Below are 132,500 nucleotides of genomic sequence, written 5' to 3'. Positions count from 1 at the left end.
TGTTGTGTTACTTGTTGCCCCACACGGCTCGTGCACTCAGATCCCATCAGCATGCGCAGCCAGGCGTGGACGAATCAGCCTGCACTCGGGACCGGATCGATCCTTCCCTCTGCTTTTCCCTGGCTGTCGTACATCAGAGAGGGAGTGATGGGTGCCCTGGGCCTCCTCCGCCGGATGGATTTAGCACCGTGGAATAAATGAACGTGTAATTAATGTCTGCAGATGCCGGGGCCCTCTCTAGTATACACGTGCATGTGCGGGTGGGTGTGCACGTGTGGTTACTGCTTGTGTTTTGCTCAGTTCAGAGACTAGTTTGTATTATATAATACTGTGTTGTTTTATTTCAGATTTTTTTGTGTAGTATATGGATATTTTGTATGCCTGATCCATCCACTGTGAATATTAAATACTATCTCATCAGCAGTGACCCATCAATCAGATCAATAATCAATAGCAAGCTTGTCTTGAATGGCTTTTGCTTCAGAGCCTAAAGAGGACAGCCATCCAATCACACTTGAGGCTTGCATAGTTACCAAGGCAACTGCCTGAGTGTCCTGTGCTGTGTTTGAGCCCTCTCATCAGGGGTTTCCAAATCCCCCAAATCTGCCATTAGAGTCTGATTATTCTAATGAGGCTCCGTTACCAAGCAGAAAAATTAAAGTAGCAATCTGGGGCTCCCGGCCCTGCCCCTGACATCAGCGTGACGCCAGCTACACCACACCAGTGCCTGCTTGAACAGGCATTCTCCTTCCTGGTGCTCCTTGTTCATGCTGATCTGTGAGCGACTATACACACCTGTTGTGCGCTTTCATTTTAAGTTCTCACTCTATCTGTCTCTCTATCTCCCTCTGGCTCTGTTTCCCCTCCCTCTCTCTTTCTGTGTCTCTCGGTTTCTGTATGGCTTTAAGTCCAGAACATTTTTGTCAGAGTGATTGTGTCTGTTGTCTCTACATGGCTGATATGGTATTAAAGCCCTTTCTGATAAGATTGAAATTAATTCTGGGCTCTCACATTCAGCTGTTCCACTGAGATGAGCAGGACTCTCTCTCTCTCTCTCTCTCTCTCACTCTCTCTCTCTCTCTCTCTCTCTCTCTCTCTCTCTCTCCTTTCCTGCTTCTCTCTTTCCTTCTTTCTCAGACTGCACACACACACTATATGTGTATATGAGCTTTTTGCAATTTCAGTACATTTGTCTTTTAACTCAGATGTGAATCCCTCTATATATTTATATATATTAGTCATTCGTAGTTTTTGCGATGTTGTGCCTTTTAGCGTTCTCACAGACACTGTATTGTGATTATAATCCATTTTATTGTGATTGTGATATGCCATAGAGTGACATGGTTATAGACTGGAGTGATATGGTTATAGACTGGCTCGCATTGTTTTGAGCAAAATTGTTTACTTTTTTGTTGAATTCATCTGAACACACACAGAACCCTCATCAGAGACATATGGACACTCGCTATACACAACAATTGAAAATATTGTCCTTTGTTTAGAGGGCCCTATTTACATAGTACAGCCTTCTCTGATATGAGTATGGCAAAGCCCAGCACTGAGATGTCATTGGCTGTAGTGGGAAAGTTTAGTACCAAACTGGACCATATTATTGGACTGGGTTTAGTGTGTTCGACAGCTTGTGTGGATGAGGATGTTTCTGGTGGTGCACATATCAATATCTGTGATATTAACAACCTTGTATGTGCAACTATATGATGAGAGCAGAGAGAAATGAAACTGAGCAAAATGCTTCAGTAAATAATAACACTTCACAGTAGCTCTTTTTTGTGTAGTATTTCCAGCTGTTTATAGCCAGAATTTAAAGCCATGATCAGCTACCTGAAGCATCTTACACTGTGGGTTTTTTTTTTTTTTTTTTTTTTGCTATAGAAGAAGGCTAGAGAACAAGAAAACATTAAATACAATTCTGGCAGACTTGCTATTAGACAACCTGCTATCTGCCTCCTTTTCACAGTGTAGTGAGTGAACGTACACTCTATATAAGACAAGCGAAGGCCAGCTAGTTTAATTAGCTTTATTACTTCATTCTGAATTAGGTGAAAATGTGTCTGTCAAACCAGAAATCATTTTAGTAATTAAATGACCAACATATGAAGTTAACAGGTCAGTAAGAGGACACTGTGTGTGTTTGGGCCACTCCCCTCATTCCTGTGCAGTCACTATCAGTGTTTGTCTACTGCGTTCTTTTCTCCTCCATATTTGTTCTTGCAAAGTTTGTTTGTTGCTGCAATTAGTGAAATTAACTTGTGTGCGACAGCTAGTCCTCATTGGTGGAGGTCGGTTCGGTGGAGGGGACTCATGTACAGGCTGGATGAGTTGCCATAGCAATGGCATTTTACACAAAAATGAATGTGATAACTACACTAAAGTGTTTGGGCCAAATAGATTCTTGAGTTTTAGTTCATCCAGAAATCTGAGTTTCAGATCTTGAAAACCTGTTTCCATTAAATAGATATTTAATAAGATACATATTATGTAAGGTCATTAGGTACATTTTATTTAGATATAAAACATCCTAACTGTCCCTTTGTGATTAATTTATTTTAACCTATTAATTACTAACTTCCAATGCTGGATTAAGAGAGAAAATCTGTTGACACTCTTGGTTATCTGTTATTCTGAAAAAATGCAGTTTATAGTGTGTGTGTGTGTGTGTGTGTGTGTGTGTGTGTGTGTGTGTGTGTGTGTGTGTGTGTGCTTAGGCAGACTACTATGAGTTGAGGTCACAAGACGACTCATTTGTGTGTGGGTGCGTGTATGAAAAGTGCTTAATTTTTTCTTTTCTTTTTTTAAGAAGATGTAGATGTGTGCGTGTGTGTGTGCGTGTGTGTATTTAGGCAGACTACTGTGAGTTTAGGACACAAGACGACTCATTTGTGTGTGTGTGTGTGTCTGTCTGTCTTTAGGCAGACTGTACTATGAGTTGAGAACACGAGACGACTCTGTGTGTTTGTGTGTGTGTGTGTGTGTGTGTGTGTGTGTGTGACTGTACTGAGTTGAGGACCCAGGACGACTCTGTGTGTTTGTGTGTGTGTGTGTGTGTGTGTGTGTGTGTGTGTGTGACTGTACTATGAGTTGAGGACCCAGGACGACACTGTGTGTTTGTGTGTGTGTGTGTGTGTGTGTGTGTGTGTGTGTGTGTGTGTGTGTGTGTGTGACTGTACTATGAGTTGAGGACCCAGGACGACTCATGCATGATTTATTATGGTGGGCCCATTGCCGCTGTGATGGCGTCTTGTGCCTGTGTCATTCACCAAACAGAGTAGATCATCACACACACATACACAAACACACACGCACTCATGCGTGCAGACTCATCTCCGCTCCACTGGGCGGCTGTGAGTGTGTTTCTAATTAGCACCTGAGAGAGAGGCGGAGTCATTAATATGCAGCGCAGAGGTGACAGTGGACCGCCACACCACTCTGCTGTTGCCATAACAACAACATGGATATGAAGCCAGTCTTCATATTTTAACATTTTTAATAGTCTGAAAGAGGGTGGCAGTTATTTAATTTAGGGAAGACAGTGTACATGTGCCTCGTTGCAGCGAATAATAAAATTCTCTGTAATTATTCCAGGCGAGGAGTGAACAGCATGGGCACATGCTGCAGAGAATTAAGCAGGAATGAAGATTTCTGGGTTGACTCACCCATCCCTTCATAAAGCATGACACACTGATCAGTGTAGATATTGATTTGATTGTGCATTTAATTTGCAAGGCTTGATGATGCATTAGATAGCACAGTAATGCAATGTCAATGCAATGTCAGTAAGGTTAAGTTATGTAAACGTGTGTGTGTGTGTGTGTGTGTGTGTGTGGTTATAGATATCTGCCATGTAGCCTATCTATGCACATCTTATGAAGACGCTTAACGTGAGTTGAGCAAATGTTGAAAGTGAATGAGTGATCATTGCTTTATGGCACTGGATAAAACCTCAGTGGAAATGTGCAGTTCTTGGGGGGAAGTGTTTTCCCAAGGGGTGAAGGTTGGGTAAAGGTGGAAGAAACGTGAAACCAAAAGGGTCTTGGTGGAATGACTGAGGGGGAAAATCATAGCTTATGATTTTTTAGTTACTAGATACTTAACCCTTTTATTTTTTCTTTTATAAAGATTATGAGATTACCTTGGATTATAAACACAGAAAATGGATTAAGTTGTTGATTCAAACTAGTGTCTCCTGAGTTGCCATGGAAAGGATATTCTCCTGACCATGTAATCATCTGTTATGTTTTGTCCAGAATAATTTAAATAAATATGTGGTGGTTAGGACTGAGACAAATTTAAAATTAAATACATAAAAATATGGACACTTAACTAGGTGATTCATTTAACTGTCAGTTCACTGTCAGGAGTTATCTCCTAGGTCTGTACCAGTCTCCTTGAAAGGTACAGACACGCTTCACCACTGCCAGCAGGAATTAAGAGGTGATTTTTGATCTGGAATCAAAGCCAGTTTTCATCAACTTTGCCAACTGTGAAGTAAAAACAGGAAAAAAAAAAAAAAAAAAAAGTATTGTTTAGAGTAAATTCAGTTTGTTTATATGTTTACATCCAAATGGGGATTTTTTGCGCTTTTTCATTCTTTCTTTTACTTTTGTTCTTTGTCACCTACCTCTCTCTCTCTCTCTCTCTCTCTCGCTCTCTCTCTCTCTCTCTCGCTCTCTCTCTCGCTCTCGCTCTCTCTCGCTCTCTCTCTCTCTCTCTCTCTCTCTAGCTGTCTTTGATATAACTTGCATCCTGTACTAAGTTGTGTTGGCTTGCTGTGTGGAATGCCTGAACTCATGGACCTCTCCTCCAAACTCACAGGCCACTTCTGCTCTGCTGTGGAGGCTCTCCCAAACTGTGTTACTAGAGGCAGGGGATGGGTAGGGGGTCTTCCTTAGTCTAACTGTGGCTTTCCAGATTTTCTGTTTCATCTGTTCACGTTCTCACAAAATACTTGGGAGCACTGTAACAAAAAAGTAACTCACATTCAGTTTGAAACCATGTAGTATTTTAAATTCAACTTATATTGCAATAACAACAGCATATACCCTACCAAAAATACTTATTCCCAGTCAACAGCTCATACTATGTACATAAGGGTTAATCAAAGAAGGAGAAATATATCATTTTATGTCATCCTGGTAGCTATGCTGTTATGGAGCTGTTTCTGAATATTTATCTTGCAAATTCTTGCATCAAGTCTCTAACATTAGCCAGATTGCAATGGAAATAGTATGGCTTAGCAGGAAAGGAGTCTTATGTTTCTTCACATTATATTCCGCTGGTTTAACAAACAATAGTGCACCTTTTAGTCTTTAAACATTATAGATCCTACAGTTTGATTTTGTGTATTTGGTGGTACTCTTAATATGCTAGCTGGATTTAAATGCTGAGCTTTCTGGGTTAATTTGCTTCTGTTGTGTGTACAGGTGAGTGGCATGTGATGATGTCCTATGAAGCTCTGCCCTGGAGCTGATGTTCCCGGACGTTGGGAGACTCCGGAGACAAGGCTGGGAGACTCCGGGGCAGACTGTGGGACCACAGAGTCCCGTTCCCGTGCTGGGAATCCACTCTGATCACCTCCGTTGCTCCCTCCCTCCCTCTGTGACCCTTCCCATCTTCTTGGTCAGGTATACCGCGGAGTCCTGTCCTTACAGCAACCATGTCCAGCCGAAGAAAGTCGTTCACTCCCTGCATGGTGTGTGTCAGTGAGGTAGCAGCGGACAACCCAGTGGAAATGGATGTTTTGGATGAAAAGGTGGTGGAGGACCAGTCCTTCCCTCTCCAGCATTCAGATCTACAGCAAGTGTCACTGAGGGAGGGTGGGGCTGAGGGTGTGGAGGAGCGGCATTGGGAAGGGACAGGAGGGAAGATTGAAGACAAGCAGCAGGGTCGGGACTACCACTGTAAGTACTGCTCCTTTTCCACCCCCCACCTCAACGGCTTCAAAGAACACGTGTACGCCGCACACCCTAACGTCATTCTGAACCCTTTGTACCTGTGTGCTGTCTGCAACTTCAGCACCAAGAAGTTTGACTCCCTCACAGAACACAATGAAACACAGCATCAAGGCGAGAGCAATTTCAAGTTCAAGCGCATAAAACTTGACAACCAGACGATCCTAGAGCAAACTATCGAAAATGAGGATAGTTCAAACTATCCAGATATTGAGCACATGCAAGATGATGATGATGGCTTTGACTTTTTACCCTCATACCCTAATTTCCCAAATATTGGAAAGCCACTGGTGGATAACACTGAAGCCTTTATTAATGGAAATGAGGTTGAGAGTCATTTAGATCTAATGTTGAAGGATCAGATTACAGCAGTCAACGTAAATGGGACACTGATCATCCCTGAGCCTATGGTCCTGCAAGGACTCTCCCATGTTATGCCTCTCCTGCAGCGCCCACCCAACCTCAACTCTGTTCCCACAATCGCTGTTCCTCTGAACACAAGCAAGTACAATCCTCTTTTGGACAGCAACACTACACTCATCACGTCTTTCAACAGGTTCCCCTACCCGACTCACGCTGAGCTGTCCTGGCTCACTGCTGCCTCCAAGCATCCCGAGGAACAAATCAAGGTGTGGTTCACTACCCAGAGACTGAAGCAAGGCATCACATGGTCACCTGAGGAGGTAGAGGAAGCCCGCAAGAAAATGTTCAATGGCTGCATGCCACCCTCTCATCACACATTCACCATTTTGCCTACACCTGTACGCGAGCCAGTCACCACCAGTACGTCTGTTGCACCAGCTGCCTCATGCCAAGTCATTGGGCAACCCATCATGTCATCCGCTGTCTGTACAACTGTCACTGTGACTACAGTAAATAGTATGCAGAATCTCAAGCGCTCCTTGGGAACCCCAACAGTAGCCCAGGAGGTGAAGCGCCCCATGATTCCCCCAGAAGAACACAAAGAGAAGCTACGTATGGCACCTCCACCAGTCCATTCCCTAGAGAGATTACCCATGGCTCCTCCTCCCGTACCCCCAGACAATAAGAGAACCATGCTCCCACCTTCCAATGTCCCAGACATGAAAAGAGCCATTGTCACCCCATATGTCTTGCCCAAGGGGAAATCGCCAATGGTATTTCCTCCTATACCGCCAAAAGACAGGGTACCCATGGCACCCCCTCCTTTGTTAACCAGAGAAAGACTATCTATGGTGCCTCTAGTGTCCACTGACCTGAAGAGATCTCTGGTTTCCCCAAAAACAAGAAATCAAATCCCTGCATCATCTGTAATTTCTAAAGATAAACTTTCATCTTTACCTACTGATGTAAATTTGCCCTTAGTGCCCCCATTGGTGACTTCTCAAGCAAAGAGACCAACAATCATTCAGACAGCTCGGGCCAAACCTGTAGCCCCACCCCTGATTCCCACTTTCTCTCTGGAGTGTAAACCACTAGAGCCGTCAGTGGAGCAGAAGCCCACAGGTTCAGAGAGTCGACCCTCAGAGAGTCAGAATAGCAATGGAGTCCCCTGTGGGGACGGTAAAAATTGGTTTACTGACCAGAGTGCACCTGCCCACAATGGTTCACGGCACTTAAACAGTGAATTTGCTCCAAAGGAGCGTCCAAAAATGGTCCCAACCCAGTTCCCTCTCCTGGAAAGAGTGAAGGGAAAAACTGCTGAGCAGCTAAAGGTTTTAGAAGAGAGTTTTCAGAGGAATAGTTTCCCGTCACACAATGAGGTTGACCACATCGCAATTACCACCAGACTCTCCAGAGAGGAGATTGACAGCTGGTTCCTCGAACGGCGAGCACTTAGAGACAACTTGGAAAAAGCACTGTTGAATTCCATGGGCTCTAAGAGGACTGAAACAGCAGAGAGGAGATCACATCCACAGCACCAGCATGCATTGCTTAATGGAGTTCATAAACAAGGAGGCCTACCCATGAGCCCTTTGCCTCCTATAATTGCACCCACCTCATCCTCTGTGCCTCTGGACAGGAAGTCCCTTAACCTCCTCAAAGACGTCTTTGTCCAAACACGGTGGCCTTCACCTGAGGAGTACAGTCGCTTGGAGGCGCAGACAGGCTTGGCTCGTGCAAACATTGTCCGGTGGTTTAAAGACAGCCGTCTGTCCCTGCGTAGTGGCGCTGGGGAGAAGAAGGCGTTCTTACACAATCTGAGCAGCGGTGAGCATAATGGGCGGCTGATCATAGATCAGCCCTGTAGCCTTGCTCGGTCAGGCCAAGAACGGAAGATGCCGGGAGGAGAGTGCGCCAAACTAAGCAGCCAAGAGATCAAAGACTGGTTCAATAGTCCGCTGGGCCATCGCAGACCCGACGTGGGGAGAAATGGTGGTCAGAATGGAGGTGGTGGACAAGACTGTGGAGGCTGGGGGGAGGAAGCTGTGGGAGTCAGAATGGCGTCACAAGAGCTGGTCTCAGATACGGACTAGGACACAGGAGTAAGGGGCAGAAACAGAGGGTAAGTTGTTTTTTTGGGGGGTGGGGGGGGGTACAAAATAAATTTTCTTATGCCTTTCCAGTCCACATAGACTGAGAGGACACAATAGACCACTCCTCATCAAAGGACATATTTGGCTGTTGCTATGGAGATTTGGAATGGGGAACTGAAGCCCAGGTTGGGCTCTTTTGATGTTGTTCCGTTAAGGAAAACAAAGCTGTGCAGCAGGGAGTTGAGACATACTGAGATGTTGCTATGCAAATAATGCAGACTTCAAGGCTAACTACAGCGTTAAATCAGAATGATGGAAGAGCTACCAAATTACAGAAATGTTGGTTAATTTCTTTACTGTAATCATGGAAGGAATATTTATTTATTTATTTATAGTTAGTTGGTAGTTAGGTTAGTTTACAAATGTTTCCAAGGGACATCAATTAATAATTTTTCGTTTGACTTTTAGTTTGATGTTGATGTGGCTCTGTTGGCAGGCTGGCTTGACCAAACATTGCCTCAGTGATTAAAAAGGATTTTCTCACTGCTGAACAATCCTGAGTCTTCCCTTCATACACTGTCCCTTCCACCATCATACGTTCATTTTGTTTAATACTTCATGTTGCTCTACTTACTGTGTCCTTGAACACCATAGCACCATGCTCCGGATACATTGTCTGAATTGAGTTCAAGAGTTTGTAGAAAATACTAAAATGCATAATATCTCAATGAATCAAAAAAGGTAATTTGGATAATATTGCAATAAGATATTCAGAAGAGAGGTAACTAAAGTAACGAGGAACTGTGCCTTTGTTAATTTTCGAAGCTTAGAAGGTTTCTCCAAAAACGACAACAAAAAAGAATTTGTGGGAAAGGAGTTGTTAAGTGTTTTTGTTCTCTGTTAAAAACTCTTAGTTCTTTGATTTGTGGATTTGCTGTTGTAGTTTCAGGTAGCTTCAGTCAACAGCTCTTTTTGAGCTAATTATGGAGATAAATATAGACAAAGGAGCAGAGCTAAGATGTCGAACACAGCTGGAGAGTTTCAGCTGTGCAATTTCAAGTCCTTTTGACGTTCTAATTATTTGTTAATGTGTCACAGTAACCACAGTTTACAAAGCAGCTTTATGGAGGTTGTACAGGTGAAGCAAGTATTAGAGCAAGCATGACGTCCCTTTTAGGGTTCATCCCTAGGCCGTTGGAGTGGTAACGATGGCTTTGTTCCCATTCTTCGCAGGTAGGAACTGCTACCGCTGTCTTTTGGGGGAGTTTTTTTTGGGTTTTTTTTTTTTTGTGCACAGAAGTGGAAGAAAACAAAGAGGAATGGAGGCGTACTCCGGAATACTACGCTTTTTTGGAACCAATGATTTCACTCTTTCCCTCTTTCGCTGCACCAGCCGGCACATGGCGCCAAACAGGAGCAGAAGGAGCGCCGTCACAGAGGGGCTGCGGGAACGTCCTCTGAGCCTTGCTGGAATGTTGTGGGAGAATTGTTGCCGCAACAGTGGGAGGGGACGGGGGGACAGGGGGACACCGAGGACATGGAGACCATTGAGTGCCAAAGCTGGATTTGCTGCAAACTTTCGCTTTAAGAAAAAAAAAAGGGTTATTGTAAATATTTTTTTCTGTCTGCTGCAGATTTGTACAATTTTGGGGATAATTTTGTTACATTTTATAATGGGAGCAAGCAGTCCCAGTTTTTGCTCTGGCTAGTCTTTCAGTGGACACATCCCGCATTTTGTAACACCATGCACCACTACAAACATTTGCAGTACGTCAGGCAGTTCTGCAGAGCCGGACTTTCATTACTGTTTGTCTTTGGAGGGACTTCTTTGAATCTGTGCATTTATTGACTGCTTTAAGGTGCTGTTATATTTTCTGGATATTACTCGCCGTTGCTTTTGCTATAATTACAGTTCTTACAGCGTGACATTTTGAACACAAAACAAAAGGAAAAAATAACTTTACTGTTATACACACTGATGGACAACAATCACACACACAATCTTATCTCATGTGTCTACATCATGACAGTTTAACCTGTAACTCCTCTGTTGCAAATCTGTTCTGACATTTTTAGGAAAACACACAGCATTTGCCAGCCTTTGTATGTGTTGGCTTTGTAAACGTAGTGATAGTTCAACTCTGACTGTAGAAAAAAAACAAACCTGGTACCAGACACACGCTCATATGTACTGCTTCTGTAGTGTCAGCATCACATATATTAGAAATACTGTACCTATACCGAGGTCCTGCTTGCTACTCTCCAAAAGACAGATGTTGTCTGCTGTAATCCAATAAAACACAGCCTTAAAGATAAGGACTTGTGGAAAGTTTGACTTTTAGGGACATGAGCTGCACAACCTACATGTGCTAATACAGATGATTGTGTTCAACTCTGGTCAGATTTTATGTCTTCCAGACTCTAAAAGATCAAATTCCCTCACCAGTTGTTGCACTAGCTGAATCTTTAAATAAATACAGCACTCAAAGCACTCTTCAAAGCATTTTCCTCATTATGACTTGATGCTAGTGAGATTGCTGTGTACATCTCCATTGGTGCCCTTGGTGCCCACTAGATTAGAAAGTGTTTTTTTTTTGGGTGGGTGGCGGTGGGGGGAGTAGCTTCCTTTCAACTGTGTCACCATTATTAGAGCTTTTCAAAATCAGACAGATGAACTTGTGGGTTCAGGCAGTTTTATCAGTGAGAGAAAACTGGTGTATATAGTTATGTATATTGGACAATGTGTAATTATTTCTGGCTGCTGGACATTTCACATCAATAGTCTCGTTCAGGGCTAAAATATTTTTTAATAGAAAATTTCCTTAAAGAGTGACTTAGGTCTCCACCTTGGCCTAATTGTAAGTCTAAGCTTAGGGTTAATGCAAGACTATAAAACTGCCCTGAAATAGCTTAGATTTTAGATGGGTTATTGGAATAAACCAGGGTAAAATACAGAAAGCAAACAGTGGGAGGCAAATTCAAATGAGATTTACAGTGTGGTACAGAGTTACAGTACAGCTGGTGCCAGAGTCCCATCTTATGCAAGGTCCATTACATAATGTCTTATGGAATAGCTGGTCTCTGTTCCACAGCCGTATTACTCTCTGTGCTGGGGAGGGCGTTTGGTAAGCACCCTACACAGTCCCTTTTCTCTTTTAGCACAGCGATCAGAGAACTGAATGAAACAATAGCTCAGTGTCCTCCATCTGCTCTGGGTTACATGATGTGCTGTGTGTGTGTGTGTATGTGTGTGTGGTGAGAGAGGAGAGAGAGGAAGAAAGTTCTTTAACCTTCAGACACATGAATTTGTTTAGAACATTACCCAATATACCATCGACAGCTAGCCATCTTTACATAAATGTGATGCTTATTACCATGTTATAAGACATTCACAGATTCTTTATAAACATGTATATCATGGGTTGTTTCAGTGGTGCTTGGCGGTTACTCTTGTTTGCACTCAGACAAGTCTGGTTTTCTCCCTACACAGAAACCCTGAAATCACAAGGATTTTGTGCTGAGTCCAGAAAAATGGTCTGTAGTGCACCAGCATTTCATTTTAGTCAGACAAAAACAGGTTTTATATCAAATAAAGCATTGGAATGTGAGATGAGAAGTTTCCTATCAATACTGAGCTGACCAGACTGCTGTTTGAACTCTAAGTGACGTTTCTCGTTGTGGGCTGGTCTTATAGGTTGGGACTTCAATCATATTCCTCCCCCTATCTGATTGCTGAAAACGCACACAAGATGGTTTTGAAAGCAAATAATGAAATTGGAGTATTTATGTACAATGGAGTGTTTTGCTGTTGTGAAGGCTTAAGGTTGACATTTTGATCAACCAGGTGTGAGGGTGCTCTTCTTATCAGGCCTAAGAGTGTGAACTTTGCAAACAAGATGTTAGAGACAGACTGATGGTCAGAACAGCCACAAGCAAAGTATTTTTTCAGGACAAAATCCATCTTTTATTTTAACTTCACACACCTTAAGACTTCAGTCATAACTGACAAGAAAAAAAAACTTTAAAATGAAAATATTAAATTGGTGAAAAAATTAGCAATAATCTATAGATTTCACAGCTGTAGTTAATAGTAATAATTACTGTTTTGCCATTATGAGTAATAATTGGTCACCTCTTTCTTATAGTAACATTAAGATACTGTAATATGAACCTTTTAGCCAGCTGATGAATTGCTGAGAAATTGGTTAGCTAGCCTTTATTCCCGTACAGTCGGCATGACTTAAACAGCTGAACAGATATTGTAACCTGATTTTTTTTCCAGATAGCTCTAGTGACACACTAATGCTTTTCCTTTTAGCACTCGTACAATTGCAAATAAAAACAAATCGATCATTAACTCACCAAAAGCAACGATTCCAAGCACAGCCACTATCCTAGCTGACTAGCTAAAATAAAAACATGATATTGTCTCTGCTGTTTACATAAAAAAATTCTTCCAGTATCAACACTAAATGCTGAATATCACAGTATGAAGTATTTATGAACTGATGAAATCAGGATACAGATAACTTGCAGTTAAAATGAAGCAAAGAAGAAAGTGCATGACTGTCAGGCTACTTGTTCACCAGCTAGCCATCTGACTGAGCATTATACCGCTTGTCCCACATGAGTCTGCCACTGAGGTTTTCGTACAGAAACTAACACTGAGAACAAATAAACAGACAATATCTAACTAGTTGGCATGTATTTGTTACTTAGACCTGTTTTGTCTCATTTTTGTGTTGTGTATTTCTCAGATTCTGGTGAATGTGTGTGTTGTGTTCCCTTCATTTCTGACACCCTTCTAGAACATCCGCATCGTAGGTAACATTAACTTTTCAATTAGCATTTTCTGTTCTTCTCACCTCACCACTGCCCGAACCATAGCATTGCTCCACTTATACACCAGCAGTGTTTGTTTGGCTGTTTGTTTGTTGTGGGGGAGGGGCGCTCACTGAGGAACCCTGGTGGTGGCTGTTTATACTGTGTGCAACAAACAGCCTTAGGTGGTGTTTGACTGGGTATTTGGGTGTTTGACTGGGTGTTTGACTAGACCGAGTACATTGTTGAATAATGCAGAATATGCTTAGAAGAGCAGGTATAATTAGAAAAAAGCATAATACAGTAAGAAAGAGAGAATATACATTTAATTTTTTTTTTTTCTAATTGTTTTTGTGCATTAAAGTGTGATGGAGTAGGTGCAGCTCTAGTGTGAGTCATAATAACTAAGACTGAACGAAGGCTGCTCTGGGTGCAGTAAATCTTGTCTCCTTACATTGCTGTGCCAGTGAGAGCATTTACTATATTGCAGAGTAAAGTAAAAGTGTCAAGAAGAGTTAAATAAAACCCAGAGCCAATCCACATTTGTGTTTTATTACATATCCCAAAAAATAGTTATGGTGCTGCTTCAGAAATCCAGTTCTAAAGTATCCCTAGGAAGACTAGACTGTGAACCACTAACTGAATGGTAAATTAAATCCAAGATTAAAACTAAAACATTAATGTGAAAAATGTTAAATAAAATAAAGCTGACAATAATAAACATAATTGAAGTAAAAATCTCTCTGGAACGAAACTGTAAGTAATAAGTTCCACCTACATTATGGGAAACTGGGAAAGCAGTCTTAAAGTATAAAACCCTAGTGCTCATAACAATAAATGGAATACTGAAAACCTGAATCCAATTTAGAACAGATAATTAAGGATTTAGAGAATAATATGTTGGAAAACCCCACAGAGAAATCTCTGAACGAGCTTTCACAAATTACAATACATCAACAGGAAACAATACAATGACAGACATGAAAACTTTGAATATATTAATAAAACCAGGAAATCTTATTAAAAATAAAATATAATTACCCCAGTAATCAAAGCAGGAAAGATCCATGAGAATTTGTATTCATTAGACCTCCATTTAGTATCAGAAAATATAAACATCTTTCTCAATAATATTAACCTTTCAAAGCTGAAAGAACAAAAAACCTATAGATACACCAATGTGATCAGACAAATTTCAGAATTCTTTTAAACAGATGCCTAATTATAAAGCAGTGGGATCTTCTGGACTTCCTGCTAAGTCCTTTAAACCCTTTTGGGCCATATGACGTGATGACATTTTCCTGTAAAATGTACACTGCCTGTCTCACTCTAAAATGAACACTGCCTCTATCTCACTCTCACTCTAAAATGAACACTGCCTCTATCTCACTCTCACTCTAAAATGAACACTGTCTCCATCTCACTCTCACTCTAAAATGAACACTGCCTTTATCTCACTCTATCTAAAACCCAATAAGAGCCCTACCTCACCCTCCAGTTAACAACTGCTATCACCCATTAAAGGAATAGAAAATTAACAAGCCCTTACCTGCTTGATAAGCATCACTTATACACCCTGATCAAAGCAGCTCCATCAAACACTCATCACCACTAGCATGCAAACTTAACCTGATATAGATTACGCATCACTTCATAACCTAGTATCCACTATCTATAGTTACAATGGATGCAGAGAAGGCATTTGATAAAGTAAACTGGAAGTTTCTGTTTGCCTCATTACTCATTTATATACTGGAATAATCTTTACACTTCACCCAAGGCTACTGTTAATACTAACAGACTCACATTAGTTCTTTACACTCCATACAAGGCTCCTGTTGATACTAATGGTCTCACAACATAAAATTATTTTGTAAACAGATGACATTTTACTTTTTCTTCAGAACCCCAACTCTTCAGTATGAGGCTAACACAACAACTGAGAAATACTCCAAAATCTCCAGTTCCTCTACTAACTGGAGTAAATGATCCATCCTACTACTCAACATGAACTCATCAAACACAGCAGACCAAACCCTGTTAATCCCCGCCAAGTATGCAACACATCACAAATTTGGGCATTAAAGTTTCAACTCTCTTACTGGGTGAATATCCACCATGTTCTCAATGACACCCCCTTCCCTGTCCCGGTGGAATACCATTATCTCCTAATTTTACTGTAAAAAACCCACCAAGAATCAAACTAACCACATTACAAACACTAATAATACTCATACAGGCCTTAAAGCTCCCCGTTTTCAACAATGTGTTTTTGCTAATCAGCTACAGCACATTATCAAATAGATAAAGCCTAAACAAACAAACAAATCTTGGCGAGAAACAGAACAATCCCTGGATCCAAATGCCTGGTGTAAAGTTAGGTAACCATTCAAACAGCACACCTGTGTTACAAACCCAGTGATATCTGCTACTCTGATAACTTACGCATAATCAAAATCACTCCACCGTCATCAACCAAATACTCACCCATGTGGCAACTCTGGCATTCTATCAACCAAAAAAGAATCCAAATTTGCACAGGTGGATAAAAAGTTGTGTATATTTTAAGACGTAATGTTGCTGTGGACAAAGCTATACCCTGGAGACAAACACAGGCTAACCTAAAGGACATAGGTAGGGCTGGTAGGGTAGAACAGGACAGCATGTGACTGCATGGTGACACAGCTTAACTGTTTTTGTGCTGTTTTGTGTGGGAAGGAGAAAAGTTTGGTGGTTAAAGAAGAATCATAAGCTTTTTGGTCTGCTAAATGGTATGTTAACAGTGCTATGGGCTGTGGGGTATTAGACTAGTCTAACTGTCTATAGGCTGTGGGGGTAGAGTGTGGAAAACTTGGCTGAGATCAATGTGATTCCCCGCAGGCTGCAGAGCGGAGCAGGGGGCGGAGTCTTACTCTGAGGTTCTTTAAGGACACGGCAGCTTGTGTGAGGACGAACACAGACACACACACACAATGGGGCTGCAGTCTACTGGAAGGGAGGGGGGACTATATCAACATTAAATACAAAGCCTTGACAAAAACAGAAAGTGCAGTATAAACATTTTGTGTGTGTGTTTGCATGCATGTGTGAGTGTGCTATGGGTTATAAAAAGTGAAGCAGAGAGAGGTTAGAGCTGCCTGATTAAAATATCTGTACTCTCCACACACTTTCATGTCAGCTGTGACCTAGATAAGTGTGTGTGTGTGTGTGTGTGTGTGTGTGTGTGTGCGTGCGTGCGTGTGTAAAAGAGAGCACACATTTGGCAAGGTACAGAGCTGACACAATAGAAATGCCACCCTGATTACCATGCTGAGATACATAGAGCACCAAAGGACACTTAACGTCCATGCAGAGAGTTTATGCTGTCTGTGTGTGTAAAGGAGAGAGAGAAAGACAGAGCGAGAGAGAGAGAGAGAGAGAGAGAGTTTCTGTGAGTGAAATGATGACAGAGTTTGTCCTATAGGAAAGTAAAAGTGCTGTAAGGAAAGTTTTTGCTGTGTTAGAGAGAGACAGAGTGTTAATAGAGTGTGTTGTCTGTGTATAAGTGTGTGAAAAGCAGATCAATGATCACTATATGAGCAGATAGCCTCTAGTCTATACTGCTGTGTGTGTGTGTGTGTGTGTGTGTGTGTGTGTGTGTGTGTGTGTGTGTGTGTGTGTGTGTGTGTGTGTGTGTGGAGTGAGTGAGTGATGAAGCAAGTGAGGGGATAAAAAACAGGTCAGACTTTGCTGTGACGTTCCATACACCATCCACACTAATCCTTTAGTCTATTTAGTCTATACAGGTGTGTGTGTGTGGCTGTGTGTGTGTGTAAGAAAAGCAGGTCAGACATTTGGTGCTACATATAGCCTACATAGCTTGTAGTCTATATAGCGCTCTCACTCTCTCTCTCTCTCTCTCTCTCTCTCTCTCTCTCTCTCTCTCTCTCTCTCTCTCTCTGTGTTGTCTATAGTCTAGGCAATGATAGAAAAATAGGTCGTGATGAGATGTTTATGCACAGGGCTGCATGTGTGTATACTTCTCTTCCTAAACTTTGGATGATCAGGTGGGGACATTTTGCTTGCCCTTGGTTATGTTTTTACAATGCAACTGCCCCTTTATTTTGTAAAACCAAAAGCACTACTTTGTTTGCATCTTTGGACATAGTTAGATTTAGGATTACATTTTTGGTTTAAGTTTAAGATATGGTTAGGTTTATTTTGCCATCAGATCAGGATTAGGGTATTACATCAGAATGCTGGTTAATTAAGGTTACCTTTGAATTAAAAAAATTAAAATCTTTATTTTTACTATTCTTTAGGAAATCACTGGCAAATTAAAGTCTGTTCACTCATAACCAACTTTTCTAGGAACAGTTTTTAGGAGCACCTTGCAGGTGAAGAGTGAAAAACCATAGCCTGTCTGTTGCCATGCAGAATTTGAGATCTGCCCCCAAGCTTTTCATCAGCTGTTATTGGTCAGTTTCTGACTACTGGACTGTAACTGGTTGGACATGTTTGCGTGGCAGACCACTCTCATCACAGAAGTGATATTCACATGTGAAAGAACTGCTGTGCCTGAGACACATCTACCAGCACAAAGCCTACTACTATATCAGTGTCACTACTGAGAATTGTTGACCACCCAAATAACAACACACACACACACACACACACACACACACAAAGATTGAGAGAGAGAGAGAGAGACACACACATAGCTCTGAGTATGTGTGGACAGTGTGGTCTGTGTTTTGGAATCCTGGACCTGGTCCTGTGTATGTTAGTTTCCACCACTGGAGTGTTTTGTAATTAACTGATGAGTTGATCCACGTGTGCTGGGTACCCCAGAGACAGCATAAACTCTGGCATGTAACAGCACCACCATGTCTAAGCTGTTTGTCTTAGAGTCACTAGAGAGGTTTCAGACATTACATACACATTCCCTCTTAGAGCCACATACCAACAAGTATGTACAGCTCAGGGGTTTTTGGTCCCAAGGCACTGATAGGCTCTGGAGTCTGAATCACACACTATGCAAGCAAGATATAAAGAGAAGAAAACGATTAAAGGCCATTGAATATGCGCAGATCAGCACTGCTCAAGTATAGCCAACTCTCAGCCACGCCAGCCTGTATGCGATTACCAGCTGATTTTATGCTACAAAAAGCTGGAGCCAATAATCAGACTGTAAGGAATAACCCTGCTCAGGATCAGAGCCCCAGTAGAAAGGGTTAATGGAGGGATGCAAGAGTCACAGCTGTATGCACTGCTTCTTCTAACCCCAATACCTAACCCCTAGCACTAACCCTAAACCTACCCTACCCCTAACCCTGTAATCATAACCCTCTAAACATAACCCTAACCCCAACCCCAATCCCTAACCCCTAACACTAACCCTAAACCTCCCCTAACCCCTAACCCTAATCCCAACCCCAATCCCTAACCCCTAACACTAACCCTAAACCTCCCCTAACCCCTAACCCTGTAACCATAACCCCCTAACCCTAACCCCTAGCCCTAAACTCTAACCTTAACTCCAATCCATATCAGAAACAGGCTACCTGAAAAGACTAATGACGGCCACAGCCAGCAGTGGAGCAGGACAGGACTCCACCCATACAACTGGGCTGGCTGAGAGAGAGCGCGGGGATGGCTTGGGTGAGGCAACGATGACCTGGCCTCATTCAGGTGGAAAGCCGATCCTCTGAAGGATGGAAGCACTTGGCCAGAGCTTGCCGAGTGTGACTTCACACTGAATAAAGAAAGTAGCACACTACATGCAGCGTGAAAGCTGCCTTTGTGCTCAAATGGACACTGTGTGTATGTGTGTTTGTGTGTGTGTGTTTGTGTGTGTGCGCATGCATGCACATTAGTGGAGTAAGTCTGTTGAGACCCATGGTAGCAAATTGCATTTTGTTCTGAGTTATGATCAGTCTTTCAGAATGTACTGTACAGAGCGAGCCCCACCCTTCACACCAACACACACACACACACACACACACACACACCCTAGAAGACAGCAGGGAGAGAGCTAACAGCATGTGAAGAAAGTCATGGAGGCCTGTAGTGTACATGGACGATCAGGGCTGGAGGAGACCTAGTCAACTGATAAGAGCACAGAGCTCTGTTAATGTGCTGGGAAACCAGCCAGAGGCCAGGGCTTTACAGGCACCTTGTTAAGGAAGTACATTTCTTGGGTTATGTGGACGTTACACAATTGCACTGAAAATACAAAGTCTCACCTGAGAACACAATTCAGTTTCCATTTTCAGCCTGCAGTGCAGTGCTTATTCTGTGTCTAATATTAGAGAGCCTGTCTTAAAGTGTTCCCGTTAGAGGTGCTATAGGGAGTCTTAAGATAGGAGATCACTTACTCATTTACAAAAGCAGAGCATTGTGTGTGTGTGTGTGTGTGTGTGTGTGTGAGAGAGAGAGAGAGAGAGAAGGTAAGCGAAAAAAGTGGGGTGGTAGATGGAGATGTGGAGTGGACCTGAAGAGGTAGATTGTGAAAGGATAGAAAGATGAGGGCAAAATACAGATTCATTTGACCAAAGTGCTGGTGCACTGGCTAGAGGTAGAGAGAAAAAGTGAGGGAGAGAGGGAAGGGTAGAGGGGGAGGAGGGAAAGAGAAGAAGGGAGGGAGAGAGGGAAGGGTAGAGGGGGAGGAGGGAAAGAGAAGAAGGGAGGGAGAGAGGGAAGGGTAGAGGGGGAGGAGGGAAAGAGAAGAAGGGAGGGAGAGAGGGAAGGGTAGAGGGGGAGGAGGGAAAGAGAAGAAGGGAGGGAGAGAGGGAAGGGTAGAGGGGGAGGAGGGAAAGAAGAAGGGAGGGAGAGAGGGAAGGGTAGAGGGGGAGGAGGGAAAGAGAAGAAGGGAGGGAGAGAGGGAAGGGTAGAGGGGGAGAAGGGAAAGAGAAGAAGGGAGGGAGAGAGGGAAGGGTAGAGGGGGAGAAGGGAAAGAGAAGAAGGGAGGGAGAGAGGGAAGGGTAGAGGGGGAGGAGGGAAAGAGAAGAAGGGAGGGAGAGAGGGAAGGGTAGAGGGGGAGGAGGGAAAGAAGAAGGGAGGGAGAGAGGGAAGGGTAGAGGGGGAGGAGGGAAAGAGAAGAAGGGAGGGAGAGAGGGAAGGGTAGAGGGGGAGAAGGGAAAGAGAAGAAGGGAGGGAGAGAGGGAAGGGTAGAGGGGGAGGAGGGAAAGAGAAGAAGGGAGGGAGAGAGGGAAGGGTAGAGGGGGAGAAGGGAAAGAGAAGAAGGGAGGGAGAGAGGGAAGGGTAGAGGGGGAGGAGGGAAAGAGAAGAAGGGAGGGAGAGAGGGAAGGGTAGAGGGGGAGGAGGGAAAGAGAAGAAGGGAGGGAGAGAGGGAAGGGTAGAGGGGGAGGAGGGAAAGAGAAGAAGGGAGGGAGAGAGGGAAGGGTAGAGGGGGAGGAGGGAAAGAGAAGAAGGGAGGGAGAGAGGGAAGGGTAGAGGGGGAGGAGGGAAAGAAGAAGGGAGGGAGAGAGGGAAGGGTAGAGGGGGAGGAGGGAAAGAAGAAGGGAGGGAGAGAGGGAAGGGTAGAGGGGGAGGAGGGAAAGAGAAGAAGGGAGGGAGAGAGGGAAGGGTAGAGGGGGAGGAGGGAAAGAGAAGAAGGGAGGGAGAGAGGGAAGGGTAGAGGGGGAGAAGGGAAAGAGAAGAAGGGAGGGAGAGAGGGAAGGGTAGAGGGGGAGGAGGGAAAGAGAAGAAGGGAGGGAGAGAGGGAAGGGTAGAGGGGGAGGAGGGAAAGAGAAGAAGGGAGGGATAAACTAGATTGAGGGAGGCTGGGAGTAGACGTCCTCGGAGTGACCCAGTGAGCCGCAGACAGACCAAGTTCTTCTCTTCTCTCATGCCCTCTGCAGAACACACACACACACACACACACACACACACACACACACAGAGTGCATGGTGTTGGCAGCAGCTGTGTGTGTGCGCTCTCTGCTAACACACGGTTTTCCTTCCAAGTTGGATGCCGCCATGTTCTGCCGACAGAAGCATGAACTGCTACACTTCCACAGACGAGGCTGATCTGTTAGCAGCCTTAATGCATCAAACAATTTTACAAATGCATTTACATCAGGCAAAGGTCATGCTAAACTGATGCCAGACCTGGGTGGGTTTAAACTCATTTGGTATTGGAAACTGTGTACATCAAAGGCGAATCTAAAGCATGAATAGACACGCTACAGTCATAGTGTGCAATTTCACGCTGCATTTCTGAATACATTTTTTCCTTATATATTAACAGAATGTGGTATTTTTACAGAAGTGGCTTTTCTCACTCAAGTGTTGGTAGAGAACTGTGATTGCTGTTGATTTCTGGCCCAGCAGAGATGTATAACAATAGAGTTCTTAGGAATAATCATGATATTCTATAGCCTACACCTCTGTATAGCATTACCTGTCTAACGCTCCCCTTCCTCCCTCCCTCTCTCTCTCTCTTTCTTTCTTTCTTTCTTTTTCTTTCTCTCTCTCTCTCTCTCACTCTCTCTCAACCACAAACATAGTAGGCTGTTGTGTTTAAACCTGTTGATATCCTGATATCATATCAATGTAACACTATTAATGATTAGATTTTGTAGTCATGCTTAACTGTGCTGAAAAAGATATTCCTTCATTCCTTTTCCCCATAAAGAGAGCACCAACTAAATTTGGGTTTTGAAGCTATATTCAGCAGAGAACCCTTGCTGACACCGATTTATGCCAGGCAAGCCTGCAATGAGAAAACGTTTATTAATTCACTGTCTGTCTCCGTACAAAATCTTTTTTGTAGGTCATCACGCAGCAGACAGCGCTCTCGTTACAGACAGAAAGCTGAGCATATTATTCCTGCCTTACGGACGCCAGTTGACGGGTTTGTTACGGTGACATATAAAACCATGCATGACTTCGCTTCCTATTGACTGAGTACCATCGATTGTTCGGCCCCTTTGTCTGCAGTACCTTAAAACTGATCTCTTAAATAATATTTAGTTTAGACAGTTTCTAAATGTAGACACATTTAATTAAACAGGCTTAAGAGGAAATCCAGTTTCCTTTGCAAAGTTGCAATTTTGAAATCCCTTTTATTATTTCATGTTCTACATTGTAGTTGCCATTCTTTTGTAGTCATTTATGTAAAGCAGACCTTTAAAATAAGGGAGTTATATATTACCTGAAATAGCCTTGCTTTTACTGTCCCATCACAGAGCACCTTTCGGCCAACTTAAACACAATGTTGCCACCTGGTGGACGAATCAGTATGAAAGACTCCGTTCAATTGACATAGTTCCTCACCGTTCTTATTGTATTGTCTCAGCTGTTGTTTTGTCAAATTAATATATGTACATATAAACACTCCCAGAATGTTTGATTGATTGATTGATTGATTGATTGATTGATTGATTGATTGGAGGTCTGCACTTCAGCATGTTGAATTTGAAATGAAACACTGATGAGGAGGTTAAAGTGCAGAATATCACCTTTAACCTACGTTGTAAATACTGGTTCATTGGTATTTTCAGTTCCTGTTTGTGTTGATTGCTCTCAGTAAGTGAAATATATGCTCTACTATGTTCAGGTAAAATATATATTCTAGTGTGTTAGGGTTAGGTTTAGGGATAGGGTTGCTCTGCTGTGTCCAGGTAAAACATATGCTCTGCTGTGTTCAGATGGAATATATGGTCTGCTGTGTTAGGGTTAGGATTGCTCTGCTGTGTTCAGGTAGAATGTATGTTCTGCTGTGTTAGGGTTAGGATTGCTCTGCTGTGTTCAGGTAGAATATATGGTCTGCTGTGTTCAGGTGTGTATTTTCAGCCGCTCTGCAGTTGCGTCAGTTGTATGTTTCGGATTCATCTCCTCTCACGGCACCATCTACTGGACTGTGAAGGATCTGGCTGCATGAGAGCAGCTACAATGCTTCTACACTTCTGAATTCGGCAGCCTCGTGATTAAGTGGAAGCCACTGGAAGCCTTTTCTGCCTGTATCCACACGTTCCAGATTAAGAGGTATGCGTTGTTTTATGAGCAATTCTTTAATTTTGCACACTTTTCTAATTCCATTTCTGCAATGCAGATTTATCTCATCCATCCATAAGAAATCAATATATTCATTTAATTTATTGGCACAATGAGCCTCTTACACAAATTTCCAAGTCAAAGAGAATCCTTTTAAGTGAGGAATTGAAGACTTGAGTTATTTGGTAGGCATCTGCTATCCACAACGAAGAGAAATAACAGTTCTTCCCCTCATGCTAGATGACTAATGGTATGGCTTGGGTGAGCTCAGGGGCTCTTGTGTTCATGTTTCACATCTGTCTTATTAGCTCAGCCCTGGGTGCTGTCCAGGGTACTGCAGGACCTTGCATTGCTGAAGCAACCTGACAGGGGCTGGCCTGTGGGTTTGACAAGTTTAGCTGGATTTCAGTATCGGCACAGATGGATAACATAGAATAAACACTAAGTTACATCTACTCGTGTTTTGTTAACTTTATGATAATTTGTATGTTTGTGAATATATTCATACTTTGACTCACATACACTGATTAAGAAACATTTTACAGTTACTCATCTTTGATGAAAGTTACTTGGTGATGATTTTGAATTTTGCATGTCTGCCTGCATGCCTGGATGTGTGTGTGCATGTGAGAGAAAGACGTGAAACTGTGGAGGAAAGTAAGGAGTGGACCTGAAGAGTGAGAGTGAAGGGGTGAGCAATGTGGGCATAACAAACATTCAGCTGTGTGTGTCTGTGTGTGTCTGTCAATCATAAATCTTACAAAGTTAACAAAGCAGTTACTAACAGTTGCAAAGAGGTTTGTATAACTGCCTTGTAGCCATTTACCAGCACTTCAGGTCTGCAAAAGTTTAACTACTGCATTTTCCCAGTTAGCATTATATGCAAAACCTGGAGAACCAAAAATACAGCCAGGGCAATTATTTCTGAAAATGTGAGCTTTATAGCCTGGAATACAACATCTTTTGAAAGTTGAAAGTTTTTGAAAATACACAAAATTGTCCACTGGATGTAGGTGACCAATCAATATCTACTAGAAAACAGCCCAGTGTGCTTTGTGTTCTGTAATCTATGTAGGCAGTTTTGTGTTGTTTCTGGAAATACACCTATTGAAACAATAAGCATGTTTAAGAGTTTTCTTTTTACAATGGTTTTGATGTTTCTTGGATGTTTCTTTTAAAGTGTTCCTTATTTTAGCAACACTTTAAAAATTTAACAAATGTAGACTTATTTGGTGATATGTCAAATAAGTAGTTTAACTTAAATGTAACTTAAATTTTCATACATTATGAAATATGTCAATTTAAATGTCCAACAAATATTGAAATATTTCAAAAACTTTGAGTTACATCTTGACACATTCAACATACACCACTGAAGATGAAAGGTAAGTGAAAACAGTCAGTCACAAACACACTAAGCTGAAGCCACATGACTTATACCCTTCTCAGTCCTGACTGACAGCAATGGCTCACAACTATCTTCCCCTCAGACTGCAAGCTGAGCTGGAAGGTGGCTGGTAGCAACTGGAGCTTGGGGGTGAGCCAGAGCCCTGGGCTTCTGCAGAAGGATGGCCTCTACAGCTGGAGTAGCACCCTGCCCCTCCAGAAGGAGCAGTGGCTAAAGAAGACAGTGACCTCTGAGGCCACCAAGGACTCCCAGCCTACAGTCTCCAGGACAGTGAGCAGAGATCACTGCTCTGATCTGTGACCTCACTCAGAGATCACTGCTCTGACCTGTGACCTCACTCACCTGCTTTACTAAGCACTTTTTTATTAATTAAAGGTGTGTTCTATTTCTGGAATATCGCATTATATCCGACCTTCACCTGGATTGACAAGAGACTTAAGGAGGATGTTAAGGACAATTAACCCCCCCAGGGATGTACTTCATTACTTCATGTAGTTCACCTGGAAGAGCAGAAAGACACAGTCTCTTGACCTATGGATTATAGGTTGCCTGAAGGAGACAGTCAACAAGATAACCAAATTTATTGTTCCCAGGTGTAAATCACCTATGAAAAGTAAACTGTATTTATGGCCAGCCCGTGTGGTCAGGTGAAGGTAGGTTTCAGTATCACGGACGCTGTGGGTTAAGACACTGTAGCTGACAACTCTGGTCCATAAATAATGTTCAAGGGGCTATAAGCTCTTCCAGGAGCCTGAAGCATGTGTTCCATCTATGGAAATATTTTCATAACACCAGACCTTTACCATGGTTGGTATGTTTCAAGATTTATAGATGCGAAAATATAAACATACAGGGAGCGTGAGAGGTTTGAAATTATACAGATTATTAATTTTGGGTCCATGTGTTTATATTTGAGTTTAGATCAAATTAATATTCTGTATATCCATTTAGAACCTTTTATACTAGATAAAATCATAAATGTTTAGTCGTTTATCACGCATGCTTGTATAAATTTGTTCTGTGCCAGCAGCTGACAGTAAAGGCTTATGTCAGATTTGGTTCATTTCAGTGATCTTAGTGTGTTTAGCTGAGCTAAATAATGTGTGACTGGGGTCACTGGTTCTTTGGCCGAACGTTTCTGGTGTGAACTTTGTCTCCTTCACATGGACAGAAAAGCTTGAATAGCAGAGGAGCACTGTGAGTAGGAACAGCAAATTTTTCTCTCAACACAGCTGGCTCTTCAACTGCCTCTCTTGACTGTTCTGAAATCAGTGGAGTGGCCCTTCCTGAACTCAGCCACTTGATGCTGTCCAGGTTCTTGAAGCACCTTAACATTCTTAAATGCCAAATTTCTTATGAAGATACCAATTCTGAAAGTGTCTCCCTGAATTAAGCATTTTAAAGTTCAAGTGTCCATGTTTGCAACAATTCTGCTGAAATGTTCCCACATTCAAAATGGTTTTAAATGTACCTGATTATTAAAATTAATAACAAAAAAAATAATGTGTGCATTTTTGGTTGTTGCCTAGATGAAGGAATGACAAAGTAAAGTAAAGATAAGGAATGACAATAAGTTAAGCTCTTCATTTAGTAGTAATTTGTAGTGGTTTTGTTTACTTGTGAATATAATTTATTTAGCATTTTAACATTTATACATTAGAATCCCTTTCAATATCATTCTCTTATGTTGGAGTATGTTTAGAGTCATTTGTGTCGTTACATTTGTTTATAAATTGAATGCCTCGATATTTAGTGGATATGGAGAACAAAAGAAATGTATATTTAGTTCTCCCCATTTAGGACAGTGAGGTTGAGCCAGGATTTGGCAATGAGAAATCAGACAAAGTGGACAGGATTCTGTCTCGAGAAAGTGACGAGGTGCATAGATAGCTGGAGCAGGTGACGGAGAATGAAGCTGCAGACTCATATTACTGAAACTGCACGGACACAACCTGCTTACTGCATGCATTATATATGTGCACAAATTATGAGACTGCATAATCACAGCATGTGCATAATCACACATTTTTATGGCTTCATCAGTGTCCTAAGTGACTCACTGCTTGCTACTGTAAGCTATGTACATTCCACTGTTGTACAATGTTGCTTCTAGGCAACATATACATTTAAGCCATGTCTCAGAAATTACAAATAAATATGATACTGCATTTTTAAACTTTAAATCACTAGCAGATGTGAATCAGATTTTTGATGGGTGAAAAATTGCTTTTTAAAGGGATGTTGTCAGAAGCAGAAATAGCTGTCATTCACAAGCTCCACAATGCCAGGATTTAAAAAGGAAATCCAGAAAATGGTCTAACCAAGTAAAAGCTTTTTACAATCAAGCAGACACTGTACACAGAGACAAGAGGAACACAGTAAAAACAAATAAGTCTTTAACAAAAGCAAACAAAAAAAAAGGACAAAAAGCTGCCACCCAAAACAGAAACTGGGAGAGAATTCTGTAGATTAGGGGATACTATGCTAGCTAAATGACTGACCATCCATAGTGCACATAAACCTGGGAACATGATCACATCGTATGGATATAGTCAGTTTTCTTAACCTATTATAACAGCTGCATTCTGTATATACTGTAACCTACTGAAGGACTGGACAGGAAGAACAGATTGAAGAACAGTAGTCTAACATGGAGGTTAAAAATACATGAATGTTTCTAGATCTTCTAGGCTAAGGGATACTCAGAAGTGTGCAATGTTTTTAAAAAATTGTGGAAAATGCTATCTTCACTATAGAACTGATGTGCAGGTTGAAAGTGAGTGCAGAATCAACGATTCCAAGGTTGAGAACATTAATAGTAGGCATTACTAGTGTACCAACAATACTAATACCAATGTCAGACAGACTAGACATTAGACGTTTGGTGCTGATTAGAAACAATTCCGCTTTGCTGGTGTTACTTTAGAAACTTCATTCTCATTCATAATTTTAGGTCAAGAATGCATTCCGATAAAAAGCATAGTGATATAGTCTGTGCAGGGCTAGCAAGAACAGTTTTGTGTATCATCTGTGAAAATTTAGGCCACGGTGGTATGTTATGAAGTGGATGCTTACAAAGAATAGTGGACTTAGTACAGAGCCCTGTGGGACACCCTTACTAACAGACACTGTAGGGAATGTATGATTCTGAATAGAGAGACATGCTGCCATCTATGTCTGAGCTAGAAGGACAGCCAGGACAGGGTGAGACTGATGAAGCCAATGTTACACATACGGATGGTGTTTAAAGCAGAGCTACTCCCAGTGCTTCAAGCTGTTCCCAGTGCTTAAAGCTACTACCAGTGCCTAAAGCTGCTTGATGGAGTTGTTGAAAATAACATATGAGTTATGAAAATGCATCTGGTCAGACAAGGACATGTTTCACAGGTTGATAGATGTGATGCCTCAGAAGGACAAAGAAATGGGGTATAGAGAGGTAGTGGACTTGTTGAGCAAAACATCAACGGAAACATTTAAAAAACATTAATATTTCAAGTTGTGAGTTAGTGGAGTGCGATTACACTTGGTGTGTCACTGTACTGTATCACATCCTTCCCTGCAGTAGTGTAATCTCTGTGCAATCTGACTGAAGGAGCTCTTCATACCGGTATCACAGTGTCAACCCGTAGCCACTAATTTCATGGAAACTCACAAGGTAACAATCTATCCCCTCTTGAGTCTGGACTCTTCTGATGCTGAGAGTGAAGACAGATCCAGATCCGCTGAAATGACCTGGAAAGGCTGACTGATCCATTTACGACTGATTATGTTCAATAAGGTGATTATGAGCATCTGTTTCTGCTGATACCACTGTAACCAGTAGCCATATGTGCTGTGGTAGTACACTGCCTCACTGCCTCGCAGGTTCTGCAGAGCATAGTGACTCATAGTGTAAGATGGATTACTGTTGCCAATTGTGATTGATATATATATATGAATCAATCTCAAAGATCAGTATTGGGCCGATCAAGGCATTTTGAATGGCATGTTGAGCATGAACCTAAACCCAATCCTTTGTATTACATCATATGGGTGTCCTAAATGAGAGAACAGAACACAACTAAAATGTCTGCAGTGTGGAAATATTTTAAATTGCAGAAGGAAACAAGTCCAACAGCCATGTGTAATGTCGGTAATGCAAGTATTTTGCAATGTGGTAGTAAAAGAGCTATGTTCAATACTACCTATTATATACATATACACCGGATTGATTTTAATAACTGTAATGCACTTTATGTGTGCACTGCAATAGTATTATATAGGAAATAAGTATCGGATCAAGACTCAGTATCGGACGATTCTCAATATTAAATGACTTACATCGGGATAGGGGGCAAAAAAACTTGATCGGGACATCATAAAATCACCTTTGTTTGTAAAAGGCACATTTTGAAATAGTGTCTCAGATGAAGATGGGGTTTGCTGTGGGTGTTTCTGGGACAGGCAGCTGTCAACCATGAAGTGTAAAATCACAAACACTTCCACGGCACTGAAGCATGTGCACTCAATTGTGCAGTATCTATGCAAATATCTTTGTAATGCCATAACTTCAAAAATTTCACTTCTGTAACTTTTTTGTCAAGCTTGACTACAAATTCAAAAAATGGAAATGTATGAAAGGAGGCGTAGGACACAACTGAATCACATTAAAGGATTATTTACACTTTATTTAAAACATTTCAGGCCAAACATTAAGAATGTTCACATTTGGATTCTGTCTGTGGATTCCTTTCCGAACATGGTTCAATGTCAAGTTTATTACAAATGTTTGTGTAAATTTGCTCAGTGCTCAACAACTGATAGTGAATGTGTGATAGACTGGATTTATTCTTCAAGGTTTTATTTTTGCCTGAGTTGATCAGACAAGACAAAGGATTTGGCTTGGGGGAAAAAAAGAAGGGAAACAAAAATAGGTGAAAACACAAAATCAATACAAACAGGCAAAAAGAGAATGATCGGTATGCTCATGAAAAGGGAACAATACTTTGCAATGAACAAATGAACCAATTAAGAGCATCGATTTAGAGATATTTAGAGCGCCAGCCATTTTGTAGTGTTGCCCAGTTCTCAGTACACAATTCAGATTCCCTATATTGCACCTTAAATGTAGCAAACTACAGATGTACACTGCTTACAGGAAAAAGTACCACAGTGCACAGCAGTGTCCTATGCTAGAGGTTAGTGCTGTATTAAGTATGGCTGCCAGTATAAGATACATGTTGACTGGTTCAACACTGCTGTTTTAATATAAACAAGCCAGTATACACAAAGCCCATGCTGAAGAAATAAGCACTACAGTATTTCACTCACCAGAACGTGGGTGTAGCTACAGAGCTGGGTATTATTAAAGTCACAAAACAGCACATATGAAACTGTAAAACATCACTAAACTGTCTTCCCTGTGTCCCAGGTTTTGCCTCTGACTCTCCAGTGTCCCCCATCCTCATCCATACCACATTTTCCAGTGAGATGAGGACCTTATAAAAGGAAGAGGAAAGGAAATAGGGCTCATTAGAGAAGAGATTGTGGTTGTTACTTGACTTGTGTTTGCATTTTCATATTGTGTTGCTTTGATTTGCGTGTATGACTTTGTCTTCTGCCCTTGATTTATAAATTGTTTTGTCCCTTATTGTTTGTTTTCTAGTTAATATTGTCCTATATATCGCTACACTGGTGGTAGGGAGTGGCTGCCATTTTGTTTGGGTGTGGGTTTATCTGTTTATACCAGTATAGTCCGTGTGGTCTTCTGTCTTTTTGTTTCTAGTGTGGTTTTGTTTGGTTTTGTGTGTTGTGTTGTCCTGGGCCACTCCTGTGCTACTGCATCAGTTTCTTGTATATTTCTGTATCTGAACACCAAAATTTGTAAATACACTTCACCTTTGCCATCAACCTGTTTGTCTGGTTTTCCTTCCATTACTCATCATTTCTGCTGTTGCACTACAACACTCCTATGTTACATCCTCCCAGCCTAGACAGGGTCCCAACAAGGACACGTTTCCTGTGCAAGCTAGTGTTGTCCAAATTCTGTATATCATCTGCCTAATGGGTAGCCAATGCGGTGTTCTATATAGACGTCTTTGTGGGAATTAGTGAAAGAGTAAATGAGTCTGACCATTTCAGACAGTCAGAGTAGAATTATAAACAGGTGCTAGCAGTTACAGGAAATGGTGTCATGAGACACCCAATTGGATCCCACATCGCAGGATCCAAGAATGCCCATTCAATTAGTAAATCCAGCAGGCTGCCTGTGAAGCCGACTTGAAAGACTGACTATGGAAGCTATGGTTAAGATACTCCATGTTTGGTTATTTAGTTAGCCAGCTTGCTAACTTTAGATGTTGGATATTTTGCTAGCCAAGTTGCTAAGATGTATTTGTGTTAAGAAATGAACCAGAGGCCACGGTTTGGGTGGAGATACTGTCTCACCTACAATATCTAAAGTGTCTACACTGACTCCAATTTTCATCAACTGCGCAAGCACACGCAAGAGGGCAGCTCCCAAGTCCCGTTACGTACAGAGCTGAAACAAGGTTAACAACTAGAAGATATGATAAGCCAAAATACTAAAAGCTAAGTTAGCTAGCATTGCTTAGGAAGGAGCAGCAGTAGCATTTTACTAAATATGCTGTATGTGTTTAGCAAGACAGAATAACTGAGTTGAGAATACTGTTGGTTATATAATTGTAGCCTAAAATGTTATAGTTAGCCTACTTGCAAATGTCCGTACATCAGAAAAAGTAAATAAATGAAAGGCTTTTATTCAGTTCACATTTTATATATAGATGCAAAATTAGAATACAAGTTATTTTTTGATAAACGCAAAACTTACTCCATGCTCAAAGGACATTGTCCAGTGTTCACATCAAGGTAGCTTGGTTGCCAAATCTCCCTCATCCCCAGCCCAGTTTACCTGAACAAACAAAGCGCTAATTTTGTGTAGTCTCCTAGCTAGCTAAATGCTGTAAAGATATAGGCTAATGAGCGTCCACATATTCAAATATAAGATGATGAGAAAACAGTCACATCAGTTCTGGCTAAGTAAAGGAAACGAACAGATGTCACAGTAACAATATCACAGGTTAAAAAATAATAATTTTTAAAAATTTAAAAACTGCCAATTTTAGTTTATCTTAATGCAGGAACATAACTCAACATTAATACATTTATCAATGAATAAGTTGACAAGAAACCAGGTGGTGATTGGTGTTGTAGTTGAGGCTGAAGCCATTAGCCAATGAGTCTGGTAAGTAGTGCAAATAACAAAATCTTAACTAATGCAACAATATCAGCACTCTTCTTCCCTCCGAAGACTACGTGAAAGCCAGAATACCACAACATACTGTAAACATAAAACCAAACATTCCTTGATCTTACATTTTAGCACACCACGTAATTAACATAATAGGAGCTGAGGTTGAAGGCACTGCACAGCTAATGCATACTCACAACGAAGACACAGAGCAGTCCAACAAGCAGCCAGTGACTCGCTAATGGAAATTACCAGTAAAGAGGATGACCCTAAAAGAGTTTGCATTAATGCCTCCTTTAACATAAATTTCAGCTCAGAATCACAAATCATTTTTCAAAAATAAATATTCAAATTGAGCTTTCAGGACATTCACAGGTAAGACTTTACAGTTTAGATGGTAATATTACTTACTGATGAAAGCAGGCATGAAACAGGATTGAAGCTGAAGATGAGCATGAAGCAATCAAAAACTCATTGGTATTTTACAAAATGAACCGAAGAAAATCAGTGAGCAACCTCTGGGACAGGAAATTTAATTAATATCTGAGAACCCCATAATTAAATATTCAGAGCACTGTTGACATTTATCCATGCTATAGTTGGAAAACAGGTGAAGGTGATGAGTGCTGAACCTCAGGCTGAAACTTCATGCACATTTAACTGGAAGAGAGATGAACAATTCACCTCTGGGTGAGTAAAAGAAATGAATACCTGATCGCTTGTTACTAAAAATGATGAAACAGTAACAACTGAGCTGCTATAAAGGTGATCAGTTCAGCACTGACCAAGAGGAACACTCGTGTACTACTAAACTCCACAGCTAATACAGGAATATTAAAATAAGTCTAAGGTTAAAAACTCTAAAAATGATGAGTGTTAAAGCTAATGCTAAGACCATCTATTCTCCTTTTAATTCTTTATTAGCAAACCAGATGCTTGATGTCAGTGATGCTCAGGCTGAAACCATAGCACAGGTCATGCACACTGATGTGAAAGACATGGCAACAAGTGACCAGCCAATGAGTGAGTAATGGAATTGACCACTAGATCATAGGATCACCATAATACTGATGATCAATTTTTGGCATTAATCCCTTCATTAGCATTAATTTCAGTCCATAATCACTCAAAGTTTTTCAATATAAATTTTCAAAACTTTACACTCTAAAAAGAAATATTTCTTATTGAGCAATGTAGGTAAAAAGTAGAACTGGTGCTGCTAATGGGAAAAATGTAATGAGTTAAAACCATAATGACATTCATGGACATCTGCTGACATTTGTCCATGTTACAGTTGGACAACACAGGCTCAAGGCCTTTGAACAGCTCCGGCACATTCACCTGGAAGAGATGGACCAGTCTGCCTCTGAGTGAGGAAAACACATATACAGGATCCCATTTCACAGTAACACATCTGCTGACATTATCATTGATATAACTCAGCAGAGCTGCTGCTATTAAAACATTAATCAGCACAGCACTCACTCACAGGAATATTCACATGCTATTACTAGATTATATTTAATTAGGTTTTGTTTAAAAAACCTTTTTGTAGAAGAACCTGTGACAGGGATGAGTGTTGACACAGGCTGAAACCTTTCAGAAGCTTTTACACATTCAGCTAGAGCACGCTGTGATCAATAATAAGCATCATCTGAGTGAGTAATGGAAATATATATATATTACATCCCTAATATTAATAACTGTTCATCTGTTGAAATAAGCTTGTACAGAATCAATGATTGTTAATATCTGAGGTGCTACTAATAATGATTAATCACTTCAGCACTGTCTTCCAGGAACTTTATCCTACTAATATCATGCAATATATTCACATAAACGTTTGACCAATCTGGCTTAACTAAGCATTTGTTTATATTTCAGAAGAAATGATCAAAGGCATGGTGGGTGAGGCCATTACTGAGCTGAAATAAATTTTACTTAAGCACACTGAAACAAACAGCAAACGTCTTGGTGAGAATAATTAAAAAGTGGTAGAAACGATGGGTAAGTTGAGGTCTTATACTTGGAAGAAAACACAAATCAACCAACCTCAGAAAAGATAAAGGAAAGGAACAGATGCCCTAATACAACAGTGCTAGATTTGAGGAACTGCTGATGTTAAGCTATTGTACAACTAAAGTCAACATAACAGTAATAAGCTTTAAAGAATTAACAGGAAAGGTGATAGTGTATGATGAAGCTGAGACCAAAGCCATTAGACAGCTCATGTGTATTCATGTAGATGAGAAGAATAAACCCAGCAACTAGCTTCTGGGTGAGTACTGAACATAACTGCTAATTTGTTTCAAAACAGGAATAAATATCAATAGGAATATGCCATAGACCAGCCTGTGAGTACGATCACTGAGAAAAACCAGGAGAGAGACAAGGTAGAAAGGCCAAAAAATCAAATACAGAAAGGCAGGTACAGACTATGAGGAGAATGAAGCTCTGAGTAAGAATGAGATAAAAGCTTCAGGAAAAGCACATTCTCTGGATAACAATATGGCAACCCTCTGGGAGAGTACCCCCCAAGAAAATTATAACACACACGTTTTAATGTTATGCTGAATGAGGAAAACATGGGATGAAATGTTAAATAATGGATATGAATACCAAAAAAAATTGAGAATGAGAGCGATGTAAACAGGCAGTTTCTGATTTCTCTAATTATATAGAATGTATAGTTCAAATTGTACTCTATAAACTCTATAAATTAGAATTATACTCTATAAGAATTATAGAGTTGAAAAGAATTAAATAAACACTCACCTATGTTCAGACATGTAAAGAAATGAAAATGACCATGAAAGGAGCACAGGCTGGGTCTCTAGCCACAGAGAGGAGTAATGCAGTTCTAGATGGCAGAAATGCAGATCCTGAAAGGAGCACACCAGCTCTAGAGAAGACAAGAACAGCTCCTGAAAAGAACGCTGCTTCAGAAAGGAGGGACAATGTTCCAGAGAGGACTGCAGCTCAAGTGAGGAGACGTGCCATGCTGGAAAGGAGCAGCAGCTCCAGAGGGCAGAAATGCTATGCTGCTCCAAAATAGTAGGACTGCAACTCTGGACAGCAGAGGCCTGTAGCTCTGTGGCTAGAAATCAAGACATCAGCTCCAGGAGGACACCAGGTCTAGAGAGGACACCAGGTCTAGAGAGGACACCAGCTCCAGGAGGACACCAGGTCTAGAGAGGACACCAGGTCTAGAGAGGACACCAGCTCCAGGAAGACACCAGGTCTAGAGAGGACACCAGCTCCAGGAGGACACCATGTCTAGAGAGGACACCAGCTCCAGGAGGACACCAGGTCTAGAGAGGACACCAGGTCTAGAGAGGACACCAGCTCCAGGAGGACACCAGGTCTAGAGAGGACACCAGCTCCAGGAGGACACCAGGTCTAGAGAGGACACCAGCTCCAGGAGGACACCAGCTCCAGGAGGACACCAGGTCTAGAGAGGACACCAGCTCCAGGAGGACACCAGGTCTAGAGAGGACACCAGGTCTAGAGAGGACACCAGCTCCAGGAGGACACCAGGTCTAGAGAGGACACCAGGTCTAGAGAGGACACCAGCTCCAAGAGGACACCAGGTCTAGAGAGGACACCAGGTCTAGAGAGGACACCAGCTCCAGGAGGACACCAGGTCTAGAGAGGACACCAGCTCCAGGAGGACACCAGGTCTAGAGAGGACACCAGGTCTAGAGAGGACACCAGCTCCAGGAGGACACCAGGTCTAGAGAGGACACCAGCTCCAGGAGGACACCAGGTCTAGAGAGGACACCAGCTCCAGGAGGACACCAGCTCCAGGAGGACACCAGGTCTAGAGAGGACACCAGCTCCAGGAGGACGCCAGCTTCAGGAGGACACCAGGTCTAGAGAGGACACCAGCTCCAGGAGGACACCATGTCTAGAGAGGACACCAGCTCCAGGAGGACACCAGGTCTAGAGAGGACACCAGGTCTAGAGAGGACACCAGCTTCAGGAGGACACCATGTCTAGAGCTGTGACACGGGAAGTGAAGACTGCAACTTAGCAGGGGACATCAGCATCAGAAAGAATGCACATTAAAGTTTACAGCCCTATTTGACATTTCCATGTAAATTAATATATATATATATATATATATATATATATATATATATATATATATATATATATATATATATATTAAGGTTTTACATTTAATTGTATAGTTTTAAAAAATGAGCAAATAGTGCAGCCTACAAATATTAATAATACGAATATATCAAGGATGAGTGTAAGTGAACAAAAGAGGATCAATTATATAAATCGAAATATCAGCACTACATACAAACTACGCCAAGTACTACATACATATTTAGCCATTGTAAGAGAAATAAAATGGCTACAACATACAGTCATGCCCGTTGGGGTGGGGTGGGGGTTAAAGAAGAAGAGAGGAAAAAAGTCCCATGGCACCTTAAGTCCTCAAGACATAACCATGTCTAAACTAGCAGTTACAAAGTCCTCTTACTAAATAACCATGTCTAAACTAGCACAGTTACAAAGAAGCGAATTACAGTGTTTTGTTCCTTACAAAGTGGCAGAGGGGAGCTGGATTAATTTGAAATACTCAAGAATAGAATCTTAAGTTAAATATTAAATTTATAGGTGGAGCATCGAAGTATAGCTCTCGTTTTGTCAAGATTAACAAAATGCAAAAAATGTCTCAGCTAGTCAGAAACAGATGGTGGAGTACGCGGTTTTTACCTGAGTAAAATAAGTCTTTTAGACTTGTCTAATAGAGTAGCACATGCTATAAAATCAAGCTACAAAGCAGACATCAATAGAATAGATGGCAACACTCCAAACAAGGTCGTTACAGGGATAGGATCAACCGGAAATTTCAGTTCTTAGAAAGAACTTGGAATGTATTAGACCAAAATTTAATAAGGAAATAAGCTTTTGAAAATTCCCTTTTATCATGTAAAATGAGCTATTATGCCTAAGTGAAGACTTGTGGTAATGTTGCCACCAGCGGGGTCTCCTTCCTGCATTCTTTTTGAGTTCATTATATTGACAATTATAACTTTGTATAAAATTACATGAAGATTACTCATACATTTCATGAGACTACATGTAACGTATCTGTTGGCAGGAGCGCCGAGGGTCGTGGACCAGGACGCACACTCTCGATAATGTCAAACCTTTATTAACACAACATACGAATAACAGTGGCACTCACACACATTGCCAACAGACAACAGGTAGACATAGAACTAAACACCGACTACACACGTGTTTTGACATACAGTAGCAGACTAACAGAGGTTTAAATAAACAATGAAACAAGACGTTAAACCCCGTACAGGTGCGCGCAGTCATGAAGGGCGTGGTCACACACGAGGGGAAACCCCTTGCACGCGGCAGAAAAGGGGAAGAGGGCCAGTAGTGGAAAATAACTCAAGCGTCTGCAGAAATGTGCCCCTCACAGGCCACGCTCCCGCGCGACTAGTGTCGTAAAGAGGGGGAGGGGAGGATAGCAGACAGATGCTTTTCCCGCCGCTGGTGGCGGTTTGGGGGTTTTATAGTTAACTGGTTGATAAAGAGTATACTTTGTTGTCAGCTTCTTAGCTAGTAAACCTTCAGCTCACATGAAGTAGAGAGGCGTCAGAAACCCTCTCTCCTCTGCCGTTGACTACAAGACAATGAAGCAACTGTAAAAGTGACTGCGTTATCCACAGAGTAACTCAGCGTTCATGTTCTCCTTCTCTAACGCCAATCTGTGCACATCTCTACCATCTCACTTTAAGCCCCGCCTCCTCCCATCTACAACTCCCTGATGGGACAATTAATAGATAAGAAGATGTGTTATATATTTGATTTATATCTAACAATTTGGTTTGGATAATGAATTCCAAATATGGGCTGCTTTATATATTTATTTATATAAGAGCAAGATTAATGTTTGAGTGCCTTAACATACCCTTAGCATATGTTTAAAGCTCATTGGAATAGCACTGATTACATTATAATACTGCTTTGGGTGGCAAGCAAATCCATGTTTAATGGTGAAGTCCTGATAGTCAAGAATGAAGAGGAAAAGAAGTAGGAACTTTCTGACATAACGCAACACAATGTCCCGATAGATCAACTTCCTAATATTAAACGATTACAGACTTTCTGTGATTTCTCAGGGCTACGTACGCATGTGCTCACGTTAAGATGACATGGTTTGTATTAACAAAAACCTGTTTCGTGTTGGCAGTTTCCAGCTGTGTTTTCTATCACAGTATATAGACTCAGGCCATATGAAGGGTGCAAAAAAACAGATGAACTTGTCAGTCAAAGAAAATAAAATGTAACATTTTTTTAAAAGAAACAACATAAAGTCAAGTGCAGACCTGTCCATGAACCTCAATAAACTGTGCATGTTGGAACTGTGGTGCTCGTTTAAAGGGTCTTTATCATTTATTAGCATTATAATCATGTTAATCTTAATCAAGGATGAAGGCAATTTCCTGATACATGATTCATCATAGCTTCATTATACAGGCACATCTAGGGTACATCGGGTTTGTCCCAATGTGAGGACATCTGTACGACACGACATCACATTTTCTCCATTATAGGAGTACTTCTCTAGTATAAGAGTATTTCTACATTAGGAGTACCTAATTGGATACTTTGCTGTATTTTCTCACCTGCAGAAATGCCCTTTACAGCACTGCATCCCATCTTGTCTACTGGAAAGGATACTGTCATATAGGGGTGGAATAGAAGGCACTTCATTCCCCTTTTCCATGGGAAGGGCAGACATAGGGATTGTCAAGTTTAGATTGTTGCAAGGGTACATTATCCAATTTGCTTTCTCTAGAGGGAACATCATCATCATTTATAACATGAAGGGGTCCCTGGAGGGCACTCATTTTTTCCCAAGTGAAGGACAGTCAGTGGGACATTTCCTATCATTTTCTCTCATTTTCACTACTCTAGAGGACACTTTAGCGACACTTTTCAACTATGAGGGCACCAGGGGGTGTGGTGGCCCACCCAGTGACACTGTGACTATTATTTTGAGCTCTGAGTTAGCGTGGTGTGCTTCCTCACTTTATCACCCCACCCCACACACACACACACACACACTCACACACACTCTCCCACCCCGCAGCACTTGCAGTAGGTCCCAACCGCAGCAGTGAAGTCTCTGTCAGACTTACAAAGGTTTTTGTAAAGCTCTCTGTCAGTGTGTGAATAACCAGCTACTGCTAATGTAATGTGTGCTCTTACATTACTAACCGCCCTCATCCATGGTCTGGACTTCCCTTATGGTGAGAGTTTCTGCTGATACCAGTGTAAACAGTGTCCAGATGTTCTGTATCTGGTTCTACAGGATATAGTGACTGTGTCTCCTGTAAGTGTAGCATAGGAGGCTGAGTTGCAGTCACCTGACCTAAAGAGGCTATAAAACAAGACAGCAATAAGGTTTGACTTTTTCCATTTTATGTGTAATATGAAAGGTAAGCAGTATATTTAGTTTTATAATTATTAGAGGATCAAAGTCATGGTTGCTGTGGGTGAAGTTGCTGGGGCAGGCAGCTCTCAGTCATGAAGTGTTCATCTCAGAGGACTATAAACACTCCCAGAGCACTGAAGCACTGAGGCATGTCCTGATAATGCAAAATGTCCTGCAAATGCAGTGTCCTGTTACTATGGAAACACCTTGGCTGCAGTGAACATACAAAGTTGATACATCCAGAGAAACAGGATGTTTCGGACAGAGGTCCTTCATCAGCTGTGGAAGCAAAGTGCTTCTGAAATAGTAGGAGCAAGAACCAGCAAAATATACAGTACCAGTCAAAAGTTTGGACCTACTCTTTGTATATTTTTACTATTTTCTACAAAATACAATTTAGTAACACTTCGCACATTTGTTTGTCTTCTGTTTACTTCTGTTTCAACTATGCTTTTGAGCATTCTTTCCATCTATGAGCATAGCTAAAAATCACTGATTACCAATTCTAAAGAAATGTTGTTCTTAATGCCCACAGTCTCAAAGGCTTTTAGTTCCTAACGGTACAAACTGACTTTGATGATTTAAGTACTTTAAGAAAGCTAAATATGTATTTTGGCAAAGGACCCCTTAGTGGGGGTGAGTAAATTATTACATTTTAAAATGACATGTTTTACTAAGTATTTTGTTGTAAATCCTTGTCTGCCTGATGGAACAACAAATTCATTCTTTTTCTAGTTCTGTCTAACTTTTATAATAATTCAGACATTTTCTCCTCCTGTTTCAGTTAAAGATTGTTTTGTTAACTTTAAAACGAAAGTAAACATGCTGTAGTCTACTTTTGAGAAGACAGGAAATTGTTAGCTAATTGTAATATATATATATATATATATATATATATATATATTTATTTTTTTATTTTTATGTGCAGGATGCAATGTACCTTTGACTGTGAGATCTTGTCTTTCATGCTCTGGGCAGTTGTGATATTAATTTGTTATACATTTTAGAGCAGAACCCTGCCCCACCAGAAGGAGCAGTGGCTAAAGAAGACAGTGACCTGTGAGGTCACCAAGGACTCCCAGCCTACAGTCTCCAGCACAGTGAGCAGAGATCACTGCTCTGATCTATATGATCTCACTTACCTGCTTTAACTAAGCACACTTTTTTTTTTTTGCTTAATTTTGCTCTGTTAAAGGTGTATTTTGATGTTGAGATATCCTACAGTTCCATATCAATAAAAGACAACAAAATTATTTTAAAAATTGCTTTCATTTTCATTCTAAAATGTTCTTTATGGACATTATAAGTAATTTGCATTGTGAATGTCATTTAGATGGAAATTTCGAATCTATGTTTGCAAACTATTATCTATAACAATACATTTTGGAAAACACATATATAAAATATTAAAGCCAGTAATACTGGAGAATACTAGAAACTTCTCATAAAAATCATATTAAATTGATGATTATAATCTGGAAAACAGACAAAAAATTATCCCCAAAAAAAGAAAAACCAGTGTATAGTTGCAGTTGTAGTGTAAAAAGGTGCATGTGTGTCATTAGTCAGTAGTATGAAGCAGGCCTCTGTAGCCTCGGAGCTGCCACGGTGCAGGTATGCCACTTCTACATGAGCTGTGGGGCTTGGTGCTGTGACCTCCTTCTGGTCTCCTGGGAACACTGAACATCTGGACGGAGCTGCTCTATTTCAGGATCATGGAGGCGAGGCACCCCATGCATGTAAATTTCAGTTTTATTCATACAACACCTGTGAGACTGGCATTTTCTTTTTTTGTGTGTATGTGTGTGAGTGCTAGGCTTGGTAGGTAAAAACATTTTATTATTTATAGCACATTTAAAACCAAAGTGCAATCAATGAACATGGTTGCCCCACCATCCGTTCTCCACTCACATTCACATTTTCATCCATATTCAGAACACCACACCAATACTATTTCAAACAGGCCCTGATATGTAAGCACTACATATAAACAATTACTAAAAGCCATTCAATAAAAATATATGTGGATTTAAAAATACATACCGCGGATGCTTGCTTAATGTCAGCTGGCAGACTGTTCTGGAGTCCAAGAAGGCAAGAACACCTGTGCTTTAACCAAAGGGGAAAGTCCAGGGGTTCCAGGAACGTTCCTGGAGGATATGGTGTTAGCATCTGTTTTAATTGTATTTAGTTTTAAGAAACTGTTTTCTTAGCCTTTCTGAGCCATACTGTAACATGACTGCTATTGTAGTTTGCATCTGAGAGTTTTTTATATGCTATCCCATTTATTAATTAATTAACAAAAGATTTTCTGCAACAGTAGCCATATTAATATTTTATATAGCTTCAGGAACAACATCTTACATGGTGGGATGCAAAAAATCAGTCTGCCTTGTTCCCATGTTAAACTGTTACTGCCCATTCAAAAACTACATCTCCCAGTCATCTCAAATATATAAAGTACTAATTCATCTGCAGTTATGTATAACTTTAAATGGATAACAATCATCATTGTTTTCCAATAAGTCCTGCATCAGAAACAGTTATGAAACATCATATTATTAAGCACCTTCCTTTAACACTGACCTGTGGGGTGTGAACGTGGCACTTTGCTTATAAATACTCTACACTCATGGGATTAAACACCAATCAGATTGATCCTTACATTTTTAAAAACAAATACTTATTTGAAACAAATACTTATATTTATAGATTGAAAATCTCATTGTGTATTAATTCACCAGAGTGCAATTACCACCCATTAATAATTTCCTCTTTTTGGGGGGTGTTTTGTGTTCTAGAGGAGTAATATTATAGAATATTCATTATTCCAATATTTTTTTAATGTTTGCTTTATACTATGACTGAATAACATTGTTATTGTTATTTATGTGTCATACTTAACTGAAAGTATATCATGTAATGAAAGGTCTATTTAGAATGTAATCTTGTAAGTTGGTTGATGCCACAGGGTTGTGCCATGTCCTTTAGTTCACCTGCAGCAGGAGCTCAGTTTCTGGGCTTTTAGTACGGTGCTCTGATGCTGTGTGAACACACAGATATCAGGACAGTGAACACTCATACAGTAGTAATCTCCTGCATCTTCAGTCTGGATACATGTGATGGTCAGAGTGAAGTCAGATCCAGATCCTCTGCCGCTGAAACGAGGTGCGATGTCGGACTGTAACTCGTTTGCCTTTAGGATAAGGCGTTTAGGAGTTTCTACAGGCTTCTGAAGATACCAATCAAAAAGGTGGATACTCCCAACCTGGGTACACTGCAGAACTGCTTCTGCAGCTGATGGTGACTCTCACCTGGTGAAAGCAGAGTTCACTGCAGGACTGACTTGACCCCTGGATTCTAGAGTAATACATGTGCAAGAAGAGCAACAGATTAATTATAAATAAATCAATATATATATATATATATATATATATATAGAGAGAAATTAACTGATTCTAGGTCAGTAAATAGTATTGCATCATGTCATACATTAACATAACCATTTAGACCACAATAAGTCAAATCTTACCATGACACCAGAGGGCCAAAGTCCAGATCAAGATCAAGATCAAGGTCATGTCTGATGCAGCTCAGTCATGCAGTGTTAAACCTGAATGGCTATACACAGCAGGCCACAGCAGGCCTGAGATAACCGTGAGAAATCATTACAGGTTAGAGAGAGTAGATATGACGTGCAATATGATCGGGACTTTACGCGCTTCTCCGGGTTTCTGCATGGACCAGTAGAATCCTTTAATCCCATTACCACATTGACAAACTGGTTTAAACATCCGATGCTGACTGTCTCCTGGAAGAGGTCACAGCCCTACTGGAGTCTAAGTCACTATCACCTGACTGGTGGACTCTGGAAAGGCAGAAAAGCTGTTTTGATTTTAGCTAAACTATCACATATGTTCCAGATAATTAAGATAGCTGAGGAAAAAACTATTAAAGACTTTTAACCTCAGCGAATATAGCTAGTGGAAATCAAAGACATGGCTGCCATGGGTGGAGCTGCAGTAACCTCATAGGGCTATAAACACTCCCAGAGCATTGAAGCATGGCCTTTACTGCGGCAAAACATAAGTACAATATTGAATCAAACAAAAACCAAACACCACCCTAACAGCAATTCCCGTTTGATTTCAAACGCATTTCTTATTCAATGTTTCTTGTTAAATCATGCATTACTTGTACTGTAGTAGCATACTTTACGGGTCAATACTTTGTATTAATAGCATGTTTTCTCTCCTACATAAGCAGGAGTGAGATTCTCATACTTCTGCAGTACTTGGCCAGTCTAGCGTACAACACTGGAGCTTAGCGTACAACACTGGAACTTGAAGACATTCCACAGTACTGACTGAGATTAAACTACATGCACATGTGAGTGGGTCATTCTCAAGGTCAACAAACACCAACCCTAATGAACACAACACAACCCTTAATTTAGTGCTACAAACAGGTTTTTATTTTTTGAACAGGGTTAAAAAAAAAAAAAAAAAAAAAATGTAAATGGGAAAAATACTACTAGTAGTTCTCATGTTCACAATTTGTCATGTCAAAGTCTTTCAAGAGTCACAATTTTCACAAATATGTACATTTAAAAAACAAACAAAAACAAACAACCCCAAAAGCACCCCTCAACCTACAGACCTGCTTGTTCATCAAGGAACTTCTGTGGAGAGTTACAAGTGTGTTTGTGATGGACATATTAAATGTCTGCAAGCATCCAGTCAAACCACAAGACCCATCCTCCTCCTGGCAGATGAGAAAAGACTAGAAATGGCTGAGAAAAAGAAAAAAAAAACAAAAAAAAACTGCTGATCCACAGTGCCCCTGTTGGCTGGATTAAGAATGTCATTCCAGAAAAGCAGGCCTATTATGGTATAATTAATAGTAAACAGAAAGGCCTGATGGGGGAGGTTTGAGGGAACCCCTGGGAGGGGAAGTCCAGGAGGTGAGAGGAGGCAGTGAAGGACTGGGCTCCTCCTCTCCACATCACTCTCTCTGCTCCATTTTGACCTTTGGGGGCTTGAGGAACGTCCTGTTCTTCTTCTCCTTACTCTTCCCTTTGGCCTGGAAGTTCCTCCAGCTGTCCACACGCCCATCCCTGGATTCCTTCCCAGACAGAAGAGTTGACATGAATAAGACTTATCACTGTTATTTTATAATATCTGTGTTTATAAGCAACAGTGTGATCAAGTGCCAAGATGGCATTTAGGAGTGTGGCTTAAACCACAGTTCTAGATAATAAATTTTTTATTGCCATTGTAACCTCAAATATAATGGCACAACAGAACAAACATTAGAAATAATTAACTTGGATGACTGTGACTCTCCAATATTCTTGTGAACAATTAAAAAGCCATTTTCTCAGGATTTTCTAAATATATAAACGCACAAGCGTACCTCAAAGTTCTTCTGCCATTCTCTCTCACGTTTGGCACGTTCTTGGGTTTCAATCTCTTCTTCTCTTTGTCTTTTTCTGTGCAAAGTGAAAAACAAACATTTAAATATACAGACAAAAACATTTTTATTCTGTGGCAGTTCAGGGGGACTTCCTGTGGATCACCAAGAAAAGATCCATAGCCTGTGACAAATGCCAAGTATTAATATAACATACACTATAATTAGGCAAGTATTTTACTGACAGCAGTAAGTGTCACTTCAATAACAAAATGGTACAGAGGGACATGGGAGGGTGAGAGAGAGCAAGAGGGAGAGCACATGTGAGAGAGGGATGACCTACCTCTCATGCATCTCCTTGGCTTCTCTTTCCTTCCTCTTAATCTCCAACTCAGCAAAGAGCTTCATTGTCTGTTTGTATACCGCTTGCCTGAACTAGGAAACAGAGACTCTCATTTTGGTCTCGCCATGGTGTCATGGACCAGGTGCAAGTGAATCAAGATTTAATTTAGTATGAATTATTACACCCTACTAATTATATATTATATAGGTGTCTGAAAGCACAAGTGTGCCAATAAATTAAATTGGCCAATATAGAGGGCTGCACTTTTTTTCTCTCCCGGATTTTCTGGACCAAAAAAACAGAGATCAACTCAAATAAAGCATCATAATGCACGACACAAAACAAGATCAAGTCCTGTGCAACAGTGATGAACGAAGCCTGTTGTAGAGGAAGTGAAGCCGCACCATCTCCTGGTCATCCTCCTCTATATCTGTGGGCTTCCCGTCCTTCTTCAGCTGTTTCTTCTTCTGGATCATCTGTCGGTACAAGAATCCACAACCATTTTAATCATCTAACTGATCCAAACATATTTAAATTGACTGTGTATCCATAAAGACACCTAGTGTCAGCTTTCCCGGCCGATGTAGACTTTTCAGATCAGTTCAGTCCTTCACACCAACTGAAGGAGAGTAAACTAAACTGACATAAGATATGAACAATTTTCTACCCAACATTAGCAGACATCATTGTAACTTTAACATTCTCCTTCTACCAGGTGTGTTGGCCAGTGACAACACCTCACGCGTGCGTGCGTTTTCTCCCTCTCACACACACACACACACACACACACACACACACACACACACACACACACACACACACACACACACACACACACCTTTATGCTGCGTGGAGGCAGTTTCACAGCACTCACCATGTGCTCCACATACTCCTTCCCTGCATGTATCACATCCACAGCCCTCTTCTTCTGTTCAGCATCCAGAAGAAGTTTATATGCTTTATCAACAGCTGCAAAACATTTAGAGAGTTAGCTCATAACATGCATCTGCACAAAACTACAGAATAGTCTGGAACCCAAATACCTTTAGCAGACTCGCCCCCAGACCACAAGGCAGTGCTTTTATTTGCATACCTGAGATGAACACTACATTAAATGGGCCATTTCTCATTCTCACATGAGAAGGCTCACCTTCAAATGCCTTCTGTGCTCTGTCTGCATCATCCTGGTTCTTGTCTGGATGGACCAAAATGGACAGCTAGAGAAACAGATGGGACAGACCACAAATGTGAGGATAAAACACCTTATACCTACACTGCACTTATAACCAAGACAAAAAGATGTCCAAACAGCAGCCCTACCTGCCGAAACCTCTTCTTTAGTTCTTCATCTGTTGCCTCAGGGTCAATCTGTAGCACCTAAAGCAGTAAAGAGATGAAATTTCACTAATGCAACACAAAGGAAATCAGGCAAAAGCTTTAAAAGTATGCATCAATATTTCCAACACAGAGAATGGCAGACTTTCTTAAAATATCAAAGTGATTACTCACCTCAAAGGGGTTAAGATTGAAATATGACGAGCCTGGCCGAAGCAATCTCTCTATCTGCTGTTTGGAAGTCAGTACAGAGTCTCTCTTCTCAATTTGCTTCACCTGCAGGACAGAACAAAAATAGTATCGGCTCATTCGACTACCTCCATGGTTACAGCTTAAAATAAATAAATAAATAAATAAGTAAGCATTAACTATATGAACTCAGCCTGTAAAATAAACATAAAATCAAACAACAGCAAAACAAGCAGAGCAACATGATGAGAATTTATTGGACACTACATTCAAACAGAGACATTGCAAGGAATAAACATTAGTTCTGAAGGTGTAAGCTACCTAAAGATTGATTGTATACCTTGATTATATATCGTTATATATCTTTACTAAACACAAACACAATCAAGCAAGCTATCCGGTACCATCAATCACAAATTACTCACGAGCAGCTTGGTCAGCTATCGTCAGCTCGTGCAAGCAAAAAGTGAATTCTTCACAACTAGCACTGTCAGTGGGAGAGGTATTCACTCCTTATCCTAGTTATACTATTCTCTCTTCGATGACATAACCATTTGCAGTTTCAGATCTCCTTTAAAAACTATAGATAGCTACAGTGGACAGAGTTCAGATATCGAAAACATGTGGAAAGCACCATGGCGCCATCAGCTGGCAAACCTGGCACCTTCGAAAAAGCTGTGCATTAATTCCTGTGCACCGCAAGCTGTTTATAGTTAGGTAGGATAGCTAATCATGACTCGGACACAGTTCACAACACGCGAATGATCAAGAACTCACAAGGTCCCGTAGAATTACAATAAAAGAGGACTTGATAGTTAAGGCTAGATAGACAGTCAACTAACTTGCGTCAACTCGTCTCTGCAAATATAATTCAGTTCTTCCCTTGTTTTGATCGACTAGATTGAGGTCATATCCCAGTGCATTATTCAGTAGTTAACCACTATCATCAGTGACTGCTTTAAGTAACCACGCCGTTAAGTCAAAAAGTTAACATCATCCGAATTGTGCAAATAAAGACTTTAATCGAGCCAAGAAGCTCGCTTAGCTATACTAGTCTATCGAGCTAGCTAGCTAGCTAGACACCAAAATGTGTCACACAGCTAGCCAGCTATGCTAACTTGCTAACAATATATTCAAGAGCAGACTAAAGACGCTACTGAGACCACACTTTATACAATTACAACAAATATACAAGCAATTCTATATTTTGTCTCTAAACCGTAAAAACTAGCTCACTTCTGAATAAAATGTCATGAAGGCATCATCCGCAGTGCTACTCTGCGCCGGGGGATCTCCTCCTGCGGCGGCCATTTTGTATTAGACCCCCTACGGATGTGACGCCAGTAAGCGTAAGCACGTGACTGACACAACCAGTCAAACGTTTACAAAATAAAAGCGCACAGCAAAACTCTTATTTAAATGTTCACACGAAGAGGAATATTCTTGACTCATCATCTGGACAGCCACTGTAATACCCGCAGCAAAAGACCACCAAATCAGCGAACATCCTCGTCTTGTAACTCGGCGCATTTCCATACTCTGTTGCATTTCTCCCAACTAAGGCCGAATCAAATCTACGGGATGCGGACTCTGGTCTCACGGACTTTGGAATTACGTTGTGTGTTTACTGAAGTGGCCAACGTCATCACGTCAAATCTGCGAGGCCATGCACGCAGGAGTTAATGTGTAATATAGGTGATGACAACCCCTTACAAGATCGTTTCAAGATCGTTTCCAGAACAGCTCATAATAAAAATTTCTACAGAACTCTGATGATCGTGGTTGCCAGATTACGTGAATAATTTCCAGATAAAATAATGCTCTGAACCCCTTTCTAATGTCTTGCCAATACAGATTATGAAATTATAAAGAACATTTGAGTTGTTTAATTTGATGTGTATATTATGTTTGCAGATGCAGAAGTATGAATGTTTTATGCAATTCTATTGTATATATTATATACAATAATAAAATATGTACAATAATAAAAATAATTATAATGCACATCTGGTCTGCGTAAGATATGAAGGTAAGCAATGTATAATACACATATACACGTTATATTATTATCATTATTTACATTTATATAGTGCCTTTCTCAGACTCAATGGCGCTTTACAGACAGATATCAACTTTTACAATCACTACCGATGAGCGAGCTGCCGTTATTCATGTTTTAAGATTAGGATCACGTTCCTATTCCTATTCATTTGTAAGGAAGGCACGGTGCTTGTAGCAAAATTAAAGCCCATAGTCCATTATCCACGGTATTTGTCACGTCATTCCTGCATTTGGAAATATGTTCCCGTTGCGAACGGGATTCGTTTTTTTTTTTTTTTTTTTTGGTGAAGCCAGTATGACTATGAGACTCTCTCTCTCTCTCTCTCTCTCTCTCTCTCTCTCTCTATATATATATATATATCTCGCTCACACAAATAAATTGTAGACTGTACACTGGTTGTATGAATGACAAAGCAGTTTGGTTTACAGCCATGGGGGAAAAAAATCGGGTAAAAAAGTTATTTGTCACTTACTATCCTGGCCTTATTCGGTAGGCCTGAAAATTTGCGTGAAAGCATAAACTGTTTTGAAAGCAGATTTTAGATCTCAGGCAAGATTACTGGTTCACCAACGTACAGAAGTTGAGTCACCAGTATTTGCTCGATAATACAATTATTTAATTAATTCGTTCGTTCCAAATACAACTGTATGAGACTTATTATAATCAATTTACTGTCATCCCTGTATAAATAAAAGTCATAAATTTTACGTCTCTGTCAATAAACATGACAGACTCGATCCGGCACAATTCAAAATGACTACTGATTTAATCTCATGTAGTGAACTAGATAAGACACTCCGTCAGCTAACCCTTCTTAAAATAGCATCAGCGTGCTTGCAGCCAGCTGTGCGGGTCTGTCCTGGCTGCCGTGACAGCCCAAACTGGTAATGGATTGCTCAAGCTAGGCTGAAGCTCCTGCTTTAAGCAAACGGATTTGTCCACCGTATTAAACACCACATCCGACTTTGAGATGTTGGTATGCCTCGGAACCTTTCGTGTTCAGTGCCCCTTTGCATCTTAATTCGAGAAAACACGTAAAAATACTTCCACACGTCACCCTTGGTTACTTCTTTATATCCTTCTCCCACACCTGTGGTAGTACGCGTAAAACATGATCACCGATGTTTTGGTGTGTATTAGCGAGCCTAGTATTCTCTGAGCTTTTGGCCCGCTATCTCTATAAACCCGGCTCTGACTGGCGCACGTTACCCCACTAAAAGAATGCCGACGTTTGTCCTAAGGGGAAAGGAGGCGGAGGGATCGCGCATCGTAACCCAAATTCATGTGTAATGGTAGCTCGAGTATCTCGCTGGGCACTACCCCGCTCATTTAATTTGATCGTAACACTACCATGCTTTTGGGACACGGCCCGGCCCGGATGATGGTAGCCATCTACCCCCAGCGGTCAGGATGCAAAGGGCAGTAGACGGCGCCTCTTAAGAACGAGCCTTGCAGATTATTAAAATAATGTCTAAAGTGGCAGACAGAGTGAATCTACGCTCCAGAAGTATTCACTCCAAAAGTGAGCGTCTCTCTCAGAATGAAGAGCAACATTTAATGCAAAACGTCATTTATATAACATTTAAGAGAATTACATCAAACTGGCCCTATGGCAGACACTGGTTAATACACTTGTGCCTTCATAATGGACTGTGTTGGTGTGGCATGGTGGACGTCTGTTGCCCGTAGGCTGGCGAGATGCGCGTCAGAGCCTGCTCCTACTCCTCGCCTGCTGTGTCTGCTCCAGCAGAGCCTTGTTCCTACCCTACCAAGAACACACCAGAAAAAAATATTCTGAATTTCCAGAGGCTTACCTTAAAAACTTGTGTTCTTTTTAAAGATATCAGAGTGAACAAACCTTCAGTTGACAATGACCGCAGCCCAGGAAGGAGAGCAGGTTAGTGGGGTGCTCTTGTCTTTGGTGAGGGATCTGCTCTCAACTCTGATCCATGTGGAATGTTAGGCTGAAATGTCAAAGTAATGTCAAAGTAAAAAACTGAAGCATAAGAACAATCATCATAATCAAGGTTGACAAGGGGGATATGAGGGCGTGGATTATCCACTTTTATAGTGTGTGTAGCCCTCTGGTGGCAAAAGTAGTACAAGAAGAACTGGAAATATACCTACCTGTGGTGCAGGTCCCACTGGCCAAGGTTGCTGTCCTTTATCAACAATAACAGAACCCCTCAACATTCATGGAGGATTTTCACATCACATGCAACAGAAAAAAACTGGGAAACATTTCAAAATCTACCGAAGTAGCAATCAAAAAAGTAAGCAAGTTAACCAACATAATCATAATCTAACAACAAAGCAGATGTGCTCCATTACTCTACATCAATCATTAGACTGATCAATACAGATACAGATTATGATGAGTAGAAGGCAAGTCTGAAATCAGAAAAGGGTCCTTCTGTATGTGTTATGTAGGGGGTATTTAAAAGGAAGATGAGTGTATAGCTAGTTTTTTTTACTAATTTTCACTGTGTCCATGATTTACCTTTGAACACGTCCAAAATCAATAAGAACCACTAGGCTTCAAAATTACTTACTTGGCACTGTTCCAACATTTGCTGTTAAATCTTTAGATGGCTGCAATGAGCAAAAGTGTACTGTTTGGTTTGAGTTGTTTTATTTGACCCATATCAGATTCTTTCACCACAGTACAGGCCAGGAAAGAAGAGAGAAAGAGAGGGTGAGACAGAGGCGTGTGAAAGACCAGCTCACCCCCTGGAGAAGAACACAGTTCTGGTGTGTTCCTCAACGTCTCTCTCTCGCTCCGATACCTGGGTAAGTCAGATACAAAGGGACAAGCACTTACCAAACACACATACACAGACTGGAGTTGACAGCAGCACAAACAGTTCACTTACCACATACTGCGGAAGGGGAGATCTGATCAATAAGACAGAATGTGCTTAGAAGAAACCCCGAGAGACTCAGATCAATTCAAAGTGGGCAAAAAGAACCCGAAACCTTTGAAAAGACTCAAGTTTTTGTCCAGCAGGTGAGAAGCAGCACTACTGAGCAATTCTAGGACAAATCTGCATATAGTAGCCATGTGAGCTATTCCAGATATTGTATGCATTTTTAGTATGCCACAATAATAAATCATTTTACTCTATACATTACTTGCTAGTACTACCATTAGGTGCTTTTTAAAGAGGTCATCTAAGGACATGCAATTAGTACAATTAGTTTGCAGGAAGGAAATCGTTAAGAATACCATAAACACAGCTTCAGGTGTGTATTAGTGATACCATAAACACAGCTTCAGGTGTGTATTTGTGTGCTTAGCATTGTCTGTTAGTAGCATTTTGGCTTCTCTCTCAAAAAAGCACAAAGTAATAGTGCATAAAGGCCAAACTCCTTATCAGTCAGTTAATGCCCAAATGCAGGGAATTATGTTTTAGGTGCACTTCCCCATAGCACAATTTCTCCCCTGATGGACATAAACTTAGAAGCAAAACGTGCAACTGTGTGCAGGACAAATCTTGCTGAGCAAATCAAACATACTAACATTCTATTAAATGGTAAATTCAGTTCTGCGGTTAAAAATGAGAAAATTATTCATGGTGTTCTAAGATACCCAAGAGCCAATTTCCAGCTAAAAAACAAATATGCATATGGTGACAACTGATGGACAGTCCATCTGTCTCAGACAGGAGAATTTACTCATGATTCCAAGAACTGAAATAATCATTGCAATTGGACTGCAGCTGTGGTCCAAGGTAAATATTGTTATTTGGATTTCTTTATTTCAACTATGGATCTGAACAATAATGTAATGCTTCATTGGGCTTTAAAGAACAAACAAGGTATTAAATTAGCCGTTTTTTAAAGTACAAAGAAAAAATCACATTTTAAAGTTATGGACGAAAATTAATTTTTATAACACTCAAAAGTCCTGCGCGAGGTAAAGAGAAGCAGGCTGAATTTAAGCAATCTCATCCAAGTAGCTCCAATGTAGCGTTCACACTGCATAAAGCGAGGAAAAAACCTCTCTCCATGTTTCCACCACTGATTTGAAAAAGATCTCGTTTCGAAAATGTTTAATTATCCAGGCTAATTAGGGCTTGAATTCAAAGTGCATTTTTGTTTTATTAAATGTACGTCATTTCACTAAAAGCCACCTGTGATGTCTCATGCATTGGATGGTTTCAATTATAGAGACTAAAGCAATGACGATAGAAGTCAGATCATCAAGCTTTGATCACAAACACTGAATTTCAAGTTACTTGACCAATTGATGTTGCTCGGATGAGTTTTTATTGAAACGGAACAAACAAAAAATAAAAGTTATAAATACAAACATCAGAGAACAAACTGTCATGGCTCTTAAGGTGAGCCAAACCAAGTCCTAACGAGCAAATTTCAAAAAGGAAAAAAAAAAAAAAGTTTGAAGTTGTTATATCAGGTTTTAAAAAACACAATTGAACTACTTCTAGAAATGCTAAACATACACTTTTAACGGTACTTCCAGCTACAAAACTTTTTTTTTCCTTCCAGTGGATTCTTTTCTCCACTTCTGAAAAAAGAAAAAAAATGAAAGTGAAGCTCTAGCTGACAGCCATTATTTACAAGCAAGTCCCTACGCAGAAATCACAGAGAGAAAGAGAAAGCGAGGAAGAGAGGGATGTAAGAGGAGGGGTCCAGTATGGATGGGTGCGCTAAATGTTTGGACATTTCTGCAAGACCATTTCATGATTTCCCTCAGGGGTTGGTGGGTTTTTTTTTGTTTGTTTGTTTTATTTTTTTGTTGCTTTTTTTAAATTTTTTTTTTCTAAGTCAAAGTCCTTTTTTCTTTAAAATGTTCATTGCTGGCTTTAAAACAAAGAGCAAATGGAAGGGATAAAAGTGGAGTATGATTTAAGACAAAATGTCCCGGTCAGGCATGTGTGTAAGCAAACCAATCAGGGGCAGGAGGTGGAACGGATACATTCTTGTCTTCAGCCAAAACGTACTTTCAGCCAATCAGGATTTGTGATGCCAATTCTGGGGCGTGTCCTTATTGTATCACTGACATATTCTACAGAGGGAGATGGAGAATACAAGTCAAACAAACACTGCTGGCCAATCGATGTCCTTTTTCACAGGAGGGACTAAGGGTGGGTGTTCTGTTGCGATTTATTTATTTTTTGTCATTTTTGCTTTACTGTTGCCAAATACCTTTTATGTTGTTGTTTGTGTCGTCTACTTCCACTGCTGGCCATAGGAATCCTGTGAGAACTCCAGGGTGTCGTTGCTGTAACCGTAGTTACCAGAGTAGTCACCACCCTGCTGTAATGGTTGCTGGGCGATGGGCTGTGACCCCCAGTTCTGTTGCTGGTTGGTCGTCTGGCGGCGTTTAGAATCTGGCTGGTTGAACACATCGGCCTTCCTCTTCCCACCAACGTTCCCACCGCGGTTGCCCCGGGCTCCCCTAGTGCCACGCCCCCTTGGAGGCTGGAAGGGTCCACCGCGGCCCCCACCACGCCCTCCTCGCCCGGCGCCCATGGGAGCTCCCCTTGGTGCATATCCACCTCTGCCACGGGCTGGAGGTACGCCACGTGCTCTAGGAGGGGGTGGGACACCACGGCTACCACGACTGCCACGCCCCCTCATAGAATACACATCGTCATAACCATAGTAAGGATCGTCATAGCCACCACGGTAGTCATGGTAATCATAGCCGTAGTAGTCATCGTAGTATTCTTCATAACCATAGTAATCGGGAGGGTATGCATAGCCGCCCCTGCCGCCTCGGCCACGCCCACGCCCGGGGGGGGGCATGCGGGGTGGGGGGTAGTAGTAATAGTCATCATACCTGTTTAGACGAGGATGAGGAGAGAAACTGAAATTAACACAGATTACAGGATTCTGCAGATCACTATAGCTAAGTGTTTGGAGTGTGGAGTGTATGTGTGTGGTGTATGAATGTGTGTGTAGTGCATATTTGTGTTCCTCACCCAGAGTTTCTGCTGGTCTGTCGGGCAGCTTGCCGCTCTTTCCTCTTCTTATCTGGAGGTTTGGCCAGAACGATCTCGATCTCTTCTCCTCCCAGCTCTTTTCCATTCATCTCCTCCATAGCCTGACGCACAAATTCAACATGAATAAAACATGTTAAAAAGTGGTTAAAATCACGGCTACTGCACTTTAAACAAAAGTCTTGGTACTTTTACATCAATGGTAAATTTTATTTGATTTAACAGACATACATGCTAGAAAAGATATAGTGTGTACTCTGGACAACTGCCAGATAATCTCACCCTTTCCGGTATTTAAGTGTTTTTTATATTGTGGTTTTAATTTTTTAAATACCTTTACAGCAGCATCTCGCTCCTCAAAGTGCACAAAGGCGTAGTCCTTCAGCTTCTTCACTCGCTCCAGCTTACCAAACTGGGAGAAAGTCTTCTCCAATAACTCCTCTGTCACAGGAGTGGCTAGCTTACGAACAAACAACACCTTCACCTGAGACAGCACACAGTTTGAAAAACAAAAGGGTGGTACCAATTTATTAACCTTTGAATTAACATCTGAACAGTGTACCATTCATAGTGCTAAATTAAGCAGATCTCAGGCTTGCCAATCTAACCAGGAGATGATTTGAATGAATTTACACAGGATGCACAGTGTGAAATGTAAAATAAATAAATAAAATCCTCCAATGGCAGGAATCGACTTCACTCTGTATGTGAATCTACCTACAACAACTCCACTCAGTATCTGAAACCCAAGGCATTTTCAACCGAACGGCACCCACCTTGGCCATGACCTCGGGGTCGGGTTCGGCGACCGGATCGGCCCACTCTACGGTGACGGGGTTCCCCCACACCTTCACCTTGCCGCTCATGAGCCTGCGGCGGGCCTGTGCAGCCGACTTGTGGTCTTCGTACTCCAGAAAGCAGAAACCACGGTTCTTCTTTTTATCGTCTGCCTGCGTGTACAGAATAACCTCCTGCAGACCCTCTGTAACAGACAGGGACACAGACACGAACACGCTCACGCACATAAGCACAAAAACAAGCTCCAAAACACACAAGTTACTACACATTACCAAATTATTAAACTGTTTCTAAGCCATTGTTGTAAATTATTATAATGTATCTGAAACCAAACACCAGCAAATGCCACTGAACTGTTCAAGGTGAAACCCTGTCAAGCCTCTCTGATAAGTTTATTAAATGGTGGCTCTGCTGTGGTGATGGGCTTCTGACCTGTGACTTTCCCAAAATCTTCCAGAATGCTCTCCCTGGTCTTGTTCTTTGGAATTGAGCCCACAAATAGGCGGTTGTTGGCCACAGAGATGCAGACACCCAAATACTTCCCTGGCCTGATCTCATAATTATCACACTGGGAAAAGAACAGAGAAAAAGAGAAAACAAGATCTTTCACCAACAAGGTACATCCAACCACCCTGAAAATCCAACGATAAAGGCAGAGACCAGGGATAAATGTTCAATGAATTAGACAGCATGAATTCCAAACTATGAAATGCCAAGTAAGCATCACTCCTGATATATAAAGGTAAGTTTTAAACAAACATCCATTGTAAACAGGGCGTGGAGGTTTTAAACAAACATCCAGTGTAAAAGGGGTGTGAGGGTTTAAACAAACGTCCAGTGCAAACTGGACATGGAGTGCCGTCCAGCAATGTGCACACACTCACCAGTTTGACAGCCTCTTGTGCAGCTTCTTTGCTGCAGAATGTGATGAAGGCGTAGCCACGGTTCTGCCCTGAAAGCGGGTCCATCATTAACCTCAGGTCCCATATTGGCCCAGCCTTCTCAAACAGTGGAACCAATTCGTCTTCATACAAGTCCCGGGGAATCTTTCCTACAAACACCTACACTCACACGAACATTTACAGTGAAAGGCAAAATTTAGTGGTGATGTAAACTCAACCTAAAATGGATTTGAATATGTTAAGTTTTAATTCACTTTTCAATAAGTGTTCAAAAAGGGGTGAAGATGCAATATAATTAACAATAAGATTTAGCAGCAGCAGTAATGTGATCAGCCACATAAAGCTGTTTGATGACACTTTAACTCTTACACATACAGTTTACTGTTCAGCAATGGGAGATTTTAAAATACCTGAACCAATCACATGCTCTCATATGTTCCACCTGCAAAAGCTGCACTGGATGTAGTGAAAGTGAATCTGTAGACTCTGAGAGGACGTCACCTCTGTGCCTATGCCAGGTTGTGTGCCCGAGAACACCTCCTCTGGGGGCGGGCCGCCGTACTTCCTCTGGCCTGTGGTGACATCCAGGGTATAGCCTGTCCTCTCCAACAGAGCCTGGGGATGAAGGGATGTCATCAGCGAGCGACAAGACACTGTGCAGTTCACAGACACAGTGTCCCAACCTGAACTCCAGCCTCTAATCAAGCTTTTACTCAGTGAAGAAAATTAAGCAAAACACGCTGCACCTTTATCTTTGACTCGTCAGGCCCTTTTGTAGACTCCTGTATTTTGCTGCCTTGTTTTTCTCGTTGTCTGTACGTCTTCATGACACCACACAAGAAAGCACTCTTATTCTGCAAAACAATAACCACGTTAAACACATAACCTCAGGCGGACACCAAAGCTAGACAAAATAAACAGAAAGAAAACATACAATGTTACCAAACAAATTACTTACTTTGCACTGATTTTTTATGTACACAACATTTTAGAAAAAGTTACTTCTTCAGTATTATGGGTACAAATTGCAGGAGGCCTTACTTGCACATGGGACAGATCACTCTCTTTAAACTGCTGCAGTACAGAGAGCGCCCCTTCTTCGTTGAACTCCCGTAGGGCATCGATTGCCCTCTCGTCCAGGTCAGCATAAGCCACCAGACCTGCCGTGCACAAACACTCATCTACACATACGCACACACCTGACAAATTTGCAATGGGGGCATTTCAAAAGATTAGGACTGTCTTTACTGGCTAACTGGTTCATCTAGATTCTGAAAATTGTGTTTTAGTAAGGCAAGAGTCACTGGTTGAAAGTAATGAAGGTATTTTAACATGATGAAACCTCTTTTCCCTAATACTGGGTATTACTTTAAATTCAGCCTCTGCAAACTGAATTTCACAGAACCAAAACAGTATTTTTAATAGCCTGGTACAGAACATATATATAAAATGCACTTTTTATGCTTTTAAAATAAGCCATGACATTAAAACGTGGAGAGACCCAAAAGCCTCTCAATTTGTATTTGGTCACTAGGTCTAGTGCCAGCAGGTCCAACGCAGTGCAGAGAAAAAAATTATTCAAATAATTAAAAAAGAAACCAAAAAAAAAGACACAAAGCCATGACATGTTTGTGTGCTCATCTCTCCTTGATCTAAAATGACGACTGCTTTGATGGGGCAGACGGACATTTGCATTAACCACAAGACTTTAGTGCCTTTTTTCAGTAAATTAGATGACCAAGAAATGATTATGGTCATTATAAAAATAACTTATTGCAGATGTGAGCCAAAGTATTTGCATCCAATTCTCTTTTGACACATTTCTGTGTAATTTTCTTTTGACACATTTCTGTGTTTGTTACCATCAATTTGATTTAGATGGTGCCCTTTGATTCCCATCATACATTCTTCACACTTCTTGTGTCAGTGACAAATACATGAAAAGTAACACTCCCTGTGCAATTCCACAGTATTGCAGGGGTGTTACTTATGACCAAGTCTTGCCTACAACTTACCAGTCTGAAATATGTTGTCCAGGCTTTCTGCTACTTTCTGAGACAGCCCAGCATCGATGAGCGTCTGGTAGTTCTCCGAGTGTGCAGCAGAGACGTCCATGGGCTCCTCCTCCTCCTTCGCTGGTGCAGAGCTGCCGTTTACCTCAGCAGCCATTCCTCTACAAAAGAAGAGAAAACACCATGAACTCAACAGGGTCATCCTTTAGATTGCTAAGCTACCTATCAACATTCCTTCTGACAATTAACATTATAATCACCACGATATGTGTGAATTATATAGCTTACTGCTATATCAGGTTTGCGTAAAGTTCTGCTGATAAACTAGCTAAAACTTCCAAATTTACAAATCTACTATTACCCTTCAGGTAATATAATCAATAAAATATTACTAAAACCATTTTTGTTAACTATAGATAACTTTACTGAAGTAAAATCCTCAATCTTGTTTTCACAATGTTATGCACAAACAATTATGATTCATGTCAACAAAAATAACGTTAGATTAGCTAGCTAGCATAACAGACACTGAGTATCCATCCCGAGTACGTCTGCTTTGTTCATTGTTAAAACGTATACTGGGTCTTAACGTACGCAAAGGTATAAATAAACGACGAGCACGAAAATAGTTTTTTAATACTCCTCAAATGACACCGAAATAGAAAAGCCGTTAACTGCGATTAATGTATTTCAACAGTTGTGTGGTAGGTTAGCTATCTAATCAAAAACATTGCGCATAGCTAGCGGCAGAGTAGCTAAGCTGGCTAGCGGGCTAGCTAAACACGCTAACACACACAACAGCGTTCCGCCCCCCTCGTGTGTGAGGTTAAGCAACCCGACTAGCACCGTAAGACGCTAAAATACCCGGCAAATGTTCTCGAAAAACACCGATAGCTCACTTCAGCTGCCACGTTACGTACTTTATCCGCCTAATGACTCCGCCAATCGCAGTATAAACGTAACTAACAATAAAAGGAGCCACTACATGTAAATTAACACCAGCTAGCTAGCAAAGTGGCGAAGTAATATTAGCTAGGTTAGCAGGCTAGCTAGGTGAGGCCTAGCTGCTGGACACCTTTCAGAATTCAAATGAACCAACCGCCAAAAGAATAATGAGAGGTTTGATTAGCGGAATCTTACCGATATTGTTTCACCGAGCGACACTTGCGAAATCGAAACCTCAACCCACTTTCTCCTCCCGGCACCAAAACCACGAAAATATGGAAAATATTCTATCCACGGATCTATCCACGAGACAAAACGCAGACAGTCCCGTCGCTCAAACAACGCCACTTCCTCGCGCGGCAGAGCGGCCGACCCATGGCGTCAGAGAGCGTGCGCACATTGCACGCGTATGTAGGCGCGTGTGACATTCACGAACAGAAATAGCTCGAATGTTATAAGCCACAGTTGTATTATTACAGCTATAAGACACACTTGGTGTATTATTACAGCTATAAGCCACACTTGTTGTATTATTACAGCTATAAGCCACACTTGTTGTATTATTACAGCTATAAGCCACACTTGTATTATTACAGCTATAAGCCACAGTTGTTGTATTATTACAGTTCTAAGACACACCTATTGTATTATTACAGTTATAAACCATACTTGTTGCATCATTAATTATAAGCCACAGTTGTTGTATTATTACAGTTATAAACCATACTTGTTGCATCATTAGTTATAAACCACAGTTGTTGTATTATTACAGTTATAAACCATACTTGTTGCATCATTAGTTATAAGCCACAGTTGTTGTATTATGTTATAAGCCATACTTGTTGTATTATTAGATATAAGCCACAGTTCTTGTATTATTACAGTTATAAGCCACAGTTATTGTATTATTACAGTTATAAGCCACGCTATATTGTACTCCACACGGTTAAAATTAAATATGCAAGCCATATATGTTTATGTATGATCACGTCCGTTTTGTATAGGCGTGCATATACATAAACCGAGTTAACCGAGTAACTTTGTCATACCTTCACTAGATGTGGTATAATTGTCCTAATGATGCAATTTTAGATGTGGGCCTGTGGCTCCCGTTGTAATATTGTATAATGTGTAATCCTACGAGCACGCATACATTTGCGTAGTATGTCAGTTACTTCTGAAGTGTAACTGATGACGTTTTGGAGCGCTGCAAAGCTAGCTAGTTAATTGCTGCATTTGGTCTCGTAGCAATTTAAAATTGTTGGTTTATATTTTGCAGTGTGTACACAGATATTAGTTTCTCTTTTAGGATAAACACTGAAGCATAGCATTTTTTGCATTTAAACCACCGAAATCGAAGATTTTATTTAGACTATACCTAATGTTAATTAACCACAAAAATTAATACAATTTACAACGCGGATTAGGGTGGAATGTATGTTTTAAAATAAAATCTGAAAGGTCCATGCGGGAAACGCGTATTTACTACACCATATAGCTAAGGAAAGGCTCACTTGGGCAGGACCTCGTGGCGCAACGGTAGCGCGTCTGACTCCAGATCAGAAGGTTGCGTGTTCAAATCACGTCGGGGTCAAACATTTCTTTCTCTTGAAACAGAGATGTTTATATTACGAAGGAATAAACACAATTACGTCACTTGTTGACCAGGTGTAAATGAGCTGATCCATCAGTCAGGCATAGACACTCATTTAAGATACATTCACACCAGTTTTTCTTCTGCGATTTACACTGCGTACATTTATGCAGTGTGGAGTCGTCTGTAAGTGGATTCTGTTAGAATTACCCAAAATGACTAAAATAGCATTTCACAACTTCTTAAATTAGATATCGAAACTAAACCAATCAATTTTTCTATCATCATTATTTAGAACTACCATAAGTAACTGACTGCTGAGTTGTTTCTTGGCTGACCGTGTGTGAATGCCTCATTAGTTCACAGGAGAGAGCTAACGAATGGTCTAGAGTTGACTTTAGACATGGTTTTTGTATCTGGGTTCAGTTGTTACTGGCTTTCAACTAGAGGACCAGAACAATTATCAACACTAATAAATGACACCATAATTTAGGATTATTAATTATTAGCCCCCCCTTGGGCTATGTATAAAAAGGTCTGAGCTTTCTATATTCATACAATATACATGCACCAGCCCTTAAGAGCTAAAAGCCAAAGCTAGTCATAAACTGTTCTTCTAATATTCATTAAAATTACACCTTTTGGTAATATGTCTAATTATGAATGTTAACTTCATTATAGAGTATCACTTCTGGCATGTGCACCGAGCCTAATTAACATATAGTATATACATCATGAGCAGATTAGATCTAATTAGGAATTAAACCAGCTAGGTTCCTGTCACACATCACCAACCTGCAATATTATTTTCATTCAGATAATGTTTATTGCAAATGAATTTATTTATGGGAATCATGGATAGAATCTTGGCATGGAGACATGAGACAAAAAGAAAAAAAGATGGAAAGTACCAGTCAAGAGAACTACATTAACAGCTGAGCTAGAGAAGAGGGGAGGATGGTTTCAAAAGGCAGCAGATTGCTACACTCATCAGTAAAACCACGTCAAAACAAGCCAGAAAAGGAAGCTTTTCTCTAAACTTCTGAAAGCCTAAATCAAAATCAAGATGCTGGCAGACTGATCACTTTGAAAAAAAATTCCTATAATCTTTATTCATCCATCAGTTCAGTCGATCACAAGAGATTCCAGATCAGACATTGAGTGATTATGGCAGAACTAGAGAGAAGCACTTATGCCAGCAGTGGCTCGAACTCAGTCGTCATGTTTGAGTTTTCGGATCTTGCCCTTGTGACGGTCGATCTCGCGCTGCAGCCTCTCAATCTCTTTCTTATGGTGCTCGATCTCCTCCTGGTGGTGGTGTCTCAGAGCTGCCAGCTGCTCCTTCTCTTTCTGCCTGCATGGGGAATTTAGACAGATGAGAAGTGAGGGAAAGAGGAAAAGAGAGACAGGCAGAGAGAGGACAACAAAAATAATGCAACCAACCAACCCCCCCACCCCACCCCAACCAAACAAACAAAAAACAGGGAATAGTTTTTACCATTAAGGAAATGGTATATACTACATGGTAAACACTCATACTAAAAAGCTAAATCTACAGCCTCAACCATCTTTATAGAAAATCTCTAGCATGGTTCAGCATAAAGCTCTACTGTGTCTCATAGTGTAAACAGAGAGCTGCTGTGTGAGGAGATAAGTGTGAGAAGTGTGAGATAAGTGTGCTCCTGCAGATAGGATCATATTTAAGGTAGTTTGAGATTATCAAAGGTTTCACTGTACCATATTAGTCAAAAAAGTCAATTTTATTAAAAATCAAGTCAATACTCATTGAAAAGCTTCTTTAAAGGTTCTTCACTTGCCTGTACTGTTCTTGGAAGAACTTCTGATTGGTAAAAAAAAACATTAATCATATTGTGTCATTACCATTAGTTGAGCAACTTGTGTCCTCCTCTTAAAATGCATAAAATGTGGCAACTCTACCCTTATTTATCTACTATCTCTAATTTATTTTAATTCATGATCCCTGTTTTTAGGCACAATAGTGGATATTTGAGATATACCATTCATACATTTGCTTATGCTTAGTGATTAGTAGCAAGCTAAGTGAACAGTTGAGGCAGCTTGAAGATTTGTGTAGGGGTAGAGAGCTAGCCAGCTAACAGTTAGCTAAATTACTAAAATAATAAATAAAATATACTCTATATATCATCAACTAGAAGCTGGTACATTTCCATGTTATGAAAACTGAGGGTATTATGTAATATTCGATAATATGCCAGTCCTAGCAGCTGTAACTTACTGCACTGTTGTACAGATGTAGTGGTGATCAGATTTCTTAAATGAAAACCCAGGACCTTTCCAGTTCAGCAATTAAAATGATCTTTTAAAAAAGAAAGAAATTTAAACACACACACACACACACACCATATATATATATATATATATATATATATATATATATATATATATATATATATATATATATATATACACACATATATATATATATATATATATATACATATACATATACATATACATATATACACACACACACACACATACATATCTTATAGATTTTTAAAAAGGTTTATTATGACCATAGTACCTGTTGTATTGTAATAAACTATGATGAACACCGTCTAAAAAAATTGTAAACCCTGTCAGCAAGTCATATAATCATATGGCTACGATTAACTTTGAGTGTTCCATGGTTCATGGTGAAATTACAAAGGATCAGTAAATACAGTTCATTTAACTACCTATACGAAAGACACACTAACACACATTGTAACAGAGAGACAAAACTATCAAACATACTACATCTGAGACAATCATTTATACAAATATTAAATATTTTTGTCGCAGAGAGAGACCGTGGCTATAGCCCAATAGCCATACTCTAAACACCCTTGAGTTCTGGAGAGAGACTACAACTGTCAACACATGCCATATATGGATAATAGAAAAACTGAGGCAGTAAAAAAAAAAAAAAAGATGCACTATTTGCAGACTGCATGGTAATAATAATAATAATAATAATAATAATAATAATAATAATACATTCTATTTATATAGTGCTTTTCAAGGACTCAGACACTTTCAATACAGTACAAAAAAGACATTGATAGACATACAAGACATATCCAGTATACATAACATTTACAAAAGCACTTACAGGACATGGGCAAGCACATAAAAGACGCTTGGACTCACTCGACACTTGCTAGCTGCTGGTCGAGTCTGACTTAGTAGTGCGGTCTAAAACTAAGCGATCAAGTGGTGGAACTGTTCAATAGTTAGCAGCTTCCAGCCCCCTCTGCTGGCCAAAACGAGCATAACGCGAGACGTCCGAGCGTTTGCTCGGCTGCCTGGTCTTTTGACCATCAGGTATGGCTTTAATTGACAGATAACGGGGAGATTTGCAGGGACAGGCCACCAAAAACGGGAACTGGCTCCAGAAACCTGGGCCCCGGGGTCACCCTATCCTAAGTATGCATCATATAGCTGCTTATCATTGTGTAATAGTTATGTCCATGATCTGCTTTCCAGACTTGACACAGATGTGGACAGTCATCCATGGTGGGTTTGATGAAACTGGACTGAGAATGTAAAGAAAACTTTAATTTGCTGGATGTCTCAGAATGTTTTCAATGGCAGTTCAAACCTGAAAGAATTGTTCTCCTTCTGGAAAGCTGATTTTTCCTCATTTATGCATTTTTACAGGTGATTGTGTTAAAAGTCCCTGAGTAATGTAATAATAACCAGAATGTTTGGAATTTGCTGGATTAGTCTGGTTACTTCTGTAGTTCCAGTACTTTTATGTATAGCTGTTGAAGAACCAGTGAGGGATCCATAAAGCTTTTTTAAAAAATAATACACAGTCTGAAGAACCATTACGTCTCCTTATAAAAACCTTGTTAAGAATTATTTATGGAACCGAAAATGGTCATTTAGTGCACCAAAAATGATTCTTTAAAGAACCATTCAGGGAAACAAAATAGGTTCTTATTTGGAATTATTTCAAAGAAAATGTTTTGGTTCCATTTATCGCATTTAAAAGACTCTTATCCAGAGTAACTTACAAAGACGCCATGTCATTCACTCATAAATGTGTCAACCAGTACAATAGGTTATAATTCAAGATACTAATGAACTAGAATACTGTAGAAATACAGGGATCAGTGCTGATACCTAGAAGTGGAGAACACACACAAACTGGGTCCTTTATTTTCAGAGTTCAGACTGGGGTAAGACTTCAAGCAGTCTAATAATCACGGTGTAAGAACATGTGATAGGAAAATGGCCACAGCAGTGGTAAAGGGGTCCAGATCATGTTACCAGATAAGATTAAACAACTTGAGCATAAAATCTCAACAGACACCCAAGATACCGAAGCAATGTAATATTTTGAAAGGCTGATTACACCAGCTGCTGGTTTCCACGCGAGAAGACAAAAGCATCACACACTTACTTAAAGTAACGCTCTTCTTCCGCTGCTTCTTTCTTCCCGAAGGCGCCCCCAGCTTCTCTTATCGACCCGCCCCCTCCTCCGCCTTTACCGGCACCCTTCCCCAACTCCCCGAGCTAGACACAGAGAAGTCATCATTAGAAACGCAGTCACCAGGCTACACCCGAGCTTACAGGTTCATTTAAATATTACTACACTGTGTGACCTTGAAAAAAAAAAAAAGTTGTCAGCTTGTTGTTGCTTTCAGACTAGTCAGGGTATGCACATGCTCTTGGCTGCAAAACAACACACACACACACACACACACACACACACGAAGAAACAAAACAAAACAAAAACAACAAAACATCCAAACCCGTCAGTGGGGCCACAGAAAGAACCGACATAGCGTGCATAACTGCATCACTTAGCCGCAGTTTCCCCAGACAAGCAAAATGATTTTATTTAACTTAACTGAAGGCTCACGGTAAGCCAGGCCCTCGTTGGCTCGTACAACACCAACAACAGCTAGCTTTTAGCTAGGTTCAATTCCCTAGCTACATGATTGCGTCAAATCTGGATAAAAACAGCTATTTTTAAATAGCTAACGCTAACTACAAAAGAGATGCTTAAGAAAATCAGCATATTATCTTAATACCTGATCCGAGCTCATCCGGATCTGACTCGTGAAATACGGTCGTAAACTACTCCTCAGCAGCCGTGCCATGTCTACCCAGACACCCTAACAAACTGGTAATGTGTGTCCTTGTCTTCTCTAAACACGGAAATCTCAACGGGCTTCCTCCAGCTTTGAAAAATGCCACTTCTAAGGGCGAGTTGTATTACTGCCCTCTAGCGTCTCGGAAATGCGTCCTTCGTCTCACTAAAACGTCCAAAATAAATCCAGATTCTGACTTCATGCCACTTCCACTTTACCAATGTCTTAGGGCAAATGCCATTTTCCTCTGATTCCGCTACGTTTCTAAATTCCTATGACACACAATTTAGCGCATTCAGTTCAGAAAACAAAAGTTGTATCAAATTTGTTGTAGTCAGAAATAGAAATTGTATGGGTGGGTATGGCACAGGGCAGAGTTACCTTTTGAACCTGGACTATTCTAGAGCAATACTGGATGCAGAAGCCAGAAATTACTGTGGGCTCAAAGCAAAAGACAGATTTGTAAATCAAAGCAGGAATAATGTCTACAAAGCACCAGGTTAGTAGTTAGTAATACACCAACGCTCTGAAATCCAGCCTTGAGGGGTCCCTGCTTGCTGGCTGAGGTATTATGTTTTTTGTTTGTTTTTTTGGAACATGTGGGTAAATGTAGCCCTAGTCAACAGCTATTTCACTTTCTGTATATATAATCAGAACATAACACAACATTTAATACAGTTTTAAAATGGCTACTCTATGCAAATGTAATTTTTAAAGAATTTTGATAGTTTAGTAATACTTAACTGAAGGGCACTATTTAGAAGGCTTCATAACACCTACACAAGCCATTCATGACAATAGACATAAATATACATAAACATTTATTAAAGGTTACATTTATATTGACATTTAAATATACACACCAGTTATTCATGTCATTGTTATGACAGTACAGGAGATATTCCAGAGGATCTTTCTGAAGTCCTCACTTTTGTTCAATTTTCCCAGCATCCTCCCATGGTAAGCTGTCTATATTATCAACATTATGTCTGTTGTCTGCTTTGAAAACATGCTGTCATTTTCCCCCTCACAGTGTCATGACATCTTAATGTTACCAAACATTTGTATCACTTAGTTATGTCAACATGACATCAAAGCTAATGCATGTTGGAGTAAGTATTTATAAATGTTTATGTATGCATGTTTTGCAAGTTTGTATAATATAGTACATTTTCGTGTAATGCTGAGTGTTATGTTCTTATGATGTCTGCTTTATAAGCGGCTTGTGTGCCTGTTTACGGTCATTGTACATAACATTGGTAATCTTTTGTCCCTGTCAATGCACTTTTGTTCGATTTCCTTTTTGTCTCTTTCATTAAACTCTTACACTTTGGCACTTATGCTTGCTTTCTTTCTTTTCCTGCATGTTCTACGCCCATGACATCTACTTTATTTCAACATGTCACGCCAGTTGTACCTCATTTTCTGTTCAGATCCATTTAGAACAGAATGAATGAATCTGGGAATAAACTGGGAATAAACTCCACCAGATGCTGGATACGTCATGCATACTGGAAGTGTTGTACCATGCAAAACTGGCTGTGGTGCTCTGTTGTTTTAAATGGAACAGCTGTACAGTCTTGCTGCAAACAATTTCCTTCACCTCATCTCAAAGATCCCATGAAGGCTGAGAACTGGATGGCTGTGCTGGTCACTGGAGCAGAAAAATGTGTCATGTTCCTGAACCATTCTTAAACCTGCTTCATCACAGCGTGCGTTGGGAGATTGGAAGTGTCCATCGGAGTGAGAATAAGCTGCACCAATGAAAAGAGAAACTTAGTTAGCAACAATGTTTTTGTACCATCCAAATGTTATTTCCATTATCATTATGCAAAAGCAACATGCTGATGAGACCAGGGACCTTTTCTCTGCAGCCCTGTGTGGGTGCCCCTATGCCACTGTGGGTGCCCCTATGCCATTGTGGGTGCTCCTATGCCAGTGTGGGAGCTCCTATGTCAATGAGGGCGCTCCTATGCCAGTGTAGGTGCCCCTATGCCAGTGTGAATGCCCCTATGCCAGTGTAGATGCCCCTATGCCATTGGGGGTGCCCCTATGCCAGTGTGGGAGCTCCTATGCCAGTGTAGGTGCCCCTATGCCATTGTGGGTGCCCCTATGCCACTGTGGGAGCTCCTATGCCAGTGAGGGTGCCCCTATGCCAGTGTAGGTGCCCCTATGCCAGTGTGGGTGTCCCTATGCCATGTGCTTTCTTATTCTTCATTGGTACCCAGCATACCAATGATAAAGATTTAGTTTTAAACATGTTGGGCTGGTGGCCCAGACATGGGTTAATTCTACTCTTGGAATAAATTGCAGTGCCAGTGGAGATTCCCTGGCCTTTGGTTTAATCTGGTTTTAGGAAAAAAACAAAAACAAGATTCAGTTGTTTAGTGTTTAGTCCTTCAGTTATGTTCTGGAAGTGGATTCTCATCTGGATCACAGCTGTGTAATCACCAAGGATGGATATTTCAAGTTCAGAAATATAAAGTCCTTCCCATGGTTTTTATTCTACCACATTATTCCATAATAAGATCAAGCCAGCAAGGTTAATTAAAAAGTGATGAAAAGCACCACAGGGCACAGACGAAATGTCCAACAAGTCAGAGCACCGGAGAGTGCCAGTGATTCCACAGTGATCGATTAGTTATACATCATCATCATCATCATCATCATCATCATCATCATCATCGTTTCTCCTTTCCTCCCCTTCCCCCGTGCTAAGACAAACACAGAAAGGTCAGAAAAGCTAAGCATAACGTGTAAAGGGTTTTATCTGTTCCCACTGTGAACAAGGCTGACATTAGACAAACTGATTCACTCGGACTCAGCCTGTGTTTTGTGTCTTCTCTCAGAGGACCTGCACATATTTTCCTCTGTGACCTTCACTGCTATGATTTCTGAAGACAAACTGGAGAGAGAGAGACAGCAGCCTTTCTCACATGTGGTTACTGCCCTTGAGAATATTAAACACAGCAACCAGCAACTGTGAGAGAGCCTGAAGTGATGTTTTTAAACATCTTTATAGGAAGGGCTACAAAGGTTCAACGATTTCCACTGTCCTTAGAGACAGATTATATCACAAATGACAAGTTGGTGAATGAAAAACAATTATTTATTTTTTTCAAATGGATGCAGCATTCTGAATACTCAGATTGTTTTTTATTTGCCCTCAAATCAGCACATGTTGGCTTGAAAAAGACTGGTGCTTGAATATGGATAGAAACTATGAGTGAAGGGATCATTTTGTTTATGAAATAATATCCACTTCATGTTTTATATACTGAGATCAACTCCACTGGTATCTGCTACAAAACACCACTGCATCAAGTCCTAATTTATTACAGGTTGAGTGAGTTTGTCTCTCGTTTTTTCTTGTTTAACATAAAGAAACAGAAAATGCACCCAAAGATTCCTTTTGGACTGTTTATTAGTGCTTAACACAATACACTCTTCTCTTCTCTTCTCTTCTCTTCTCTTCTCTTCTCTTCTGCTGTGTCCTAGTGTGTGCACTAGTTGTGGGTGTGTCAGTGCAGAGTCACTCAAGGTGTGTATGACCCGTTTCTAGGACGACCCCTTCCAGACGCTGTTGACCTTGACATCATCATCATCATCATCATCATCATCATCATCATCATCATCATCATCATCACCACCACCAGTCAAGCAGCAGTGATGCTACAGATTGTAACTGAAAGTAAAGAGCAGAACTCAGACATAATAAAAAGAATTGTAGAACTGTGTAATTATAGAACTGTGTAATTGTAGAACTGTGTAATTTTCTCCCCTGTTTAATTGGTTCACTGCAGTTCACAAAAATCACTACATCTGAGATGATTGTCTTCATAGTTATTCTGATAACTGCTATTTTTACTATTCTGTGGAAGCTTCTGACAACCCCGCATCTTGCTTGAAACAGTACTGAGAAAAAAAATAAAGATTTCACAGCAGTGGACCAATCTGACCAGATGGGGGCAGCATTTACCAATGAGTGCATGAAAGACCAGCAGTTTGGTGCAGAGATATTTCTGCACATGGTACATGTGTATTTGTAAGCACATATGTACACACATATGTAGCTACAAAATTTAGACTTCAGCATAATTTATTGAGGCAATTCTGACATGGTAGGTATCCTATCAAGATATTTGCAGAACCATGTCACACTAAGCACTGAGCAATGGGTCAACCTTAGCCCAGATAATAGCCACATTAATTACACTGAAACATTTAAATTAGGCTCAAACACATTTCTATCACTTATTTTATTAATAATTTATTTAAATTACATGTGCTTGGAATTAACATGTAGTATCCGTGTTGCACTAATGCAGACCAAAGGGGTCCAAAGACGTATTAGAGTGCATTTATCTCCTTTTGCAAGATTGCTATTTGCTCTGTTTCTCTCTGGGGTGGTGCCTAGTTCCTTTAGTTGTCACTGTGGTGACAAGCACACTTTTAAACTTTTAATTTAATTGAGGCATGTAATATATACCTTCAGCACTGTCCTGTATGCATTACGGCACCTGAAAGAGAGGAAAACTGACTGAATAACCATCCGCAGCTCTGCACTTCTTGGCAGAAACTTTAGAGAGCTTCCGCGCTCTTATATGGGCTTCCGGTCTGATCTGTCCTCCATTCTCCCGCTCGCCTGCCCTCAGTGTTCTGCTTCTCTTGCCATTGGAAATAGTATCCTGGCAACCACAGGCAGCGGTGCATGTATGAGGTAAGGTGACTGAACGTGTCTGATACCTGGAGCTTTCCCACAGAATTCACCCTCACATAAGTCATAGCTATTGAATCAAAAGTGACAAATTATGTCATTTGTACGTCTGTGCACAAGGCTGTGTAGATGAATGCTATGCAAGATGGAAGAACTCTGCAAATCCTGCATAACTGTCATAATGTCATCATATATTGTTATAAGATTATTTGGAGGCTCGCACGCTCATTAACTACTGCATGGTATGCATGACTAGCACATGATCAGAGCAGATTTCCTTGAAACAGCTTGATGGCTCTTATGCTATAATGACCTTCACCGTCAGTGACCCTTAAACATGAATATCAAATAGTGGTGCTTCTACAGAGAGATCCATAAGACACAATATCAGGCCCTCTGTGAAATCAAGCTCAACAATAGCAGCCTGAAGAGTTCACTTCGAGCATAAAGACTCGCGTGTGCTGAGGCCTAATACACCTCCTCTAATGCTCAAACTACCATTCTCTCTGAGTGTTTTATTACCCTTCAATGGGAAATGGCTTTGTGCTGGACCACCAGTAATATACGCAGGAATATTTCAGAGGACACACCAACTCCAGAATGACCGTACTCACAGCACATGTGTTACTCCTGAGTCTGGACTGTGCTGGACAACCTCCCCTAAAATGAACCTCTGTTACCTTCCCAAGAACAGAGGAAGATTAACCAAAGTCAACTCTGATACTCTGGTCTTGTTTAAATGAGGCAATTCTGTTATTAATATCAGAATTCTGTTATTAATATCTTTCGGGTTAACTACCATGAGGGATGGATGCATGAGGAGAGTGTGGTGAGAACAGTGAGAGATGAATACATGAGGAGAGTTCATGGAAGGCCATAGTGACTGAGGGATGAGTTCATGGAAGGCCATAGTGACTGAGGGATGAGTTCATGGAAGGCCATAGTGACTGAGGGATGAGTTCATGGAAGGCCATAGTGACTGAGGGATGAGTTCATGGAAGGCCATAGTGACTGAGGGATGAGTTCACTGAAAACCATAGTGACTGAGGGATGAGTTCATTGACGGTCATAGTGACTGAGGGCTGAGTTCACTGAAAACCATAGTGACTGAAGCATCTGATAGCACTTACCACACTTTCTGTGCCATGGTGGACTCCAGATGGCATCTTCTTCCATGTTTGTAATGGATCAGCACACCTCCAGTACTCCTGGGGCTCCCATCCTGGGTTAGCAGTGGAATGACACCCTCTGGAACACTGGGTGTTACTGTGAGTGCTGCCCTGTCACAGAGTAGAAGGGTAGGACCAGCTGTGGTACTGGTATGGTAAGAGGAGGTACTAGGTGTTTGAATCCTAAGGGCTGAACATTACTGAACCAGCAGAACCAGAGGGAGGCTAGAACACAGGCCGAAACCAGGACGCAGAGGTAACACGTCTGACTCTGCAGGACAGGGCTCGGCACTGACGCAGGACTGTTTGAGGGGGACGGAGCCTCTAAGAGCCTCTGAGAGTAGGCAGCCGTGGACACAATTTTCACATCTGCACCTGCAGGACTCATGGCTGCACCTGCAGGACTCACTGAGGATGTGAGAGCACACGGATGTGGGGGACATGCCGTATGCCTTCTGAGCGAGTGCAGTCTCACTGGGACTGGAAGCAGGGCAGACCTGGACAGGCAGTAGAGAGAGAATTATGACAGTGATGGAGAGAGAGAATCACGACAGTGATGGAGAGAGAGAATCATAAGTCTCTCAGGGCTGAAGACATGCATACACGCATCACTGGAGGGACGTTGCATTCTAGAGGAAACATCACAGTTTAAGTGCAACCAGCTTCAGGTCCAGCAGAACTGAACTAACGCCACTTCTCCGCACAACTCTACTCACAATGCATATTTAATCACTTTGCTTTTCACTTTAGTCTTTTATTTTAATTCTCTCCCCCAGATAACACAAAACCAGTAAGCTTCACTAGGAGGGATGTGCATTTTAATTAGCTGGATAGTTTGAGTAAGAGCAAAACAACAAACATGTGCTGTAGTTCTTCAATGCAGGATTCATTTTAACTCAGTGAATCTGTTATATGGTGTTAGATTGAGCAACGGCCACTAAACACATTATGTGGGTCAGTTTTAAATATTAACAGCACAAGGAGTTATTTTAAAACAGCAGTATGCAGTATGGAGTCTACACACTCAGATGTGACATAAAGTGTGCAACTAAAGTGTGGAGAAAAACAGCTTCTCTTTTAAGAAAGTCACAGGAACTGACAAGAAACACTTAGATTTCTAATTTAGAGAATGTTAGCTAATTAATACTTGAGCTGATACCGTGTTCTGTCTGTCACTGCATGTAGGCCATGCCTAGCAACACACATCCTATGACCAGTGAGGGTTCAAGGGTAAAGAATCCATAAATGAGGAGGGAGTCCTCATGAACTAATTATTATGTCACTTTTTCTAATCAGTTAAAAACCAGGTTGACCAATCAAAGTGCTTTTGCCATCTAATGGGCATCATGGTGGAAGAACGTCTTGCTCATGACCACAAAAATCTATAACAGGAAACACACTGACTGTAAACAGGAAACACTGACTATAAACAGGCAGAAGTTAATGAAATATATGGAGTTGCTGAAAGAGCAGAGTCTATGGTGGGAATCCCAACATAATGACTGTTTATTGTACTTTTTTGTGCACACCTGGGAAGAACTAGCTAGCTAGCTTCCATTGACAAATAAACCACCCATGTGTTTTTATTCATTGTCTGTTTCTTTTGTTTACTTGATGTTAAAACATGGTAAAATATCCATGACACATTTCTGAAAGAGAACAGAAAATTAAAGAAAATGAAAGTGTTAGAAAAATGCATCAGACAGGATGTGTAGATTCTAGTAGGTTAAAGAAATCATGTATTTTGGAACAATTTTACTCTTGAGATTAATCTTTTATTCTAAGAGTCATGTAGGCTAGCATGACGGTCTAGAATCTCCACTGTCTAAATAACACAATTAATTTAATTTTCACAAGACATTAAGAGGATTTACTGATGAGGTAATGCACTACAGTACTAATGTGTTACAGATGTGTTATAACTGTGTTACAGCTGTGCACTGCAGAACACACTGTATTGTACTTTGAGTCGCTTGGTCACTGTGCTTGACTGCAGTGACCCAGCCTTAGATTTAAAGGTCACATTTATTATGACATAATATGATCTTGAACTACCTGGTATAGCTGTTATAGCTGTAGCTTGACTTTTGGAAATAGCCAGACCTGCTAGCTGGCTACTCACTAATTATATTATGTGCTAATTCTCCAACATGTTTCTTGATTTATTTCTTTCATTCATATTTTTTTCATTCGATTTCCTTTTCAGTAGTTCCCAAATTCTTAGGTTATGGCAATAAAACAGTCACTGAGTTGTTAGTTTATTAGATACAGCTATCTAATAGAATTTTGTTAATATTTTTTGCCTTCAGTACAGTGTGAAATTCAAAACAGCTGAATTCAGCATGCAAGTGTGAAGTTCAAAGATGACTTGCCTGTTGGTGAGCTGTCTGATATATTTGTATGCCATTCTCAGTAAACCCTTGAAACAGGTCTGTTTGAAAGGCCTATGATGGCAGCACTGGGTGACACTGGAAACAGCACAACTACTGAGAACTATCAGGCCACATTTCAAGTCGCTAAAGTCACGTGATTATTCCAGCTCTCAGCTGGTAGAAGTGTTGGGATGCTGGAGTCTTACCTAAGAGTCATGTGATGTGACGTGTGACGGTGGGGGGTGTAACTAATAAACGGGCACTTTAATGTAGGTTACCTTTTATTTAGATAAATCTTAATTGGTTAGAAGAACCTTAATTTGATTTGATTCATTTAAACACGTAGTAGATTAATTTTTAATGCAACTTACATTACATTAAGGATTAATATGGCTAATAGGCGCTAATAGAGTGCTAGCAGGGACTAAAATCCATGAGACTCATGGCTTTGAAAACCCACAATTAAACCCACAACACTTTGATGTGTATGTCGATATTCCTCCTGCTTCGTAATATCTTTTCATTACCCAAATAAATGCATGAATAATCAATTATTAATCATCAATTATTAATGTATAAAATTGTATTTTTTGTTACATTTTACAAAACCTTGTGGAACATTGAGTTACCCCCAAACCCCCCACCCACTGATGACCATGGTAATGGAGGGATAGATGGATGCTCCACCTGTTTCCATAGCAACATACCTGCTGAAGAGGATCTGGATGCTGTGTGTTAATGATTGTTGAGAAAGAATAACACACACACACACACACACACACACACACACACACACACACACATACACACAGAAACACACAAACACACAAATAAACACACACACACGCACACATAAACACACACACACACACACACACACACACACACACACACATATACGCATGCACACGCACACAGAAACACGCACAGTTGCACAAGCATATTCTTGTCTATAATTCTATAAATATAAAACCATATTTTTGCTCAGTTCTCCTTTAACTCTGAAGAGTAAAATACAGGCAACACCTCCCCCTGTAGCATACGTGATAATGAGCACTCTTAAACTTGTCTGATAATGAGCACTCTTAAATGTGTCTGATTTATCCTAAAGCCTAGTTATAACTTATCTTTTTTATAAAGCAAGTTGTACTACCTCATGAATTATGATGAAACTGAGACATACCACAGAGAATACCTGAGATATTGAGCAGGTCCTAAATCAGTTTTAACACCTTTTAAAAGAGGTTCTGATCTAATTTCTACTACATTAAAGCCTCCTTCATTTCTCTATATTTGGCTTGGGTGATTCATTACATAATATAAGAGCAGAGATCCGGCCTGTTTCATTTCACTGTGAAGACTAACTGAACTGAAGCCTTTGTCTTTGACAGGTTATTACAGTTTTCACAGGCATCATCCCCTGAAAATGTCCATCATTTGTACCCTTCAGCAAGCAATAACTTTGCTAGAAAAGCCCCTACTAATGTTGCCTTGTCTTCAAATGGCCTGGTGCAGAGTACTGCACCACTACAGTCACTACACACTACACACTACAATGCACACTACACACTACACACCACTACACGAACTACACAGAGATCACAGAGATGGTAGATGAACTGCACTACCATGGCCACAGAGCCTGCACAGAGATGACATTGAAGATAGATGAATTGCACTACCATGGTCACAGAGCCTGCACAGAGATCATAGAGAAAATAGATGAATTGCACTACCACGGTCACAGCTTTGCTGTCCTACACAGAGGTCACAGAGGTGGTAGATGACCTACAATACCACGGTCACAGCTCTGCTGTCCTATACAGAGGTCACAGAGGTGGTAGATGACCTACAATACCACGGTCACAGCTCTGCTGTCCTATACAGAGGTCACAGATGACCTACAATACCACGGTCACAGCTCTGCTGTCCTATACAGAGGTCACAGAGGTGGTAGATGACCTATAATACCACGGTCACAGCTCTGCTGTCCTACACAGAGCTCACAGAGGTGGTAGATGACCTGCACTGTAAAGATTTTAGGGTTTTGCAGTGCTGCTTTCTTTAACCACGTATGAGTAATTGTTTTAGATTGTAGAGCTATAGCTGGCCATTACCATCTCTCCCTGCCTTTCATATACGTGGATACACACACATGCACACGCACACACACATGCACACACACAGGGACTCACTCATGCAAACACTCAACCAGCACATACACTCAGCTTGTGGTCAACGGACCACCACTTGGGGTCCATGAGTGGTGAAAAAACTCATCCCCCACAGTGGAATTGCACTCTGGGGACTGCTGGCATTTAGTCATGACGCACATGCACAGCTGTAATCCAGATACGGTGACACTTTGTCATTCATGGCTGAAGGATTGGGGGGGGGGGGGGTGTTTCAACAGCGCAATTAGCCTCCCTCAATCACAGCTAGTGAGACAAAAAACCCTGACCACGGAGGCTTAAGTGCTCCTATTCAGAACACCGTCGCGCAAAGCAACCCCTCCATATCTCACTTTCTCTCCGAGGTTATGAAGTGCGATGGTAACTGTTCAGCCCTGTATCCTGTGGCCTTGCTGACACCACAGTTGTGCTGTGTGCAGTATGTCACATGACAGGAGCATAAACCTGCTTCAGGTGCCCCACTAATGCACACGGATGGTCAAGTCCCCCATTCAGGCTGACAGATAAAGAGATAATTGGTGGGTTTGTGAAGTGGAGTTGCTCTCAAGGCTAATAGCCGTTGTGGGTTGATTAGGGAAAACGCGCAAAATATTCAGATATGCGCAGCTACTGCCGTCAGAAGTGACAGTTGGCTCCTCCCCCTGTTCTGAAGTCTTTTTTTATGTGGAGCTCTTAGCCTGTCAGCTAACAGATGAAGCGATAATTGAAAGATTTGTAAAGCGGAGATGACTCTGACTTTCATTAGCTCTCGGGCGATCATTGTGGAATGTCAGAAATTTGTTTTAATCCCTTCCTGTTCAGGGAAAATTGAAAACTGAAAAGGTGCATGTCTCTGTGAGGATCTTATAAATGAGAAGATCACCATAAATAGTCTCACTATGTCATGTCTGCCTAATTTCTCCATGTTGCTTTTGGCTTGTAAAAAGTGAGTTCATTTTGAACACATGCAGGGAATGTAATATTTCACCAGTAGATCAATTGCATCTATCAGACTACTGCATAATAACTTATTTCAAATGTGATTTCTGCTAGGCATCACAGTGTCACATCTGCAAGTGGTCAAACTAAATTCCAGAATAATTCTTGTTTTGCACATAAATGTAGGCTCCTTGTTGCAAAATAAATAACAGCAATATTTAAAAATGCTACTTGATGTCTACATCCTGACGTGCAGTCCATGGGGCCGGCTGCAGCATGTCATTATGAAGATGAACCATCTCATGTCTTCACCACATCCTCCCAGCAATCAGGGTGCAAACTCAGTCTTTTGACTCTTTTCCCAGATTACAGTTGGGCTCCTTGGCCCTGTTACCTTGGCAACCTGCCAAAAATAAGTGGCAGCACAGAATCCTGTTGTTATTGGTGACGAGGTGTTAATTGAGATAGAAGCTTAGAGAAGAACCAGAGAGAGGGAGCACAGAGAGAGAGAGAGAGAGAGAGAGAGAGAGAGAGAGAGAAAGAAAGAAAGAGAGAGAGAGAAACAGCAGAGGGAGAGAAGAATAGAAGAATAAAGGGTTGAAGGTTTAAAGTGGTAATAAGGAAGATTCAGAGCCTGCCGAACCTGTGAAGGACTTAGCACAAGGATAAAAGTTTCAATGTAGTTTAAGAGAGTAGTTTAGTTTAGTCTAGAAATGTTGTGCTTGGTAGATGTTGTGTTGTAGAAATTCTTGTTGTCTTCGCTCCAGCAGGTAAAAGTTGTTATCTAGACTCTACTTCACATACATATTTAAAGTGTATATATGTAGTGTAGGTACATGTCTATATCTTGTAGGAAACTCTGCTACAGGAAGGAAGACACTACTTTGACTGAATGTTCTCATTAATTCTGTGTCTGAATAATATACCATGACCTAAGGAAAAAAACATTATTATAATAACTATATTTCAAGTCATATATCACCTATCTAAAACAGATAGCCAAAGCCAGTTATGTTAATATATGAGTGTCAAAGGACAGGATAGTCTCATACAGGAAGTATTGGCTGTCAACACTCAGAGAAATAGCAATTTAACTGATAATGCTTAATTGGCATGATACTTAATTAATATATTATTTAATTTATATACTACTTCATTGATATAATATTTAATTGATATGATTAGTCCCTCTGGCTAGCTGGTAACATTGCATAACCTTAGCATCATGATGACATACTTCATGTCTCTAGGAAGGAGCACAACCCGGAGAAAACACTACCCATATGTCTGGTAAAATGGCACAAACATTCATAATGTAGAATAACATTTGATTCACTTATTTCAGTTATATATTTGACAACATTTGTAATAATTATTTATCAGTATAAATTAATTTGCTGTTTTTTATATTGTATTAATGAAGTGCAAAACTTTAAAATTCCTAAATACATCAGTTTCCAAACTGTCAAGGTTCTAGTATATCTGCCTTGATATGTGGTGTTTTGGTAGTGTTTTGATGGTGTTTTGTTGAAGTAATGAATCAGTTTATGTTCTTTAGATCTTTTAGCTTCTGAAAATGTGTAATGTATAACCCCTTTTCACGATATGCTGTTTTATGACATAAATCTCTTGAAATGGCCATATTTATGTGGTTATAATTTTTTTTACGTGTGCACCAATGTCCCACTTATGTTCCACTGAAAGCATTGCACAATTGATCAATTATATAACATTTGCAAAGCTGGATGACATGACAGCTCAACCAATAAGAGAAAAGTAAGCCTCTCAGTGTGTGTGTTAAAAACCTCTCCTAATATGTGAGGTTGGGATCAGTACTCAGCTTCAGGACACCACTCAGAGATGTTATTTTAGGGCAGCTGGCCTAGAGATAATGCATTTACTTTCTATTGTGTACAGTTTATTCCAGTTTGCATTGTGGTCGCCTACATAGACGACATTTTGGTTTACTCCCCCTCTCTCCTGCAACACATTGTTCATGTGAGAATGGTCCTCCAAAGGCTACTGGAGAATAATCTGTATGTAAAAGAGGAGAAATGTGCCTTCCGTCTACAGAAAACATCCTTCTTGTTATATCATCAGCAATGGACCATGGACGATAAGAAAGTAGACGCCATAGTCCCACAGACTCCTATGGACCTTCAAAGGTTCTAGTTCTTTTCAAATTTTACCACCAATTTATACACAATTTCAGTACCATCGCTGCACCTCTCACTTCCATGTTAAAGGGAGAACCTAAAGTGCTTTAGTGGAACTCACACGGGTGGAGCAGGTTTTTCAGGCTCTGAAGAAACCCTTCTCAGTGGCTCCCGTATTTCGGCATCCAGATCCGGAGGAACCCTTTGTGGTTGAGGTGGACTGATCACAAGAACCTTGAGTACATCAAGAAAGCAAAGCGTATTACTCCTCGCCAGGTGCAATGGTAATTGTTCTTCAATTGATTTTATTTTCAGATCACTTTCAGACCGGATCCTGAAATGCTAAGGCAGATGCCCTTTCTGAAGTGAAGTGACTAGCTCAGATATCATAATCGACCCCTTGCCTATTTTGTCTACTGAGTGCGTTATAGGTACTGTGCAATGGGACATTGATAAAGAGTTATGATGTGAGCTGCGTAACACCTCCACTTTACCACCCTGCCAGGAGGACAAACTCGACGTGTTACCTGTGTTTCGGGACAGACTGATCACCTGGCTATACTCTGATCTTAACAGCTAATTTCTCAAAGGTACTGGTGGAAGTCAATGAACAAGGACATGCATAACTTCACATCCTCCTGTTCAGACTGTGCTCAATCCAAGACCCCGCAGTTGCTATCTGCTGGTATGCTTATACCTCTGCCTGTACCGGAGAGACCCTGGTCTCATTTGGCAAGACTTTGTAAAATATCTGCCACAATTGGGGGAAAACTACAGTACTTACCATCATAGATTGCTTTTCTAAAGCTGTGAGATTCGTGCCTTTACCTTTTCACCCATGAGCCTTCGAGACTGCTGAGCTCATGTTCCAACATGTATTCAGGAACTATGGAATACTGGAGGATATTGTGTCTGACTGAGGATCACAATTCACTTCACAAGTATGAAAAGCTTTTATGGAGAAGCTGAAAATGAATGTCAGCCTAACCTCTGGTTACCACCCACAGAGCAACGGCCAAGTTGAATGAGTGAACCAGGAACTAGGAAAGTTATGTAGTGGAAATTTGAATAAACAACAAGTCAGACATGATTAAAAGAGTAATTTAATAAAGAAAATAGGACACACAAAACACAGCTGTGTGAGAGCTAATGCTCTGAAGCAAAAGCTCTAAAGGGGTAGACTGACTCTACTCCTTATATCTAAACTTCAACCCCCTCCCCAGGGAGGGGGTGCTCTGTGATCTTGTTTACGCATTCCCTGCTCCATTTGGTGATGAACATTCCTGCATATGCCAGGACACTTCAAAGGACAGACACCATTTGCAAGAAAACAAAAGCCTAATCCCTCTTTATGACCCCTGCAGGTCACAACACATGCAGGTCATAAAGCAACATTCCAACAGTCGTTTGTTCACACAATATACAGAGACAGAAAATGCAGACTAAACCATTCATATAGGATTATATGATGGAAAGGATTAACATGATTATATAGGAATCATTACATATGAATCACATAATAATACATGATCGAATAATATTTTCCATCACACTTCCTATGACTCTATTGCAGAGACCAGCAGAGTAAATGGTCTAGGTATTTAGTATGGGCAGAGATGGCCCGGGACTCTATAGTCCATTCTGCAACTGGCCTCACGCTGGTGCATCTTATCAGTCCCCGTTCATACCTTGGGATCCGGAGCCTTCAGCATTCCCAGCCATTGATGAGTAGATGAGGAAGAGTGAACACATCTGGGAAAATTCCTATCAGTGGATATGACAGGCTATTAGACAATTTCAATGCCACGCAGACTGCTGGAGGGCACCAGCGCTTACCTTTGTGCCAAGAGACAGGGTACAGCTATTTACTAGAGATAAAGGATTGTAGTAAGTTAAAGCCACACTATCTGGGTCCCTTTTTAATTCAGAAGCAGATGAATGACTATCTACCATTTGAAATGATCCAATACTTACCACATATCTCCATCATTCCATGTCTTACCCCTGAAGCCGTATGTTGCAGGTCCATTATTTACTCTTGTTAGCGATCATGCTACTTTGCCTCTGAACATAGAGGGTCCTCCTGCATATACAGTCAATGAAATATGGACTCCAGAAGAAGGGGAAATGAGTTTCAGTATCACATTGATTGGGAGAGGTTCTGTCCCAAGGATGGGTTCAGTTCCGAGGAGAAATAGTAGTGTTGGATCCGACACTACTCCTGGACTTCCACTGCTCACACCTGGATAGACCCACTCATCGTCCCAGAAGTCATCCTTGCTGCTGTTCGGCATTGCCGGCTGACTCAGACTGCTTGGGGGGTACTGTCATGCCTTTTTCAGCTCACAATCTACACTACTCACAAGTCATTCTTCATTCTACATCCCCAGATTATTAGTCTCACCTGTGTCATTTTCCTATATTAGCCCAGTTTGTTCAGTTTGTCATTGTGAAGTCTCATTGGTCTGCCCTACGTTTCTGAGCTGTGTGATTCATTGTATGCAACCCTAGTTACCGTTCTCTGCCTGTATTCTGGATTCGCTGTTTTGCCTGTTCCTTGTCAGATAGATTTTCTTACACCCTGCCCTCTGGATATTACTATTGCCTGTTTATTGACTATGTTTTTAGATTTTCCCCTTTTTATTCAACCTGTCTAACTGCATTCGACTCCACCTATACTCATCAAACCAGACACAACAATTCATATATGAGGTTGCAAACATATTTTAATAGAAAACTTTAGAAATATGGACTCATGAATATTAATGTGATGTTGTGCATCAAAAGTAGATGACATTGCACCTGAAGATCAAGGACTAACACCTGTTATCATGTGGATATGTTTTTATTAGAAATAACACATTCATCTTGTGCTCTGAAAACTGTACAATTGAAAATAAAAATAAAATAATAAATACAGATATGTAGAAGGGAGGTAAGCAAACAGGTAGGAGTCTGATCACCTGTACTGTGCAAGACTGAAACAAGAGGGAAGGTTATTGGAGGTTATGGGTTACAGACATAGTTACAAAAACACTAGACAATACACAGGACCAGATGTCCAGGTGTTCAACAATCAGGGGGTGTCAAGTAGAAAACCAAAGGTATTTTCCTGAAACACTATATTCTAGAATTTTTTATATGTAATATCTCTAAATATTTTCTCCCAAAATTAAAATTTATCACAGGTCTCAAAGTCATGTGCTTTCATCCATCACCATTTTATGGAGAAAGAATCTTTGATAATTGCTAATGCAGAGTCCTTATACACAAATGTGTCTATGCTCTATAAACATGGTAGAAAATTCCAAAAATAAGGAAAACCTGCCATCGGGTCTGACATCAGCCTTGCTTGAGCATCAAGCATCTGTCATCATATTGCACAGTTGTCTTTCACTCTGTCTGCACAACATGAGAGTCTGTTTGCAGTCTCTGCAGCTGGCACTGTGGAAGATTGATGGAGTTCAGAGGAGGGTGAGAACAGCCTCAGTTAATGTGCCGAGGTGCCTCAAGGCCCACTACTAGGGTCTTTGAGGTTAAGTTTTTCTTTTTGTCTAGTTCGCAAGGCTGTAGAAAGAGCTGGTAGGAGAAATGGAGGGAACACAAACAGTTATATGATCCAGTGGAGCCTCCAGCAAAGCACAAATAGTGTTTCATCCTCATCGTGTCCACTGTAACACAGTCACCGATGCCAAACTTTCAGTACACAGAATGCACCAGGGATGCTCCAGAAGCCGCTGTTGTGTCATGCAAGTGGGCGTATTGTGTCTCTGAGCATCTCTGGAAAGCCACATCTCAAGGTCCTCTCTTCTGTGCTTTCATTACATTCTTGATGTTTTTGGGAATTGATGACCATGACTGATATTGGACTGAAAAAATTAAACTCCTCAGTGGGTGATAAAGATAACAAAAAATGGGTAACAGATTACATCAAGAACAAAAATAATATAAAAAATATAAAATAGCAATGACAATGTATTCATAACAATATTAATAATAATAATGAAAATACCTAATAAGAATGATAACTGCAAGAATAATGTTCAGCTCTGACAGTCCTATTCAACCTTGCTGAGTCCAGGAAAGTTATGCTGGCAGACTCTAAGTTGAGTTCAGTGGAAGAGTCCATAATAAGCTCTGGAAAAGCAGCTCTACGCAAAGCGATAAAAACCAACAACCACAGCGCAAATGGCTCGCAGACATGCCTCATTCCACCACAGGCTGAAAAATACCCCAGAGGCTGATGGGATGCGACTCGTCACTTGTCCTTCTCTCCTGGCAAGAGGAGAGATGCCAGAAGAGGCCGCCGGGAGGCCCCGCCCAGGCAGCCGGGCCCCGCCCAGGTTCTGGCTGGAGGGCCCGGCCTTACCATGCTGAATTCGAGGGAAAAACTGAAAAGGCACAGGCATGAGACACCTCTCCTGGACCAGACGGAAGTTATGGGAGAAACTCTCAATGGAACAATCAGAACCTTTCTCTGCCCAGAGGAGAACCAAACCCAACCAACCATATCTCACCTCCTCCTCACACTAACATTAATGCCTGACTGGTGAAGCTTGGAAGTACATACATCCCCAAGCTTACACCTTTCCTTCTTTCCCTCACTCTCTGTCTTTATCCTCTTTTATTCTTTGGATGTCTGGACATGGTTTTTGGTTCTCTTCTTTTTATCTTTCTTTATTTTATCTTTGTACTCTTTCCATGTTCCTCCGCTCCCCAGTTCCCTTCAGATTCTACCCTTCAGATTCTCTTTCTCTCCCTCTTTCCAAAACTAAAATGAGCCAGGGGTGTGCAGGGTTTGGTTAGCAAGGCCCTCACACTTCCGTCTGTAAGTCCATGATGTCCTGGCCCACCAGAGGGATGGTGGCTCCTGCCTTCTCCCACTCCACGGTGGGCAGCTCCAGGGGGGAAGCCTGCAGAGGCTCCAGGTCCTTGCGGACCCATGCTGGGGGTGACGTCTGTGACCGGGGCATACTTTCCCATGAACGCTCTCCAGGGGCTTGCTTGTCCTGACAGTGCAACAGAGAGGAAGAAAGAGTTAGAGACTAATTTGTCTAACAGAACAGAGCCCTGGCCAGTTATGGGTAGCACTGTGAAAAGTAGATGTGTGGATTAAAGGAACAAGACTGAGGAGAAACTTACGCTGTGGCTGGTTTTGTCACTTCCTGCGGAAGACACGCTCCACCTCACAGACTGCAGGGAAGAAAAAAGGGATAATTACTTTAATCATTTCAATACTGAAGAGTTTTGATGAGGTCGTTCTCTGAATTTCTAATTCCAGTCTGTTCTTTTAACCATCGAACCCTTCTATGCCATCTCTGCTCCTCTCTGCTGGAGCGATTCAAGATGAAACACAATGTAGATGGAATACGTCTGCGTGTGCCATGCCGGATGCCTGAACCAAGAACCGGCCCTCCTTTCCCCAGACTGGCAGGACTAATTCCAGCCTGCAGTCTGACAGAACTGGGTCTTCATGATAAACACTGATGCAATCCTAACAGCTACACTCTGTCAGAGCCCCATCATATACAAGCATTTTGGATATTTTGGATATTTGTGACAAATATTTGGGATATTTGGATAAATTGGATATTTGTGACTCACCTTGCTGTCAGAAGCAGGTGACTCTCTGTCCTTCTCGCCATGATGTAACTTCCTGTTGAGGTCTTGGAACATGTTCTGATGCCGCTTCCTTGTGTGCATGATTTTCTGTAACAGAAAAAGTTCCTTTCAATTAGAAAACATCAAAAAGCATCTTATATTAACTTCCTTCCTTGAGCTAAAAAGAGATGAAATATCTCTCTAATTACTGCATAATCCTTCTTGCCAAATTTTATTGTCAACCATAAATTAAAGTTATAATGTAATTGGGCACTTTGATGGTTAATTTTAATGATCTGCTCAGTATAAATGCAGCACCCAAACAGACTAATGTCCTGTGGCCTTACTAAGGTACACGCTTGGGTTAATAATGTGCATGTGAGCCAAGAAACGTAATTACCTCAAAGTCTAGCTCAGCATAACGGGATTTCTGTCTCTGTAGGGATGGAATTGGAAGGCAGGCAAGGGAAGGAGGACAAAGAGACAAAGACAGCAGAACAAATATTAGTCAATTTGAAGCGTAGCGTTACATAACTGCTGTTGCTGTGCGTTTTACTCTGTAATCGCTAGTCATTTTGAGAATGTGATTCCTTTACTAGGGCAGACTGTCAGACTACTTCAGTAGAGATCCTGGTTGTCTTGCTGTGCAGTGCAGCGTTTAGTTTGGAGGTACATGCACTCACCCCCTCACTGACCTCCAGTGAGCTCATGGACAGTGTGGAGATGGTCTCGCTCTTTGACATCATGGAGTTCATGGAGTCAAAGGTGTCCCCCAGAATGCTGGTCATGTGACTCTCACTGGAGATGTTGTGCAGGTTCTGGACGGGCGAGTCCCGCTCGGAGTAGGAGACGCTGGCGCGGTCAGAGGGCAGCGTCTTGGTGGTGTAGGCGGCCTGCGGCTCGGCGTAAGCACCACCCAGGTGTACCAGGCGTGCCTGTGGGAGCTGCTCCACGCTGATGTTGTACTTGGAGACTGAGCCGGTCTCGTCCTTGGGCTTGGCGCGCAGTGTGGACGTAGTGTTGGGCAGGAGCATGTACCCGCTGGCGTCGGGCACCACGCCCTCGGCTGGGCCTCGCGCCAGCTCGGCGTCCAGCTGCTTGAAGATCTCGCTGTCGCACACGTAGATTGGTTTGCCACAGGAAGGCTCGGTGCCACCGCGACACTTCTCCCTCCGCAGAGTCAGCGTGTGGCTGGAGTAGTCCGGCAGTGCCTGTGCGTGAATCTTCCCGCTTGGGTTGGACGGCAGCGTGTGGAAGTTGGGGCCCATAGGCAGGGGCAGCTGGGGAGGGGGCAACTTCTCCTCAGAGGGGCTCTTCATCCCACCTGAACAAGGGCAGGGGAGGAAGACGCAAAACGTAACCTGCATGCTCAATATATATGGGAGCAAGAGAGGAAATGTGTGGAAAAAAAAGAGAAACGTAGCAGGGTGTTAATCTCACCTGGTCTCGTTGAGTCAGTGTCCTTTTCAAAGTCACCCTATGAGAGAGAAAGAGAGAGACAGAGAGAGACAGAGAGAGCAGGAACGAGAAACAGAAGGGGGAGATCAAGAGAGAGAAGAAACAAACCAGAGGAAAATAATTTACCAGCTATTTGTGATTGCTGCACATCATGCATATAAAATACACGAGAATACTGTGTGTGTGTGGGCCTGAGACTCACCAAGCGCTGCGTGTGACCATTTTGCATTGAGCTCCCAGAGTCCCCGTTCCCATCATCTTTACGGTCGACTACACGACATTTCACAGCTTCCTGGACCTGCGACACACACACACACGCACGCACGCGCGTGTGAAGGAACATGCCTTCTGCACGGCACTGCGTGTCTGGTCTACATGGCGGCCTGCCTCACCTCCCTGCGCAGGATACAGTGCACCATGACAATGATGAAGCCCTCCAGCGAGTCGAAAACAGCGAAGAGGATCTGGAACAGAGCCGAGCGCCGGTCCGTGATGGCCAGCACTGCCGACATCCAGGTCAAGGCTAGCAGGGGGAGCACTACGCACGAACTCCACAGCGACGCCCTGCAGGACGCAGGAGGAATAGCACCCGTGTTAACCAAAGACAAAGACAATGTGCTGAAGACAAGAGCACAAAGATTTAGTTCTTAAAGTTCTGGGATAGTCAGTATGTGCAGTTTATTTCTTAAATTAACTCTGTATTTACTGAAGTGATACATGACAGCGAGAAAGTGAAACACTCACCCTGCTCTCTCCTTCAACTTCACATCTGTGATTCCATCCTTAGACACCAGCTTATTAAACACCAGGATACCAATCACCATGTTCACCTGAGACACATGGACGCACACCGTGAGGACTGGAAGGATGCCGAAACAACTACGTCTCTGTTTGTCTTTATCGCCTGCAGTGCGAATGCAGTGTGCGTGGGGTCATTTACCAGGACAACGGCAGCAGCAGGTCCAACAAATGAATACAGAAGTCCTCCTTCAAGAGACAGCCAGCAGCTGCATGACACAGAGCTTTCATTTAGGACACTCGAGAGAGAGCAAGAAGCAAGAAAGAAAGAGAGAGCCGGAGAGAGAGAGAGAGAGAGAGAGAGAGAGAGAGAGAGGGAGGGAGGAGCCTCCATACTCACTAGTTGACCGTGCCATATCCCTTGGCCTTGGTGAAGCCCACGGAGATGGCCACCACCAGCGCGGGCAGACCCCAGCCCAGACACAGGAAGCGCTTCCGGATGATCCGGTTACGCAAGCGGCCGGTCACGGCCATGTAGGACTGCCACGCCTCGGTCAGAACCCAGCAGAAGGAGGACAGGAAGAAGAAATGCAGGAAAGCAGCTACCAGTGTGCACATGACCTGAGAGGGAGGGAGAGCGGCATGGATTAGACACGTTAGACACACCCCACACACGCCACACACACTACACCAGCCACAGACGCCACACACACCACACACACCACACGTGGCACACACGCCATACCCGCCACACACGCCACACATGCCACACCCGAAACACCTGACACACACGCCACACTGGAAGCTGCTGGAGGAGATAGAGGCTCAGTGATGACATACCTTGTTGCGAGCCTGTGTTTGACCAATCAGAATGAGAGCATTGGAGCAGATGATTGACAAGCAGAAGTTGATGAGGATGACTGAGCGCTCTGAGCGGATGTACCTGAGAGAAATCAGCCAATCAACTGATCAATAAATCAATCAACCAGTCATTAGTGAATATAATAAATGCGTGGTTTTGTCTGTGTTTTTGAGTGTATGTTTTGTCTCTGTGTTTTTGTGTGTGTGTTGTATGTGTGAGTGTGTCTGTTGTGTGTGTGGGATTTATGTGTGTGTTGTGTGTGTGTGTTTGGTGTCTTACTTCCAAACAGAGACATAGATGATAATGAGCAGTAGAAGTGTGAGCGATGAGACTCCACATCCAACGATCATCGTAACCGATGGCAACAGGTTCTTATCCATGTTCTAGAAAAGACATACACGACACACATTTTAGAGCTATAGACCCATCATTCACCCAAACAAGAACACACACACACACACACACACAAACACACACACACACACACACACACACACACACACACACACACACACACACACTGCTGTCCCTTCAGGCAGCATGAATGTTGGAAGTAGGGCAATGCTGAGGGAAGGAGAAATGAAGGTGACAGAACTAGAGTGCATGTGTGTGTGTGTGTGTGTGTGTGTGTGTGTGTGTGTGTGTGTGTGTGTGTGTGTGTGTGTGTGTGTGTGTGTTTTTGTGTGTGTGTGTGTGTATGTGTGTGTGTGTGTGTGTGTGTGTGTGTGTATGTGTGTGCGTGTGTGTGTGTGTGTGTGTGTATGTGTGTGTGTGTGTGTGTATGTGTGTGTGTGTGTGTGTGTGTGTGTGTGTGTGTGTGTGTGTGTGTGTGTGTGTGTGTGTGTGTGTGTGTGTGTGTGTGTGTGTGTGTTGGGGGCTGGGTGAGTGTGTGTGTGTGTGTGTGTGTGTGTGTTTGTGTGTGTGCTTGTGTATCCTGCAGAGGCCAGGTGGGCTACTCTCACCTCTGCATTAATCAGTGTTGTTATGCAGTGGAAGCTAAATGCTCAGTGAGTACCTGGACACACACACAGACAGGCACACACACACACACACTCTCACAGACTGTTATAAGGTGGCAGGACCAAGTCTCAGAGAGAGTAGCCATCACTCTCTGGGCCACCTAGAAAACACAGAATTCCCACTGCAGGTCCTTGCACACACAACCGCAGAGCCCAGATCAGCCATGTCACCCCGTCTGACCTAAACTCCAAGAGAGGAACTGATCTGAGAACAGTCTACACTGGCTTATCCTGCAGAGGTGTCACACAGTGTGAGACGGAGGGAAGAACCCAGTTAGTGTGACCCACATAGAAGCCATGCTGGCTCTGCCCTTGAAAGTCTGCCTGCGGTTGGAGTGTCTGCACACAGGCAGCGGGGGGAGCAGGCTGGGAGATTAGTGTGAGGCTGAGAGCAGGACTGGGGCCTGTTCCACTACTCTAATGCCACGGGACTGCTGGAGGGCATTTATCGTACTGGGGGGAGGATTTCACCCCCCTTAACAGCACCTAAACACTCCTATCTGCTCCAGGAGGAAGCAGACCACATCGAATAAGAGACGAAAAAAATTGGTCTGCTTTCCTGTCGGTTTTGATCTTTCTCACTCTCTCTCTCACTAATACTCTTCTCTCTCTCATCCTTCTCTCTCTCTCTTTCTCTCACTCTTCTCTCTCTTTCCTTTCCCTCATTTTCTTCTCTGGTGATCACATAGTTCACAGGCACGAAGTAATGAAATGGCTCCTGCACACCTCACATGCTGGAGGTTTTGGAGGTTTGGGGGCATTGGAGGGTTTGGGATTGGGGGTTTTGGGTAGGGGGATTTGGGTTTGGGGAGGTTGGGGGGAGGGGGCTTCAGGGAGTTGGAGCTCCTATTGGTCTGATGTTCTGCATTAACTGTGATGAGTTTCAGCTGCAGTCGACCTACTGATGAATTGTAGGTATGTGTGTGTGTGTGTCCGTGTGCATGACATAATGTGGAAGAATGATAATGGCTGTCCTAAAGGAATACGTGGGTCTGTAGAAGAGGGCAGATTGAACACAGGGGGGCGGTGCCTCTGTCTGGCTTTCAAATTAAAATCAGGTAAACTGACTCTGAGGTACACAGGTCTGGAGACACACACACACAGGCTCACAAAGTGAGGAAGGTTCATAACATGATCCTGTACCATAGTCTAACAATTATTAATCTGCTAATCTACAAATATTAATAACACCATCAGATGCTGCCAGTGGTCACGTGCAAAAACACACTACCTTGGAATAAAAAACACACACAACCTTGGAATAAAAAACACACACAACCTTGGAATAAAGCTTTGAAGCACTAGAAGAAGTATAGCCGCTATGAGAGTGTTTAAGGGTGGGGTGATGGTGGTGGTGTTTTTCTTTCAAATTTCTCGGACAACTACATCACACACGGCGTTGCGCTGCGGATGCCGTTGCTAAGGCAACTGCAGAGAAAACGCTTTAGGGGCTGCGAGGCAACCAATCAAATAATGAGTAGCAAATCTGCGCGACTGCGCAAAATAGGTGTATTCTTTAAGAAGACACTGAAATGTTCAAGCGAACATCAAACAGATAACAGCATTGGAAAAACGCATAAAAAAATCAATGCAAACGTGACATGCCTCCTCCGATAATGAGGAAAAAAAGCTACAATCAATGCACCGGCTCAGAAAGCGATTTTTAACAGATACATTAAAAACTTTCAAATTTCACGAGAAGCTTTATCGTGATAATGTTGATTTGGTCATCGTTCAGTAGTCTCACATATCAATCAGTCAATAATCTATCAATAACTCATGCTACAAACAAGCAAACAACGAACCCGCGTTGAATACGTTCATGAATAACAGTACATTTTGGGTGAATATATAATGAACCAAGTGAAAATGTAACATAACCGGCTTCGTTATTATTTATTTCCCATCCAATTCATTCCCGACGAAAATGGGTAAAACTGCGCTCAAAAGCACGAGCGCATGCCGAGACAAAGAGAGCGAAGACGAGCGAGGCGACGCGATTCCAACCGCAATGCCTTCGCTTTGAGATTCCGCTTTCAGCAGACATTAAAACGCATTCAGCGCAGATTACAAACAGAACACACAAACTGGACTCACCGATTCGGGATTCGGCCGCGCTAAAATGGCGAAGGTGGAGAGCCCGTCACAGACGCATTTGGTCCTGGTGGAGTCGACCGTGAACGCTCTGCAGCCGCGCTCAGACCAGGAGCCTAACAGCGACGCGCTGCACGAGAACGGAGGAGAGAGAACAGCGCGATTCAGAGACGGAGAAATCTCACAGAAAAAAAATCTCAAATTAACCTCCCTGTAACCCTTGGGATTTCGATCTCTCCCCGCGTGCGTTCAGCATTTGGGTTAAGCGACAAAAAGGGAGCGCGAGGATGGCAGAACATAAATACTTAAAACTCTATGCATATTTATTACGCACATACTACTTTTTTAGTCTTTACTGCATCTCTCAGTTTTTTTAAATTCAGTCCCTGTTTTCAGAAATAGCATTGTTTTTTTTGTGATGTCCACTTGTAAATTGAGGGGCTTCAGATTTATAAACAGATGAATAATTTAAAGAGAGCTCAAGGTAATGAAAGCTCAGACCTTGCAGTCTGTGCCAGTACCACCAGTTTAACTCCAAAAATGACAGGATCAGGGGTCATGCAAAAATCATTTGCATATGCGTAATGTGGTTTAAGTGTTTACTACAAGCAGGCAAAATGCCCTCCATTCTGCTCTCTTGCTCTGTGAGAGATGGTGTGGTTGCCATGGCGCTGTGGGCAGGGAAGATGATGGGGGGGAGTGAATGTCAGGTCACATGACCTGAGGTTCAGATGGAGAAGTAATGGTGGATGTGCCACAGTTTGCCTGTGTGTGTGTATGTGTGTGTGTGTATGTGGTTCTAAGTATGAGTGACTGAGCATGTGTGTGTGTGTGAGTATGTGTAAGCCAACGTGTGTGAGTGCAGATGTGTTTGGACGAGTCTGTATGAGTGTGACTGGTGTGTTTGTGTGTGTGGGAGTGCAAGGATGAGTGTGTATGAGAGTAAGTGTTTGTCCTGTGCGTGTGTGGGGATATATGTGCATATTCTAGAGTGTGTGTTTGTGTGTGTGTGTGTGTGTGCTAGTTCTCCAGGCTGACATGAAAAAAGGATTTCAGCTTTGGATTTAAGTGTAAATATGTAAGTCTATCTAAATACAAATGGACCATCTGCATTTCAGATAGTTGTGGCTTTGTAAACTGGCACACTGATGTTTCTGGTTCAGTAATGGGCATGGGTGCTCACAGCCTCCACAGAAACACATTTCTCTGAGTCTTTGTGCTTTCTTGTCTTAATCCCCCTGCTGTTTCTGTTCAAAACTCAGCAGGACCCTCTCATATGGACCACAGGAAAGAGACACTGTAACTACCCCACACAGAAATGACAAGCCACAAAATCAAGACTTACGTTTCACTCTCATCCCAGGCGATACACGTCTCGTTGATGGTTCCCTGTGAAGAGAGGGCATGAATGCGAGATTAACGTGGGCGCCTTCAACTACTCTAGAAATTTCAGTAAGACTTCTGAGAATCTGTTTCTTTCTTGTACATGCTGGGAGGCTGGTTACCGTGGTTACTTACGTTATGCTGGTGAGGGAACTCGATCTCCACAGGTGCCGACAGGAAACCAGGGTTTGGCTTCACGATTACCGTGACGACTTTAGAATTCAACAGGGTGCTGTTGCTGGGTGACGGAGAGATGGGAAGATTTACCTTAAACTGTCATCTTTTAACATAATTGTAAATGAGGTAGAGGTGTATCTATCATTTCCAAAAAGGCTGTAGTGTGTGTGTGTGTGTGTGTGTGTGTATTTGTGTGTGTCTAATATTGATCTGAGTTGAAGCCACACAGATAGTCTCCGAGGTACTGCGGAGGACACGACAGTGTGTAGACTGATCAAGGGTACTGTGTGTGTGTGTGTGTGTGTGTGTGTGTGTGTGTATGTGTGTGTGTGTATGTGTGTGTGTGTCTGTGTGTGTGTAAGAGAGAGAGAGGTACCTTTGCAGAGAGAGGACAGGGCCCAGGTTTCTGTAGAGGACGATGCCAGTCACAAAGCCTGTGCTCTCTTCTGCATCTGCAAGTAGATTCAGCAAAAACTCACATAATTAAAAATGTAAAATACTGAAAAACATATATTCATACCTACTGTATGCTATGGGCATGCGTGTGTGTGTGTGAGAGAGAGAGAGAGAGAGAGAGAGCGAGAGATTACCAGGCACATCCAGACTCAGGGCGTTGCGGGACACTATGACTTTTTCCTCAGAATTGCGGACCCATTCCATCATTCCCCTCCATCCCTTCATGGGAAATGTCACGTCTGAAGTCATTACTTTGGGACGCTTCTGGATACTCAGCTCTGATAGGACAGCAAGAGGTGGAGTCAGACCAGCCAACCAGAGGACCTGTTATAGGACCCACACAGCACTGGGAGGAAAGAAGCCAGATCTCTGGCAGATGGCGGAAAACTCACCAAAGTTCTCTGTCACTTCATAAATGTCCTGGAAATCTCTCATCTGCTTTCCAATCATGTCAATGAAGTCCTCAATCAAACTAAAGAACTCCTTGATGTTAGCCCCCATCTGAGAGATGGACAGAGCGACAGAGAGAGAAATAACATGAATGTGTCATGTCAGTTTAACAAGTTTAGGAGCACAAACCACCCAGCGACTGACGTAGGAACATATTTTTTGATAAACTTCACACAGGCGGCGCATTCGTTTGAGAAAACCGTCCCACACCAAGACTGCGGTGTAGCGTGGGATGCTGGGATGCTAAAACAGCAGGAGAGACCAGCACTTCCTCGCCTCCATAAATGGTGCGGTGGCTGATTCACTTGTGGCGTGCGTGCGAGGGATTTCGTGCGTCTCTCTGACGCAGACGTGCGTGTGTGTGTAGGCGTGAGGTGTCTGCCACCGTGTCCCACCTTTCTCTGCCAATACAACTCCTGCTCCTGCACGGGCTGCCATGACAACGCACAGGCTGTTGTGTGGGCCGAGTCGCTCCCTCTTTCTCCCTCTTTCTCTTTTTTCTCTGTTTTTCTCTTCAATGGTTTTTCTGCCTTCATTTACCTTGGTGATTCTAATAACACTGAGCTTTTTAGAGCCAGGTGTCGCAACACCCTCGGCCTCTCCACCTGTAGGGGGAGCTGTCTAGAATGAGACAGGGAATGTAGCTTCAGATCTGGTTTCTCTCTCTCTGTAACATATAAGGACTCTTCAGTCCTGATGATAAGACACAGCCGCTAGGACCATGTGCTCTACAAAGAACCTGTAATAGGGCTTGTCACAAGAACACTGATGCATGTGAATCGTGGTCTCAGTGTCCCCATGACATAATGTGTGTGTGTGTGTGTGTGTGTGTGAAAGAGAGAGAGGGGGAGAGAAACAAACCCCATCTCTAAGTATCTTTTGATGCAGACACATTCTGTGGGCCACATGATGGAGCTCCATATGAGCGACCAGACTGAGACGTTAATGAATCACTGTCCTCTTCACATACAACTCGACCAGAATGGCATCTTAATACTGACTAATGGCTGTCCATGTTCAAGTGGGAGAAGCGTGGATAGAGATTACACACAACATTATCCAGGATCACGTCAGCGGGTTCTTCTCTCACTCTACTGACTCACTTCTTCCATTCACTGGACAAATGGGCTGTGCACAGGAACGAGAGTGTTGAAGTGTTGGTGTTGCAGGAGAAACACACTCACCAGCTGTGCCTCTTCCCACTTGTCATGGTATTCATCCTTCAGTAAGTTGCTAATTGTCTGGGCGTAGTTCTAATTGCAGGGGGAGACACAGCAATTCTTAGTTGTAAGGTGTAGGAAATTATGTGATAATGTTGAATGAAGTGCATTACTGATACAAACCAAACCAGCAGTGCAACATGCAGGAGGAAGAAGGCAAGGAGGAGGGTGAGGAGAAGTGAGAGGAGGGTGAGGAGAAGTGAGAGGAGGAGGGTGAGGAGAAGTGAGAGGAGGAGGGTGAGGAGAAGTGAGAGGAGGGTGGGGAGAAGTGAGAGGAGGGTGGGGAGAAGTGAGAGGAGGAGGGTGAGGAGAAGGTAGAGGAGGGTGGGGAGAAGTGAGAGGAGGAGGGTGAGGAGAAGTGAGAGGAGGGTGAGGAGAAGTGAGAGGAGGGTGGGGAGAAGTGAGAGGAGGGTGGGGAGAAGTGGGAGGAGGAGGGTGAGGAGAAGGTAGAGGAGGAGGGTGAGGAGAAGTGAGAGGAGGGTGGGGAGAAGTGGGAGGAGGGTGAGGAGAAGTGAGAGGAGGAGGGTGAGGAGAAGGTAGAGGAGGGTGAGGAAGAGGAAGAGGAGGAGGGTGGGGAGAAGGGAGAGGAGGGTGAGGAAGAGGAAGAGGAGGAGGGTGATGAGTACCTCTACGTCAGCGTTACTGAGGCTGTATCCAGCTCCACGGAACATCTCCGTGGTGTTCCTAAGCACCTCCATGACGACCAGCAGGTCTCCACTGTACTTTGTCCCATCGTCTGAGGTCATCCTCAGCCTGGACAGAACCTCTGACACACCGTTCACCGTCAAGCCTTTCTTGAACTTAGAGAAGAGCTCGCGAGCCTGATGGCAGAAGACAGAACAGGGATGTTTGAAAAGTGATCTACATTTAAAGAAAACCAATATCATCTTTTGTCTCAAGTGTTTTTGGTTCTGCTGGTGGATTACACCTACCAGTGCCTGGATGTCCTGGTACTGTGTAGAAATGCATTTGATGTAGGTTGGGTTTTCCCAGAAGGCCAAGCCCACAGCATCCAGGGTGCATCGCCGAAGGACCAGTCCTGAAGCACAGCAAGTTAGAGGGTTTATGTTGCCCAGGGGCACAAAAGCTAGACCAGTGGGAACACTGAACACTGAAACACTGAACAATGAAACACTGAACACTGGGGTTCAGAATGCATACAAAAACTTGTGTTGCGGATTCTCATTTCTGGGTCTGCAAATGTGACAAAGTCCTTATGACACAACATGTCTCTGTACCTGCAGCATCAGAGGGACAGGAAATAGCCGCGGTGTCTCCAGCTGGAGTTCTCTTCCACACCACGTTGCCATAATTCTCCTCACCACAAATCTCATGTGGTTCTGCAAGGTACAACATTCGACCCAGTTCAGTTGTGTATTGTTAGCAGTAAACAAAATTGTCTGGTTCAAAGCAAACTGGGCAGGACACCAGTTCAAACATGGTTTGTGTATTTTAGTTGTTTTTTATTAGTTTTTTCCTCTTACCAGGGCACCTCTTTTCACTGCAGCGTCTAAGATCAGCTTTGTCCCCAGTGCAGGGGCCTCCACCGAAGAAGGGCCCCTCACACACTCTCTGCCTCTGCTGGCTGCCTCCCCCACACGTCTTACTGCAGCTAGACCAGGAGCTCCAAGAGTGCCACTTCCCGTCCACTAGGGGGCAGTAACAAACATATATAGTAGCTGTACCCACACAAGCCATTGTCCATGTTGATTTAATTCACATCCCCCACCATCACCTAAAGACCTTTAGTAAAACAGCTCAAACACAGTGTGCAGTTTCGGGGAGAACTGAGCTCACAGGTGAGGTCACAGGGGTCATACCTGGGCAGTCCTTCAGGAAGCAGTTGCTGGTCTCGCGCCAGTCGCCCCGACACTCAGAGCCTCCGTACGATGGGCCGTTGCACTCGCGTGTGCGCTGCCTTGTCCCATTGGAGCAGGAGGCTGAGCAAGCGGTCCAGGCTGACCAATCGTTCCAGGAGCCATCGACTGTGGGGACAGGAAGTGTCAGCTTCACAGCCAATCACAATATTGTTGTCCTGTGCAACCTGTGCTAACCACATTAATGAATGGGGAACTGAGTGCATGTGTGGTCAATCAGGAAAGAGATAGAGAGAGAGAGAGAGATTGTGTGTGTGTGTGTGTGTGTGTGTGTGTGTGTGTGTGTGTGTGTGTGTGTGTGTGTGTGTGTGTGTGTGTGAGGCTGCTTCCTAAACTTTACCTCATCAGATGGACCCTTCAGTGTAAACACCCGAGAGAGAGACCTTTATTAACCCTTTATTAACCCTTTATTCAACTCTAATTAACCCTTAATTAACCTTTTATCATCCCTTTGCCAATTCCTGGCTTTTGGCACATAGTAGTGTAGCACCTCACTCTTAAATGCTTTTCCCAATGTCTTTTGTCCTTTTGTGGAGTAAACAGGAGATGTCAGCTAAATGCTCAACTCTAACACATAATAGCCATATAGGTTTTAGGCTTTGATATAATAATGTGCAGTGTCTAAATAATCTCAATTCACCTACACACACACACGCTGCTGTTTTACATAGTACAGCAATACCCAGACTGTGGAAAACATTGCCATCTAGTGTAAAACTGCATATGACTGTTGACGTCATACCAAAAAAAACATTCTGGATTCTGGGATGTGACTTACTACACACATTATTGAAAACAGACAGACAGACAGACAGACAGATGGCAGACACACTGACCAGGGCACACAGCGATGTTGCAGAACTTGGTCTGTGTGCTGGGCCCAACGCAGGGTTCCCCTCCATTATTGGGTGGCTTGCAGACACGGACGCGGTCACGGTAACCACGGCCACACGTGGATGAACACAAACTCCACGGGGCCCACTCATCCCAGGCACCATTCACTAGAGAAAGAGTGAGTGAGAGAGAGAGGGGGGGGGGGGGAGACTTGAATTATATTAACACTGTGTAGATAGTGTTAGGATTACAGGGGTCACCAGATGTAAGTGTGTGTGTGTGTGTGTGTGTGTGTGTGTGTGTGTGTGTGTGTGTGTGTGTATGTGTATGTGTAAGTGCATGTGTGTTTTACCTGGGCAGACAATCGAACTGTTGCAGGGCCTGTTCTCTCTTAAAGGACCAGTGCACAGGGTATTGTGAGCAGATGTCATGCAGTTACGTGTGCGGCTCTGCCATCCCTCCCCACAGCTGACAGAGCAGGCGCTCCACAGAGACCACTGGTCCTGAAATGCATCTGTGTGAGAGAGAGAGCGAGAGAGAGAGAGATCAGGAACAGTGAACAGAGTCCTTGGCAAACATACTACTTGCTCATTTAATTTGAAGAAAATAAATGATGAAGTAGCAACTTATTGATAGTTTGTTTGTGTTGTGAGGTGATGTTTACAGTACATTAGTGATAATGTTTGTTTATGTTGTGAGGTGATGTTACGGTACATTAGTGATAATGTTTGTTTATGTTGTGAGGTGATGTTTACGGTACATTAGTGATAATGTTTGTTTGTGTTGTGAGGTGATGTTTACGGTACATTAGTGATAATGTTTGTTTGTGTTGTGAGGTGATGTTTACAGTACATTAGTGATAATGTTTGTTTGTGTTGTGAGGTGATGTTTATGGTACATTAGTGATAATGTTTGTTTATGTTGTGAGGTGATGTTTACGGTACATTAGTGATAATGTTTGTGTTGTGAGGTGATGTTTACAGTACATTAGTGATAATGTTTGTTCGTGTTGTGAGGTGATGTTTATGGTACATTAGTGATCATGTTTGTTTGTGTTGTGAGGTGATGTTTACGGTACATTAGTGATAATGTTTGTTTGTGTTGTGAGGTGATATTTACGGTACATTAGTGATAATGTTTGTGTTGTGAGGTGATGTTTACGGTACCTGGAGCCGGGTTGGCCGGGTTACTCTCTTCACCGTTGTCTCTCCTCAGGCCAATGATGGATCGTAGAGCCTGACTACGCTGGCGCACTTTACCTGCTCAGGTAAACACGTGCATTGTCACTGATAACCTGTTGATTCACTTCATTCATTAATACGATATTATGTGTTTGATGGACAGTCATGCTCACCAATGCAGGGCTGGGGATTACAAGCCCGCCCCTCCTCTACCACGCCCTCACAGACGCCGTCGTCAGGTTGACATGCCCTACTGCGGACCTGGACTCCACCCCCACACTCGTTACTGCACTCAGACCAGCGGCCCCAGCCAGACCAACCCTCTGCAGGGGAAGTAAATAAATACTCATTTTAGTGGTACCTTTTAGGTATGTTTGGATCAAAAAATATTTAAAATGAAAGAATAAGCTGTCAGAGACAAAAGCTTCTTTCTGTTCTCTAAGTTGTATATGCTGATTCCACTGAGATTGGCGCGAGGGAACTTATGTTTTACAACACTGCCACCTGGTGACGAATATTATGAACTACATCCAGTCAGACTATTCCGCGTCTTTCAGCGCTGCACTACAGGGGATTTGTTTTTTTTTCCGTGACTGACATTGCACTGGTATACCTAAAAAAAAGCCCTTAGTGTCTTATGATGAATTCAGTGCAGCAGTCAATAACGCTGAATGGCACTGTCATTACAGCAGGGAAGCGCGACAACTCTGAAACATTTAAGAAAGTTAAGAAAACAAATCTTCTCTGGAACAGAAAGAGGCTTTGAGCACAAAATGCCAGCGCGCTGCATGACGAAACATCTCGAAAAAGCCTCCAATGCCCACGGCTGCGACTGAGCGCGTTTCCGTGGGGCACCGGAGTGTTGCCACAGCAACCGCAAGTGCGGTGCATCGATTGGCCGCTTCCCGCTGACTGCAGCGGCATTGTGCGACCGTGGCGCCGGAACACTGCCTCCCGCCTCGCCTCGCCTAACCAAGCGCACGTTGACTCGGCCCGACGGGCGGACTCAGCAGAACTGCAACCCCCGAGGGTTTGTGTGTCTGTAAGAGAAGGCGGGTGGGGGAGGGTCTCAGCCTTTATTGCACCTAGCTGATCCTAAACAAGTTGTTTATAGCCTGAGGGGCTAGCAGGGGCTGCAGTTCCCAGGCCAGACTCTAGGGTGGCCAGATCGTTTAGAAAGACTAGAAGTATTAGATCTTAGAGGAAAGGAGAAACAAACACACACACACACACATACATACACTTACTCATGATCTCAGCATCACGGCTGATGTCTCTAATGTTGGGCGTGCACTTGTCCACGTAGACTCCGCCCCTATAGCAGCCTCCCGTCCTCCTCCTGGGTGGCTCCCAGCACTGGCAGGGCGTAGCCATGATACCGCAGGGGTTGCCATGGGTACTGGTTGCCAGGCATTCCGCCAGCCACTTACACAGCATCTCACAGGCGGGCACGCTGGGGTTCCTCTTCCCCACCACCAGGAACTCGGCGCCGAACTGACTGCCCTCGTCATCGCTGCCTTCCTCTTCATGGGCGAGCTGCATGGGCACCACCTTCCTCAGCTGGAGGAACTGCTTGCTGGACTCCAGGTAGGCCACAGAAGAGGAGGCGTCGCACAGCCGCACCACCTCGTCAAAGCTCTCCATGCCCAGGTAGGTGCGGGACGTCTCCAGGAACGAGTCAAACTGGAAGGTCTTGATCTGGCGCGGTGTGCAGGATTCAGTTGGCTTGGTGATCTTCATGTAGACGGTGTAGCGGCGAGGGTCCGGGTTCTGCAGGGTCCAGGAGCAGGGAGCAGAGGGCAGAGCCACCTTGGAGGAGAAGACGCCAAAGAAACGACTCTGCTCCAGGGAGGCGCAGGTGGCAGAAGCCGGGCCGGAGGGCGTGGCAGAGGTCAGACTCAGCAGAACACACAAGGCCAGAGAGAGGCCAGCCAATGAGAGAGGCTGCCACTCCATCTTCTCTGTGCTCGAGGGCGCACACATACACGTTGGTCTAGACTCCTGTAGCTCTCTCTCCCACCGTCACGGCTGCTTGAGGGATTTAGTTGGTTGCTTTATCTTTAGGTTGTTTTTTTTGTTGTTGTTTGCTTGATGTTTGGATGGAGGGTTGAAGACTTCACTAAAATAATGGGGCCATGTTTATCTGTAGTAGATCTGTACAACACAACACAACACAAACAGCAGAAGCTACATTAGAGAGTTCGGTGTCAGGTCATTCGACTCATTGTGCATCAATTAGAACTCGTCTGTGACTGGAACTCCGTGTTATCACAGCTCTGACAGCCTGTCCTCCCCTGTCACAACACACACGTCACCTGCTGAGGACCTTCAGATCATCGTTAGTGCATGTGCTTGTACATGTGCTCGTTATCAACGCGGACGCTTTCAAATTACAGGAGCTAAAACACAGTTTGTCTTTAATCACAGCGCAACTTGCCATGAGCTTTCTCCCGCTCCCATTGCTCGGTCTCCTCACACTCCGCTGCACCTTCCCACACACTCACACGCAGTGCTGCTGATTACGTCAAACTGACGTCCGAGAAGATTCCACAGACGCCCACCACAGGCCTGCGTCGCCTGGAGACTACAATCTCAGGCCGTGCAGTTTTAAGAAACCCAGCGGGGAACTCTCGCTCTGTCCTCAGATCAAGATGACAACAGGGAAAAAAAAAAGTCTTGCTTCAAATTTGCAAGAGCATGAAGTGTCTGGTCTGGGTAAGCAGTCTTAGCAGGAGCTGAACAATCCAGACCAGAAGATGTGGCGTGTTCAACAGCACAGCGATAAAAGCTCAACATTCTGGTTGCAAATGCACGCACTACCTCCATGACTAACACAGAAAGACTTTTATAAAGGATGAGTCCTGAAAGTAATAAAGAAGTTAAAATGAACAGGGTGTTCTGGAACATTCTTCTGGAACATTTTTGATGTTGTACAAGTTGTTGTCAGCAAGGCAGAGCCCTGAGAACCAGCCCAGAACTGCATGGGGCAGAAGGAGAGAGAAACAGATGCAGGCCCAAGAGAGGACGTTGGAGCAGCTGTGATCATTTCTTTTTCCTCCCGTCTGGTTAGTGGCTGGGAGGGGATGCTGACCTATCACTCCAAACACAGTTCTAACGGGTTTGTCTCCCACCTGTAACTAGCACACACTCTCTGTGAGTAGCACACACGCTCTGCTGAATCTCACACAACGGAAATCATTAGGAGAAAATTGAGAGTTCTGAAGGTCTCGTTCTCTGACTCCTTCCTTCCTCTCTCTCTCTCTCTCTCTCTCTCTCTCTCTCTCTCCCCCTCTCTCTACCCCTCTCCCTCTCAATTTCCCTCCCTTCTCTCTCTCCTTACTGAAAAGCAGACTGAAATTAGCCACTTCATCGGTAGTTATGGAAACAGCTGATTTATTTCATGAGTTGAAGAGCGAGGGAGAGAGAGAAAAGAAAGCAGCAGCACAACGGAGATAAAAAGAGTAGAGAGGGAAGCGGGACTGAGATGCCGGATGCTGGGTGATCATTTATGCTGGTCTGCTTCTGTTTGAGTGCTGCTCGCGCAGCTTCAGGCTGGTTATTGGCCTTGGCTGTTGCCTGGACTGGGTGCTGGATTGGTTACTGGAGTCCTCTCCTAGCTCTCGAACCCGGTGCTGGACTGGGTGCTGGACTGGTTACTGGACTGGTTACTGGAGTCCCCTCCTAGCTTTCTAACCCGGTGCTGGACTAGGTGCTGGACTGGGTGGTAGACTGGGTGCTGGACTGGTTACTGGAGTCCTCTCCTAGCTCTCGAACCCGGTGCTGGACTGGGTGCTGGACTGGTTACTGGACTGGTTACTGGAGTCCCCTCCTAGCTTTCTAACCCGGTGCTGGACTAGGTGCTGGACTGGGTGGTAGACTGGGTGCTGGACTGGTTACTGGAGTCCCCTCCTAGCTCTCTAACCCGGTGCTGGACTGGGTGCTGGACTGGGTGCTGGACTGGTTATTGGAGTCCCCTCCTAGCTCTCTAACCCGGTGCTGGACTGGGTGCTGGTCTGGGGTGCACGTGCAGCTTCTCAGTCTTAGGGCCAGCCTCAGAGCAGCTGCAGTATTGTACCAGGCGTGGGAGAGAGCACAGCCTGGCAAGCCACACACACACACACACACACACACACACACACACTGACCACTTTTTCTGATTCACATGGAGAAGAAGAAAACAATTTAGCCGTTGTCATGGGAACCAAAGAACTCGCCGTGTGTTGCTAAACCTCGAGTTTCATTTTAATAACTATCAACATGTTTAATGACTGATTAGGCCATAACATGCTTCAGGAAATTATTACAAACTGCTGATCATATATCGGTGATTATATGCCACCTGGATCATGGTGAAATGTTTTTTCTGTTTGAGGTTTTTCTCTTGCAGTGTGAGTCTGAAAGGTTTTTCTGATCTGGGGTCAGTATTTGTGGAGAAGTAAAGTCAAGGCAGCAGTCCCTACAGTCCCCTTAGTACTGACTCCAGAATAGGCTGGAGGCATATAGTAACAGCATCTGTGTGGTTACCTCCAGCTTAGAGAGAAATGGCTGCTTCACTCTGTACTCTACACCTCTTGTGTGTGTGTATGTGTGTGTGTGTGTGTTTGTGTGTGTGTGTGTGTGTGTGTGTGTGTGTGTGTTTGTCTCCCTCAGTTGCTAGTTCAGATTAGCATGCCATGTGACTGTTCACACACGTGTACACATGCACACACAAACACACACACACACAAGCAAACAAGCATACACACTCGGTTAATGTTTGGCATGTGTGTGTGTGTGTGTGTGTGTGTAAGTAAGTAAGTAAGTAAGTAAGTAAGTAATGTGTGGAAAGTCTGCTGTGAGTCGTTTGGAGTCATGATTGTCCTAAGACTAATGAATTCCAGTTAAAAACGTTCAGACGTGCGCAAACACTTACGCCGACAGCCAGACACTGTCGCCCCGCGCAAACGCACACGACAGCGAGTTCACATCGGCACGGACACACGTGTACATGCAAAAAGTCGCGTGAGACTTTCTATTTGCAAAGAGAGGGAGTTTTCAGTGAATCACACTAGTGGTTTTTAGAGAATAACCCCCGACAGGAAGTCAGAAACATGTCTAGCTACATCACTTTTTCGTTTTTCTGCTTAAACCTCCCTTTTGTTCGTTAATTCATTCTGGTTATTGAACAAGCACGAAAACACGAGGTGTTTACGCAGGAATCTATGTGTACTCTGTGTATCCAGCTCTCGGGACGTCTTAATTAAGAAGCCGAATACGCATGTATGGAAGGTTTATACACGTCGAACGCGCCCGAGAGCAGCCGTAAGAGCTGCGCGAGGCAGGCATTACCAGTCGAACCCAGAGGCACGAGCGAAATTACCAGTGCGCAACCAACTGTCACGTTTTACCAACAGAGGCTGAAGTCTGCTGTAAAGTAACCCATTGTTACCTGTTCAAAATAAGCTTTACGGAACCTCAGGGCAACGCTCTCTTTTCAATAATGTCAAATCTCCCTTCCAGCAGAACCTGCGCGCTGAAAGAGATATTAAAAAGAAACACATGCAGAATTCCTAAAATGTTTCATTTTTTAAAGGAAATTCAGCACTGCATTTAGATACTCTTGCAGGCTACGTTGAATTGCATTGCACACATAATTGATCGCTATAAACAGAATTTGTTAGGAAACGCTTTTCTCCTTCAATTATTGCACTTAAATGCACATTTAAATGAACGGAGGCAAGCTGATGTCTTAAATGCAAATGTTTCGTAAGAGTAAAACTCCATTGCAAGACGATGCGTTCGTTTAATGGCCAGAAAAACTGCGCTCCTCTTATGTTGCAGTCGGCTTATTATATAGAAAAACGAAAAGCGTAATAATCACTGTTTCAGGACCAAGGGGAACGGCACGAGCGAACTGGTACCGTGGACAGCGGCGTACTGGCAGCGTGCGAATGATGCGCACGTGGAAGCGTGGCGCAGGAAGCTTGCAGTTCTCCTAGAGCTTCGCCACTTTAGAGCACGCGTCTTTCGTGCAATGCTACGAGCTGAAACGCTGTTGTTGCATCAGAAATGGTCTGAGTGTTGACAACTAACCGACTATGCAGCCGCAATAACTTTCCAGAAGGTGCTCATTGCGAAGTGAACATTGGTTTTCACCCAGTGATCACAAACGAGTCAATAATACACACATTTGCATACACAAAACGACGTGAACATACGAAACGAACATGTTAGACGAGTTACCTTTAAATATGTCTGTATCTATGAAAGGTGCTCTCCATCCACACGTCTCAGCGAGAGGAAACCTTCTCTGATTCTCTTACGCGACCGGCGTCTTCAAGCTGTCCTCTTGCCGAAGGTGCGTGGCCAAACTTGGGCGCAGAGAAAACTGGAGAAGGTGGTCGAGACAAGAGTCCACAACCGGTGTTATTCTTCAGACCGATTCCAAGTTTCAGTGCAGTCCACTTCCACAAGCAAAACGGAAATAAAGCGACTCTGACCAAACTCCAAAGAGTTTACTACCAACTTTTCTTTGCAGCTATTCCCAGTGACACTGGCTATAGCGAAGGGCCGAATTCGCGGTCTCAGAGCTCCAGCAAACTCAAAGGAAGGTTTCTTTCTCCCAGACGTTCGTTGAACAGCTCCTGTCTTAGTTGGTACTTTTACTCCCGGCTTCGGAGTCTTCTTGCTTGTGGTCTTTGCACTGCAAGTGGGTTCAGTCTCAGTGTGTCTCGTGGCCTCCTCTCGAACACATATATCCTACCCCGCCCCCCCTGCGCGAGTCGGAGTCTTTGCGTGGATCGCACTCAGAAATGAATGAGACAGCGCGAAGAGGGAGGGAGCGCGGGGGAGAGGCGCGCGAGTGTGTGTAAGAGAGGGAGCGAGAGAGAGCGAGAGAGAGAGAAGGGGGGGGCGCAGTAGAAAGACGATGTAAGCGCTGAACTACGCACAGATGAACGCAGGAGCAGGGAACCGGAAAGAAGACATCACTGCTCACTCTCCCGCTCTGCGGCGAACTGTCGTTGTTATGTGACAGTTATGCGCGCAGCAACCTGCCAGGATCACCTCACCTACTGACCGTAGTTTATGTGCTTAATTACAATATAAAGGATTTCTTCCTTTAACATGAGTTTGTTTTATCTTGCTAATGTGTAAAAAATTCATAAACAAAACAAGTCAAAAATATAAAGCATAATGATGCAAGTTTACTATTCACGCGACACGTTAGGGAGATGTGGGATGCCTTATGGGAATGACGTAATTTTGCCGTGAGGAACTTTGCAAATCGTTGACAAACTTCTCTTTATTGAAAATAAGAGCTCACGCGAGTGTTAGGTCTTGCACGTGGCCAACAAAAAGGCTTCAAACGTTTGCTCGTTTTCTAACTTTACCCAAAGACGATATTACAACGCAGCATGCTGCAAGGTTCCAGAAAGCAAGGGAGCGCGTGCTGACAGGCAATAGCGCACTCTGTGAAGAACGCGGGAGTCGTGGGAGGCTCTGGGTGCGCGTCGGGTGCGTGCTTCTAGCGAGGAGAACCGAGGGAGCACCGAGCGTGGGTGGAGGAGTCGGCCGCTCTGCTGGCAGAACTACCCACCTCGAGAGCTCGTGTCGGGTAGGAGACACGCGACTCAGAATTCGAACAACATTAGTCAGCGTTACATAAAGATCTTGTGTTTTCAATCTGCGCGGTGACTGCATATTATTTACAAATACCAAACCCGCAGGTTTCCCTGCTGGTTCTCGTCACCAGGTAGGGCGGCGAAACGGTAGTAAGAGGGAAAGTTGTATCTTTGCGGTAAGGACAGCGAGGGGTCTCGGAACTCGTGCAGGAAACACACCAGGGAAACACACACATGACACCGCACTGACCGACAGACGATTGTAGAGCAGTTAAGCGCGAGAGCGCTCACATGCTTCTACTCTCTTTGTGTAACTTCCAAGTCCAAGAATAAAGTATGATTAATACGTTTGTACCGCTGCGTTATTCATCATTAGCGGAAGCACTCTCTCCCTGGCGCAGGTATAACATCTGTTAACTCCCATCTATTCGTCCAGATAACGTGGAATCTCTCTCTCTCTCTCTCTCTCTCTCTCTCTCTCTCTCTCTCTCTCTCTGCATATCTGTCTCAGGAATGATTCATTAAATTACAGCTGATGGGAGGGCAGATACCCACTGCATACTTACAGCACATCATAACACCAGAAGGCCATAAATTAAATGTCAATTTTCTCTCTCTCTCTCTCTCTCTCTCTCTCTCTCTCTCTCTCTCTCTCTCTCTGTCTGTCAGAGTTAAACTACACTAGTACAATAAATGAACAAATGACATGTTGACAGCCTAACAAATTGCATCACCAAACAATAATAATGACAAGACCTCGTGTTTACAGAAGGAACCTTCCAGCTGTGGGTAGTATTAGTGAAGCCTGTCTGTGCTGAGAAGGTTCCAGGAGGAGGAGAGCGAGGTCACTCGGAGATGATATGTAGTATAATTACAGTATCTCCATCACCACAACACCTCGTAAACACCTTACGCATGCGCACATTAGATGCCTTGAAACAGAAGATTTTAATAACATTCCATTGCAATTTAGGGAAGTATTTTTTCTAATATGTCAATCATTTTCATACAGAGAATTAAATAATTGTGGAATGACAGTGAGATTTCCAATGCTGTGTTTAACCAATCAGAGAACTGGACAAATTTGTATTGAAACTACAGAAAACAGATATATCAGATATATCTAAACTCTACATGCTGAGTGCCTTGGGAATGAACCGTTTTTAAGTGTTTTTTTATTTGTATTATTTAGAAATCATAGCACACATACACAAACACACACACGTGACCCGCCCCCCCCCCCCCCCCCCCCCCCCCACACACACACATAGTCAATACCTGGAAATATTATTTATTTCCAGGCTAGGTTACATGTACAATGATTGGTCCCATAGGAGTGTTAATGATTCTGTATTATTTACATACATCCTTTTATTCATTTTCATTCAGAAATATCAGATCAGCCACTTGCTCAAGGCAAACAAAAATCACACTGAACACGAAGTATTTACAAGCTATGAGAGATGAGTGGTGATCAGTTGTTTTATAAGACAGGTGTGATATGGGTAAAATGGACCATGTGAGGGTCAATTCCTGTTTGCTTTACCCTTTACCAGCTCTCAGTGGTCTCTGGCCTGCCTCGGTCCCTTTCTCATGTTATGACAAGATTTAGCCTCTAGAGGGCACTATTGTGCCCAGACGGTACAAAGAAGGAAAGCACCTCCTTTAAGAAGGACCAAAACCTTCACAGAGCCCTCACGGTCTTGTAGAGTTTAAAACAGTTCTAGATTTCTTAAGAAAGGAAGAAATATGTTTAACATCAACTTAATAGTTAAAAATCTAAAAATATAATTTAAATGAAAACACGTTATTTTTGTTTTGAACTTGTATAATGTGACTTTGTTAGATGATGTGTTTCATAGGGTACCACTGTGGACATTGCTTCAGAATGGCCGTTTAGTGTGTGTGTGTTTGTGTGTGTGTGCGCGTGTGCACGTGTGTGTGGGACAGTGGTTTGATCGAGCTTAGGGCACTGCACAGCTGCAGATCTGTGTCAGAGTGTGAAACAGAAGCAGGTTGTCTGGACCGGCCTTGCCCACAAAATAGTTTAAAATCAGACACCTGCAGAATGTGCAGGTGGTCACATGAACTGGGGAGCGGAGGTGCACTCCACACACTCTGGGTCTGTCCTCTCATGCAGCGTGTTGAGTTTGACCAGGGTCAAAGGAAACCTGTCTGACTTTGGTCAGAAGAAGCTTTTTAGATTAGAGAACTAAAGCCTTCAGCGGGGCAGGTTCCCATGGCCGGATCAGTGGTCAAGAGTGGGGCAAGGTCTGAGAAAAATGAACATACTGTTTGTTCTAAACAAGAAACCTGTATTGAAAAGATACATGGAGGACAAAAATACTCTGACTGAGAGAGAAACAGACACACAGAGAGAGAGAGAGAAACAGGGAGAGAGAGAGATAAATACAGAAAGATGAGTGTAGGATAATGTGACTCAGTCAATGGAGAAGCAAGTTCCAAGATAGTGTATATATAAATATAAATGTGTGTGTGAAGGACCACTGTCCAAAACATCCTGTTTTTCTGGAAACTTTGTGTACCTCACTACAGTTTGGCATATCTCTATCTATCTATCTATCTATCTATCTATCTATCTATCTATCTATCTATCTATCTATCTATCTATCTATCTATCTATCTATCTATCTATCTATCTATCTATCTATCTATCTATCTATCTATCTATCTATCTATCTATCTATCTATCTATCTATCTATCTATCTCTTCCTTTCTGTCACTATTCTGTCTCTTATTCTCTTGGATTCTCTCTCTTTCTCTCTGTCAAGTTCTCTCCATATTTGTGGAGACAGAGAGAAAGAGAGAGAGAGAATGGTGGCTGAGAAAGAAAGGAAGAGAGGGTTAGTAGAGGAGTAGCCCTGGACATCCACGCAGCCCACTCCCTGCAGCCCACGGCGGGCTGACAGCTCTGGGTGGAGAGCTCCCTCTCCCTGGTGTCTTACTGTGGAGGAAGCACAGTGCCGCTGTCCTGACAAGCACTACAGCAGGAGGCGTGCATGCTGAAGCTGGGCCCACTAAAAATACATCCAGGCTGAGCGGGACACAGTAGGCAGCGCTGTGTGGGCCCGCCTACAGTCACCTGACCTTCCCCAGTTACTGCCTGGCAACCCAAAACCCCTGGCAGCAGTTTCACACACGGGTTGGAAACACGTTTGAGCTGCCTGCAAAAAATGTTTAATGTGGTGGTTTGAGTTTTTAGTGAAGTGTGTTAAGGCTGTGCTTAAAACCTTTCTCAGCTCTTAGCTCATGCGTGACCCCTGTACAGAATCTTTAAATGTCAAACAGAAAGATTAACAGTAATGGTGAAAGTCCTGTTGTGAACCCACCTCAGTAAGTGAAATACTGCAATAACATCTGAAACTAGAAATGTTCACGTGCGGAATCTGAGCGTCTTCTGACAGCAGCGTGTGTGATGTTGGGGCAGGACGAGGGGAAGCCAGTGGAAACAAGACACTCTTGATTGCAGTGATTGTGCTGAACATTACTGAGACGTAACTACTAAAGAAAGAGAAAAGGTCAGGCAACAAACCACAATCACGGACAGCCGTGCAGCTCCTCACCCTGGAGTACTCCTGTGAGGAGAGTGAAGGAGAATAGGTCTTAACCAAAGGTCCATCCCTCACTAGCACGTAACATGCACAGCACACAGGAAGATGTGTGCTGTAGAAACGCTTTCTTAAGTGAATGTGCCCAAATCAGAAAACAGAAATAGATGTGTTCGTCCCCACAGTGCTGTCCTCCACAGTGCTGTCCCCTACAGTGCTGTCCCCCACAGCGCTGTCCTCCACAGTGCTGTCCCGTACAGTGCTGTCTCCCACAGTGCTGTCCCCCACAGTGCTGTCCCCTACAGTGCTGTCCTCCACAGCCCTGTCCCCTACAGTGCTGTCCCCCACAGCCCTGTCCTCCACAGTGCTGTCCTCCACAGTGCTGTCCCCTACAGTGCTGTCCCCTACAGTGCTGTCCCCCACAGCCCTGTCCTCCACAGTGCTGTCCCCTACAGTGCTGTCCCCTACAGCGCTGTCCCCCACAGTGCTGTCCCCTACAGTGCTGTCCCCCACAGCCCTGTCCTCCACAGTGCTGTCCCCTACAGTGCTGTCCTCCACAGTGCTGTCCCCCACAGTGCTGTTCTCCACAGCGCTGTCCCCTACAGTGCTGTCCCCCACAGCCCTGTCCCCTACAGTGCTGTCCCCCACAGCCCTGTCCCCTACAGTGCTGTCCCCCACAGTGCTGTTCTCCACAGCCCTGTCCCCTACAGTGCTGTCCCCCACAGCCCTGTCCTCCACAGTGCTGTCCCCTACAGTGCTGTCCCCCACAGTGCTGTTCTCCACAGCGCTGTCCCCTACAGTGCTGTCCCCTACAGCACTGTCCCCTACAGCGCTGTCCCCTACAGTGCTGTCCCCTACAGCGCTGTCCCCCACAGTGCTGTCCCCTACAGTGCTGTCCCCCACAGTGCTGTCCCCTACAGTGCTGATCCGCAGTAAAACTCAACGTTGTTCATTAGGACTAAAATAACGGCTCGATTCACACACACCTCTGAGTTATCCGGTGGAACTGTAGGCTTACCACAGCTTCAGGATTCTGTCTTTAGACTTTGTGTGTAGAACGTGTGTGGTAGGCAAAGAGAGATGATGGGGTGGTGTGTCTCTTCTGCTGACAAACAACTCGACTAGATTAACGATACATTGTAACACTACAATAAAGTAAAGCAATCTAGTAAAGCACTGAATTGGCTCATAGTTCACTGTTACAGACACAGACACACACACACACACACACACACACACACACACACGCATGCATGCACAGACACACAGACTCTCTCATTATGTTCATAGTGTCTGTGTTATCGTGTGAACACACAGCGATGAGATTGGTCTCCTTTATGATGATGCTGGAACATTACCAAAGCCTCTCACTCACTCACACACACATACACATACACACACCCTCATACACACACACACAGTCCACTCAAATATTAATGAAAGTTCTGCACCAAAATAAGATTCATATAAATGTGCATTAAATGTTTATATAAATGTGTATTAATGTGCACACACATGCACATACACACGTAAACATGCACACACACACACACACACACAGTATATATATATATATATATATATATATATATATATATATATATATATATATATATATATATATATATATATATATATATATATATATATGAATGTGTAGATGTGTATATGACACTAAATGCAAAGTGACTCAGATTCATGTTTTTACACTCAGGCCCCAAACACACCCCACACCCCACACACACCCCTCACGCTCCCCAAGTCAGACACAAGTGGAAAATAGAGAGAGTGGAACAGGAGTAAACCAGTCCTGGGCTTCCACATGTCCTGCATGTCCTGTGTTCTGTACGTCCTGTATTCCACACGTCCTGTCTTCCTTACATCTTACGTCTTCTTGCTTCCTTCTCTCTTCCTGCGTTTCATCTGTAAGAGGAGATATTGGTCACATTTTTTTAAGGGTATTAGAACCATTACACACACACACACACACACATGCACAAATGGACACACACACTTTGCATTTTTGGATGTGCAAAGACAGGCAGACTCTCTCTTTCTCTCACACATGCACACACACATAGCAGTATATCCACACATACACATATATGTGTGCAGATACAGGGAGAGAAAAAGAGAGGATGAGGGAGAGGAGTGAGAGAAAGACAGAACAGAGAGAAAGAAATAGAGAAAGGAAGAGCAGAAGAGAGGCAGCGAGCGAGGGAGGGTGCTGTGTGTTCACTCTTCGAGCTTGTTAGGGGTTCGGCTGTGGACTTCCTGCCAGTCCAAATATGGTCAAGCAGTGATGAGGTGTGCAGAGATGAGTCAGCGCAGCTCTCCTTCACACTCTCACCTTACGTCTGTGTGTGTGTGTGTGTGTGTGTGTGTGTGTGTGTGAGAGAGAGAACATGGGGAGACACAGGTACAGCTGAATAGAACGTAATAAAGAAAAGACAGAATACAGCGTTAAATGGTCAACACTGCTGCTAAAGTAACAGACACACATGGTCAATATCCAGATATCATACACACACAAACACACACACACACACACACACACACACACACACACACACACACACACACACACACACACAGAGTCTCGCTCTTCATCGAATGCGGTTGTCTGCTCAGGTCTGATGGCTGACACCTATGTACTTGTGTCTCTGTGTGCATTTGTGTGCTGATAGTAAAACCAATTACAGGTACTCTGTGTGCGCGCATGTCTATGTGTCTGTGTGTGGGGGGTGTAGTAGTGTCAGGCCTTGGGCTCTCTCTTTTATATATCAGTGACATCAAGAATAAGGAACAGTGAGAAGATGGAGAAGGTCCTGGGAACAGCGGAGATGTTACACAGGACCCTCAAAATCTCTCTGCTAGAGGAACCAGGCCTGAAGAAAAAAGAATGGGAACATTTTATAGATAGATAGATAGATAGATAGATAGATAGATAGATAGATAGATAGATAGATAGATAGATAGATAGATAGATAGATAGATAGATAGATAGATAGATAGATAGATAGATAGATAGATAGAAATTTGAGCTCGTGGAACATTAGGAATCTTTATGAGGTATTATTTGTTATCTTGTGTTTAAAAAACACATTTACTGATGCTTCCTGTTTTCTTGTTTTTGTGCATTTATAATTGATGATGATGGAGCAGGAGGCAGACAGGCAGAGTGATGAAGGACAACAGGTCCACAGATAGTAACTGGACAGGACTTACACTGGCTGGGTGTCAGTGCGTCAGTGTTACACTGGTACTTCAGTGCTAATGTAATCCAGTTATACCTGGGCTTCAGTGCTAATGTAATCTAGTAATCCCTGGCCTTAAGAGCTAATGTAATTCAGTAATCACTCGGCTTCAGTGCTAATGTAATCTAGTAATCCCTGTCCTTAAATGCGAATGAAATTCAGTAATCCCTGGTTTTAAATGCTAATGTAATTCAGTAATTCCAGGGCTTCAGTGCTAATGTATTATAGCAATCCCTGGTCTTAAATGCTAATGTACTTCAGGAATACCTTGTCTTAAATGCTAATGTAATCCAATAGTCCCTGCTTTTAAATTCTAATGTAATCCAGTAATCCCCAGGCTTCTGTGCTAATGCTGTACATGTTAGGTATGTGTCACAGTTGCATCTTATCAGAGCTCAGGTTCACAGAGTGGAGGCTCTATCTTCAGGGAGACTCACTGAATCAGTGTCATTAATTAAACCCACCTGCTGACGTGAGATAAATACTTTTTTTTTTTTTTTTTTTTTTTAAATCAGGTTAATTTTCTAAGTTTGAATGTTCCATCTATATAGTTTATTAGATTTTATGGTATTTAGAGGCACATCAGAGGAACATTTGAGAAAGCAGACCTCACATTTTTGCTCCTGACAGCTGTTTGTGTGTCAACTATCGCATGCTGTTAAGCACTCAGCAGAAAACAAAACTGAAACGCTGGTGCACCAGGAGATCTGATCAGTAACACTCTGACATATCTGATCAGTAAGACTCACTGACATGTCTGATCAGTATCACTCACTGACATGTCTGATCAGTAACACTCACTGACATGTCTGATCAGTAGCGCTGACTGACATGTCTGATCAGTAATGATCACTGACATGTCTGATCAGTAACGCTCACTGACATGTCTGATGAGTAACATCCACTGACAAGCTTGAAGCTCTGTTAAACTGTAAAGATCACTGTTTGCAAAAATTAACCAATCAGAAGTTAAGTTACTACTGTTCATTAAACAGGCACTGTGCATCATTTCCACAACTTAATTCAATAATTTTGGTCTTTTCTTGTGTAAGGACACATAACACAACATCAGAATAGGAAGCAATAGGAGGGATTATGTAATGATACGTGAATGTGGAGTAGTGATGAGCAAGCAAAAAGCAAACAGACACTTTGAAATATATTAAAAAAACCCCACTTTATCAATCTAAAATAAAAGCACATTTACCACCCTGCTCCCCCCCTCTAGCTCCCTCTCTTTCTCCCCCTCCCTCTCTCTCTCTCCCTCTCTCTCTCTCTGCCTCTCCTCTCTCTCTCTCCCCCTCTCCCTCTCTCTCCCCCTCTCTCCGCCTCTCCTCTCTCTCCCCCTCCCTCCCTCTCTCTCTCTCCCCCCTCTCTCTTTGCCCCTCCTCTCTCTCCCCCTCCCTCCCTCTCTCTCCCCCTCTCTCCGCCTCTCCTCTCTCTCCCCCTCCCTCCCTCTCTCTCTCTCCCCCCTCTCTCTTTGCCTCTCCTCTCTCTCCCCCTCCCTCCCTCCCTCTCTCTCCCCCTCTCTCCGCCTCTCCTCTCTCTCCCCCTCCCTCCCTCTCTCTCTCTCCCCCCTCTCTCTTTGCCACTCCTCTCTCTCTCCCCTCTATCTCTCTCCTCTCTCTCCCCCTCCCTCCCTCTCCCTCTCTCTCCCCTCTATCTCTCTCTCTGAATTAATCTTGTTCAAAACCAATAAATTAGATTCACCTGCAGATTTCAAAGGCTAGCAGAGCTAAACAACAACTTATATAATAAACCAAATACCCAGTTATGCGTCGGCCTTGTTGGTTCAGCTGTGTTTTATGTGCTGGAGGACAAACCTAGTGCATGGGCTCATTACCACATTTCAGCTTGTTCAGGTCCAGTCGAGTCAACCTTGTTTTTGCTCTGTGTTTAAGTGGACAAAGCACAACCTGGACAACGTAGAGGGACCGTCGATAACTAGTGACCTGTTGAGGAGGAAGTGAACTGTAGGTATCAGGGAAAACCAGCACCAACTGAACACACAACGGGGTCACAGAGGCTGTAGGCATGAGGGGCTGTTAGCAGGCCAACAAGCATTGGATTCCCAGGCGATAGCAACCAGAGCAGAGGACACTGACCTGAATGTGGGGCTGGAACCGGCAGTGGGGGACTGCTGGAGGCAAACCCACACACCTACATCTTAGAAAACATGGCCACATATAATTTATTGACTAATATGTTCTTTATCCAGGTACCCCATAAACACAAAAGTGCAGCCAAGCCCAGAATGCTGTTGACTGCTGTTGATTGGTTAATTAGGTTGGAGAAGCTGCAGTGATGATTGGTTGATTAGGTTGGAGAAGCTCCATTGATTGGTTGATTAGGTTGGAGAAGCTGCACTGATTATTGGTTGATTAGGTTGGAGAGGCTGCAGTGATTGGTTGATTAGGTTGGAGAGGCTGCTGTGATTGGTTGATTTAAATGGATAAACAGCAGTGACGAGCTGTTTGCCGTTTACAAGCTGGATTGCTGTCATCAGGAATTACGGGAGACTGAATGGAGACTCTTACTCTCATTCTCACAGCTGTTATTCCACAATGACTTCAAGAACCAAACTTTCAAAGAAAGTGGTCTTTGCTCTACAAACAAAGCAGGTAACTTTGCCTAAAAATGTTACCATGGCAACAACAACAACAAAAAAACAAGCAAAGGCAAGCTCCCAGTGGACAGTTAGCTTTGTGTGTATGACACCAGTAAAACCTGGTGTCTGCGTTTTCTGTTCCCGCTATCTGTCATATCTAAAAGAATTGGGTCAGGTTTTGTCCACTTCCAGTATTATGCAGCAGTTAGACTCGGGGCTGAATTAACCAGACGTTGTGGCTGGATCACTGGATCACTTGGTGAGTAGTTTTATTTATACATGTTCTGTCCTTTTTGAAGGCACACATACATACAGACACGTCCAGAATGGACTGACTACAGCCTAATGGCTCGACCTAGACGTAACCCTGATGAAGTCTGACTTCACCTCCATGGGTTGTGACTACAGCTGGGTGGCCTGACTCTGATTAGAGCCTGATGGTCTGATTACAGTCTGGTCTGTCTCTGATTAGAGACTGATGGTCTGATTATATCCTGGTCTGACTCCGGTTAAAGCCTGATGATCTGACTCTGATTAGAGCCTGATGGTCTTGAGTTTAGCTTGGTCTGACTCTGATTAGAGACTGAGGGTCTGGCTCTGACTACATATACATATACAGCATTTAGCAGATGTGCTTAACAAATCTTTGATCCTGACTACAGCCTAATGGCCTGACAACCTATAAAGCACTCTGACTACAGTCTGATTATTATTGGTTCTAACTACAGTCTGATTATTATTTGGTTCTAACTACAGTCTGATTATTATTTGGTTCTAACTACAGTCTAATTATTTGGTTCTAACTACGGTCTGATGGTTTGGCTCTAAATATAACTTGAAAGCAAATCCCATAATTTATAGTAGCTCCCATGAACGTACTGTAAAAAAGTAATTTGGTGTCATTTGTGCATCTGTTTCTTCTACTGAACTGGCTTGAGTGTTTTTCCGTTGTCACACAGGAAGCGCTTGTCCTTGGATTGTCTTTGGAAGCAGGTACAGTGTGTTTATTTTGTTCATCCTGTGTGACGGTCACAGGAGTGGCACAAGCACTGAGGCGCTCAGTACACTGCAAGGGTCTGACGACACTTAGCTCGCTTCCGCTGGCTTGCGTAAAAAGAAAGCAGGCAGTCTAACACACTTCACGCTGCTAGTTTTGTTAGCGCGGGCTGTATTACAAGACCCAAAATAACAGCACCACAATCAGGAATGGCATCGTGGCCGAGAAGGCTGACGCAGACACCATCAGCACTCTGAGGATAAGGGCTGGTCTGAGATCAGAGATGTTGAAGCCTGTGGAATAAATGTTCACAACTGAAGCAAATGTGGGAAATATGTGACACACCTGGGGTTCGAAGCAACTTTTCAACTATTATTTAGTTTTGGAACCCTGAACTCAAATGTCTGCCAAAAACTGGCAAACATACTCTGCATCTGCAAAAGAGACCACACGGCTGTTATTAGTTACTCCCTGGCCTCCCTCAATGATTTCATAAACAGACAGTTTTTTTGTGATATTAGTTTACTTGGGCATTAATTTCTTCATTATTATATTAATTTCTTCATTGTTATAAAATTGACCAGGAGATGGTTTCAGTTTCTTCCTCTTCTTCCTCACACAACTCGCCAGCTCCTACATCCAGAGTCTCACATCTCATACCAGTAATGGAAACTCCCTCTGTGCACGGTAGATGCCATATATGTCTGGTGCACCATCACAGATGTAATCTGACAGACTTTGTTGAACTTTTAACACTGAGCACTGCTGTGAATGTTCTGGGAAGACTGGAGGCGCTATACATACACAGGGATGAATGTAAAAGTTGCAAAAATAGCCACTAAATATATAATCTATTGTTGAGATTTCAGGTAATTGTTCAATCAGTCCTGACAGAATTTGTTTGAGTAACTTGTTTTGATGTATACAGATCATTAGCCACTAAAATAGATCACACACGCGCCCACTCAGTGCATTACGTTTACCCCAATCATCCGATACAAACGTATGCCAAAAAAACCCGCCTTTGTCAGAGCTTGAGGCCGTTCTAACAGACGACAGCATGTCCTGTCAGTCAAGACTGTGAAAGAACTCACAATCAAAGTGCGCTATCAGTTAATTATCCCACGCCCAACTCTTGACAGCGCGGTGATTAGCAGGCCCGCGGGCGTGTCAAGAGAAGACTCGCGCGGTGTGATAACATTAGATGCATCTGTGTCCCTCGTGCGTCCCTCATAAGTAACCTGTGTTGGTGCTGGTGAAATGTAGCGGGCAGCTAAAGGAAACGGTGCTGTGTGAAGCTCAGCGTGGAAGACATCCGCGTTAATGCTGGTGAAATATAACTGTGCGCTTTGTTAAGAAACAGAAGTGGTTGAAGTGAAACGCTGATTTAACGAGACGTAGTTTCGCTTTTCGGTGCTATTGTTTCTAGCTCCAAAACAGCAACTTCCTACCTGCTAATAATCCACCACGGTTACGGGAAGAGCGATTTGCTGTTGCCTCACTTCCTCTCCCTCGAGCAGCAGTACCGTCTCAACATCCCCACCAGCGCCGAGGTAAAAACTGTCCTGAAGATGTCAATTTGTCCATTTAATCTTATTTTTGCCTCATTGTCCTCAATCATCTTCAAAACAAACCACCAAGATAGGAAACAAACAACATGTCTGTTAATGGCCTTAATGGTCCCTGCCGTGATCAGATGGTTTATTTTAGCACCATGGACTCAGCATGAAACCACTCACAGAAATATAACAGGAAGCAAGTGTGTGTATATGAATTTGTGTGATTAGGTTAATCGCAGGGAGCATAACCAGTGTGTGTAGAGTGCACAGAGGAGAGAGACACAGAGAGAGACAAAGAGAGACACAGAAAGAGACAAAGGGAGACACAGAGAGACCTCGCCAAATTGAATTACAACCCCTACAGACCCATACAACTCCAGTAACACATTAGTTCTCATGGTTTGTGATCTCTGTTGTCATGATGTCCCAAGCAGTCAATGGTTAGAGATGCTGAGGGGATGAACCAAAACAAGCAGGTCAGATGTAGCAAACTCAAATGTAACTTTCATTAGTACATTTGTAGATCATTATTGCGTTAATGTATTACATTATTTTATCATTTTAATAGCTTTTAAATGATCTTTTCTATTTCTGTTGATTTGCCGTAAGTGTGAAATGTGGCAGATAAGTAAACCAGCCTTGTCTTGACTGATATTGACTCACTAAAATGGGCTGCACCCTCATTCTTGGGCTTTAGCATTTATGCACAAACAAACAAAAATAAGCAGCAATAAACACCCGCAGACACCCAGTATCAATCGAGTAGCATGACAACGTGTTCTGTGTTAGCAGAACTCTAAAAGGAAAGAATCCAAGGTCAGAATCTATCTGAACCCACAGACTCTAAAGGTGGGGCAGAGGGAAATATGGTTACACACAGGGGTACACACAGGGTTACACACAGGGGTACACACAGGGGTACACACAGGGTTACACACAGGGGTACACACAGGGTTACACACAGGGGTACACACAGGGGTACACACAGGGTTACACACAGGGGTACACACAGGGTTACACACAGGGGTACACACAGGGGTACACACAGGGTTACACACAGGGGTACACATCCCAAAGAAACCAGCACTACCTAAAATTAACAAAACTCAGTAAAACAGTCTCCCTGCTAACAGCCTGAGTGTTGACACACAGCACAATGCCAACATCCTTCACTAGAAAATAAAGCGCACATGACTCAGATTCCTCTGAACCAACTGTCAAACAGACCAGGCAAATATAATATTTCACACTTTGAAGGAATCCCACATCACCTTGGCCCCCAAAGCGCCTTATTTGTCTATGCACTGGTGTCTGATGTGCGTCATTCACAGGCGATCACATGCCAGGTGCCTTCAGTTATTCAGAGCGCTGAGATCGTGAGCGCACTGGTTTCTGAACCCACCCCCTCTCCTGGGCAGTGAGTGAGGGATGTGATATCCTCCACATTTTGTGGGGACCCCTCACTCTGACGCTTCATTCACAAAGCAACCAGACATCTATTTATAAGCAGATACTGTATTTTTTAGCCTGAAGCACTTCCTGTGCTCTTCTTATGTAGAGGAAGCCCCAGTCCAGAGACGTGTTCACTCCATAGGGGTTTGCTCAGGCACCGCATCAGATAGACAGAAGCTGACACACACACACTAACAACACTCTTGCACACACACAGCTCCCGACACACACAGAGTATACAGAGACACACACACACACACACACACACACACACACACACACACACACACACACACACACTAACAACATTCTTGCACACACACACACACACACACACACACAAATTCTTGCACACACACAGTGTACAGAGATAAAAACACATAAACACACAAACTTTTACAGAGTACACATACACATAAAGAGTGTACAGAGGCACACACACACACACACACACACACACACTCACTCACTCACACACACACACACACACACACACACACACACACCACACATGAGTGCAGACTGCTGTTGGAGAATGACACTCATGCCTTTAGATAGAGCCATCACAGCTACAGACACAGATCTCATATTCTACCAAATTTAAGCTTCAGTATGGGAACGTATCTTTTATGTGAAGAGCAGGTGCTCGCTCTCTCTCTCCCTCTCTCTCTCTCTCTCTCTCTCTCTCTCTCTCTCTCTCTCTCACACACACACACACACACACACACACACACACACACACACACACACACACACACACAAATACTGAAAATATACTGGTGACCATAGTCACAGAGAGACAGACAGAAGGACATACACACATGCATTGGTAAGACACACACGAACAAGAAGGGGTTCACAGCTGTGTTTAATGACCTGCGTCAAACAGTACTGTCCTTGAAACAATACTGTCCCTCAAAGAGAACTCTCCCTCAAACTTACCAAGGAATGGAGAGAGAGCACAGAGAGAATGAAGAAACAAATGACCAAAAGAATCAAGAAACGAAGGAATGAAGGAATCGATATGAAAGAATGCATGATTAAAAGAGTAATAGGGAGAGAGGATGAATGAATAATCAAAAGAATGAAGGAACGAATGAATTAAAGGGAGAGGAAGAAAATTGACTCGTTTGAGAAAATGAAGGAGAAAAGAATGAAAAAGTCATTGAATGAGAGTGGAAAAAAGAAGAAAAAGAAGGAGAGAGTGAAGACTGTTTCTGACAACACTGTGGTGATGTCACTACAATCTGCACTCACAAAAAAAACCCAAACAAATCCAGCACCAAAATCCACAACTTTTATTGAGCAAATGAGCAAGAGAATAAGATTACTGTTAAAGACACAAACAGACTACAGTGATGAAAGATTAACAACTAAAAGATGAAGAGAAATCCTGGTAGCTTTGAAGTGGTCTGTAGTCGGGGATTCTGGTCTGTAGTGGTCTGTAGTCGGGGATTCTGGTCTGTACTGGTCTGTAGCCAGGGATTCTGGTCTGTAGTGGTCTGTCATCAGGGATTCTAGTCCTTTTCTTAGCCCAGCATAGCCCAGGTCCATCAGAGCCTCCTACTTCAGGTCCTGTGTGAAGCTCCTTATGAAACACTCCTGACATTAAACAACAGTTTCCCCCCTCTCTTGAACTTGACCTCATGTCCACTGTGCTGTTGCTACTGTTTTTGATGTTTAATGTTAGATCCAGTGATAAGCTGAGTGTGTGTGAGAGCGTCTAGCTCAGGACTCTAGACATGTGTGCCAAAGGCCAGACGCCATCACTAGTGTATGATGAACACAGACTCCACGACAACATGACGAAGCTGGGATCGAATTAGCACCCTGCCAACGCAGAGATACCACCTCGTCTATCTGTTCATCACAGCATCCCACACACACACACACACACACACACACACACACACACACACTGCCGACTGGACCATGCAACCCTGCCAGGCCCCCACTTACTTCTTTTAGATCTGCAAAGCATTCTGGGACTTGGCATGTTTGTCAGTGTCTGCCTCTTTTTCTGTTTCTTTTTCTCTCTTTCTCTCTCCATCTCTCTTTCTCTCACCCCATCTCTCTGGGTATTGGGGGTCAAGGTGGTCAAGAGAGTGCTGGAGATTGGCGTCATCATTTGAGGGTGGGGGGTGATGACCTTCAGCCTGTCTGAGATACACAGCAGCTTCATTAATCATGTGAGATTACGTATGTTAGCTGTGTTGCAAGTGCCCACCTGTTCTCCTCATGTTTAGATCAGTGAGCCTGAACTGTTCTGTTCAAATCAAATATAGTTTTACCTGTAAACTCTTGTCAAAGTGCATTTAGAGAAATACACACACGCACACACACACACACACACATGCACACGCTCACGCACACACAGAGAGAAGGTACATTTGGGTTTGAGTTGTTCCCTCTTTTCTGCTTTTCAGACATGTTTAATTTATCTTAAAGTCCTCCGCCCAACTTTTCTTTCTAACATGTAAGATCATGTATGCGTCATCATTTAGCAACTATGTTAACATAATTAGACATAATAATCTAATAAACTTGCATGTTCCTTTCTAACATGTAAGACCACTTTCTATATGTCATCTTAAAATAACTGTTACATAATTAGACATAATAATCTAATAAACCTGCATGTTCCTTTCTAACATGTAAGACCATTATCTATGTATCATCTTACAGCAACGATGTTAAGATAATTAGACATAATAATCTAATAAACTTGCATGTTGCTGTCTAACATTTAAAAGCATTATCTATGTATCATCTTACAGCAACTATGTTAACATAAGACATTTTTAGACACCTTTCCCATCAGCCCTACTTGTTTACTTCAGGACTGTAGGAGTATCACTCTACCTACAGTGGCTCAACCATCACGACTTGGACAGTAATTACCTGCGGACAAACTTTTCAAATTACCACTGCACACAAAAATTAGTCGCTCACATGGAAGTCACGCAAATCAGCAGCAAATGGAACGCCAGCCTCCCATATTACCTGAGTATTACACATATTTGTGTTACAGAGAGAGAGACAGAGAGAGAGAGAGAGAGAGAGAGAAGGGGGGGGGCAGAGAGATCATTACCTGTCTTTGTGTCGTGGTGTTTATAAGAGTTAATGATATCACGCCTGCAGTGTCATTACTTTCTCTGGAATGACTTGCTGTGCTTGTTAAATGTCCACATTTTCACCACTAACGTATATTACTGGTCTGGATGATTCATTTCCTAACTGAGGGGCAGAGGCATGGCATAGGGGGAGGGAGGGGTTGAAACAGAACCAGCTGGATGGACAGTGACAGACATGTTCATTTGTTTTGCCTTTGAACTCTGAAGCACATTTGAAACAGTGATAATTAATGCATCTTACAGAGCTCTCCCACTCCCGCACAGCGCGCCGCACACAAGCACCCCTGCCCTGCTAATACACAGTCCCTGAGTATTAGCGACGGCACAGAGGAAGTGAGAGATAAGGTCGAGCTAAAGAGCTCTTTATTCTCCATGATCTTCAACAAATCCACAACAAAACAAGTATCCTAAATCTGAGGATCTGGGGAAGCGATGCACGGGATGAGTATTCCGTCTGGCTTAGACCGCTAATGTGCAGTGCCTTCCTCAGAGACCTGTAGGTTTAAATAACAAAGATAAGTATGAACAGGTGTACTTGATTAAAACTCCAGTGATTGGGAATTAAGTAGGGGTTGGACGGTGGGTGTGGGTGTGTCCTCTCCGGCGGATGACCGGCCAGCCATGACATGGATAATGGAGATGTGAACAGATGAACATATCACTCAAGTTACCTGGGGTTATAGCTCTCGTAAGACTCTGTTCATTGGTACTGAGGCAATGGAGCAGCACACTGAGAGTTGAGGTGTTCCCAGAATTCAGAGGTATTCTGCAAAAATGTGTCATCGGTATAGTTGACGCATACTTGTCCGTGCCACCAAGCAAAGCTCTTGAGCATAACCTGTTCCTCTTTCCATCATTCTCTTTTTTCTGCCCCTACGTTATCGTCCCTGAGCTCAACAGGGACAAACGTCTGACATCACAGTCAGTTGGTCATCTTGTCAACAAGGACATCAGTATGATCTAAGCATGGTCGTGCCATGAATAACGAGGCAACACGTTTAAAGAGAGAAACTGGGGCTGACTGGCTGTTATTTTTGGCTTCTTGACTGGGTCCCTTGTTTTCATGCAGCTTGTCTTTTCCTCCTTCATTCGTTTGGCCAAAGGCCCTGTAATACCCGGGGGGGGGGGGGAGGGGGCACGCACCTGCACCCCCAGCTGTGCTTCTGCTGTGCCCATACCATCCATGAATTAACAGATTCAGACAGAACCCCTTCACTGATCAGAGACCAGTCTGTGCTTCTCACATCATGATGAATACAGATACATGAATGTATTTTGAGCTCATCCTACATCAGTTGGACCCCCCTACTCCCATTGAATTCTTTAAAAATAGCTTCAGGCTGTTATTTTGAAGTGTCAACAGAGAGGGAAGGTTCTAGAAATAAGGTAACAATTATACACTTCCCCCCAGTCAGCACAGACCTAATGAGGCAGAATTAAATCTAGCCTGGATGACGCAAAGTGAGTGTTTCTGACTATAGCGTGCGTGTCCGAGCGATTCATAGGCACTGACGCTGAAAGACAGCGGTGTGGCCTTGGAGGTGGAGCTGGACAGAGACCTGCTGAGTCAGCCACGGCAAACTGTCGTCAACACCTAGAGCTGCTCACAGAGGTGCTGCTCTCCTGAGAGGGGCTGCACACAGATGACGGTAGCCGTGGCATCGTGTAGCGCAGTGGAGCTGACAGTTGCTATCATTTCCTGTGCTGACAACATTAAGGTGTAAGTCGGCGTGTTTAATGACATCTGCTTTGCCTCTACGTTTGCTCCCAGGATACATCTAAGTGTATTTAGCAGACCAGTTATCCTTACAGACCACAGACCACACAAAATGGCTGTCGGGAGTTATTACTCCATTGACATTTTTAGGAGATAAGGTTTATTATAGTGTTTGTATAGCTTCTCAAAAAGGTCAGACTCTAAAGTTAAGCCCAGGCAGTTTGGTGTGTATGTACCTAGAAATATGTGTATAATGTACATTCAGTGGTTTTTATTTCCCTGCCAGAGTCTTGTCACGTGATGCGTGTCAAACCTAGAAACTCTTCTTGATGTTGTTGAAAAAGTTCGACTGTCTCCATGTCACCGTGTTGAAACATTTTATTTACTAGTTATGTGGCATGTCCTCATAAGACAGGGCCCCCCTCACCCGCCCTGCTACCCAGACTGCGACCCTGTGGAGCTGCTGCAGTGTGGAAGCTGATTGTTCTGCTGTTGTTCTGAACATGGCCCACACCTCGCGCTGACCCCTGCGGTCGTATGGGATGCACTGTGCTTTGTGTGCGCTGTTCCCGGTGTCATAATGTCACCCTTTCATCATTTTATTCATGCAGCCATTTAATTACAGTCTACAGCCGTCTACACCAGAATGTCTCCATAAAAACTCTGTCAACAGTGGTCTCAATGGAGACCAGGACTTCTCCAGTGAACTGTGGAGACTACTGTCACAGGCAGTTAGTAGCAGGCAGGTAAGACTCCTAGGGATGTAACCCAGTAGCTCAAACTGAGACTCAGACTCAGTAGCTCAGGAACTCAGACTCAAACTCAGACTCAGTAGCTCAGTAGCTCAGACTCAGACTCAGTAGCTTAGTAACTCAGAATCAGACTCAATAGCTCAGTTGCTCAGACTCAAACTCAGACTCAGCAGCTCAGCAACTCAGACTCAAACTCAGACTCAGTAGCTCAGTAACTCAGACTCAGACTCATTAGCTCAGTAACTCAGAAATGCAGTTAAATTTGAACTAAAGTCAATAATGGAGCAAAGTGCCTCTTTATGAGACTTCGGTTTAGCAAAACCTCTTTCTTCCCATCTATTAAGACACATGATGCAGTTTCAAAGTATACAAGTGATTGAAAATGCTTTTTCACATCACCTAGAGTACCCTGTACTTATTTTTATGAACTATTTCAGTCACATGTTTTGACATTTTTATGCGTTGGAGATATTAAGCATTAGTCAAAAAATTCAAACACAGAGATGAACAGGTAGTGAGAAAGCTGTCTAGACATGTTGCAGTGTCTCAGTTCCTCTGTATAAACGTATGGTCACATCCCAGCTTCTATAAGAGGCATCATTACACAGGGTACCATCCGTTAGGGGCTTCTCAGAGAAGTCTGAGGCTCCACACATAAGACGTCTGTTCTGGAGCGCTGGACTTTAAAAGCCTTGTGTGAGGACAGCTTCATGTAAGAGTGTCTGAAACCTCTTATCACAAACAGGGTGAAGGAGGTGGACAGGCAGTGGGGACGTGGAGACCACACCACAGACGTGATCCTATAGAGCTTCGCAGAAGAGACACAGAGGACAGTTTACTTCAGATCACTGCAGTCATAAATGCTTCATTTAAAGATCTGCTGCAGATCTAGACAACGGGGTGTGTGTGTGTGTGTGTGTGTGTGTGTGTGTGTGTGTGTGTGTGTGTGTGTGTGTGTGTGTGTAAGTGAAAGAAATATATCCTTCCAGTGCTTGCAAGGTTGCTATTGTGGATGTCCACAGCAAGGTTGGTTGTTCTGGAACAAGTTGACCAGCTTTCTGCTCTTGTTGACTCGTTAAAAACTTTTTGTGCTGTACAGTTGACTCACCAGTGGTTTTTTATATATATTTAAAAACAAATGTGTCTTGAGTAAGAAGGTGAGCTGTAAACAGTGCAGGTAGAAGTGAGTCCTTTAGCACAGACATGCCATGAGTGGATGTCACCACTCCATTCTCCAGAGGTTTGTGTTTGTGGAGAACTCTAGTCCTTATCATGAAGATTGTATATTTCTTTACCATAACTGAGTAAACTAATTAAATGAAAAACTCCTCTGCAGCTTCTGCTTTTAGCATAGCGATCATAAAACTGAAAGAAAAAGCAAAAATCACAGACTTAAATATCTAACAGTTCAGCAGTTTCAATTAGGAAGACCAATGGTGTTTTGAGCAGTTCCAGGGTGCTGCATGGCCTTCCAATAACAGTAGAATCAGATTCTGATATTATTATCATTCATAATCATCTGTTCAGAGTTCAGAACAGCCTGTTCTATTTATGGAGGTGGGGAGGGAAACATCTGGAGTTTTGTGCATAGAAGCTAGTAGTTATTGAAGTCAGGGGCGTGCCATGGGCAATTAGCTTTGTCATGGATCACCAATCATCTTATTCACCAGTGTACTGACAGCTGCAAGGCCCAGTGTGCAGGTTCCACATACACATATAAGTACATTGTACATATTTGTACATTTCATCTCCAAATGTAAGGCCCAAGTGTCACAGATCTCTTCAGTGTCACGGAGCTTCCTGGTGCCATGGTGATGGACAGGGACTCCATGTTCTGGGAGGTGGGCCTTGAATAAGCTCCTCCCCCTCCTGCGCCTGAGCTGACACAAGAAGGCACTGACTATGACATGCTCTGGCAAAGAAAAGGGAAGAGTCTTACATACTGACGGAAAAAACACAAACCCAGCAGCATGAATGAAAGCCTAATTTGTGAGAGGAGTGTAAGAACAAGGCGATACAACTGGCCAAGGTTTCCCACACAGCAACATACGCACACTCACTCAGCGGCTGTGAGCTGCTGGTATGGAGAAACGTCCGGAACAAAGACATATCCGCTTCTCTCTGAGCCTCAGTGCCAGAGAGATATCGTCATCCTCGTATGCCCACTGCTCGCTCGCTCTCTCTCTCTCTCTCTCTCTCCTCCGGCTGTCCTGTGGGGTCTCACTGTGGCTCACACACTCCACCAAACACCTCAGCTGATTAGAATCCCACATGGGCGGGATTCCCTACTCAAACAACCCCCCCCCCCCCCCCCCCCACACACACACGCACACACACACAGGGATGGTGGAAGGAGAATAGGATGGATGGAAATTAAATGATAGCGAGTAGTCATGTTGGTCTTTGATCTGTTTCTGAGAACTATGAGCTGGAGTGAATAATAATTAAATAAACAGTTACCAAAAAATAAGACTGATGTGTGGAATGGAGGAGTAAGAATGAGATCACTGAGCACAGGGTTGCCTCAGGCTTGTGTGTGTGTGTGTATGTGTATTTATGTGAATATGAGATTTCCCTATCAAAGGAAGCATATGTGAGCATGTATCAAAATATAACAAAGAGAGATCTCTCTCTGACATCTCAAATTCACTTTTACTCACGTTATTGTTAATAATGTTATTCATAATATGTTAGTAAATGTGTTATTTATAAGTAATAAACAGGCACTGTAATTATTAACAAACTAATCTAGAATTCCAGTGTAAGCCTGACCCTGACGTATGAGTGGACCATTAATGCAGCGACTACCTGGCAACTAACATCACTGTAGTAAAGGAACTGAACAGCAGCACTGGGGTCTTGGGTTCCTGTCCCTATCTGGGTGGAGTTTCCATGTTCTCTGTGTCTGTGTGGGGTTGAGTCTCTATTTGGGTGAAGTTTCCATGTTCTCTGTGTCTGTGTGGGGTTGAGTCCCTATCTGGGCGGAGTTTCCATGTTCTCTGTGTCTGTGTGGGGTTGAGTCCCTATCTGGGCGGAGTTTCCATGTTCTCTGTGTCTGTGTGGGGTTGAGTCTCTATCTGGGTGGAGTTTCTATGTTCTCTGTGTCTGTGTGGGGTTGAGTCCCTATCTGGGTGGAGTTTCCATGTTCTTTGTGTCTATGTGGGTTAATGTCCCTATCTGGGTGGAGTTTCCATGCTGTCTGTGTGGGGTTGAGTATCTATCCGGGTGGAGTTTCCATGTTCTCTGTGTCTGTGTGGGTTTTGTCCAGGGTCTCTGGGTTCCTCCCATAGTCCAATATCATGGAGGTTAGGTTGATTGTTACTCTAAATTGTCCTGGTGTAAGTGTGTCCAGTGAGGAATGATGCTCTGTCATGGGTGTTATCCTCCCCTGGTGTAAGCGTGTATCTGTGTGTGTGTGTGTGTGTGTGTGTGTGTGTTTGTGTTTATGTGTGTGTGTTTGTTGATTGGGAGTTAAATCAGAGAACTGACTGTAAAATGTCATGGGTCTGTGCTACAGAAGTCTATATCTCAGCTTGATCAGTGGCCAACATCCAATCTAACCTTTTATTACTGGCCCAAACACCACCTTCTGCCACCCCCACAGCTACCCAAATGCCCACCACTGCCCACTATAAGACTCACAGGGGTCACCTGTATCTAATTATGACTTTTCAGTGAGTACCATGGTCACTATTTCTCACCCGGTCACATTCCCTCTTCTTCCTACTTTGTTTGGACAAACAAAAAACAGTAACTCAAAATGACACCAGCTACTGCTCTCTCTCTCTCTCTCTCTCTCTCTCTCTCTCTCTCTCTCTCTCTCTCTCTCTCTCTCTCTCTCTCTCTCTCTCTCTCGTTCTTTCCAGTTTGAATATTTGTCCAGTTTGAGTATTTGAACCTCTGAGCATGTTTTTGCAGGGACACCCACACCCACTCTCTCTCTCTCTCACACACACACAAACACACACACACACACACACGCACACACACACACACACACACGCACACGCACACGCGCACACACACACACACACACGTACGTACGTACTGTGGGGTACATTTGCCTGCAGCTTTGAGAAACAAATGTCCGCTGTGGGTGCTAAAAAGCTCAGAGTTTAATGAAACATTCTGATCATTGACATTTACTGTCGTTAATGATATGATGATTATTTAAAAGCTAGAGTTGTCTTGAAGCTGTCATTCGTTAGTGTTATTTTGATAATAACAATGTAAATAATTTGGCATATCGGTCACATGGGGGATTTGACCAGTTAGCTGAGCTATAGATACCTTCAGTGGCGTATCCTGAGGTGTCATCTGAGCTGGTACATAACCTTAGGTACACTATGATGTGTAAAATGAGTGATATCTGGTGTTAGAAACCTAGTGAAAGAGAGAACTGTGCTAATATCCTGGACCAGTGGACACTCCTGGAAGAATACCTGCTGATTAAAGGCCCGTGAGACCAGGCTGGCGTAGCAACCTTGTAAAATACTGATACTGCTGTTTTTGTCTCTAAAAACAACACACATAATGAGGCTAATCTCTCTCTCTCTTCCTTTGCTCACTCAGCCACACGTGTTATTAATTGACAACAGTTTTTGTTATACAACAGCCAGGAGGGAGGTGGTGGGAGTTGTTAGTTGTTGCTAAGCTGAATAGGTAGGAAAAAACAAAGTAAAAATAAAGCGCACTGACGCCTTAAATCAGCAGGTATTCTTTCCGGAGCGTCCGCGGGTCCGAATAAAGACTTTTATAATAAGACAAGATGGTCTGGGCAAGTGGAGGGAAAAAGGAAGCAAAGATAAACAATCACACGGAACCCCTTTCCCCTGATCCCATTTCCACTAAGATATTAAAGCTCTTCGTGCCGTTCTGCAAATATAGCAGCTTGTAGTATTTGCAGAATGTGTGTGTGTGTGTGGGGGGGGGGGGGGGGGGGGGGGGTAATGTTGTGCTCATTGTGGGGACCAAATATACCCAGTATAACTGTAATGGTGAGTGGTAAGAAGGCGGAGAACAGCGAGATTTATTAAGGGCAAATCCAGAGTTGTAGTCAGAGTAGTCCAGGGTCATAGAGCCAACACGAAGATTATAGAGTACATGATAAACAAACACACGAAGGGAAGCAGGCTATAACATAGGCTAGCAAACACAAAGGCTAGAATAACAAAACAGGCTAATATAGACGAAGGCTTTGAAGTGCAGACGGGCCTTCATACATCCACCAAACACAGAAACGCAACCATTCAAATAAACAAGGAACAGCAATGAAGTAAACAACCATAATGAACAGCCAAGGCAGGGTTTAAATACATGAACTAAGCGAGGGACAGGTGTTGGAAATCAAACGACAGGGAAAACACGGAACACAGAAGCTGGGAGGACTAATCGTGACAATAACAGGAAAACTGCATATATATAAATATATGTTTTATTGCTTTATGCAGATTTTAATAAAAATATTAACGATTTCCAAGTTCTTTGATTTTGTACAGTAATACAGAAGTCAGTATAAAGACGCTACAGAGATGTCATAATGTCTCTCTCTCTCTCTCTCTCTCTCTGTATGTGTGTGTGTGTGTGTTTGATATTTTGTGTAATGACCCATTGACAGACATTTCAGTGTTCTAGTGTTCTGGCACCTTCTGTTTGCCTCCCACCTCTCACAGATACACACACACACACACACACACACACACACACACACACACACACACATACTGATCTTTGGGCAATGATGATGACACAAATGTGAGCACACACACAATGACCATATTTTTGAACACACACATGCTCACACACACATTATTATGCAGTAAAAATGACACTCTTATGATACACTTATTCCTCACTGCTCACATTGTAACACACACACACACACACACACACACACACACACACACACACACACACACAAAGTATTCTACATGACACTCCCACTCTCCCAAGTTCTTAGACTCCAAATGTCATTCACTGGAAAAATATCAAAGATGGCTTAGTAAGAGAATTATCCGTTCAAACATACATATGGTGCTGCACTGAAGACTCTATTTACACATTTCTGAACAAATTCTGAATGAAACTTTTTGTGCATGCAAGACGCTTCCTGGCTTCATTTAACGTCAAAATTACCACAAGTCTTCTATAAGTGTTCCATAAATCTCATGTGCATGACTAGAGACCTGCCCTGCCAGGGGTTTACAGCATGTCAGATTATTTCAGGGTTTTATGTACTAACAGGCATGAAGAACTAATGTGCCACAATGAAACATGAGCTGTATTAAATAGTTGTATGGATTAAACATTAGCTGGATTGAACAATTGTATATATTAAACATTAGCTGGAATAAACAGTTGTATGGATTAAACATTAGCTGGACTAAACAGTTGTATGGATTAAACATTAGATGGATTAAACAGGTGTATATGGACTAAACGATTGTATGCCCCATTACGAACGTTTCACCTGTTCAGATTTGGTGCCAGATTCTTTCCCCTGATGATTATTATTATAGAATTCGCTGAGATTGATGCTCTGATCGAGATGTTTGCATGAAGGTTTTTTATGTTTTCCAATCGATTTATTAGTTATTCCAATAAGCAATTATAATAGACACATAATCAATTATCATAGACACAGACAGAGATGATGGAAATCCCATACACTAGCATTGCATCAGCATTACAGTTAAACTATTAAATTATCATTTAAATTTTCAGTTCACATGCATCTTTGTTGGCTCTAAATCACATTTTTCAGTCTCATATAATCATTTAATATTTGTTGCTTCTTATTCCCACTATGGACATTATGGCGTGTAATATCTCAGAATATGACACGAAACAAGTATGTTTAACCATTTTCACAATCTCAGTCTTAACAACTGAGTAACTAGAAACAAAAGGCGTTTGTGCACCTGGTCTGTGTGACGCT

General features: G+C 42.7%; 5 protein-coding genes, 1 long non-coding RNA gene and 1 other non-coding gene across 15 annotated transcripts in view; 3 read left to right on the top strand and 4 right to left on the bottom strand.

Moving 5' to 3' along the window:
- The window catches only part of LOC113585708 (zinc fingers and homeoboxes protein 2-like), a 17,226-nt gene extending 6,485 nt beyond the window's left edge, over positions 1-10,741 (top strand). For both annotated transcript variants that reach the window (XM_027023372.3, XM_081713083.1), the window contains exons 2-3: positions 5,442-8,454; positions 9,659-10,741. In XM_027023372.3, the coding sequence (XP_026879173.2) occupies positions 5,675-8,425 (2,751 nt within the window). In that variant the 5' untranslated portion in view covers positions 5,442-5,674 and the 3' untranslated portion in view covers positions 8,426-8,454; positions 9,659-10,741. The remainder of the gene's footprint in view (positions 1-5,441; positions 8,455-9,658) is intronic.
- Positions 10,742-44,348: 33,607 nt separating this feature from the next.
- dnajc8 (DnaJ (Hsp40) homolog, subfamily C, member 8) lies at positions 44,349-47,992 on the bottom strand. The gene is made up of 9 exons (XM_027023371.3): positions 47,874-47,992; positions 46,623-46,724; positions 46,434-46,490; positions 46,264-46,330; positions 45,988-46,082; positions 45,518-45,589; positions 45,114-45,205; positions 44,774-44,849; positions 44,349-44,482 (listed from the first exon to the last, which is right to left on the bottom strand). Exons 1-9 carry the CDS (start codon positions 47,946-47,948, stop codon positions 44,363-44,365), a joined length of 756 nt encoding a protein of 251 aa, XP_026879172.2. The 5' UTR covers positions 47,949-47,992; the 3' UTR covers positions 44,349-44,362.
- A 2,242-nt stretch (positions 47,993-50,234) lies between these two features.
- On the bottom strand, positions 50,235-59,684 carry hnrnpr (heterogeneous nuclear ribonucleoprotein R). 7 transcript variants are annotated; one of them, XR_014123346.1, is made up of 16 exons: positions 59,518-59,684; positions 58,381-58,538; positions 57,407-57,564; positions 57,112-57,219; positions 56,867-56,980; positions 56,348-56,524; positions 55,896-56,031; positions 55,442-55,647; positions 55,000-55,149; positions 54,648-54,769; positions 53,869-54,505; positions 53,664-53,728; positions 51,427-51,485; positions 50,827-50,861; positions 50,558-50,663; positions 50,235-50,464 (listed from the first exon to the last, which is right to left on the bottom strand). XR_014123346.1 is itself a non-coding variant. In XM_081713078.1 (12 exons), exons 2-11 carry the CDS (start codon positions 58,532-58,534, stop codon positions 53,893-53,895), a joined length of 1,938 nt encoding a protein of 645 aa, XP_081569204.1. In that variant the 5' UTR covers positions 58,535-58,538; positions 59,518-59,684; the 3' UTR covers positions 52,950-53,728; positions 53,869-53,892. The 7 variants fall into 7 exon arrangements, 3 of the variants coding, with proteins under 3 accessions (XP_081569204.1, XP_081569205.1, XP_026879177.1); XR_014123345.1 differs by having other exon boundaries at positions 50,827-51,485; XR_014123348.1 differs by lacking the exon at positions 53,664-53,728.
- A 1,160-nt stretch (positions 59,685-60,844) lies between these two features.
- On the top strand, positions 60,845-60,916 carry trnaw-cca (transfer RNA tryptophan (anticodon CCA)). Its single transcript has one exon. It is a non-coding gene; the product is annotated as a tRNA-Trp (tRNA).
- Positions 60,917-61,719: 803 nt separating this feature from the next.
- Positions 61,720-66,132, bottom strand: atp5if1a (ATP synthase inhibitory factor subunit 1a). Its single transcript, XM_027023378.3, has 3 exons — positions 65,983-66,132; positions 65,349-65,461; positions 61,720-62,270 (listed from the first exon to the last, which is right to left on the bottom strand). The coding sequence occupies exons 1-3, from the start codon at positions 66,049-66,051 to the stop codon at positions 62,129-62,131; spliced, it is 324 nt and encodes a 107-aa protein (XP_026879179.2). The 5' UTR covers positions 66,052-66,132; the 3' UTR covers positions 61,720-62,128.
- Positions 66,133-82,392: 16,260 nt separating this feature from the next.
- LOC113585712 (adhesion G protein-coupled receptor B1-like) lies at positions 82,393-105,607 on the bottom strand. Of its 2 annotated transcripts, none has more exons than XM_035523818.2 (31): positions 105,139-105,607; positions 100,164-101,070; positions 99,090-99,239; positions 98,902-98,994; positions 98,088-98,249; positions 97,738-97,902; positions 96,845-97,009; positions 96,509-96,673; positions 96,263-96,364; positions 95,957-96,063; positions 95,651-95,845; positions 94,989-95,057; positions 93,747-93,855; positions 93,489-93,632; positions 93,275-93,350; positions 92,857-92,959; positions 92,684-92,727; positions 91,342-91,468; positions 88,505-88,608; positions 88,204-88,306; positions 87,764-87,984; positions 87,566-87,632; positions 87,370-87,455; positions 87,018-87,189; positions 86,828-86,923; positions 86,608-86,644; positions 85,851-86,491; positions 85,568-85,603; positions 85,171-85,275; positions 84,709-84,759; positions 82,393-84,575 (listed from the first exon to the last, which is right to left on the bottom strand). In XM_035523818.2, exons 2-31 carry the CDS (start codon positions 100,897-100,899, stop codon positions 84,381-84,383), a joined length of 4,626 nt encoding a protein of 1,541 aa, XP_035379711.1. In that variant the 5' UTR covers positions 100,900-101,070; positions 105,139-105,607; the 3' UTR covers positions 82,393-84,380. The 2 variants fall into 2 exon arrangements, with proteins under 2 accessions (XP_035379711.1, XP_035379713.1); XM_035523820.2 differs by having other exon boundaries at positions 85,863-86,491.
- On the top strand, positions 100,457-126,629 carry LOC145657557 (uncharacterized). The gene is made up of 3 exons (XR_014123343.1): positions 100,457-100,566; positions 100,661-100,807; positions 126,309-126,629. It is a non-coding gene; the product is annotated as an uncharacterized LOC145657557 (long non-coding RNA).
- Positions 126,630-132,500: the final 5,871 nt, after the last annotated feature.

The sequence above is a fragment of the Electrophorus electricus genome, chromosome 4, assembly GCF_041902795.1.
Source record: "Electrophorus electricus isolate QZ-2024a chromosome 4, ASM4190279v1, whole genome shotgun sequence".
Lineage (NCBI taxonomy): Eukaryota > Metazoa > Chordata > Actinopteri > Gymnotiformes > Gymnotidae > Electrophorus > Electrophorus electricus.
The sequence above is the reverse complement of the archived record's forward strand: the minus strand, read 5'-3'. Positions and strand labels throughout refer to the sequence as shown.

Excerpts from the sequence above, each read along its gene's own strand:
- dnajc8 (XM_027023371.3), bottom strand. The coding sequence starts at position 47,948 with ATGGCCGCCGCAGGAGGAGATCCCCCGGCGCAGAGTAGCACTGCGGAT. Across the intron at positions 46,331-46,433 it reads TAAAGAAGAGGTTTCGGCAG|CTGTCCATTTTGGTCCATCC; the intron begins GTAGGGCTGCTG and ends CTGTTTCTCTAG. Across the intron at positions 44,850-45,113 it reads GCCAAGGAGATGCATGAGAG|AAAAAGACAAAGAGAAGAAG; the intron begins GTAGGTCATCCC and ends CACTTTGCACAG.
- hnrnpr (XM_081713078.1), bottom strand. The coding sequence starts at position 58,534 with ATGGCTGCTGAGGTAAACGGCAGCTCTGCACCAGCGAAGGAGGAGGAG. Across the intron at positions 57,220-57,406 it reads GTGATCTGTCCCATGTGCAA|AATAAGAGTGCTTTCTTGTG; the intron begins GTAAGGCCTCCT and ends ATTGTTTTGCAG. Across the intron at positions 56,032-56,347 it reads CACAAGAGGCTGTCAAACTG|TGTGATAATTATGAGATCAG; the intron begins GTGAGTGTGTGC and ends TTCTTTTCCCAG.
- atp5if1a (XM_027023378.3), bottom strand. The coding sequence starts at position 66,051 with ATGGCACGGCTGCTGAGGAGTAGTTTACGACCGTATTTCACGAGTCAG. Across the intron at positions 65,462-65,982 it reads TCCGGATGAGCTCGGATCAG|CTCGGGGAGTTGGGGAAGGG; the intron begins GTATTAAGATAA and ends CTCTGTGTCTAG. Across the intron at positions 62,271-65,348 it reads GAAGAAGAGCGTTACTTTAA|GCAGAAAGAGAAGGAGCAGC; the intron begins GTAAGTGTGTGA and ends TTCCCCATGCAG.
- LOC113585712 (XM_035523818.2), bottom strand. The coding sequence starts at position 100,899 with ATGTGTGCGCCCTCGAGCACAGAGAAGATGGAGTGGCAGCCTCTCTCA. Across the intron at positions 86,492-86,607 it reads CACTGACTCAACGAGACCAG|GTGGGATGAAGAGCCCCTCT; the intron begins GTGAGATTAACA and ends GCCCTTGTTCAG. Across the intron at positions 84,576-84,708 it reads GTGACAAAACCAGCCACAGC|GACAAGCAAGCCCCTGGAGA; the intron begins GTAAGTTTCTCC and ends TTGCACTGTCAG.